Source organism: Mytilus californianus, unplaced genomic scaffold (genome assembly GCF_021869535.1).
Source record: "Mytilus californianus isolate M0D057914Y unplaced genomic scaffold, xbMytCali1.0.p SCAF_3, whole genome shotgun sequence".
In the NCBI taxonomy this organism is placed as follows: domain Eukaryota; kingdom Metazoa; phylum Mollusca; class Bivalvia; order Mytilida; family Mytilidae; genus Mytilus; species Mytilus californianus.
Window position 1 is genome coordinate 45,161,650 of NW_026262679.1, and position 125,713 is coordinate 45,287,362.

General features: G+C 32.2%; 3 protein-coding genes across 4 annotated transcripts; all 3 read left to right on the forward strand.

Moving 5' to 3' along the window:
* The first annotated feature begins 13,160 nt into the window (after positions 1-13,160).
* LOC127733493 (uncharacterized) lies at positions 13,161-61,524 on the forward strand. The gene is made up of 25 exons (XM_052242846.1): positions 13,161-13,221; positions 15,613-15,714; positions 18,784-19,422; positions 21,447-21,548; positions 23,732-24,379; positions 25,318-25,344; positions 34,970-35,659; positions 36,092-36,196; positions 37,583-38,040; positions 39,150-39,236; positions 40,664-41,092; positions 42,031-42,107; positions 42,457-42,520; positions 44,554-44,868; positions 45,172-45,274; positions 45,590-45,695; positions 46,552-46,682; positions 49,697-49,815; positions 51,187-51,339; positions 51,878-52,061; positions 54,277-54,482; positions 54,903-55,136; positions 57,319-57,433; positions 59,056-59,212; positions 60,019-61,524. Exons 1-25 carry the CDS (start codon positions 13,161-13,163, stop codon positions 60,140-60,142), a joined length of 5,436 nt encoding a protein of 1,811 aa, XP_052098806.1. The 3' UTR covers positions 60,143-61,524.
* A 1,418-nt stretch (positions 61,525-62,942) lies between these two features.
* Positions 62,943-74,371, forward strand: LOC127734667 (uncharacterized). The gene is made up of 5 exons (XM_052244660.1): positions 62,943-63,025; positions 67,923-68,559; positions 69,313-69,603; positions 72,242-72,308; positions 73,025-74,371. Exons 3-5 carry the CDS (start codon positions 69,523-69,525, stop codon positions 73,804-73,806), a joined length of 930 nt encoding a protein of 309 aa, XP_052100620.1. The 5' UTR covers positions 62,943-63,025; positions 67,923-68,559; positions 69,313-69,522; the 3' UTR covers positions 73,807-74,371.
* Positions 74,372-91,677: 17,306 nt separating this feature from the next.
* Positions 91,678-121,593, forward strand: LOC127734668 (prominin-1-A-like). Of its 2 annotated transcripts, XM_052244662.1 has the most exons (28): positions 91,678-91,961; positions 94,658-94,713; positions 96,190-96,321; positions 97,950-98,023; positions 98,636-98,756; positions 100,441-100,507; positions 100,758-100,841; positions 102,042-102,250; positions 103,282-103,356; positions 103,596-103,659; positions 104,158-104,234; positions 105,333-105,406; positions 106,314-106,466; positions 107,237-107,360; positions 108,574-108,665; positions 109,715-109,799; positions 110,741-110,893; positions 111,553-111,639; positions 112,698-112,772; positions 113,909-113,962; positions 115,203-115,283; positions 115,911-115,979; positions 116,329-116,418; positions 116,944-117,059; positions 117,545-117,565; positions 118,137-118,157; positions 120,068-120,100; positions 121,473-121,593. In XM_052244662.1, exons 1-28 carry the CDS (start codon positions 91,718-91,720, stop codon positions 121,501-121,503), a joined length of 2,562 nt encoding a protein of 853 aa, XP_052100622.1. In that variant the 5' UTR covers positions 91,678-91,717; the 3' UTR covers positions 121,504-121,593. The 2 variants fall into 2 exon arrangements, with proteins under 2 accessions (XP_052100622.1, XP_052100623.1); XM_052244663.1 differs by lacking the exon at positions 120,068-120,100 and having other exon boundaries at positions 91,679-91,961.
* Positions 121,594-125,713: the final 4,120 nt, after the last annotated feature.

Below are 125,713 nucleotides of genomic sequence, written 5' to 3' on the forward strand. Positions count from 1 at the left end.
ACTAACTAAAACACAATTAAAGAAATTTTCAACACAGAACCTTTAAAAAGGGTGTGAACGTGTAGGGTGCGAACGGACCCAGGGTACCGTCGAACGTGTGGGATCTCTTGAGTGTGGGATGCGAACTCTTCCAGAGCACCTGAGACTGAGACCTGAAATGGCCCTCGGTTTCTTGCGGGTCCGTGTTTGCAGCCTTTAGTTTTCTATATTGTGGTTTGTAGACTTGTTTTAAGTTTTTCTTTTTTTGTCATGCCGTTGTCAGTTTGTCAGGAATATCCGCATCTTTTTACATCGATAACCTAATTACTTTCCCCTTTCATGGATCGCCCCTGTGCTGTTGTGAGAATAACACTTTTAACACGGTTCATTATCTGATTGTGGTTCATATGGATCCTACTGAAGGCAACACTATTCTAGATAAATATGTTCATTTTTAACACAATCTAAGTCATGTTACCCTATTAGCCCAAAACAGCTTAACGCGAACTTTGCAGATACTATTGAGGCACTGGCTACGGTTACATGGAAATGTAACAATAATATAAAAATTATTGTTACATTGGAGACTAATTGCCGGAATGCAGGGTTGGGTAAGGAACCGATTAATTACGAATGTAACAATAATATTTGGGTCTACGGTTACATTGCGTTATTGTTATATTAACCATAGGCGGATCCAAGGGGGGCCCTGGGGGGCTCGGCCCCCCCTTTTGTGGGAAAATTTTTGTTGATTATATAGGGAATCACTGAAGCATGACTGGAGCGGGCCCCCCCTTAGGTCAGTCAGCGGGCCCCCCCTTATGAAAAGTTCTGGATCCGTCACTGTTAACGCACTGCAATGTACGATTGGAATAGTAATAAATATGTATTAAAATAAAACTTGAAAACTTTTATTTGATATTTACAATATTGCATACAATATTTTGATTTTTTATTTCCAATGACAGTTTCTTCAAATCCAGTATGTTGTTTTTGGAGCATGTTTTAGTCTGACGCATTTTCGGTGAAACCACTTTAAGCAGCCATCACAAACCAGTGATACGGCAATGTGCACGCTCTATATTGCATACCGTACAATTCCATTCTGCATTTTCCCTTTATGAAGTTTACGAAACTTTCAATGTCTGAATGCCATGCTTCAGGTGAAAAATATTTTGTTACTCTTGCGATGTTTACATTTTCGTCCAATACTTTTTTTGGAAGCATGTTAGGGTGTTTAAATACAAGTCAATTGTGAAAGCAATTAATGTTGACATTTGCCGACAGACTGAAATTGGTGGAAACAGTGTTTTCATTTTCAGAGTCCAGATATTTTGTGATCTTATCAGTCGTGACAGTACATGCTCTATTGAACAGTTCATTAAGTATTCGTCAATAGTGATATTGAACTAAACTGTAGTAGTCATGATTTTTAACAACACCAAAACAATCAATACTTATTCGCTGAATAATATTATTATTATTATTAATATTATCTAGTATATATCGAAGAATTAAGCAACATAACTATAGAAGGTTTAAGTTTAATAAATCTATCATACATTGCAGTCTTTAATGTAACAATAACGCAATGTAACCGTAGACCCAAATATTATTGTTACATTCGTAATTAATCGGTTCCTTACCCAACCCTGCATTCCGACAATTAGTCTCCAATGTAACAATAATTTTTATATTATTGTTACATTTCCATGTAAACGTAGCCAGTGCCTACTATGAAAGCGCAAATGGCTAAAGCCTTATCAAGAACTGTCTCTTAGACTGGTTAGACGTTGATCTTTTTACCGATTTCACGAAACACGGTGAATAACGAACCTTTTTCACGGCTGCACGTGAAATAAAAATGGCAAAACACATTGCAGGAAAATAACCCTTTACCACCCTCATAGTACATTTAGTGATGACAATGCAACACAGCATGTAGGGACCAAATACAATGTAAATCACTAAATGCTCTACCCTGGGAACGTTTATTTGTTCCTTCTTACAGCAGTTCCTCTGTTAACTTTGTTATAAACAATTCTATAATATCTGTTCCTAGCTGTTGGAACAAATATTCTTTATGGCATTACTGAGGGGCCTGCTGGGGGGGGTCTCATCACATGTCACGAGTTGATTTTTTTGTCAATCACGATTCACAGAAAATAAATTTCCATGATCACGGATCACGAAAATATAAAAAAAAAAAATCTGTAGAAAAACGGATCACGATAGCGAAAATGCGCCGATCACGAAGAACGAAAATAACCCATCAGGCCCCTCATTACTTTATTCCACCAGAGACATATAAGAGGGTAGGAATGCCTTTTATTGCCAAGCCTCAAATGTCTGTTTTTCACTACCGTTATCATCAAATTAGCCTTAATACCCAACCCTGCATTCCGACAATTAGTCTCCAATGTAACAATAATTTTTATATTATTGTTACATTTCCATGTAAACGTAGCCAGTGCCTACTATGAAAGCGCAAATGGCTAAAGCCTTATCAAGAACTGTCTCTTAGACTGGTTAGACGTTGATCTTTTTACCGATTTCACGAAACACGGTGAATAACGAACCTTTTTCACGGCTGCACGTGAAATAAAAATGGCAAAACACATTGCAGGAAAATAACCCTTTACCACCCTCATAGTACATTTAGTGATGACAATGCAACACAGCATGTAGGGACCAAATACAATGTAAATCACTAAATGCTCTACCCTGGGAACGTTTATTTGTTCCTTCTTACAGCAGTTCCTCTGTTAACTTTGTTATAAACAATTCTATAATATCTGTTCCTAGCTGTTGGAACAAATATTCTTTATGGCATTACTGAGGGGCCTGATGGGGGGGGGTCTCATCACATGTCACGAGTTGATTTTTTTGTCAATCACGATTCACAGAAAATAAATTTCCATGATCACGGATCACGAAAATATAAAAAAAAAAAATCTGTAGAAAAACGGATCACGATAGCGAAAATGCGCCGATCACGAAGAACGAAAATAACCCATCAGGCCCCTCATTACTTTATTCCACCAGAGACATATAAGAGGGTAGGAATGCCTTTTATTGCCAAGCCTCAAATGTCTGTTTTTCACTACCGTTATCATCAAATTAGCCTTAATTTTGTAGCTACCATTTGCGTAGCTGTGGAACAGTAGCTCTTGGGTCCTTATGATATTTTTGACAATTTGCGGAGCATAGATCTATGGTATGCAAATTGTAAAAAAATATCATAAGGACCTAAGAGCTATGATAAACACAGCTACCATTAGTGTCAAATGGAGTAAAATGTTTTATCGTTAATGTTATTTTAAACAAATATTTGACAGCCATGTGGGGTCTCCCATTATATTCCTACCCTCATATATGTATTATATGTCTCTGATTCCACCAGGAACAAATACTGTAATATTTCTTCCAGTAGAAATATTTTTTAAGAAATGAATGCTTCTTTTTGTAATTTTATTGAATGGGAAAAAGTGTTGACCGAAGCACTTTTTATATGAAGGGTGGAAGCGCTTCATTCTAAAATTGTGTGCACGATCAACACTTTTACACCCCAATAAAATTACAAAAAGAAGCATTTATTTCTAATAATTACATTTTTATGCTAATAAGACCATGAAAAAAAGTTTTATCAAGTTTTTCTTTTATTTACCTGTGCACTTTTTTGTGGAAGCACGTGTCATCACTAATGTAACATTTCATTTTGATATGAAGGTTAATTTTTGAATGATGTGCGATTGTTGTTAGCCAATCAAACTAACGAATTCTCGTGAAACATGCATGTAATGTAATTATTACAGAATATTTCTTCCTTTTGGAACTATATATATAATATTATAATGGAACTTCTATTTCATGACACCTTAATGTTTTGCTACCAAATTTTTGCATACAAATATTTTAAATTTACTTTCTTCCTCAAAATGGTTAATGAAACAGTTATTTTGAATACCTTTAGATAAATATTGAAGGTCTTTTCCTTTAAATTATATTAAATGGACAGATATCTATAGAGTCAGCTAGATGTAGGTTGTTGTTACAGCATGTGTTATAAAAATGCATAAAAGGCCCAGCTTGGGAATCCGGACATAACATCAATATTGAATAATATAACAAAAAACAAAATGTTCACCCTACATAATCTTTTCCTTGTTAAAGGATAAAATTATACTACTACTGGGAGCTAGGTTTATTAATTTTTATTTGACTACCCATGAGGGCTAAAAAGTGTAAACATCTCCTCTTTTAATTTAAAAATTAATAAAGGCTGCTATCATGTCTTTTGAAATTTGATATAAAAATAAAATAAGCTTTGACAACATGATTGATTTAAAGAAAATCTTGTTCATCATTTTTTATGCAAAGAAATAAAAGAAGAGTTTGTTTTTTACTATTCATGGTTAAATAAATGTTTTTGACAAGAAAATAACCTATACCCCCACAAAAAATGAATTGTTGATGCCTTATGAAATTATATATCCAATATAACTAATTTCCCACTGATCTGAATGATCTACAAAATTTTATCCAGGACAATATTTCATTATGTCCTTGTCCATGAAATTATGTCACCTCCCTCTGGACAATATTTCACTATGAAATACTGTCCATATGACAATATTTCACTGAAATTCTGTCCATGACAATATTTCACTGTGAAATACTGTCCAGGAAAATATTTTGTAATCTTTTTATGTCTTTACTGAGAAATTCTCTGCCATTAAATTGTACGCATTTCTGGAATTTTATTTATATTTTTCATGAAAAGTATAACCATAAATTGCTACATAAATGGATTATGTAGGTTTTTTTTTATTATCAATCAAATAAAGCACTTTAATGATACCATTATCTAAAGCACTAAATGTTTATGACCTGCCTTTCATGAGAAAAAATTTCATGACAATCCATCTATGAGTTATTGTCTCAATATACACAATATGTAACCTTGAATAACCCCCCCTCCCCCTTAACTAGACAAAATTTCACACTATCCATCTATGAAATAATAATAATATTGTCTGTATATGGATTTGTCCTTTTCTGGACATTATTTCATAGATGGGAACACAATTTCATGATACAAAGTCATGAAATATTGTCTTGGGGGACAATATTTCATAGGACAATATTTTGCTTTACAATAACGTTTATTTATTAATGATTTAATTTTGGATGTAACACATCTTCTGATTGGCTGAGAGAATTTTGTTTCTCAGCTCATAGACATAATTTTGTCATGTGACCGTGACGTTATCAACGTTTTTTTCACGATTTACTCCTTAAAAATGGAATTTAGAATTAAATTATAAGGAATGATTGTAATATTTTTTCTGTCTATTCGAAATAACAGAAAAAATGTGGTGCACACTGTTAAATAACCCGCTACGCGCGTTATTCAGTGTGCACCACATTTTTGATGTTATTTCTTCATAGACAGAAAAAATATTACAGTCATTCCTTAAATAATCAAAAGACAGAAATAATGAACTTGAAGTTCAAAAATCTGTCTTTGGGAGGATATTTCAAGGGTCTAAATTTCCCATCTAAGATAGGTTTGAAATCACTTGCGAAGTCCAGACAAGGTTTTTTCTTTCAGTTAAAACAGCACTAACAGTTTTCCCACTTCACCTATATGTAAAGGTTACATGCCAAATATTTCAAGTTTTGTCATTTTTTAAAATTCATGTAACAGCTTTCAAATAGGAACTTTTTTTTAATTTGTACAATGTTTGTATTATAAATGTGGACAATGTCAGAAAGGTGAAGGTATGATAATTCCAATTTTTGGACCCTTGAATTCGAAAAATCAAAAAGTATCATTAATCTATCAAACAACATCCTTCATTTGTTCACATGACATTATTATGTCAGATATCAGTATTTATATTTTTCAATTGTTCCTTACGCATTTGCCTTAGGAATTTATTTCTTTTGTGAACAAATTACATTAATGTTGAGAAATGTAGTAGCAAGCTATATTGATGGTTTCTACCCCATACCACATAAAAAATTAGGCAGATACAGTGCAAATAAGTTTTATGGTTTTTTATTTGACAATTATTTATCAATGACAATATCTAATTATGCCTTTTGATTGCATTCTTGGGGCTATTATTTTAACTCCTTTTTTTGGATTTTTTTTATTTAGGTTTTAACTACAGGACTAGATGACATACATGGAAGTTCATCACTTGCATTAACTGGCGTTGTTATAACCAAGCTTAGAATAAACATTGTAAACTTCATTAATCAACCATGCATAAAAATAGAAATACATGGATGTACTAATTCTGATGGTAAGTTAATTTTTGTATTAATTTCGCTTCAATTTGAAAAGAAAAATTATCTGTAAGATAGGAGCTACATGTAGAAGAATGAATATTCAGTTTGTGCTTCATACTGTCTAAATATTAAAAAAAAATAACAACAAAATTAATATTCAGAATCAATATTATTATTTTGTTGTCTTTGCTTATTAATTAATCAAAATATTAGCGTGTATAAAGGGAAACAAATAACAACTTGACCTTTATCTGAACCGTATACATATAAAGCCTTGTTTGAGATGTTGAAAAATGGTTCCAAAGAATTTCATTTTTTTGAAGTTTAAATATAGAGTAATACAACTTTGTCAAACTGCAGTATAGTCATGTTTAGGGAACCTACACGTTACTCTTTTTTCTGTTTTAAGCTTGGGACAAATGAAATAAATATTCAAGATTTTGGTAATGACATATATCCAAGATTGATAAAGACCATATGATTTCACTCTTAAATGCCTTTTGTTTAGTGGCAAATCTTGCAAGGATATTAAAATTGGACATTATAATTTCAAATATCAGGGTTTTGGACCCTTACATTGGGTATTAAAATATTTTTTTACAATTTATGATATATATATAAGTTTATTTTTGTAGTTTTTTAGTAAAGTTATGTTTAAAAAAAATACTCATTGGGTACTGTAGTTGAAGAATTGCGGCTTTACAACTAGTTTAGGAGAGGAATTTGTATAAGTGACTTGTCACTTGGTTTCCAATCCATGTATTGTATTGATGTATATATTTATTTATCTGTTTCTAAATAAAATATTGTTTACACTAAGAGTTGCGGCTGTCAATTGACTGTTTGATGGTCGCAAATGCAGTAAATGTCATGGCTAAACGTGACATCATTCAAATGAAAACTTTCAAACTGAATGTTAACTTCTGTGCTTCAAATTTGGATAAAATCACATCAAAACAGTGTTTTTGATGTAGATGTTGTTAAATTTTCAATTATATTGTAGAAATCAAATTTTTTTAACTTGCCTAGGAAAATACAATTCAATGTTTTATTTAAAAATTCACAAAATTGCAAAATGAAAGCAATCTTTACCTTTCAGTGCTTACAAGCACTTTGATTTGTATTAATGATACCTTCTTGATCTGAAGTTGATATGGATCATATTGATATTAAACCACTGCAATTTTAATTACATCAATGGTGATTTGATATCATTTATTACCAAAATTTTGTAGAGTTATGTCCTGTAAGATGTCAGAATGGGGGTACATGTTTTTGGGAAGAGAGATGTGCCTGTCCAAGTGGATATGAAGGAAATTCATGTGAGAGAAAGAGTAAGTTTGCATTTACATTCTTAGGTTTATCACTATATTTTTCTTGAAATTCAAATTTATTATGATTTGCATAGTCTACCTGGCAGTAATAAAGATTTACCAACATGACGGGTGCCACATGTGGAGCAGGATCTGCTTTCCCTCCCAGAGCACCTGAAATCACCCCCAGTTCTTGACGGGTTGGTGTTGCTCAGTCTTAAGTTTTCTATGTTGTGTTTTGTGTACTGTTGTTTGTTTGTCTTTTTCTTTTTTAGCCATGGTGTTGTCTGTTTACCGTATAGCGGGTAAATTTCGCGATTTAGGGGCAACAAAGTATACGAAAAATTTTGGCGGTTTTTATTTTGGTGGGTTCTTTAATCCCAATTAAATATTTTGGCGGATACTGAAGTGGTTCCAGTTAAAAAGTTGTAAAAATTGACAAACAAGGGTCTATTGTTATGGTTAAATGATTGTTTTTCCTGCATGAATTTATTTATTGATTATTTTTATACAGTTAATCAATAGAATACCGGTACATAGTTATTTTTCACAGGTGTACAAACTTCTTGTAAATGTTACCGCTGATCAGTTACGAAATTTACCGGACCTTTGATGTACTTATTAGATTATAAAATTATCATGAGTGACTTGCAACTCTTATATAATTTGACACTAATTAATAAGGATAAAATACCTGACAGCGTACCTTACACTCTTATATTATTATTTATTTTATCATGTAACCAATAAACTAATTAACACCTGATAGCCAGTGAACAATGGCCTTTGGCATTTATGTTGTTTACATAAATTTTCGCGGAATTTATTTTCGTGATATCTCCTGGCCCGCCAAAATAAGCGAAAATAAACACCCCGCGAAAATAACCTGCTATATGGTATTTTCGAATTATGAGTTTGAATGTCCCTTTGGTATCTTTTGCCTCTCTTTTACCCCTATCCATCCAAATTTGTCTAAGTCCTATGTAAATGACAATGTGAAACCCATGAATAGAAATTATTGAGTCAGATTTTTATTATAATACAACATCATTGACTTGTAGTGACCTTGTAGTACTATAAGGTATGGGTTTTTCTCATTGTTGAAAGCCGTACGGTTGCCTATAAATGTTTACATCCACTTCATTTGAACTTCAGTGGATAGTTGTCTCATTGGCAATCATACCACATCTCCTTATTATACGCCTGTTTACGGGACGTATTATGGTATACTGTTGTCCGTCCTTCTGTCCTTCCGTCCGTCTGTCCGTCAGTCGTCAACATGTCAGACAATAACTCAAAAATGCTTTGAGCAGTTGTCATGAAACTTTGGTGAATTGTTTATATCTATTGACTTAAGCTCTTTTTAGATTTTTATAAATTTTATATTTTACGTTTTCGAGTTATGGGATTTTATTCATAAAAAAGGGGGGATTTTCCAGTTTTCGCACAATAACTCAAAAGTGCTTTGAGCAGTTTTCATGAAACTTTGGTGACTGGTTTATATCTATTAAAAAAACTACATTAGGTTTTTAAAAATTTCTGATATAACATTGAGGAGTTATGGAACTTTATCTGTTGAAAAAGCGACGGGCGTATCATGCGCTCATGGTGCAGCTCTTTATTTTTATATTGACCTACAGTTTATGCTTGAATAACTGGGACAAATAATTGTGTCTAGTTCATTTCTCAGAAACCCATGATGATAATATATATATTCGAAAAATATGTACTGTGGACTATTTTCATGGGTACCAATTTTTATGGATTGAAGAAAAATTGTATTTTCATGATTTTGACAAATTATACATGAAAGCCTATAAGAAGAAGAGTAGGGTCAATTTTCCTTGTATTTGTTTCACTCACAGGGTCAAAATCTAAAAGTTGTCAAACCTTACTGGATATTGAATATAAAAAGGGTCTATATATATATTAAACACTTAATATTTTTGAACAGTTTCATATATTTCCTTCAGCTCAAAATGCTTTACCTAATCCTATAGTGCCTATTGTTGCCGTTGAAGACATTTTTATACGAAATTGCAAATTTTACATGTTCTTGTCAAATTTTGTATTAAGGACGTGGCTAGCCAAAATAAATTAATTTGTATGGGACAGAGAAAACATTGCTTTACTTCCAACAGGATTTTGGTGTATGTTAAGAATGTCCTTGTACATTATGGGATGGAACAGTTTTTAGGCTCTCTTCAGGTGTTTATTATTTGGTGATCTGTTCAGAAATTAGCCAAAAATGTTGTAAGAAACTTAAAGTTCACATATGGGCTATGATACCATGAATTTAAAGGTGACGATTGAAAAACTTTTTGAAAGTTGCCCTTTCGTGAAATAAATTCAAAGGGAAATTAATTGGCCCTTCCTCTTTGTATTTCTTCAAACACTCAAATTTATATTTCGCTTAACACTCAAGTTGTGGTTTAATAATTCAAAGAAATCCACGAAATTCATTTATAGATGAATCCATTATGATTTGATGAGTACTAAAGGTGGAAACATTTTAAGTGACCCTGACATTGTGCATGCTTTCAGTCTGAGCATTCTGTATGATAAAGTTGGCTCTAACAACATTGTTTACATCTGAAAGATCCCTATTTTGAATGCCTTATTAACTACCTGGGATTCAACAATACATTTGGTAATCCTAACTTGACTAGTGTACTACACCTACATCTCTCACCAAGTCCAAAGATCGATTTTGGCAAATGTTGTGATCAATATTATTTCTCAGCATGTTCCACCATTTTTATGCCCCACCTATGATATTATTCCATCTGCCTGTCCATGTCTGTGTGTTTAGGGTACCCCTAAGAAAATAGGGTAGGTAATTCAGGGCCGTAACTAGACATCGGAAACATCCGAGGCAGGGGTTTGGGGCCGTTGAAAATTGTAATATTAGGGTCCGAAGTATAACTTGTTACATCCATTTTTGTTTCATATTTACCGTATGAAGAACTGCATTAGGCTAACAGAGCCGGCTGGCAGATACTTGCCTCGAATTTCGTACCATCAAACATGCATCAATTTACAGTAAGATACATGTTTGATAGTAGAAAAAGCGGGACAAGTGTGTGTGGTCAAAGCTTCATTAAAAATAACACACAATTTAATAAAGCCCAAAGATTGGAACCTATAGTCATGGTAGTCACTGTATGTGAATGCTAGTTCGTCCTTTCTTGTGCCGCTAAGATCCCATTGTTTGAGAACAGCTTCTGCGTTCACTTGCTCGACATTGTCCGTACCAAGGGTTTGTATAGTCTCACTATACAAATCATTGTCTGTACGATAGACGTGAAGCATGGCTAATTCACATAATCTGACCTCGGTCATTGTTGAGCTGCACCTTGTCTTTATAAAACGCTGAAGGGCAGAAAAAGATCTTTCACATGAGCAAGAACCGACCGATAATGTCAATAGTAGCTTCTCCTTGGAAACCAAAATCTCTGACGTTCCAACTTGTTCAAGAGACTTTTTCACGGGGAATGAATAATTGCAGAACCACTTACTGGCGATGGTAATGAGGCAGAGAGTTGGATACCTAACGTAGTTGAAATAAAATTCAGAATCTGGACGTCAACATTAATGACTATTCGAAGTATGCATTACTTAATTCTTGAAAATTGAAAATGCAAGGATGTTTTCTACCCCTGCATGCCTAGCTTTCTCCATTTTCTTTTTTTTTCTTATTATTATTTTTTTTTGCCAGAAAATCAGACGAGGCAATAGCCTCGTCTGCCTCATCAGTAGTTACGGCCCTGTAATTTTTTTGGCGACCAAACATAAAAAAGAGCGAGTGGAGATTTAATTTTAATTAGATTGAATTATTTGCCTTATTGATAATTTGTTTCTTGCTGACTTTTCTATGAAATATCTTGATGAGCGCTGTGGTCATCTCTATCTTTGCATTGTTTCTGTAAATTAAAATGAGTTTATCGTTAAATTTTGATAGTATTAGTTAGATTTTTTGGTTGTTTTAGTCTGTAGTTTGTTGATGTAACCCAACACCTGTGTTTTCAATGTACAGATGAAGAGTAATCTACATCCAGCAAAAAAAACCCAAAATAACCCTTAAACTGGTACCCGTGTGAGGGGCATTTTTGAACTTCCATTAAGTAATGATATTTTGCTCAGTGTTGAAGGTCTTAATGTGACTTGGTGATGAAGAATAGGTATAAAGGTGCAGTTGCTTTGCTTTGGTTTTTGTCAAGTGTGTTAAAGTGTGGATTTTGACTTTTGTGTCATGTATTAATAAATCATATCCCTTCCTTTCTATTATGCTGAGACATGTCTGTGTTCACAGTTTATTTTATGATCAAAATTTAAATTGATGACAAGATGGCATTAGCTGCATAGTATATTATTAAACAATTTCATTTCAGTTTCCCACAGTGGAGGTATGTATTTATGTATGGTTTAAAATCCCGAGATCTATGTCAGATTAAATTTGAATCTATGAAGACATTCTATGATAAATTACAGTTTGTGATGAAAAAAATAATGTTACAAGAATGATTGATTGATTTTTGGTTGCTTAACAAATGTAGTGATATCCAAGCTAGGTACCTCTGGTTCATCTAAAATTGAAATCTTAGAGTCACTGACTTAAACAGGAAAAAACTCAACATATTTCTGACAATATTTGTAATGATGTGGTAGGATGAACAAGGTTTTACAGTGCAAAGTTCCATCAATTAAAACGTCAGAAACAATTTTTTTTTATAAAGCATGAGTACCTTTTGAACATATATCAATGTGACATCTTCAGTTACTTTAATCAGGTGAAATATGAATAAAAGGAGATGTGGGATATTTGTCAATGAGAAGTAACTCAGCACAATGGGAAGTAACTCAGCACAATGAGAAGTAACTCAGCACAATGGGAAGTAACTCAGCACAATGAGAAGTAACTCAGCAATACAAAGAAAAAAATATTTTGATGGAGAAGTGCCCATAGCATATGTCAAGCTCTGAACCAAACTCAGTTTTGACAAATTTTGAATATGTTATGATAACAAATTAATTGGATATCAATAATAACAAGATATATGGGCAATGCATCAATGATATCTAGCAATCCAACAACACAGTAAAACAAAAAAAAAAAGCTCATCTAAAGTAAATTTTTTAAATGTCAATGATGTAAAATATTTACCAGTAAGCCTTTTTCAGAGTACTGGTACATGTATTATGAACGAGTCACAGTGGAAATGTCAATTCTTTTGGGCACATATGTATTACGGAGATAAGATAATACTGAGATTAAAAAAAAAGCAATCATTTGTTCATGATAAGAATTTATTACTAGTATAAATAGTCCATTTATTTTATATTTTTCACTTTTGAGGTTTGACTCAAATCTTTAGGATTAAAACTTCTGAAGTTTTATATCATTTCTTTACAACTTTTAAACTACAGATAGTTTACATGTCATAATGATTGATTAAAATCTGGGTGTGCCAGTTTCATTAAAATCAAGGAATTTGCCATTTTATAATACTTATTTCACAATTTTTATTAATTAAAATTTACTTTTAAGCATGTATGTCTTCACTTGGTATGGCTGATAGCAGAATACCAGACAGTGCATTATCTGTTTCCTCCAGTAAACCAAGTCATGGTAAGGAGAAAGCCAGACATGGTTGTTGTGCAGGACAAAATGGCGGAGCCTGGTGCCCTGCTGTTGGGGATAAAACTCCTTGGTATGAAGTCAGCTTTGTTAAACCACAAACAGTTTCTGCTCTGGACTTTATATACCCATGGTATCCACAAGGAACTGTTGCAACAGAATATATGAAATCTTTTGAATTACAATTCTGGTCAGCTCTTGATACGGTTAAGTCATGGAGGACATTTGCAAAGGTATTGTGACAAATCCAGTTTATTATTCCCCCAAATAGATATGTATTAAACATCAACATTAATCATTAAATGTGAACCTAGTGCTAACAGGAATAGAAGTAGGGTTATCTGGACTTCTCCATTTTGAAAGGCACAATTTTGAGCTAGACTCACTTTACTAAACCTAAATAATACATGCTAGTTTTGTTTTTTTCTCATCCTTGATGATTTGTATGAAATATCTGCCACTGAATTTTAAGCAGACCTCATAACAATCAATTATTTGCTATCTTTATTCATTTACATTATTACTATAAAAGACAACAACATCATGGATTACTGCAATGAAATGCTTTATCACGGTGGCATCTTCAGGACAATTTAATGATAGGAAACAAATGCTGAAGAACATAAAATGAGGTTCTTATAGGGTTACAAAAAGGTTAACAAGACGTTACGTCACAATCATTGGTTTGATGACGTTAAAATGAAAGTGAAAGTAAAAGTTAATAATGCATTGTCAGTATCTTTTCCAAAATGGACAACACCTCACTGGACATTCCGTATGATTTCAACTGGCTTCACTCTGAATGAGGTACTACTTCCAATTGTGTCTGGAATATTGTGGGATGTATGGTGGTCGCACATAAAGGGCATTTTGGAAATTGCGGTAACTCTGTATGATAGTTGTGGTTATGTACACTATCCATGTTTCAAGTTCATTTTGAAAATAAAGTCTTGTGGTTTGCAGTTCATTCCATTTTGCGGTAATCTTCTTTGGACCTTGTGTGTGGTAGTTAATCGCTTTCTTTCTAGAATGAATAGGCAATCTCGGAAAGGGGTTTGTAATGTTATCCAGGCGGTGTGGTTGTATAGTACAACGCTCGTTTACATTAATGGTAAATGTTTTATTTTTATTTTGAGATAACAATTAAGTTCATATATTAATGCAAATTCCAGTATATTTTTTTTAAATTTTAGATGCAGTATACTGGTTTTTAATGATTTAAAATGTTTAAATCAAACAGTCTTTTCTGTTGTATTTTTTCAGTATTAAGTATTAAGTAAAACAATTGGCCATATAAAACTTATTCAATTGTATTTTGACTTTTGTATTTAGGATATTCCGTCTATCTACAATGACACTCTTTACTACTCAATCAGTCTTCAGCCATCGATTGTAGTTAATGCCATACGTATATTACCATTTGCATTCAAGAAGGAACCTTGCATTAGATTTGATGTTCTAGGATGTGATCCAAAAGGTCTGTAGAAAATTAATATTATTAATTATAATCAATAAGGGAGCAACCATTTAACTTCAAGGGGTGGGGGGGGGGGGGTGGGGTATGGATTTTTGTCTGCATCAGAAATTTTTTTTTTTAGTTTTTCCATGCTATCAATCAAATTATTTTTTTTTTCAAAATTTAACACTATAAGGCATGGGGAAAATCTGGATTCAGAATATTTGTTTTTGTCATCTGCTTGACCACAATATTTTTTTTCATCAAATTGGGGATCAGAATATTTTTTTAGGAAAAAACCATAACCCCCCTTGAAGTTAAATGGTCTTTCCCTAACAATAAAATTGTGAGGAAAAGGGTGTTGTGTGGACTGGTAAAGGTGTCATATTAAGAAGGCATTTATCGCTGCTGTAAAAAGAGACAGAAGATACCAGATTAAAGGGTCAATAAAAAATCAGAAATCCAAGAAAAACAAACAATACAATGTCCAAAAAGGGAAACAACGAAAACACAACATTCTATAAAACACAACACAGAAACTAAAGACTGAGCAATGTCAACCCCAACCTAAATCTTGGTGATCAGATGCTCCAGAAAGGGTAAGCATATCCTGCTTTTCTAGTGACATCCATTCATTTGTTCACAAGTAAACTTTTGGTGATAAATCAGTTTTGTTGATGTTACAATCAAGAAAAAAGATGTTGAAAAAAAAGAATTTCAAAATTCTTTTGGTATGATTGATATAGCCAATTTGAATTTGAATGAGTTTTACAAAAATTGTTGATTCCCTTTTCATAATTAAAATGAATAAAATGCCCTAAATTAAAAGAAAGTTTACACAATAGGTTTGTTGAGTCGTATTATAAAGGAAGAAGTTTGATGAAGTTCAAAACCAAATAAACATATTTCATTTTTGTATTTTACAGGACTTTGTTCAGCTGGTTATTGCCTGAATGGTGGATCTTGCATGGGACAAAATGTATGTCTCTGCACAACTGGTTATTATGGAAGTCGATGTGAACATACAGGTAAATTACAGGTTAACTGGCTTTATGCAAAGGGTGTTTGTAGCAGTCTGTGTGGAAATAGATATTAAACAACATCTGTGTGAAAACATGGGTATTGTGGCAACTAGTGTGAACATATAGATAACTGTGTATTCACACAGGATTACTATGGCTGTGAATAAAAGAAGATGGGGGGGGGGTATTTACTTAAAAAACAACATCACAAAGTCAATAGGTCAACTTAAAGTCTGAAACAAAAGAAACTGTCAACTGTCAACATACAATATTTCATGCTCTAAATTACTAAGACCCTAGATTAATGGATTGTCCAGTGGAAAATACTTCATGCATTTTCAGGATGTGGACAATTTGCAAATGAATGTAACAGACTATCAAGGATTACCAGATCTCGGAAAGGACAAAAACATAACTAAGGACAGCCATTGATGAGGGTCCCAACATGGGACAGGTAGATGAACATGTAACAGGGTTATACTGGATATTTTAGACCTCCCTCTTTCAAACTTCATCAATGGAAAAGATAAATTTGTATGGAATTATTGCGAACCCAATGATACTTTTCCACAGATTCACCTGCAAATTACCTGTCGATTTATTGGAACCCAATGATACTTTTCCACAAATTCACCTTCAAGTTACCTGTCGATTTAAACTTTTGTAAGTCCTTTTGTCCCATCTAATAAATACAACAGCTATTGTTCTCTGTGTTGTTTATTTGATGGGACCTTTAAATTTCTTCCAAGAGAAATCTACCACTCACTGATTAATTTAAATGAACAAAAAATTGGAACTGTCAAAAATGAAAATACATGTACAAATACTAAATAAGGACTAAAAAAAACTGCATGTGGTGTTGTTTTTATTCAATATCAATAATTCATTTTTAATAGTTTCAATATAAACACTGATTCAAAAATGGGTTTCTGAACAAATTTTTTATATTTTCCCTATTAAAATTTGCTTTTTTTTGTGTGGTTGACGAATAAAAATTTGAAAATTATTGTGTTTAAATTAAGGTCTTGATAAATGTATTCTATAACTGAACAACAACAAAAACATTCAAAATCATTGGAACAATACTAAAAATTTTGTCAGAAATAAACTTAGTTTATACAACTATTTCCCCCAAAAAAGAAGATAATTTTTTGGTCAGGTAAATTAATCAATGAGTGATAGATTTCTCCTAGAAGAAATTTAAAGGTCCCAGTGAAAAAACTACACAGAGAACAATAGCTATTGTATTTATCGGCGTTTTGCATTTGCGCCGATCTGCATTTCATTTGCGCCGATTTTTCTTTTCATTTGCGCCGATTTTTTTACAGGTAAATTACAGGTAAATTATAGGTGAATGTTATTTTTCATTTATCATTATAGACCTCTTCCAATCGCCAGTTGTACAAATGTTATGAATTGTCAATCATAACATGTATATAACTGTTGTCCTCTGCTCACCACGGGGAGGTGGAAGTAGGATTTTGAGCAGGATAAGTCAATTTAAAAGCCCTATGTTCACTTACTTTAAAATCAAGAAGTAAAAACCTAAGATAAAAGCACTCTGTTTATACTAAAATGACGAATCAAAAATCTATTTACAACATTACAGTCCATAAAAACGGAATACATTAAAATCATAAATCTGTTCTTGTCGAGTATTTATAGGCAACACATCTAATATATTCCTTTCTTGTGATTTCGTCTCTATATTTGTTGTAATTGTCAATAACGAAGTCCATCTTTTCTTTCTCTGGCTAACATACTGATGCGGGCATTTCTAGAGTTCGCATTCTAACTTACGTAATGGCCTGGATTTTCTTAACTTAAACATAAGTGAACAACGTTTATAACCAAATTTTACCAATATACATTCAAGGTATAGTACATGTACAAATATTTACTCACCTGTGTTAAACTGTAAATGCAATTTAGGAGCAAATATAAAATCGGCGCAAATGAAAAAATGAAATCGGCGCAAATGAAAGAATGAAAATTTTAAAAATCAGCGCAAATGTCATACGCCCGTATTTATTCAATAGGACAAGAGAATAGACAAAAGTTTAAATACCCTGGTCAAGAGCAAACAACTCTGTGGAAGACTTTCATTTGGTTGGCAATAAACTTTTGTAAGTTCTTTTGTCCCATCTAATAAATACAATAGCTATTGTTCTCTGTGTAGTTTATTTGATGGGACCTTTAAATTTCTTCCAAGAGAAATCTATCACTCACTGATTAACTTACCTGAACAAAAAATTGAACTGTCAATAATGAAAATACATGTACAAATACTAAATAAGGACTCAAAAAACTGCATGTGGTGTTGTATTTATTCAATATCAATAATTCATTTTTAATAGTTTCAATATAAACACTGATTCAAAAATTAAAAGTTGATTTCTGAACAAATTTTTTATATTTTCCCTATTAAAATTTGCTTTTTTTTGTGTGTTTGACAAATAAAAACTTGAAAAATTATTGTGTTTAAATTAAGGTCTTGATAAATGTATTCTATAACTGAACAACAACAAAACATTCAAATTCATTGGAACAATACTAAAAATTTTTGTCAGAAATAAACTTTTTAAAATTAAATCAGTGTTTATATTGAACAGATTGAAAATATATTATTGATGTTGATTAAATACAATATTGCATGCAGTTTATGCAAGTTTATACAACTATTTCCCCCAAAAAAGAAGATAATTTTTTGGTCAGGTAAATTAATCAATGAGTGATAGATTTCTCCTAGAAGAAATTTAAAGTTCCCAGTGAAAAAAACTACACAGAGAACAATAGCTATTGTATTTATTCAATAGGACAAGAGAATAGACAAAAGTTTAAATACCCTGGTCAAGAGCAGACGACTCTGTGGAAAACTTTCATTTGGTTTGCAATAAGATGCAGAAAGGGTTTTACCGGTAGTCTTGTTTCAAACCAAAATTTTATTGGGACTTTTTGATTTTAAAAATAGATCATTATTGAAAATTAGGCATGTTTTGAAAATCTTTGCATTCATGTTTAGCCATCTTGTTTGTATAAATAAGTTTTGTGTTTTAATGAATACCTTTTTTTCAGCCAACCAGTTATTGACATTGAATGCTGGATTTCAGACAATTGCACATCAGGTCCTGCAGACAACAACCACTATTAAGTTTACTGTCCATGGAAGTCCAACACTGGTTCCCACTGCAACTGGTCAAGCTATTTACATAAACAGTAGCAGTCAATACCTTGTTATTGATAGAACTGGCTTCACTTCTTGTTTGAGTGATTTGGATAAATGTACAAACGGTTTTACCATTACAACAAACGTCCATTTTACTACACTAACAGACAATACATACATAATATCCAGTGGTGGAAACTTGCAGAACACAAAGGGAATAGCACTGTACTACCAAGGTGGAAATATTCACTTTGTTGTTAGTACATCTACAAAAACATGGCATTTGGTAACATCACACAAACTGACCCTGAATGTATGGCACCATCTAGAACTTTCCTGGAATCAAAATCTTGGATGTGAACTGGTGGACAATGGTAAATTGGTAGGATCAGTAACTCAGCCGATCCCTCATCATGCCACTGTTGTAAAACAGATAGCCATTGGATATGGATATACACAGTCAACCACTCATATCTCAATGAAAGTAGAGGGATTTAAAACAGTTGATGCTAACAGAGCTAGTTTAGTTGTAGCAGGAATATTCACAAGTAAGATTATATTAAAGATAATTGAACTTTATGGATTACAGTTTTCATTTGTATTATAACAAAGCATTATTTGAATCTGGAAAAATTTTGAATTCTGGAAAATTGATAAGAAATGTATGATAAAAACTACTAGGGATTCATTTATATTTGTGGGTACCAATTTTTATGGATTGAAGAAAAATCATATTTTCGTGGTAACTCGATTTCGTGTATTTGCCTTAGTTTCCACACAAGCCTATAAAAAATTAATCATTTGTTGAAAATTTTTATTCATGGTTTGTCTCTACCAATGAAATCAAGGAAAATGGGTATCCAGCGAATAATAATAAATCCACAGTATAGTAACCCAATTAAGGAGGGTTAGACATGCATTCATTTAAGTAATGAATGCATGGCTAATGGGAGTTAGTTAGTTCATGCTGAAATATCAGTGAAACTCAGAAAGTAATCTGAAGATTAGCAATGTGCGCATGGCTAACCCTTCTTAGTTGGGTAAGTTTTCATCATACATTTCTTATCAATTTTCCAGAACTCAAAATTATTCCAGATTCAAATAATTCCTTGTTATATGAGTATTTTAAAAAGAAATGAAGAAACATGAAGTTTATCACAACACGCTAAAATGAGCAATATTTATTTTGCATCTAATTATATTACATTTATTACATTGGTTGCAATGGATTACCGTGATTTCCCAGTGAAATAAAAACAGATAATTTAAAATGTGAAATAAACTCAGTTATTTCACTCCTCTGACGTTATACAACAATAGGTGTTGTCAAGATGTTGTGGATGACGTTGCATCAAAGCAAATTGTGGATTCGTAGAAAAAGATATAGTTCCTTTCATTTTCTACTTTAATTCCATTAAAAAGCCCACTGTCAATGATATTTCAAAAATGAAAAAAAAATTTGTATAGAATTTTACTGCCATTTAAAATTTGTTACATGATTCATCCAATTCCTGATCATTAATGCTGTATAAAGAAGAAAACCTGCAACAAAGACTCAGTTTTACAGAGAAATTTAACTTGAAGCATTTTATAGCTTTACATTTTTTATCATCTTTAGTTTCAAGTTAATCACACAAAATATATAACATTACATGAACACCCATATGACGATGATAAATCATCTTACTGTTTTACTCTTCTATTCTCTTAGTATGTACAATTCAGTGACTGTCAAGCATTTTATTTGTGAGTATCTCAAATAAAATGCTTGACAGTCACTGCATTGTATCATTGAATTATAATTGTCATTTGGGTGTTTATGTAATGATATTTGTGTGATTAATTTGAGAGTAAAGATGAACATTTTCATGTGTTTGGAGCCTTTAGAATATAACGGCAAAAGCCAAAGAAATACTTTTCATTTCTGTTAGGTAGTAGAATTTGCAGCAACTTTGTGGTTGAATTTTTTTTTTTCAAACTATATAAATAAGAAGATGCAGTATAAGTGCCAATGAGACAACTCTCCATCTAAGTCACAATGTATAAAAAGTTAACAATTATAGGTCAAAGTACGACCTTCAAAACGGAGCCTTGGCTCACACCAAACAGCAAGATATAAAGGGCCCCAAAATGACTAGTGTAAAACAATTCAAACAGGAAAACCAATGGTTTAATCTATATAAAAAATGAGAAACGAGAAACACCTATGAACCACACCAACAAAAGACAACCACTGAACAACAGGCTCCTGACTTAGGACAGGTGCATAAAAATGCATACTGTTTCTAATTATTTATTTTGTTTTCACATTTACCATATTGCACAAGTTTTTATTTTAATTTTCAAAAACAGAATACAGTGTATCTTGACTAAATTATAAGTTATATATTTTACAGATAATACAAAGAACATTTTAAAATTCATATAATCTTTCTGCTGTTGACTATAGAAAACAAAACGAGGCCTGCTTTTTCATATAGTTTTAATACACTGCAACATTTTATAGTAATTTTTTCATTCTTCACAGCTACAAATTTTTCTGAAACTTGGTTATTCCACATTTTATTTGCAGCTGCAATATCAACAACCCACACAACTACAACACCTACCACTATGGTTACCATGACAACTGAAGAACCAACCACTACAGTAACAACTAACCAAATGACAACAGGTATTTTCACAGGCATATAGTACTTTGATATTGAATAAATCCTATATAAAATATATAGGGGAAAAGTTTTGCCTTTAAATCTTTACCTTAGATTTTGTGAAAACTACCAGCCGCATTTAATAAAACCCAAAAATATCAAGTTTCTCTGTTAAGGATAAGAAAGGCAAAATATGTCTTAACTATGACAGGAAGGGCAAAAAGAGAAATCCTTGTGATAATACCCCAACAGTGAAGTTTACAAAATGCTTTTGGTATAAAAAAAAAATAATCTAGGATTCTTACATAAGGTGTGGTTAATAATAAAACATTTTTATCTACAAACTTTAGTGAATTGTCATACTGCATGCTGTGAGTTGACTTGAAACATTTATAGCAGTTATAAATTCATAAAAAAAACAACTTTAGTTGATGCTCAATACTGTCCATTGCTTGACGATGTGAATTTGTAATTGTTGAATACCTTCCGACAATTGTTATTATGAAAGACAGAAATAACAGCCCTGTTCCCCCAACATATTGCATATTTCCTAGTATTTTAAGAATAATCTGAATTTGTTTGTCTCATGTAAACTATGCCACACATCCTTTCTTTTGCTCTCTTAACTTTATTAATAAAAAAATTGTTATGGATGCTGTTATTTTTTTTGTATTTGTATTTTGTGCATGTTCATATTCATATTATCATGATTTTCATATTTCATTTTATTTATGGCAAGACGGACATATTAACCCTATTTGCAATGTACAGTTCATTAAAGAGTTTTTGTTCATTCATTTAATAAGATGAAATTTTATATCAAATCAGACTAAAGACTATTATGCTTTATTTGACTATGTGCCACTTAACCTCAAAATTTTGAGAAACATGGCTAAAAGACATCATGTGACAGCTACTTTTCAACTGCATACCATGTACCAGGTGTCTAATAGATTGATAGATGTATGTATAATATAGGTTAAAAAAAGGAGAAATGGTATGAATTTCAATGAGACAACTATCTGACAAAGGACAAGGATGTAAGATTATAATTTAACATTCAAACAGAAAAAAAAAACCCAAAAAAATCTTATTATAAATCCATTGATTCTTACTCTAGTTCATTATTTTTTTACATTTTGTTAATGAATTTTGAAGGATTGCACAGTATATTTTTATGTTTTTATAAAATTTAACCCTCACATTTATGTCATTATATATATAATATTCTGGAGTAAATTTATTTCTCAATTTTTGAACTGCATTATTTGAAATCACATATGCAATTAATGCATTTAATTGTTTAGCTCCACAATAGGTATTTTCTCGGTCTACAGTTTTTAATGGGAAATTTCATTTTTATAATGATATCAGAAGATCGTTTTGGGCTGTAGATGTTTAGGCTTTGTGAGTTTTTTAATTTGCTGGTTTACAAATCTGCTGACCACATGTTTTTTTTAGATTTTCTGAAGTTTCATGATTTTTGTGTCCTGCAGCTGATTTGGGAAATGTTGTTAGCACAAATAATTTTTAGAATGAAACTCATAGAAATAGTCCATTAAAATAAGTTCATTTTGTGATTTTATAATCCTTCTGTATGATTTTAGTTCAAATTTTGGATCAGCTGTTTCAAACATATAATGCATGTCATAGTTGAAATAGACAAGTCCAAACAGGAAAGACAGTTAAGTCGAGTTACAGAAGATGACCAAACAAGTTGATATTTCATATCATATCATAGATTTATTGAAAAATGTTAATTAAATATCAAAAGAGGGTTAAATTACCTTGCATTAAGGTAAAAAATCAATATCACTGATACATATTCTCTGGGTATATTGAAATAAATGCAACTGAAGTATATCCACATCTACTTTTATTACCTGAAGATAATCATAAAAAACAGATTGGTGAAAAGTTTTGGACAGTCAGATTAATACATAAGAAGCAGGATTTGTATTCACACTTTAATATGTTCTCATTCTGAATATGACAGAAAGTTTTTCTTGAAACTGTAATTGTTCATGAAACTGTTACTGTTAATCTAGTACGTTAATCCACCATTATTACAAATTAATGATTATATATTTCTTAGGTTATCTTCCTTATTTTCTAAGATCATATATATTGGAATAGTAAATCTAAGTGGAAATGATTTCATCGCTTTCATTCTAAGAAGGTAATTCTCTTATTATTTTTCTCTCAGATTTTTCTTGTGGAGCTAAGGAAGTGAAATTTGACTTCATTGAGATTAAAGGCAATGTTCTTGTTACACCTGAGTATAACTTTACTGTGTACAAAAATCCAACAATACGACCAGAAAATAATGGACATGCTGTACTCATTCTGAACACCACAGGTCAATATGTAGAACTACCTAACAAAGGTATAGAATGTATACAAGATATGACTAAGTGTGAGAGTGGGTTTACACTTAGTTTGGAAATTAAATGGTTGGACATAAATTCTACCAACAAAAGGTACATTTTCTCCAGTGGGGGTGATAAGGTCAACAATTCTGGCCTTGCTCTCTACCTGTGGCATGGGGAACTTTATTGTTCTGCAAAGAAGGATAAAACAATCTGGACAGCCAAAGCAAAGCTGAATGTGAAAGCAGGAGAATGGCACTCTTACCAGGTATCATGGAACAAGAAAGATGGATTTGTTGTTTATTTAGATGGTCAGGTCTTCATGCAGCACAGTATTAAGTACCCTAATCCAGCACAGCCTGGGACTTTTCCGTTACTTATTGCCACAACACCAGGTTATAATGAGACATCATTGATGGAAGTGCGTAACCTGTACACCTGGACTGCTTCCAGGGATGTTTTAATTAATCACACCTGTATAACAGGTATGTATAGCTCTTAATGTTGTATTGTTATACAAATTGTAAAAGGGACAGTTTCAAGGAGATGTGGTTTCCATGTAAACTTCTGAATTTAAACATATTCAACCATTGATGAACAAATTTACAAAGAATTTGTTAGGTTTATTTTATTTAGAAAAAATTGTTTCTTCACAATTTTATTAGAAACTTTTACTTGCTTTCCTGTACTTTTATATACACACACATTTTGTATGCAAAACTCAATCAGTGATGCTCAAATAAAAAAATAAAAAGGCCAAATAAAGTACAAACATTAAGAGCATTGTGCACCTAGAGTTCCTAAAGGTTTTTCCTAATACAGCTAAGGTAATCTATTCCTAGGGTAGATTAGTATTTAAAAAAAAAAAAAATATTTTGAGAATTATTGCTTTCTGACACTACTATACTTTTACTTCTCTTTGGTTTGCTCTTGTACGTTACAAATTTTCTAAGTATAGGACATTCTTAAGCAGGGATAGAAGGTAGTAGTGTACAGAATCGGGATAATAAAGAACAAATATTATCTGAATTAATTGACTGCAGATTTTGTAAGTTTTGTGCAATAAATATGCAAGTGATATTGGCCATATTTCAAGACATGATGGGGTGTTTCATGCTTTTAATATGTTTATATGTCACTCGCTTTTATATCACTTAAATTTTGTATATCGGTAGATATATAAAATAGATATGAAACAACTCAATTATCTTGTCTTAACCAGTTACCAAAGGGAGAACATTTAGATGACTCAGAGATAGTTATATCCCCTAGATAACTTGGTTGATAATCCATATCTCGAATAATTCAAGCCCTTACCATCTCCGAATCTCTCCACCTTTTGATGTAATAATCGATAGTGAGTTTAATATAATGACTGTACTATTCGGGTTAGATAATCTATTGCATTCTGGTTTTTTTTCAGAATTTCCAACAATGCCACCTACAACTGGTAAGATATTATTATAATGAAGCATGCTACGTTTTTTCTCACTGTAAAATATTTAATATCACTGATAGAAATTGCATGTAGTTAGGCACAAAATCTGATGTATACTTCATGGTAGTCTGAGTTCTTTATTTACAGGGGAAAATATCAATTTATCAATATGTTTTTTAAATATCTTATTTACTGTTTTCACCAAAGTTAACATTACAGAACAACTTAGTGTTAACTTTCTCTTTTAAGTCTTTGATAAATAGACTTTTCAAGTTCATATTTTTTTTAATGTTTTTATGAAATCATAATTTGAAAAAGTGCTGAAAAACTTTATTGAAAGCTTTTATTTATCTATCAAGTTTTTAACAGAAAGGAAAGAATAAGTGACTTCATTGAAATTTTATGAAGAAGTTTCTCAATTTGATGATTATGTAGCATGATTTTCAAATACTTCTGATTGTCAATCGATTGTTTTACTGTCTCATTTAGAATTAAGTTTGTTCATGATGTTCAGTCAGGTTTATCTTTAATTTATTTAATGCTAATCAGATACGATCAACATTGAGAACAATGTGTGTTAGAACTTTTTCTTATATCCAAAGTTAAAAACTATCAAAATCAAATTAGAATAAAATTCAGGATTAAAATATCTGTATTCTGATACAATTTTTTAGCTCTTTTCCTTGGTTTTTACATTAAATAACAAAAGTTTTTAGATGATCAATAGTAAAAAGTACATTTGAGTTATAAACCTGATAATCATGAAACCATAAGATCTGTAGCATTATAGAACTACATTACAACACACCACTTTACTTCTGTAATGTAGTCATTATTCAATATATTCTGCATGATGTATATATACTAAACTTGCACAATGCCAACATTAGTAACTAATATTGCACTGAACTAAATTTTCACAACTTAGTAGTGTACAGGTTGTCTTGCGGTTTTTTTATAAAACTGAGTTGCCCATTGTTTTCACTTTACTTCATGATACATTTATTGTTTTTAATATAATTTGAATATGGTGAGTATTATTTCATTATTTTCATTAAAATTTAAATAAACACTCAGATATTAAAATAAAATTGAGTGAAAATCAAATGTAATTTTTATTTTCTATACAGCATACCACTTCAGCTTTATAGCTATTAGTCATAATGTTATGACTACAACTGCCTTTAATTTATCTGTACATGGACATCCACATTTGGAGCATCACTCTTTTACTAAAAACCCTGTGTTGGTACTTAATGGAAGCAATCAGTATGTTGAATTCAGTAACAGTTCTAACATTGGATGTCTGAACAACCTGGGTGTCTGCCGAACAGGATTTACTATTGAGATTGATGTCAGTCTGATCAAGGTCAATCAGCAGCAGAAGACAGTGATTATCTCCAATAGCAACCAATACCTGAATGGAACTGGTATGGCACTGTATTTCTATAATGGACATCTGTACGGATACGTCAGTACTAACAACCAGACATGGAAGGTGGAGTACAAATATAAAGTAATTGTCAATATGTGGCAAAAATACCAGATATCATGGAGCGTAGCCCATGGTTTGACAATATTTATTGATGGCCACCAGATGGCGTCCACCACACAGGCCACTATCCACAAATACACATTAAATCAGCATTCCTTAACAATAGGAAAACTACATTCCATGTCTTACACAACATCAATGAAACTGACAGGATTAACAATCTGGCAGGCCTCTCATCAAGTCCTCATACAACATGGAATACTTACAACAGGTATCATAGTGTGACTGCTTTTTACCATATAGACAGTATATATATCAATAGATGTGATTTTGCTTTTTAGGTGATATTTGGTTCCAAAACAGTAATAAAAAAATATTTGCAAAATTCTTAAGAGGAAATTTTTGAGAACTGTGGTCAATCATCTTTAAACTGTAAAGTCAATCACATCATAACATGTTTTCCTCTGAAATAGCACTTGGTATGAAGACATAACATCTTCATGGGTGAAAATAAAACAAAACTTACAGAGCTGCATAAAAAAAATCTGTACTTTTATCAGTTTTGTGTAATCAAATTTTCACATGATTTTTAGTATGTAGGGTTTCTGTCTGTTTTGGAACCTTTCCCTTCCTTTATGTTATTAGCCATTTATAAAGATAAATTGCATGTTAGAAAATAATGAGTGTAAAGTTTCTTATTTAACTTTACATGATTACTACTAGTATATAATTACTAAATCTAAGTAAAAGTTACTTTTGTCTTATTAATTCACCTTTTTATGATCTTTTATACTTACTGAAATGTATGAGAGAAATAGAAGGTAAAAGTAGGTCTTTATTAAACAAAAAAAAGGTTAACGAATAATAATGTATTTCATATTTTTTTTTATATATCTGAGTCATTGTAATGTTTGCCCAAATTGACTTTCTTTTTGAAAAAGAAATTACTTCATTGATTGTGTATCTACAGCTGGTTCTGCTGATTCTACAACAACATTAAGTTCTACAGCAACAGGGGTCACAACATCAACACCAAGTTTAACATCAACATCAACATCATCTCTAAGAACAACTTCTACAACTCCCATAGAAACAACAGTACCAGGAACCATAACAACCACAAGTCCTGAAATCATTAAAACTTACCATTTCGGTTTTATAGCTATTAAACACAGTATTTTAACAACATCTTCCTATAATTTATCTGTCCATGGAAATCCACATTTGGAGCAGAATTCAGTTCTTGTCCTGAATGGGAGCAATCAGTATGTAGAATTTAGTAATAATTCAAACATTGGATGCTTGAACAACCTAGCTGTCTGTCATTCTGGATTTACTATCAAGGTCAATCTAAGTCTGATCAAGGTCAATCAGCAGCAGAAGACAGTGATTATATCCAATAGCAACCAATACATAAATGGAACTGGTATGGCACTGTACTTCTATAATGGACATTTGTATGGATATGTCAGTTCTAGCAACCAAACATGGAAAATAAACTACAAATATAAAGTAGATGTGACTAAGTGGCACAAATACCAGATATCATGGAGTGTGGCTCATGGTTTGACAATATTTATTGATGGCCACCAGGTGGCATCCACAACACAGGCCATTACCCACAAATATACCTTAATTCATCATTACTTAACAATAGGAAAACTACATGCAATCTCTTACACAACATCAATGAAATTGACAGGATTAACAATCTGGCAGGCATCTCATCAAGTTCTTGTACAACATGGAATACTTACTACAGGTATTGAGGTGTGATTGCTTCAATATAGGCAGTAAATATATACATATATGTAGAAGTGTTTTTGCTTTTTAGGAGATATCTGGTTCCAAAACAGCAGTCAAAAAACTTTTAATTTTGCAAACCTCTTTACTTTGTTGAAATTTGAGAACTATTGACATTGATTTACAAACTCAACAGTAAATCACATTTCAAAATGGTCATCTCATTAAAAGCAATTGGTATCTTTATGAGTAAAGAAAATGTGAAACTTACTGAGCTGCATAAAAACAAAATATGTGCTGTTGTCATTTTGTGTCTAAGCACATTTTCACATGATGATTATTTTTTTAAGTATGTAGTTGTCTGTTTTGGAACCTTTCCCTGCCTTTGAGTGTTTAGCCAATTATAATCATAAATTACATGTTAGACAATAAGTATTATATAGTTGTAAAATTAAATTTACTGGTATATTATTTAATGTAAATTAAAAATTATATTTTTTCTAATTAATTCAAATTTCCATGATCCTTTTTGCTTACTGGAATGGATGAGAGAAACAGTAGCAAAAAGTAGTCTTTTTAAAACAAAAATTAATAAAGAATAATAATATTTTTCATATTTAACCGGATTTTCGAAGGAAATATCTGTTATTAAAATGGGGATGTACGGCGGGCGGCTGGGAGGGCAGATGGGCGGCTACCAAACAGTGTCTCCACAATAACATGAAAACGCTTTAACAAATTTTTTTCAAATTTGATATGTTGTTTCCTGGGACTTAATGATAGTCTAGTTTGGATTTAAATTTGAATAGTTGTAATGTTTGCCTCCATTGACTCTCTTTTTGAAAAAGAACTCACTTTAATAATTGTGTATCTACAGTTGGTACTTCTGATGCTACACCACCTGTAACACCTACAACAACATTACGTTCTACACCAGCACCAATTTCTACCACAACGAAGATCACAACTTCAACACCAAGTTCTACCACAACAAAGATCACAACATCAACACCAAGTTCTACCACAAGGAAGATTGATACATCAACACTAAGTTCTACCACAACGAAGATCACAACATCAACACCAAGTTTTACCACAATGAAGATCACAACTTCAACACCAAGTTCTACCACAACGAAGATCACAACTTCAACACCAAGTTCTACCACAACGAAGATCACAACATCAACAACAAGTTTAACATCAATGTCAACAACCACTTCAGGAACAACTTCTACAACTCCCATAGAAACAGCAATACCAATAACCATAGCAACCACAAGTCCTGAAGTCATCAAGACTTACCATTTTGGTTTTATTGCTATCAGCCATAATATTTTAACAACATCTTCCTATAATTTATCTGTACATGGAAGTCCACATTTGGAGAAGCATTCAGTTCTTGTCCTAAATGGGAGCAATCAGTATGTAGAATTCAATAATATATCAAACATTGGATGTCTGAACAACCTAGCTGTCTGTCATTCTGGATTTACCATCACGGTTGATGTCAGTCTGATCATGGTCAATCAGCAGCAGAAGTCAGTGATTATCTCCAATAGCAACCAATACCTGAATGAAACTGGTATTGCACTGTACTTCTATAATGGACATCTGTATGGATACATCAGTACTAACAACCAGACATGGAAAGTGGATTACAAATATAAAGTAGATGTCACTATGTGGCACAAATACCAGATATCATGGAGTGTGGCTCATGGTTTGACAGTATTTATTGATGGCCACCAGGTGGCATCCACCAAACAGACCACTACCCACAACTATACATTAATTCAGCATTCCTTAACAATAGGAAAACTACATTCCATGTCTTACACAACATCAATGAAATTGACAGGATTAACAATTTGGCAGGCATCACATCAAGTCCTTATACAACATGGAATATTAACTACAGGTATTGAGATGTGATTGCTTCAATATAGGCAGTAAATATATACATATACATAGCAGTGGTTTTGCTTTTTAGGTAATATTTGGTTCCAAAACAGCACCCAAAGACACTTGCTCAATTTTGCAAAACTCTCTTTGTGGAAGTTTAGAACTATGGACATTGATCTATAAACTGTATAGTAAATCACATTTCAAAATACTCTTTTCATTTAATAGTTGAAATCTTTATGAGTAAAAACAAGGAAAAAAGAAAACTTACTGAACTGCATAAAAACAAAATCTGTACTTTTATCATTTTGTGTGTAAGCAAATTTCCACATGATGTTAAACTATTTTAATAAATAGGATTGTCTGTTTTGGAGCCTTTCCCTGCCTTTATGTTTTAGCCATTTATAAACATAAATTGCATGTTAGACAATAATGAGTGTATAGCTGTAACATCAATGTTCTACTTCTACTTGACATGGTTACTACTGGTAAAATAATTACTAAATGTAAATTAAAATTGATTTTTTTCTAATAAATTCACATTTACATGATCCTTTATGCTTACTAAAATGTATATATGACAGAAATAGTAGCAAAAATTCTTTTTTGAAAGAAAAATTATTTAAAGAATAATAATTTAATTGTATATTTGTATTTAAATTTGAATAGTTGTAATGTTTGCCTCCATTGAATTTATTTTTGCAAAAGAACTTACTTCAATATTTGTGTATCTACAGTTGGTACTTCTGATTCTACACCAACTTCAACTCCTACAACAACATTAAGTTCACTGGCACCAAATTCTACAGCAACACAGTTCACAACATCAACCCCTAGTTTAACATCAAAATCAATAGCATCTCTAAGAACAACTTCTACAACTCCCATAGAAAGAACTGTACCAAATACCATAGCAACAACAAGTCCTGAAGTCATCAAGACTTACCATTTTGGTTTTATTGCTATCAGCCATAATATTTTAACAACATCTTCCTATAATTTATCTGTCCATGGAAGTCCACATTTGGAGAAGCATTCAGTTCTTGTCCTAAATGGAAGCAATCAGTATGTAGAATTCAGTAATAATTCAAACATTGGATGTCTGAACAACCTGGCTGTTTGTCATTCTGGATTCACTATCAATGTGGATGTCAGTCTGATCAAGGTAAATCAGCAGCAGAAGACAGTGATTATCTCCAATAGCAACCAATATCTGAATGAAACTGGTATGGCACTGTACTTCTATAATGGTCATCTGTACGCATATGTCAGTACTAACAACCAGACATGGAAAGTAGAGTACAAATATAAAGTAGATGTCACTATGTGGTACACATATCAGGTATCATGGAGTGTGGCTCATGGTTTGACAGTATTCATAGATGGCCACCAGGTGGCATCCACCACACAGACCACTACCCACAAATATACCATATTTCAGCATTCCTTAACAATAGGAAAACTACATGCAGTGTCTTACACCACATCAATGAAATTGACAGGATTAACAATCTGGCAGGCATCTCATCAAGTCCTTGTACAACATGGAATACTTACTACAGGTATTGAGGTGTGATTGCTTCAATATAGGCAGTAAATAAATATATACATAGAAGTGTTTTTGCTTTTTTGGTGATATCTGGTTCCAAAACAGCAGTCGAAAATGCTTGCTCAATTTTCAAGCCTCTAGTCTTTGAGGAAATTTTAGAACTATGGACATTGATCTTTAAACTGCAAAGATCATCACGTAATAAAATGTTTCTCTTATTGAATAGCAATTGCTTTGGACCTGATATCTTTATGAGAGAAAACAAAAGAAAACTTACTAAATTGCTAAAGAAAAATCTGTACTGTTATCATTTTTGTGTAAACATATTTCCACATGATGTTAAAATTTTATAAGTATGTAGGTTGTCTGTTTTGGAGCCTTTCCCTACTCTTGAGTGTTTGCTATTTATAATCTTACATTGTATGTTAGACAAAAATGATCTGATTTAACTTTACATGATTCTTACTGGTATTTAATTAGTGAATGTAGATGAAAGATGTTTTTTTTTTATTTAATTCACATTTCAATGATCATTTTTTATACTAACTGGAATTAATTATAATATGACAGAATCAGTAAAATAAAGAAAGACAAAGTTAAATGAAAAATATGTAAAGAATAATAATTTTATTTCATATTTTTATTTAAATCTAATTAAATCATTGTAATGTTTGCCTCCATTGTTTTTCTTTTTGAAAAAGAACTTATTTCAATAATTGTGTATCTACAGTTGGTACTACTGATTCTACACTGACTGTAATTCCAACAACAACATTAAATTCTACACCAGCACCAAGTTCTAAAGCAACACAGATGACAACATCAACACCAAGTTTAACATCAATGTCAACAACCACTTCAGGAACAACTTCTACAACTCCCATAGAAACAGCAATACCAATAACCATAGCAACCACAAGTCCTGAAGTCATAAAGACTTACCATTTTGGTTTTATTGCTATCAGCCATAATATTTTAACAACATCTTCCTATAATTTATCTGTCCATGGAAATCCACATTTGGAGCAGAATTCAGTTCTTGTCCTAAATGGAAGCAATCAGTATGTAGAATTCAGTAATAATTCAAACATTGGATGTCTGAACAATCTGGCTGTTTGTCAATCAGGATTTACTATCAAGGTTAATGTCAGTCTGATCAAGGTCAATCAGCAGCAGAAGACAGTGATTATCTCTAATAGCAACCAATATCTGAATGGAACTGGTATGGCACTATACTTCTATAATGGACATCTGTATGGATACATCAGTACTAACAACCAGACATGGAAAGTGTATTACAAATATAAAGTAGATGTCACTTTGTGGCACAAATACCAGATATCATGGAGTGTGGCCCATGGTTTGACAATATTTATTGATGGCCACCAGGTGGCATCCACCACACAGACCACTACCCACAAATATACCATATTTCAGCATTCCTTAACAATAGGAAAACTACAAACAGTCTCTTACACAGCATCAATGAAATTGACAGGATTAACAATCTGGCAGGCATCTCATCAAGTCCTCGTACAACATGGAATAATTACTACAGGTATTGAGGTGTGATGCTTCCTACTATATAAACAGTATAAATATATATATACTTAGAGGAGTTCTGTTATTGCTTTTTAGCTGCAATCATTGTGATACAGTATTCCTGATATTGAATGAAATGAATTGATTGCTATTGTATTTATCTGTAGAATTTATGCAGAGAAAAGCAATTTATTATGTAGAAAAGCTACTTTTATGCTAAGATAGTTGATCTGTCATGAAATAAAAGTCCTTTATAATATTAGTTCCAAATAGAACAAGTATTCTGTAATATTGTTTCCACTGGAAAAAATATTACATTATTTGTTCCTTACGGAATAAAGGGTATAGAATATTTGTTCAAACAGGAACAAATATTATGGCATTGTTTATAACAAAGTTTCCAGGAGAACTTCTGTTAGGCGGAACAAATATACGTTGACAGATCAAGTGTTGACATGCAATATTTAATCCTTTTTTACTCTATATGTAAAAGTAATTATTTTGAAAATTAGGTAACTTAATACAGAATTGTTTGACCAGTTTTCCTTTTAACTGCTCTGTTTAAATTATATATATTTAGCTACTCTAATCTTAGCATGGTTTGAAATAGTATGACTGTCATGTAACAGCTATATTTAGGTACTTAATTTCAGTTCTGTTGGAACAGTATTTTAAATTCAATGCTTCCAGCGTTTTATATAGCTGTTGACAATCTTGTACAGAATTTAGTTTGAAACTTTGGTAACGGGTAAATGAAACAGTTTATGAGTAAAAGTTGCAGATATATTTGTACCACGTAAAATTCCATTGTGTCAGATAATTTAGCCGTATTTACTATATGGACTCAATTTTATTTCAGATTATAGCTGGACGTTTAATGTATTTTCATATTTTGAATTAGCTTCAGTTTGTGCTCCCTGACTGGTGCTTTATGTATTGCTGCTTACATCATGTGTACAAAAGTTGAAAAAATTGATAAAATTGTAGTGATTTAGATTTGTTATTTTAAAGTGAAAAATTACCTTTGGTTGATATGAAATTTTCTACTGTTGTCTTGTAAACAGGAAATACTCAACATAATTTTATAGAGAGAACTCTAGCTTTGCAAATATGAAAGGAGTGTTGAATTATACATTAACTTTGAAAAAAAGGATGAATTAATTTTTTGAGGTTTCTATTTGGACAAATTAAATGAATATTTTTGATAAGCTATGAAAAAAAGGAAAAGTCATGATATGGATACATAAAATTTAATTGCTTGTAAATATGTGTACTTTGACCTATAATGGTTTACTTTTATAAATTTTGACTTGGATGGAGAGTTGTCTCATTGGCACTCATACCACATCTTCTTATATCTATAAACATGTTGCCATTAAACTATATTGATATTTTTTTCACAGCCATGCCAACAACCACTACAATATCAACAACTACAACCAAAATGGACATTCCAAAATTTGAATGGAACTTTGTGACAATACCACACAGCCAAACCATCATTGGGTCAAAGTTCAATGCCACTGTACATGGAACTGTAAATGTAAACACTTCAGTGGGATTTAACTTCAATAATAACAACCAATATATTGACCTTGGTATACATAACAATTTATGTTTTGGAAACCTGAGTCTCTGTACATGTGGACTAACAATCAAGATCACGATTATGTTTACCAAACTAGAAGAAAATACTGTTATTATATCAAGTGGGGCTGAGAAAGCTACTGGAACTGGTTTGGCCATGGTTTATCGTTACGGGCAAATCCATTGTATGGTATCTACCGCAACAGATTCATGGTTTGCTGAATTCAGCCGTGAAAAGTTTATTTATCACCAGGTTCACCAAGTCATCATCTCATGGTCCCCTATTCATGGGTTAAAGGTCATAGTGAACAATTATGTGATCAGCTCTGTGACAAAATCAATTAAACATCAAGCTATAAAATCTTTCACAGAGCACATGTACATTGGAAATACACCAACCATCAAATCGTCCACGTCATGCAATTATTTCATGTCTTCAGTCATTATTTGGCATTGTTGGATAGATAATATTGTTGGAGAAGGGGAGCTAACTACACCAATACCAGGTAAATTTGACGTTCACATGTAGTTTCAAAGTCAATAAACAATAAGCTTTCAATTACATAAAATTATTAGAATAAGAAGGATGCTGAAAAGAAAGTAAATATTTTTAGTATATAATTGCTGATGTTCTATCTGAAACAACTTCATTATTAAACCTTGTATATGTATAAATCAGTTGATATTATTTGAAGATATTTGTTAAGGTAAAGAAAATTGACTCAATACTTTTCAGGTATCAGATGATAATTTTAATGTAGGAACTTTAATTTTGTTAAGATTTAAAAGTTTTTAACATTAATTCTCAAAATTTGATACACATTTTCATTTCCTTGTGGTGAATGTTACTTATATTTATTTTAGGCTATATTGTCATGATTTGTAATTTCATTGAGTATTGCAATATAACAAACCTTTGTATTTTTTACACTTTCCAGAAACCACAAAGGTACCAGTGACAACTCCAGTGAAGACAGCACCACCTACATCACCTGCTCCAGCTCTCACTACACAGTACTGTAAAACAGGATATGTTTGTAAAGGTAGGTAGTATGTTTTTGTAAGATTATAAGTCTTTTATGATTGTTTCATGATTTTAGTTTAAAAACCAAAATGCAGTGATAAGCTCTATTTTTTAAATATAAATGATTTTTATTCCCCATCTACGATAGTAGAGGGGCATTATGTTTTTTGGTCTGTGCATTTGTTCGTTCGTCTGTCCATTTGTCTGTCCGTCCATTTGTCCGTCCATCTGTCTGTCCTGCTTCAGGTTAAAGTTTTTGGTCAAGGAAGTTTTTGATGAAGTTGAAGTCCAATCAACTTGAAACTTAGTACACATGTTCCCTATGATATGATCTTTCTAATTTTAATGCCAAATTAGAGTTTTGACCCCAGATTCACGGTCCACTGAACATAGAAAATGATAGTGTGAGTGGGGCTTCCGTGTACTATGGACTCATTCTTGTTTCTAGAGGTTGTTGATGTGTAGACTGGAGCGATTAACTCACAAACTGAATAAAAGTCCAAAGAAATTTTGTGTTAAGTTTGTGAGTAAGCGTCCCAGTTTACACATCAATAGCCCCTAGAAAAAATGTGTTTTATCCTTATAATTCTTAGCTCAAACATTTGCAATTTCTAATTAACAATTTTGTGTTTATTGGCCACTATTTACCAGCAAATTCACAATTGGCATGTCATAACTAAGGAGTTAGCCACCATATTAAATTTAATCCTTAAATGTTCGATTAATGCAATAGAATCTAAAATGAGATAACACCTACCTCAAAAACTTCATTTTAATTAGATATTTTCTGAATTTGAAGCATACAAGTAACGAAATAGACCTGATAGTTTTCATTCATATGACATCATGTTTTGCCATGACTTTAATGCGCCTAGATCATTCATGAAATTTTGCTGAATTTTATTTTATTTACTGTGACTTGTCTGCAAGTGTTGCTTTCCGCCTATTGCAGTTTATTCGATATTCTGATCCAAATGCAATTTGATTTATCAAACCAAAGTGCTCAACTGGTCAAAATATTTAACCAACTGCTGTTGAAAACCACAATCAAGTCAACAAAGAGCAAGGCGATAAATTAAAGCAAAATTGCAATCCTATATGACTTTACTGTGACTTTTGTTGACTGTAGGTGTTTCTGTTTACCTATACCTATTGTTCAACCAGATTGTAAAACTGACAATACAATTGGAACATTAAAATTGACAAGTTGATAAAGGACAACTCCTATAGTCAACTCATCCTATTTCCACTTAATTACTGTTCTTAAAATTTCTTCACATATTGTCATTGTAAAGAGTCATTTAAAAAGGTATATTTATAGTTGCACAGTGTACTTTGTGTTTTTTGTCTGTCTTTCAATTAAAATTTCTTACCGTTAGAATATTTCTTAATTGATATCTGACAGATGATTTGACAACTAAACCAGCATGGAAGCCAACCAGTCCTAGCAAAAAAACCACTACACTGAAACAGACTCAACCAACCAAGCCACCCACAAAGAAACCAACTTCTCCAAAACCAACTAAAGCCACCACACAAAAACCAACTGCAAGACCAACCACACCAAAACCAACCACTCCAAAACCAACTAAACCAACTACAAGACCAACAACTCCTAAACCTACAACACCAAGACCATCCATACCAAGTTATGTCACCATCCCACACTTGAGACCAGGGGTCAGCAATACAGGAGTAGCCTATTTTAGTTGCCAGTTTGAAAAGTCCAAACAGCCAAATGTGGAGTTTGTAGTTTGTCTCAAGATTAATAGGAATTGGGAAAAACGAGTGTTAGTCAGTGGATCCTACCAGGAAGTAAAATTCACCATTGTAGAAATCAATCAGAATTTATTTAGGAAACAGGTTGGTTTATTCTTCTTCTTCTAAAATCTAAACAGGAATTAAAATACTTAAATTTAGAAATTTAGTTTTTCTGGTACTAATGAAACAGGGACCTTCACTGAGATAGCTGTGTCAGTGGAGTAATTGTTAACAGCGTGTGCAATACTGTTGTTGAATAAAAAAAATAAAATAAATAAATTTAGAAATTATTGGGAGGTTTTTATTAATGGGACTGGGTGAGTATTGCAATAATAAGAACTTGCATTCTGATATCTGATATATATATCTACATATATATGTATACAGATTTTCCTGAACTAGCAATAATTAATCTGGCAATTTGGGCATTTTTCAAAAATTACAATAATAAATGAATGTAATCATTTCTGATTTTACAGTATATGTAACAAAGATATATATGTACAATACATGTATTGTTCAAAGGATTTTGCAAATGTTTGATACAATTCAGCTTCTTTTACAATGTTTTACAGCTAAAAGTAGCTTTAAGTATTTGCAACTTTCTAAAAATTATTTGGTTTTACAAAATGTATAAGCATTGACATCACATATATGTTCAACATCAGAATTGAAAAGAGGTTTTATGATAATGATCATGAAATAAAAGAATAACCATTGACAATGTCAAAAATATGATAAGTTTGAAGATACCAAGGGAGACAATTTGAAAATGTAAATTAAAGGGATAACAATACTTGGAAAAAAAAAATAAAAAAAAATAAAAAATAAAAAAGTGATGCACAAACACAGAATAAGAAAATTGAGGATAGAGTAGCATGAATGATATAACAACTGGTGTTTAATAAGGTGGCATAAGAAATGAAGCATGGATTCATGATGATGTGTACGTAGTATGTCACCAACAAGTAAGTTATAAGGGATGATCTACTGTAAAGCAACTCATTTTTGCGAGCAATTTATTTTTGCTACTTTCAAGAGTAGAAAAATAATGCGAACATGTAATACTTGGGTCTTCCCATGTATAAATACATAAAGAAAATTAGAAAACTGAAAAAAGATGCAAGCATTTCTTGAATTAACTGATTTCAATTGTAATTTTAAAATTAGTGACATAATGTTTATCTTCAAGTTTTTGTGTTCTCCCACAGATAACCTGCACAGTACAGGCCAGATGGAAAGGTGAGAATCTACTCACTCCAATCAAGACAAGTAATATCATAACTCCAGATATAAAGGTAATTATATAATAAATACAATGTTGTCATATACGAAAAAAACTTTTATCAAGACTTTTGCCTAAATCGAATATATTTTTTTTATGTAGTGAAGACTAGAGGAATTAATCCAATTAAGGATCACAGATCACACATCTGCAAGTTTTTTTTTCTCAAACTGAATTCAAAATATATTGTTTACTCTTTAGGTATATTTTATGGTTACAGCCAAGTTGATATTTTGTGGAATATTAGGTTTACTACATATTAAAAAAAACTTATAAACTTAACTTAGTTTGAAAATAATTATAAATATTTAAAATAGGAGATGTGGGTACATGTTACTTACAGACAACAACACAAGCATAACCAAAAGACATATTAAGGTCAACACAAAATTCTTACTTATGAAATTTTTTTCAACTGATGTCATACTCTGAATCACCCCGAGTCTTAGATATGAGTCCTTTCATCACAAATGTATTCATGAGAAAATACTGTCGTAGTAGTTACCAAATTGGTTCTGAAAATCATGAAACCCTAACAACATAATTTCTAAAATGAAAAGTTTTACATGCAAACATATCATTTACATCATGTCAGTAGATAAACACTGACCACTGGGTAAATAGACTGCTTAGGAGTAACAGTCTACCAGCAGTAGTACTAACCTATGGGTGTAATCTAAAAATAAATTCTCAAATTATTTGTTTCAAAATTTTTAGAAAAAAGAAGAAGCAACCATTTAAAAAATTGTTTAAATTGGTTAATTCAGGATTTTTTTTAATTACCTTGAGTAACAAATTATTTCAAATTAAAATAAAACTAGTCTATTTCTCACTCATTACAATCATTGATATAAAATTTTTCAAAATGAACATACTTATCTCACAAATGCATGTATTATGACAAGAAAATTGAACAATGCATGATCATAAATTATGTAACTAAAACTGATGTTTTGACTTGATTCCTATAAAAATTTATTCATTATATAACTCAAGCAACAATTTATTTAAGGTCTATTTACAACTCAAACAAAGACACAAAAACTGATATTAGTTCTAAGGCCAAACATGTGTTAGTATCATAGTACAACGTCAAGCACATAGGATATATAAGTACAAAAGGTTATGATGTAGTTGTACATTAGAAATACCCCACATAAGTGCCATGTGCACCTTAGAAACACAAGTTTTGCAACAAGTTCATTCAAAGTCACCACATTTCTTAATGATTCTTGTTTGTGAGTATTTATTACCAGTAATTTTTGGGGGGAATATCATCACATATTTAATAGTACAGAAGATTTCTTGTCAGTAAAAGTTCTTTTTTTTTGGGGTCTGTATGGCAATTTCTAAACGGGTTAGGAAATGACGGGGACTTTTCAGAAATATTATAATTTTGAAACTTTTGTACTCAATGTAATATTTTTGCTTAACTTGTAGATAGTTACAGGTAATTTAGTGCTAACAGAGGGACACCCAACAGAGCATATTGTTGTTAATGTCACAGCTCCACCTCAACTGTTCTGCTGTCAAGGTTGCCAAGGAAACTGTAAGGTTACCATAACAACTCATGCTAACTTTGAAAGATTTTACCAGAGATGCACTTCCCACAAATACATCCCAGAAGTAGTCATTGGATGGGCGGGGACTTCACAGTCACCAGATCAGCACCAGTGTGGTACCTCCGTTTCCAAGACAATACATATATCATCATGGCAACAAATTATAAAAATTCCAGTAAAAGCAACAGTGGACGGTCGTATTGACAGGAACACACACAATCATTTTACTGTACAGGGCCATGTTGTTAACCAGTTGAAGCCATCGGTCACCATTAAACCACACACACTCAATGTTGGACAAGTTCAGGTAATACCACTGAACTTATGATTACGTTTAAATTTGTCATGATAGATAGATTAATGCTGATAAATAAATTGTACTAATAAGGCATGTGATTGTGTTATAATACTAATAATAAGGCACGCTGTCTTGAAATATGATATTGAAATATGATAATGCACATTAAGTGAAAATTCAATTGAATGCTTTTTTCTTTCTTTTTATAAAAAGAACAAAGTTACCAGATATTCATAAGAACCACAGTTTATCTTTATAGATAATAACCTAAACAGTGTAGATTTGGCCTGGATGAATTTTCAGTCTTCTAATTGTCATGAATAATTATAGGATTGATTAGGCTAATTAACTCACAAACTGAGTTTTATGTTAAATGTGTGTGTCAGTGGCCAGGCCTATTACACGTCGATAACCTGTAGAATAATTTGTAGAAAAAATGTGTTTAATAATAATGAATCTCAACCAGAACATGTGTTATTTTTCTCTCTCAATTTCAACTTTCTAAGAACCTTAGTTTTCCACAGTGAAATCAGCATACTGCTTATATAGGTTACAAAAGTATAGTTTTTGAGTGTAAACCAGGGAAAAAATTCTAAAGGAGCCATCAAACACATTCAAGTATTTGTAGATATACAAATCATATACTAAACAGAGGCTTCATTTATTGAGCACTATACATCCTTCAATTTTATTCAGTTGTGTTCAGCTGTCAATCATTAGAACATGACTGATAGCAATTATTGGTAAGCATGGAATGATAAGATGGCTATGATGCTTACTTATGAAGGACAGTGGTTTCTTTATTTAAAATTCCTTCCTTTTCATATTAACTTTTTATTTCTGTAAGTATTTCATTCTGACATTTTAAGTTTCCTCTGTTTAAGAAATCTAGCAAAATCATGTAGCAGTTATTGCTTTATGATCAATGCTTATTTTGATTTTTTCAGATAACTGCAAATAATAGTGACCACCATGCTCAATGTAAATCTCTCAATGACCCACACATGACAACATTTGATGGAAGGTAAGTTACCATATTAGTTATAATGGTCGGTAAAATATCTAGATGACCTAATAATGACCACATTCAATGGAAGGTAGGTAACCATGGCAATCACAAAGCTGAATGCTCAATATAAATCTCTCAATGACCCACACATGACAACATTTGATGGAAGGTAAGGTACCATGATTGTTATAATGGTCAGTAAAATCTCACGACGACTTAGAAAAGACCACATTTAATGGAAGGTATAATTTATTTTGAAATTTTTTTTTGAAAATGGAAATAAATAAAAATTACCAAGAAGTTATCAGTCTGGAAAACTTTATGCCAAGTGGCATTTATTTTAATACAACATTTTATTTTGCAGACGTTATGACAACCATAATGGAGGTGAATTTACCCTGTACAAACATACTTCCTTGCCTTATGAGGTAAGATATTTATTTTTGCCAGAAAGCTACAATACAAAGCTGAATGATGAAGAACTGCAATAAAAATACTGTTTCCTTGATTCATCGATTTTTATATGACTGCAAAAAATTTGCGTTCGTATATTGCTATCACGTCATCATCGTGGCCGTAGTCGTCGTCGTTGTCGTCCGAAGACATTTGGTTTCCAGACAATAACTGGTGTTGGATAATCGGTTCAAATTACCAACCGGTTATCTATTACTATCGGTTGACAGCAACCAACCGACTATCGGTTATAATCGCATCATTATACCTTGCTCATTTTGTATATGAAATCATGCATTCAGCCACATTGTACAAGTTTAATGCATATATTCCATATCATTGAAGAGTCTTAAATGTTCATGTTTGATCTTTAGTTTCCTTTTCATATTTTATCAAGCAATTAAAACAGTGAATCAATTAGAATATAGATTCAGATTAAACATAATTTGTCTAATGATTGCAACTTTTATTACCAACAATGACACTAAAATTTCTAAATTTCAATGGTATCACTCACATTATAATTTCAAAAACATAACTTCATCAAAATTTGAATGCTTCTAATTAAAAAAAAGATATATATATGTAAAGTATTTAACTTTGAGCAATTTAAAATTAATCAATAAATAAAACAATGCATTTGCATTGAAATATATACATTTAACTAAGGGGATCCAACCAATGTCTGTTAATTCATGTGGAATGCGTATTTTTCACTTTTGTGATCTTTATTCTTATGTCAGCTGTGTCATTCGTGCGTCTGCGTACTTATAATTGTAAGAATAAGGAATTCTTTCATAGTTGGTCCGTATTTGATCCGTGATTCGTATATGTTTTAATGGCGGACAAACCGGGAAAATTTACAAAAATTAACGATGTTTGACAAACAATTTGAAAAGGAATATGACGTTTTTAACGCAACAAATGGATGAAACATAAATAAAAGGCAATTTTCACCACGTTCTAATGTAGCAACAAATTGATTTTATCGAAAAATCAGAATGATTTTAAGTTCGCTTGAGTTGTTTTACAAGTACCGGAAGTGAAAGAAAGTATTTCATAAAAAGTTATTTATTTTAAATAACATATTACCAATCTGCAAAGTCAATGCTTTTACCACGTTTGTACAGAAAGAAATTGCTTATGTCTTTGATTATAGGACGTTTGGCATTGTTATTGTCATCTACTGATATTTTTCTTTACAATTTGTTTGACTGCGCATGTAAAATGCAAACCGGAAACGGACCGGAAGTTGATATGCTAAAAGTCCGGAAACTATAACGACAATCGATTGAACAAAATTCCAATCTATTATCGACATCGCCAAGCCCAACCAACTGATTTCCGAAAGATTCCGATCATCGGAACAACACTGACAATAACTATAGTTTAAGTGTATGGATCTCTTTGAAATTTAACCAAAAGGTTCAATAGCACAAAAGGAGTGTTGGGATTGTTTTTGGGGGTGATAGGAATTAGGGGCCAAAAAGGTGCCCAAAACAAGCATTTGTCTAGTTGCAGGACAATAACTTGTGTATAAGTATTTTGATTGCTCTGAAATTGTACCACAAGGTTCAGTATCACAAGTAGAAGGTTGGGATTTGATTTGGGGGTAATTGCCCAAACCGTTCAGGAATTAGGGGCCAAAAAGGGGCCAAAACAAGCATTTTTCTAGTTTTTCAGATAATAACTTGTGTTTAAGTGTATGTATTGAATATTGTGTTCATTTTTGCCCCTACTGTTCAGGGTTGGACCTCTGCGGTTGTATCCAGCTGTGCTTGGCAAAGCACATTTTTGTTATACTAATTTGATAAACAGAACTTTCTTTTAAGATTTAGATGAAATAAAATCTGTGTTTGCTTGCATGGATTTGTTTCAGGCCAATTTCGTAAGAAAGAGATATGTTATTATTCCTAAATGATCTTAACAATAACATTCTATTTAGGATAGTATTAATGGTGTGTTTGATTTTATGATATTTTTTCTATTATACCTGTATAATTTTCAGGTTAGAGCTTTCTACACAAAATGTTCAAGTAGAGGTCGAGCCTACTGTAACTGTGGAGCAGCCATTAAATCAGGTGATGATGTCATCACGTTCCAAACCTGTCAGAGAAGTGGAAATAATGGTCAAGGACATGGTCATGGAGGTATCCTTGGATTTTTGTTCAACGGACTAACAGGCCATGGCCATGGACACGGACACGGCCATGATCATCACCATCACAGTACACCTGCTAGGATATCTGTCGAACTGTATAAGAATGGTGAACTGACACCTGGTACCCAGATCTTACGTATAGGGTGTGGCCAGAAATACCAGGTCTGTTTAACCCTCTTTTATTTTGATTAGATAAAGAAGTGAAATTATACTTTATAACTATTTTGTTAAAAAGGGAATATTATATCTCAGTTATAGTAGTAGAGCATTAAATTTTTTAATTTTTTAATCTATTGAATTTTCCGTGCTAAGTAAAAAATTTAAGGGCCAATTGAAAAATTTGTTCCAAACTGGATTAAGATTACACAAATTTTGGTGTAATTAGATTTTGATAAACATTTTGAAATCTTATTTATTTCTAGGAGTGCTGTTTTTTTAATCTGTATCTCTTGGTTGTCATTACAGGTGATTTTACCAACAGGAACTGTTATCACCATTCAGTCCAGCGGTACTCAATTCATTAATATTTGGATTAATCCATCCAGTGTTGATAGAGGTCAAACTGAAGGTAAATGTTTAAAAATTTGTCATGTAAATGTCATTTTGGGAATATGAAAATCAATCATTTCTCTGTACCAAGTTTTAATGAGGTTAGCCTTTCCTAATGATATTTACTTGCATAATAAAATTCAAAAATGCTAAAAAGAGTCCAATCAAGATACATATGAACTGAAACTGTTGCATGAAGTGATGAAATATCATTTTGGAAAAAAAATATAAAGTTAGAAATTAGTGAAAAATACATTCAGATATAGAAATGATCTTTGATGAAAAGTTTTAATATTTAATCGGTTACAATGAATATACTAAACATACATTTTAGGATTATGTGGCTCTTATGATGGAAACAGGAACAACGATGTATTCTATCCAAGCAATGGTCGACCAGACAACAATAAAAATCCTACGCGATTCTGTATGAAATGGAAGTAAGTAAAAACATTCATGGCCTAACTCAACGTTATACAGATTTAATTATCCTGTGGGCTTATATTTCATTCCCCTTGTTTGTTGGTTGGTCTGTCTGTTTGTCCATACAAATATTTCCGTCCCTTTTTTGTCAGGTAATAATGAACAGGATTACTTCATCTTTTGTTAGCAGCTTGAGAGTGATGAGTTGTAACATGTGAGCATATTAGGGATCTATCAGACACCTACTTCTGTTTTCAAACACTTTCGATTACAAGTGGGAGCTTGCTAAGCACACTAACAATTGCATTCTTGTTGGAATAAAGATCACCGACACATTTGATTACTGTAACATTTTGATAACATCAGTAAATAATTTAATTTTGGATGTAACGCGTCTTCTGATTGGCTGACGTTGTTTTGTTTATCAGCTCATAGACATTAATTTTGTCATGTGACCGTGACGTCATCAACGTTTTTTCATGGTTTACTCCGGTTTAAAATGGAATTTAGAATTAAATTATAAGAAATGACTGTAATATTTTTTCTGTCTATTCGAAATAACATAAAAAATGTGGTGCATACTTTGAAATAAACTGCTACGCGGGTTATTCAGTGTGCACCACATTTTTGATGTTATTTCTTCATAGACAGAAAAAATATTACAGTCATTCCTTAAATGTATTGAGAATTTCATACTTATTTGGTTTCCAGGAAAAATTGTGTATTGCAGTTCTGTTCGGACATCTTTAAAAATTGTCACATAGTAGATAAAAAATATGAATATATGTTTTTTTTTTTTTTTTATTTCTATCCCTTTGATTTATCATATACATATCATATTTTGGTTACCTAACTTTGATGAATTTTTTTCAGACAACCCGAGACTATATTTTATGGTGTCTCAGCAGAGACATATAACTATATGAATACATTCTGTAGCTGTATACAAAACAAGGAAGTGTTCTGTAACCGTGGACATGGTATCATGACATGTGCTAAATCAAGTATGTACACATTGGATATGTCTGGTTATTTCCTGATTTTTATAGTTATCTCCCCTGATGTTACAGTTGTGGTGGCCATGGTATCATGACATGTGCTAAATCAAGTATGTATACATTGGTTATGTCAGGTGTTACAAGATCATAATAGTTATCTACCCTGATGTTACAGTTGTAGTGGACATAGTATCATGACATGTGCTGAATCAAGTATGTATACATTGGTATTGTCTAGTTGTTACAAGATTATCAGTTATCTCCCCTGATGCTAAAGCTATAGTAGACATGGTATCAGGACATGTGCTAGATCAAGTATGTATACATTGGTTATGTCAGGTGTTGCAAGATTATAATAGTTATATAGCCTGATGCTATAGCTGTAGTAGACATAGTATCATGACATGTGCTAGATCAAGTATGTATACATAGGTATTGTCTAGTTGTTACAAGATTATAATAGTTATCTACCCTGATGCTATAGCTGTAGTAGACATGGTATCATGACATGTGCTTAATCATGTATGTATACATTGGTATTGTCTAGTTGTTACAAGATTATCAGTTATCTCCCCTGATGCTAAAGCTATAGTAGACATGGTATCAGGACATGTGCTAGATCAAGTATGTATACATTGGTTATGTCAGGTGTTGCAAGATTATAATAGTTATATAGCCTGATGCTATAGCTGTAGTAGACATAGTATCATGACATGTGCTAGATCAAGTATGTATACATTGGTTATGTCAGGCGTTACAAGATTATAATAGTTATCTACCCTGATGTTACAGTTGTAGTGGACATAGTATCATGACATGTGCTGAATCAAGTATGTATACATTGGTATTGTCTAGTTGTTACAAGATTATAATAGTTATCTACCCTGATGCTATAGCTGTAGTAGACATGGTATCATGACATGTGCTTGATCATGTATGTATACATTGGTATTGTCTAGTTGTTACAAGATTATCATAGTTATCTCCCCTGATGCTACAGCTATAGTAGACATAGAATCATGACATGTGCTAGGTCAAGTATGTATACATTGGTTATGTCTGGTGGTTTCGTGATTATTATAGTTATCTCCCCTGATGTTACAGCTGTAGTTGACATCATATTATTTGGTAGATAAAGTAGTATTAAATTGTGAATATGATTATAACATGCATTTTAAACAGGAGCTTTATTGTTAAGATTAAAAAATACACATTTTTCAGTAGTTTAATGTTTATGGAATTCAATGATCCTCAAAATTTATTAATGGGACATCCTGTATTGAAACACACTTTATATTTGACAAAAAAAATTGTTGTTTTAGAGATATGGAATCCTATATAAATGTAAAGAGTTTGGGATAATTTAAATAAATTTTGGGGTGCATATTTGATATCAGGTTCCACAAAACATTGTTTGAAAGAACCTAATTGCTTATTGTGGAAAACTGCTCACTCTCAACAAAACAAAATGCCTTTATGACAAGTCTGATCTGTGGTGGCTATTCATTTTTAAATAAAAAAATGCAAATTGGAAATGAAATGGCCTCGTGGAGGTAATATAAGCATAAATATTCATGAACAGTTTGATTACATAAATACCTAGTTGTCTCCCTTTTACTTTCAGTTGTTTACCAAATAAGTTTGATAGAATAATGAACAAAGTATCATCAGACATGGCCTATCCAGTATATTTATTAACACAAGGTCTGAGTATGAACTCTTATTTCTCCCTCCACTTTACACAATAAGTAAACGATGTGTGATCATAATGATATGGTGTTGGTATATGTAAGACAATTCTCAAAAACTGATACTATGAATTTAAGTCTCTAATGAGTCTATACTACCTATAAATGTATACATCCCGCCATATATAGTCTTTTGGACAAAGTATTCATTAAATCTTTATTGTCCCCCGCGAAACGCGTTGCAGGGGACATGGAAATACAGGGCGTCCATCTGTGTGTCCGTCCGTGTGTCTGGCCGTCCGGTCTTGTTAGTGCTCTCACAGGTACAATTCTTGCCAGATTTTTATAAAACTTATACTATAGGTTAATATCAGCAATATCTCGGACAAGTTTTATAATGGTGGCCGATCGACTTTTTTTAAAAGAGTTATACCCCTTGAAAATATTAAATTTATGGAAAATGGCCTTGTTAGCGCTCTCACGGTACAATTCTTGCCAGATTTTTATAAAACTTATACTATAGGTTAATATCAGCAATGTCTTGGACAAGTTTTATAATGGTGGACGATCAAATTTTTTTAAAAGAGTTATGACCCTTGGAAATAATAAATTTATGGAAAATGGCCTCGTTAGCGCTCTCACGGGTACAATTCTTGCCAGATTTTTATCAAACTTATACTTTAGGTTAATATTAGCAATATCTCGGACAAGTTCTATAATGTTGGCTGATCGACTTTTTTAAAAAGAGTTATGCCTTTGGAAATATTAAATTTATGAAAAATGGCCTTGTTAGCGCTCTCACGGGTACAATTCTTGCCAGATTTTTATAAAACTTATACTATAGATTAATATAAGCAATATCTTGGACAAGTTTTATAATGGTGGACATTTGACTAAATTTATGGAAAATGGCCTTGTTAGTGCTCTGATGGGTACAATTTTTTATAAAACTTATATTATACTACAAGTTATGCCCTTGAAGGTCTGTTTGAAATATTTAGTATACAATAAAAAAAAAAAATTTGTCCCCCGGGGACGCTTTTTATTTATGAATTGTTTTAAAGAACAACAAAAAAAAGTGGGGTTTTTTTTTGTTTTTTTTTATTTATTGCCCCTGGATAGATAAAATATGTGCAATGCGGGGGACATTGGAACTCTGTGTCTTTACTATTTATATTACCTTTAAAAAATCAAACCATAACTATTGCTACCCAGTCATTTGGACATTTGACCAATTTTATCATTGTAATAATGGCCGTCGCAAAATAATTGCTGCCCTTTGTGTATGTTTTTCATTGTATTCTATTAAATAAAAGCTGCTTTTTATATCAGGATATGACATAACTGCAACCATTCTAAGACAAGCAAAGATACCAAATATTGGCCACAGACACAGAAGAGATGTAGCTGATGATGATACAGTACCTACTACTACTGTTATACCTGTTCAGGTCTGTATCGAAAATTACACACAAAAAAAATCTTTTTAAGAGTTTTAAAAGTAAATATTTGGTGTTATTATTTCAGTAACTTCAGATTTTAATGTTTTTGTGGATACTTAAGTAACGTCGCAGTACCCAAATTGCACCCATTTTTCAAAAATAGCAGCGGAAATCTTGCAGGTTTTCTAAGACACTAAATAATTTGAATTTTTTATAATTTGCCATTATGCACATCTTTCAACATAGGTAAATATATTTAAATATGCACAAAACTGTCAAATTATATATCAACAGATGAAGTGTTCAGAGAAAAAAGTTAAATTAAAAGGAAACGTTGCATGCAACGTCCACAAAAAGTCAACTTTTAAAAATGAGCAATATATGTCTGAGTCATCTATTTCTTGCAAAATGATTAGTAAACATGAACAAGTGTCAAATTTTCCAAATAAAATGTGGAGAAATAAAACAAAACATCAGTTATTCGATTTTTACAGACGTGAATTCAAGCATTGATGCAATTTAGGTACTCCTCATTACAGAATCTTGGGTCATTTGGAGGTCGGTTCAAACCAATTTTTTCTATGATTCAGTTTGGATTCAAAAGTAATTTTGTGGAACTATATAGTAAGTAAGGATACAACTAAAAAATAAACGCAGAACGGAAACTTTTGTCTGAATCTTAAATAAACGTGGGTGAAAAAAGTGTCAAAGTTGGTGCAATTTGGGTACCCTCTCGTTACAGAGTATATAGTTTATAGTATTACACATATTTTAATATCTGGCTAAAAAAGGAAATTAACTTGTTGTTTATTAGTCTTATTGATTATTTTGTTCTGTGTGTTTTCAACATGGTACATTTTATTTCAATAGTATAGTCGAAGGCCAGACCAAATTAACTTTTGACTATTTAGTTTTGTTGTTTTCACTCCAAAGTTATAGAGGTTCAGATTCTTTTTGTAAAGAAAATTGTTTACAACCTGGAATGCCTTTTCAACTTCCAGCAAGTATGACCTATCCTGTTCAATATAGAAGGATGCATTTTATTCAGAAGATTATGGTACCTAAAGTCCTTCAGGATTCAAAACTTAAATTCCTTATCAAATAATACTGCAATGACTCAGCCAGGCATACTGTTAATTGTAATCTGCAATATATATTCAAGGTACTTTACTGAGGATGGTAAAGGGTTATTTTCATGCAACGTGTTTTTCCATTTTTATTTCACATGCAGCCATGAAAAAGTTTCATTATTCACCGTGTTTCATGAAATTGGTAAAAAGATTAATGTGCAAGAAATTTTTAATTGTTCGTGAAATGGCAATTTTATTTTGCGTTATTCCGTGCAGATACCCCCCCTTTATGCCCCTCTTTACTTTGTAGACAAATACAACAACCATCAATTACACCTCTACTGAAGCTTACAATAGATGCAAAGAACTGGTAGAACAAAACAAAGCAGTACAAACGTGCTGGAGTACTGTTAACAACACTCTCTTCAATACCAGTATGGAAAACTGTGCTGATGATTTAGTGGTAAATATTTCTCTTTATTGTTGAAATCTATTATACAAGTTGTTATAGTATAGTGTTAATATTTTCAGTATTGAATTTCTAAGCATGGAATTAGAGAAATAAAATAAGATATTAGGAATACAGGGTTTAAGATGAATAAAAATAGTTTCATGGTAAACATAAAAAACACAACAACCACATCTACAATGTGTCAAGCCTTTAATCTCTTCAAATGTAGAAAAGTTGTGCAAAAAACTGAACAGAGATGACCTGTATCAAGGATTGGCAATCAACACCAGATTTCCTAAAGGACAAACAAACATTAAGACAAAACTAAAGCCAAGCGCTGACCCTTTCCAATTTTGCCCTTTGTACAATTTTTTTGTAAACAATTCCTGTAGAGTGCTATTTTTTTAAGCTTTGTCAAGAATTTATCATTGTTTTATAGTTCTAAAACTTCTATACAAAGCATACATTGATGGAAATTTTCTTGGATATTTTGCTCATTGTATTTTACTTTAAAGTTAACCATTTTGATAAAGTTTATCAATACTTGTAGGACTCTGGAGATGAAGTCTGGGCCTATGGTTATATCACTGATGTTGTAGAGGAATGTCTAAATACTCTGGCTAACCAGCAACAGATTGTTAATGGCACTGTTATGCAACCAAATGACACTGAAGCTGTTAATATGACAGAACTTTGTCAACAAGACTGTGGACAACATGGAGAATGTATTGAAGGTAAATGTGTCAGCCATGATGGGTGCTTATAGGGATGGGGTAGGGTTGGAGGGGATTAGTTGATTGATTGGTGTATAATGCCACTTTCAGCACTATTGTGCTATTTCTTGGCAGTCAGTTTTTATTGTTGGAGGAAGCCGGAGTGCCGATAGAGAAACACCAACCTTTGCCAGGAAAACTTGACAATCCTAGTCAATTAAAGGGGCACTAGCTGTCAAATTCATGTTCACCGATTTGACTCAAATTCTCATATTTGATTTATAACAATGTAAAACATTTATCCAAACTATTAAAAGTCTAATATAAACAATTAACAGGGCATGGGCATGATAATACTTAGCTTCGTTTCGTGCGTATTTGAGTCTAGACGCCATCTAATTAACTATCGAGTTGACCTCTAAAGTTATCCGATGACCATATAAGCGATGTAAACGTAAATATAGATATAAATAGATTAAGCGAACTCGTGCTATTGGATTTTCCTAGGTCTGTTTAATTTCATATTATAGATTAAAAATATATGTGTATTCTCATTTTTACCTGTATAAGAATGATTTTTTGTTTTTTTGTGGTCGTATATTGGTATGACGTTGGCGTCGTCGTCTTCGTCGTCCGAAGACACATTGGTTTTTGCACTCTAACTTTAGTTTAAGTGAATGGATCTCTATGAAATTTTACCATACGGTTCAATACCACAAAAGGAAGGTTGGGATTGATTTTGGTGGTTATGGTACCAACAGTTAAGGAATTAGGGGCCAAAAAGGGGCCAAAAATAATCATTTTTGTAACTTCCAGACATAACTTGTGTGTTAGTGTATGGATCTCTCTGACATTGTACCACAAGGTTCCATATCACAAAGGGAATGCTGGGATTGATTTTGGGGGTAATTGCCGCAAAATTGTAGGAATTAGGGGCCAAAAAAGGGGCAAAAAACAAGCATTTTTCTAGTTTCATGACAATAACTTGTGTGTAAGTGTGTGGATCTTTGTGAAATTGTACTACAAGGTCCCATATCACAAAGGGAAAGCTGGGATTGAGTTTGGGGGTAATTGCCCAAAACATTTAGGAATAAGGGGCCAAAAAGGGGCCAAAAATAAGCATTTTTCTAGTTTCCAGACAATAACTTGTGTTCAAGTGTATGGATCTCTCTGAAATTGTACTACAAGGTACCATATCACAAAGGGAAGGCTGGGATTGATTTTTTGGGGAAATTGCCTCAAAATGTTAGGAATTAGGGGCCAAAAAGGGGCAAAAAAACAAGCATTTTTCTAGTTTCCAGACAATAACTTGTGTTCAAGTGTATGGATCTCTCTAAAATTGTACTGCAAGTTACCATACCACAAAGGGAAGGCTGGGATTGAGTTTGGGGGTGATGAATCATAAAAAAAATTAAGGGAGTTCAAAAAATTTGGGGGGAGGAATTTTTTTTCCCTTTTTTTTCCTTTTTTTTTCTTTAAAATTTTCCATTTTAAATTGGTTATTTCTGATTTATATATAAAAGCAAATAATAATGATATGGTTTTAATAGGTAAATTAGAAATTTATAAGTTCTTAGACCACATTCATTCTGTGTCAAAAACCTATGCTGTGTCAAATATTTAATCACAATCCAAAGTCAGTTTGTATCAAGCTTGAATGTTGTGTCCATACTTGCCCCAACTGTTCAGGGTTCGACCTCTGCGGTCGTATCAAGCTGTGCCCAGCGGAGCATTTTATTAACTAGTATGAAGTTAGGTTCAAAATCAACGTTCTGAAAACCTGAAGTCAGTTTCTGAGAATAAGCTTTACATTAAGTCTTGCATATTTTGCCAATACTACAGTACTTTGGTCATATGTTGAATTAGTTAACAACCAATTTGTTAGGGGAAGGTGGTTAAGGAATCTGTAATGATCTTAGTGCAACCTGGCTTATAGTATGGTGATTTGATGGTGATGGGTATTTGGGGTGAAAGTTGGTACCTATTTTAATGGAGATTATATTTTTTTGGGGAATAGCATAATAAAAAGAATTTTCAAACTACTGGTATTGGAGTTTACAGAGGACCTGATGAAAACCAAAAAAGGTTTAATACATGGTACCAATAATATTTGAAACTCAGCTTCAGAATTGAAGAAGACATGCATACCAAGTGAACAAAGCCTTCTTAGATACAGGTAGAGTTAAGAGATTGGATATCAAATAATATTTGTCTTATGTGCTATTTTTAATTTCAGGTGTATGTAGATGTGCAGCAGGATACACTGGTCTTAGCTGTGATGTATCAGCAGAAGACACGGTTCCCACCATGATTATACAGCCTACTGGGACAGGAAGTTGTGGATGTGACAGGAGGATCACAGATGATTGTAATACTGTCACAGTTTATGGAGACAATTTTGTGGAGTCAACTACCCTTACATGCCATTATCAGTTTACACAGGTAAGAATTGTACACACTTTATTGTGTATGCAAAGATATATTTTAAAATATGCAATCAGCGACTTTCCCTTTAAAGCATCATACTTATTTTAAGTCAAACCTTTGTTTTCTGTATTTGTTGACCAACTAGCTATTCATTCATTTTAAAAGAGAGGTGAAAGATACCAAAGGGAAATTCACACTCATTAGTCGAAAACAAACTGACATTGCCACAGCAAAAAACAAAAAGATCAAAAGACAAACAATACTGTACAAAACACAACATAGAAAATCAAAGACTGAGCAACACAAACCCCACCAAAAACTAGGGGGATCTCAGGTGCTCTTAAAGGGTAAGCAGATCCTGCTCCACATGTGGCACCTGTCATGTAATTGTATATTAAAACGACTACTAAAACCAAAATACTGTATTTTTAACAGGGACCAGTGTTTGGTAAACCAGCTTCCCTTGGTAGATCTGCACCAGCCCAATTTGTCAGTATCAACCAGGTCACGTGTACTTTACCAGAAGTCAGAGATGGGGTGTACATATCCATCAGTAACAATGGACAGGGATACAGTAGTGACTGGTATCTTCACACTGTGTATGATTCTGTGTGCTTTGACTGTGCACCATCAGGAAAAACCTCACCAGCAATACAATATAAAAGAAAGGTATATTTTCAATGATTTTTTATATCATAACTTGTTATTTGAATAATATTGTTAATGTTTAATTACAAAAGCAGTAAAGAATGGCAAAGTCATGACAAACAAAGCTCTATTATATCTGTATTTGTTTTTTAGCTCACCTGGCCCAAAGGCCCAAGAGAGCTTTTCTCATCACTTGGTGATGAGAAAAGTCCGTCGTCTTTGTCCATTAACTATTACAAAAATCTTCTTCTCTGAAACTACTTGACCAAATTTAACCAAACTTTGCCACAATCATCATTGGGGTATTTAGTTTCAAAAAAATGTGTCTGATGACCCTGCCTGCCAACCAAGATGGCCGTCATGGCTAAAGATAGAACATAGGGGTAAAATGCAAGTTTTGTCTGTTATTTTGAAAACCATTATAAAGAAGATCTGACAAGTCAAAAATGTTTAAAATGTTGAGCTCTACTAATAGTTTGTTGACGTCAAAACTGTCGGGCGACTTTTTATAAGAGTTATTGCCCTTAACCCTTTCACCGATGAATCCCGGTTTACCTGGATTCACGCTTCAGACAGCTGACGATGAGTCCTGGTTTACCGGGATCAGAATACCTCTTTTACATTTCCGACTAAAAACATTAGAAACACAAGTTATCTTTCTTTGTTGAAAACCCGGATGGATGTGTAAACATGGCGCTTCTGTTTGTTGAAAACCGTGTCAAAATCAGATGAAATTTACGGATTTTACTCGAATTTGAAATAAGGAAACATTTTTTTTGAAAGAATATGGAAGAATTGAAGCCAGACTAGTATACTTTTTTGACATAAAATGCCGTTTTATGTACAAAAACATTTGGAATGGACATCGTTCGATGTAAGGAATTAGTACAACCTTGTTGAATTTTTCAAACTTTTGCCGCTTTGGGTTAAAAAATTACGATTTTGGGTCAAAAAGTCGAATTTTGAGAATTTCATCTCTCTAATGCCAAAAATTTGCAAATTTTGATTTTTTATGAAGAATAAATGATCAAAACATTAACAAAACTGTGTCCATGGTGTGAGTGAATAATATAAAGAAATAAATAACTACAGACAAGTTTTTATTGATATTTAATATGAAGATCTCCCACTTCTGTCATAATAGCCAGGGAAGCCATCATCTCAGAGTAGCTTATGTCAGGCCGCTATCGGTGAAAGGGTTAAATGACAAATTTTACCATTTTTAAAAATTTTTGCCTCTTATTGTGAAAACTACAATGGACAGAAAGAAACTTGAAGTTACAAAAATGGTCAGTAAGACAAGATCTAGAAATAAGTTTGCATGGTGGAAATCGTCAGTTGACTCCTTATTGGAGCTATTGCCCTTTGATGACGATTTTTACCATTTTTTTGCATTTTTGTCCAATATCTTAAAAACTATAATAGATAGATAGAAACTTAAATAATCAAAAATGATCAGCAAGACAAGATCTACATTTAAAATTATTATAGAGGAAATTCTCCGACTACTCCTTATTGGAGTTATTGCCCTTTAATGACGATTTTTTACCAATTTTTTGCATTTTGCCTTATATGATAAAAATTATAATAGATAAATAGAAACTTTATACAACAAAAATGATCAGCAATGCAAGATCCACAAACAAGTCAAATTTTGCTGATATAGTAAGTAGACTTTCACTCTTCCTAGGAGTGACTGCCCTTAAATGAGGAATTTTTTTTACCCTCTTTTGTGTGTTTTGAGCAAAAACTCAAGATATAGAGAGAAACTAAACAGAAAAAATGATGATTTAATATGTTGTTACTGACGACAAAATAGAGGTTAAGTTGGATATTGATGATTATTGCTTTTGCTGTTTTGAAGTTGTGGTCCTTGATAGATTATAAAATAGGCACGGAACGTTGTAGATCAAACCTTCATTGATTTAGCTGTGTTTCAGGCATTGTAACCTTATCCTCACTATATAACATGTTATCTGAGAATGTAATTTGAATTCATCCAATCTGAAAGTCAGCGACTCATTTCATAAAGAAATACTTGTAAGTCATGAACATTTCAGTATAACTTATGATCAATTTTTATTATAGGTTTTTTTTGTGAAAAGAGCCCCAGAATCTTAAGTTATATTACCAAACAGTTTGTCAAGATAGACTGACAATTTAGCCAGTAATAGAATAATCATTTTTTTCATTATTTTTGCAGAACAATACTTGTATAATAAATGGCCAATGTTTTGCTTCTAATGACAAGAAATTAGATGATGAATGTAAATCATGTGACCCATCTAATAGTGACAACAAATGGACAGATAGTTCAGGTATGAAACATACAATGTTACTGCTAATAATAATAAATAAGTTTATATCCTTAATTACCTTATCAATATGGTAATTATATATATAATTCATGACAGTAATTAACAAATACACATTTGTTGTGTTTGATGCACATTTAAGGATGTTCGTTACTCTGTTTCAAAGTAACAAGCTTTTTGAAAAACTGTCATAAATTGATAGTTTAATGAAGGAACTAAAAAGGCAGAAAAAAATGAAGGGTCCGTGTGCTTGTTTTCGAGATATAAGCCATTGAAAATTTGGCGGGAAATGATTCTCTCTAGATTTTTCATACATTTAACATTGGCACTCTTTTTCTTTCAAAAACATTGAAAAAATAAGGATTTTATATGATTTTCAAATATGGCTTTTTAAAGTATATGTAATAAAATTATGAAAAGAAAAGTAGGGGTTAGTGGACAAAATTTCTTAATGAAAAAACATGGATAAAACCAGAGGATTTCGAATGTCTGACAAAAAATCAAAAACAAGAGGAGCGAACATCCTTAAGAAGAATTTTTATTGTTTTTTATGCTTGCCTGGTTTTTGCAGGGTTAATTCACTTTATTGAGCACTAAATATCTTAGATAATCTTCATCAATAATACTTTTTATCTTTGAGAATATATATTACAATGTTTCTAGGAAAATGAAATCAACATGTTATTGAATAAAGGAATTGTCCGAGATCAGCTTATATATACAACTTCTTTCTATTGTATTAATTGACAAATAGTTATATTTCTTATCAGATGTTCTCAAAATGAAAAAAATTATTACTAGATGCCTTTATCAATCAATAATCCAAAACTAAGCTGTAAAAGTCCAGTTTGATGTGTTTTCTATCTGATACTTGTTGCAAGTTATGAATATTTGGTCTAACAGATACTGTCATTGCTGTTCTCGTTTTAATTGTATATAATATATAATTGCATAAATTCTTTAGAGAAGTAAATTTGTTGCCAAAAATGACCAAATCCATGTTCAGCATATAATATTTTATTTTTGTACTGGATTATAACACCATAATGTATAGGTACCAGAAATGGTGCATAGCATTTGTCATTCTTGAGTGAATTAGAGGTAAATTTAAACTTAAAGCATATACAAAAATGATTTTATGAAAACAGAAGAAAAGAAAACAGTCACCTCATCTCATTCACTTCAAAGTAAGAACTGATATACAGTAACTGATGTACTATTGAATCAGTATCATTTCAAATTCAACCAAGATGGTGTTTGTTTTGACTGTGAGCCCTGTTTCTGGTACCAGCAGTGTCAAACAATTGAAGTTTGTGTGATTAAGTTTCACAGGTGAGACATTTGTTTGTGTTAACAGTTTATTACTGTGGATTCATTTATTTTCGTTGGTACCAATTTTCATGGATTGAGGAAAATTTGCATTTTTCATGGATATTTAATTTCATGGTTTTGCAAAGGTCTACATACAAGCCTACAGAAAATTTGTAATTCATTGAATTTTTAATTCTTGGTTCACCTGTACCCACGAAATCCACGAAAATTGGTGTACAACGAATAATAATGAATCCACAGTACTTAAAATAGTTAAGGTTAATATTTATCAGTCCAATTATTTTTTTCTACAGATAAATCCTGTAAATGTAACAGTGAAACCGAAGTATCTAAAGTTGGAGCTGAGGAAGATAGTGTATATAATAAGCAGACAGTGACTATCCTGGCTGTTGTTATAGGAATCCTGTGCTTTATAACAATGGTATCACTTTTCTACAATTGTAAACTCAGGTAAGAAGACATAACATTAAATCTTCATGGACTTACAGGTACATGGACTGAAAGGGCAAACAAAATATCCCAATGTGCTGAAAAGACCCACGAAGTATCTGCACAGACTGAAAGGACAGACAAAATATCTACATAGACTGAAAGGACAGACAAAATGTCTACATAGACTGAAAGGACAGACAAAATGTTTACATATATTGAGGAACACAAATTATCGTCTAATATAAATTGAATGTTCTGGAAAATTCGGGTTCATCAAATTTTAGGGAGTTTGGTGTTTTATACTCTCCGAGAGTGAAGGATCACTAAGCACACAAAATCCATAATGAAAAGAAAGAAAAAAAAACACACACAAGGACTTGAAGGTACAACACAATTATACATAATTTTGGAATAAAGTGGATGTTTCTTATTCATGTATGATTCAGCATTCAAATGCACAATAAAAGCAAACTAAAAGACATTGAAATGGCAGCATGTAGTTATCAACAATGCATTAGTACATTTAATGTCTTAAGTATTTGTTGAAAGAAAAAAGAATTTTATTTCAGCAACATATGATAGTTTGGAGTGGGGGAGCAATACAAATTGTGAGAAGTTCTTTTGTATTAATTGAGACCAGAATTATTTCAATTCTTTTAGGGGAAGTCAGTTGAACTGTTATCATTCTTATATTCATGTTTTGTTTTAGCCCTAGCCCACAACCTCTCCCCTTTGTTTGGATGTCTACATTTAATTCATACTATGTCTTTTTCGTTAGCTTCATAGAAAACGGCAGTGTTTTAGATATTATAATTTTTTTTCAGGTCCAAAAGGTCACTATACCGTAAAGAGGAGTCTGCCAGTGATGATTCTTTCAGCCATCCACAGAAGAAGAATTATGAAAATCCTGGATATATGCAGGAACAATCAGGAAATGTTAAAATGTAACATGAGTTTTAGGTCAATCCAGGGATGTGGTCCATTATCATGTACAAAAATTTAAAAGTATATATTTGATATAATGTGATTTAGTATATTTTTGTAAAAACTAAATTTTCTTTGCAACTCAATTTTCAATGATTTTATAACAAATGTGCCAAATTAAAAACTTGTGGTCTATTGACCAAATTCAATTTTTTGTATTTTTATACTTTGTAATAGAGACATTTTGAACAATGCTTAACTTATTTTTAGCTTTTTCAAGCATTACATATTAAGGATTCTAGAACATTTTGTCTCTTAAAAGTTTGATATAAGGTGCTGTTATATTCCTTCTCAACAAGAAACAAAAATTATAGACATGATAGAGACAAGATGTTTTTACTATGATTTCTATTTTTGACTTTGTATGTCATTTGAAATGAAGTTTACCTCATGTATGTCTAGATTTCACAAATGTCAAATGGAGTCTTCTAAATAAATTGTATGTGCAATAAATCATATTGTTTTGAAAATGAATTTGATCTGCCAACTTATGTATAGAATAAATATAAAATAACAATGCAAACTTTTTATAAATCAAAATTTATGAAAACTGGATGAATAACTTTGTTTCTGATGGTTACAAGAGTGCATTTATTTGTAATGCATTTTCAATAGGGTACCAGTGGTGTTTTATATTTTATTTCTTTAAGAATAAACTAACCAAAAAAAGTAGTAGTTCCTGGTACTAGAAATGTCAGTGTTGTATTACAGCCAAAAAATACATGATCATGTTGCAGAAATTTACCTATAACGTCTTTTTTTTGCACTTAATAGGAAAGACAAAATTTTAATAGCCCCTCTGTAGATACATTGAATATATTGTTTACACTTTGATAAATATGAATTTAATTTTCTGATTTTTTAAGACCTAAATGGATAAACTTTCAATTGAAAATAACCCCAATACGAGTATCATCCAATCAGGAGTCACACAAGATTTTTTTCTGTCAGAGTAACAATTGGGGGTAAAAATTACTGGTAAAATGTAAAATGATAATTGCATTGTTGTAACCTGATCTACAGTACTTCATCAGAAAAGTATATTCATATATTTATAGATGTACAACCTTCTTAAAGAAGAATTTGTCAGATGCGTCTTATATTAGTGAGAAATAAATTAAAGTAAAAATAACTTTGGAGAGGTAAATGTGTATAATACCAGAATGTATACAGGAGATTACATATATGATTATAAGTATTTTAAGACATTGTGATGTATTTTTAGAAAATATTTAATTTTTTTATATTTAAACAATAAAAATCTTTCTGATTGTAAGTCCTTTGTTAAATATCTGTTATGATAATACACACAAAAAATGGCACAATAAACTATTATTTTCATTATATATGTTTGTTTGTTTTTGTTTTTTTTTAGATTAGATGTGATTTGTATAATTTACTTGTCAGAAAAAACTGTGGAAACCAATTATTGCTGAGCAAGTTGGATGTTACATTCATGGTTTGAAAAAAAATATTTGGAATATTTTAAAGGAGATATGGAGTAAAAAGTAGAATAACAAAAATAATACCGAATTCCAAGGAAAATTCAAAACGGAAAGTCCTTTATTAGATGGCAAAACCAAAAGCTCAAACTCATCAAAACGAATGGAAAACAACTGTCATATTCCTGACTTGGTACAGGCACTTCCTTACGTAGAAAATGATGATAGTAAACGCATACACAAAAAGTCAAAACAACATCTAGAGGACAACACACTTTCTTTAACCAATATTTAATAAAATGTAGGTGCAAGAGCTGATTTTGGAAGACTTACTCTGGAAATGGAAGATTGACTTTCAATCTATATTGAATAATTAGATAATATTCTGATGACATTAACACTCTTGTGAAAGAATCCTTTGTTTTGTTTCAAACCTTGACTCTTTGGGAATTTATTTCTTGGTTTTCATATGTAAAACATGTGTTAAAAGAAACGGGTTTGGAATTTATACACATTGAAGAAATATTCATCACATAAGATAACTAAAACTATAAGAGAACAAATAAAATTAAAATTGAAGCATTTTTATGACCTTTATCTTTTGCCACATTGTTAGCCTCTCCTAGATGCATCTTTTCACTGAACTATTTCTCTGTATATGTATTTTTAGAAGTTCTGAGAGCCTGCTTTACATGTCCAAGCAAAAATGTATGCTGGGTTACTCAAGCTAAAAATCTCAAATTATTTTTAAAAATACTTGTATACCTGCCTCTTTCTGATTATCATGACTTTCAATCTGGCTTTTCATCTATAGTTCCTTTAGGAATTTTTTCTAACTCTATTTCTTTCATAATATTTATGTGCTTAATTAGTCTTGAATTCTTATTGTTGATAAACATCTGACCTAGGGTACTTTAACAAATGAGTTTTAGTACATAGTCCCAGCATCTGGAAAATACAAATAAATACATATTACCATCATCCTAAGTTTCCAGTTTATTTGTTTTATTATTTTAATTCAGTTTCTTTCTATAATTTTTAGTATCACTGATATTTGCTATTTGTTTTGCTTTCTTTCTATGGCGTATGTGTTTGATGTTTTTTATGGGGGGGGGTGTCAATCAATACAATTAAACCCCTATATTTTTCATTTTACATCTTTTATTTACTTATCTTTATTTGGACACATATAGAATCTTTCCATTTACGGTAAATGAAAATTGACTGATTAAAAAAAAATCTTTTACAGTTTTCTATATGTAAAATTGAGTTGTCTCCCATTGATCAATGGAACAGTTTTGATAAAGATAGTAAGGGGGATTCCCACACATATACATTTGTTTTGGAATGAACCAATGTACAGAAACTGCAATATATTCGTTTGATCATCAATGTTCTTAATGTGGTAGGTATTTTGAACAATTGTTATTTTGTTTAATTTCCAATTGGCAACTATTAATTTTTTGCTTCCATGAAAGACATATGTAATCACCCCCATTTTTTGCTTGGGTTCGTTAATTCGTGTTGCTCAGTCTTTAGTTTTCTATGTTGTGTTTTGTGTACTGTTTGTCTGTTTGTCTTTTTCTTTTTTAGCCATGGCGTTGTCATTTGTTTCGACTTGTGAGTTTGAATGTCCTTCCATGTACAACAGTTAACTTATGTTTGGAAACCACAGTCACGAATCCCAATTCAAACCAATACAAAATTACAGCTATCATCTCGGATATTGCAAGTCACAGACTTTTCAAACCAGTTCGCATTGGAAAAGATGAAAAGGAGAAAAGATCCTTTCTTAAACTTTTCTTTGCCAACATCCTTCATCATGTTCATCATAAATCTGTTCACTGGAAAATACCTCCCTATTTTAAAAATCAGTCTGTACCTATCATTTCCTATACATATACAAAACTAAAATATCATGAGCCTATATCCATCAATTGGAAACACAACTTCAAAATACTGATGTATTCAGTCGAGGATTATGCCAGGCAATAGGTTAAACGCGAGAAAGAAGACGTAGATACTCTTTCCGAATGGATTAAGGCTGTGAGGTCGTTGATACAAATCAGAATTAAAAAACTGAATGGGTCTATGAATACCCATGCTACACCAATCTTTAAAGACCCAAATGTTGCAAAACACTTGTCCTACCTCCATGACAAATATCTTGTTCTCCCCGCAGATAAAGCCCCAAACAACATCGTTTTTGTGTGTAAATCACATTACATCAACTGCTTGATAAATGAATTTAATTTAGGTATTGACAATTCACTTGGAAACTCAACATATACCCCCACGACACTTACCAAAGAGGATATCCTGGATAATCATAGGTCTGTTCTACGTTCCTTTAGAATTCAACCAAAGATGAAGAACTGGATCTTCCTTCACTGTATTGGATACATAAACTACATATTAAGTGTTATATTGGCTGGGTCTTCCAAGTGCTCCACGAAATCTCTTTCTAAATTATTAACATCAATTGTATCAGCAATCAAAGCCGGGCTTCAAAGTTATTGTGAAACTACCTATTCTAGAGGTGGCGTGAATCAGATGTGGATACTAAAAAAATTCCAAAGATATTTAGAGTACATACAATCTAAGACTATTTCATTTGCAATAGTATTAAAACATTTGACTTTTCTACACTTTACACAAGTATTCCCCATCCCAAACCAAAAGACAAATTGAAAGAGTTGGTCCTGCTTTGTTTCATAAAAAAGAATGACCAGTGTAGATACAAGTATCTTGTCTTAAGGAGGGATAAATCGTACTTTGTGAAAAATCACTCTGATTCAAACAAAAAATTCTCTGCATTATCAAGATGCTTGATTTCTTGATTAAACAATCGGCAATTCCATGGGAACCAACTGTGCTCCTCTTGCCGACTTGTTCCTTTATTCATATCTGACTTCATACAGGAACTTCTTAGGAAGAAAGAAAAGAAGTTAGCAGTATCATTTAAATTTAATTTCCGCTATATAGATGATGTTCTCTCACTAAATAATTCAAAATTTGGTGACTATGTTGAACGCATCTATCCCATCGAACTTGAGATAAAGGATACAACAGATACAGTTAAGTCTGTCTAATATCTTGACTTGCATCTAGAAATTGACAATGAGGGTCGGTTGAAAACAAAACTTTACGACAAAAGAGATGATTTCAGCTTCCCAATTGTGAACTTTCCATTTCTATGTAGCAACATTCCCGCAGCGCCTGCATACAGAGTATATATCTCTCACTTGATACGATATTCCAGGGCTTGTATTTCCTATCATGATTTCCTTGATAGAGGGTTGCTGTTCACAAGGAAGCTATTAAACCAAGAGTTCCAAGTGGTGAAGTTGAAGTCATCCCTTCGTAAATTTTACGGACGCCATCACGAGTTGGTTGACCGTTATGGAATATCCGTTGCACGGATGATAGCGGATATGTTCCAATTGTCGAAACTACAATCCCGTTCCTTTTCCCCCGAATAGGACCTACCGAATTAGACTTATTATCGATCGGGTTTGTACTAACATGAGCAACACGACGGGTGCCACATGTGGAGCAGGATCTGCTTACATTACCGGAGCACCTGAGATCACCCCTAGTTATGTTTTAAAGGGGTTCGTGTTGTTCTTTGTGCTTTTGTTTTAATTTTTCAGTGTTTGTGTTGTTGATACCAGTAACAGTCTCGTCCATCCTTTGTCATGAAAATCGTGTTTCAATTTTAAGATTTCACATTCGGTCAAGTTTCAGGGTTCTAAAATTTTACATGACCGATGCTCTAGAATTTGGTGATGTCTAAGGGTTAGATAAGAGTCAATTATCTATCTGCTATTGCCTGATGTCTTATTATTTGATTGAACATATCAACGTATTTCATAAGAGTAACACGACGGGTGTCACATGTGGAGCAGTATCTACTTGCCCTCCCGGAGCACATGAGATCACCCCCAATTTTTTGGTGGGGTTCATGTTACTCAGTCTTTAGTTTTCTATGTTGTGTTTTTTGTACTGTTGTTTTCAATGTTGTGTTTTTTGTACTGTTGTTTTCTGTTTGTCTTTTTATTTTTTAACCACGGTGTTGTCAGTTTTTTTCCGACTTATGCGTTTGAATGTCCCTTTGGTATCTTTCGCCTCTCTTTTGTAATAGATGTGAAATGAAAGTACATTGCTTTACTTGATTCCTTTGAAAGTAAGGTGATGATCATACGAATTTCTACGGCGAGTGTATTTATTTTTAGCTCAACTGGTCAGAAGGGTCAATTGGGCCAATTGGAACCATACTTGGCCACAATCATTATTGGGGTTTGAAAAAAAAGTGTCCGATGACCCTGCCTGCCGACCAAAATGACAAAAATGACCGACATGACTAATATAGAACTTAGGGGTAAAATGCAATTCTTGGATTTTATCTTGAAAATCGCTAGAATGTTCAGAATGATCAGATCAACCTAATGTCTATTGACATCGAAACTGTCAGACGACTTCTTATAGAAGTTATTGCCCTTAATTGGTGAATTTTACAATTTTTTTTCATTTTTGCCCGTTATCTCGAAATTATAATAGATAGACTATTTAGAAACTTTTAATAGTAAAAATGAACAGCAAGACAAGATCTAGAAATATGTCAAATGATCGAAATTATCAGTCGACACCTTATTGAAGTTACTGCCCGACGATTTTTCCCATTTTATTTTTGTATTTTTGCCTTTTATCTTGAAAACTTTAATAGATAGATAGAAATTTAAATACCAAAAATGACCAACAAGACAAGATCTACTAATAAGTAAGTCCTTATTGAAGTTATTGCCCTTTAGTAATAATATTCCCCAATTTTTCATTTTTGCCTATTATCTTGAAAACTATAATAGAAAGATAAATAGAAACTTTAAATAGCAAAAATGATCAACAAGACAAGATCTACAAATAAGCCACATGGCTGAAATCTTCAGTCGACTCGTTATTTAAGTTATTGCCCTTTAAATGAAATTTAAAATTTTTTTTTGTGTTTTTTGCCTCTTGAAAACTATAATAGATAGACAGAAACTTTAAAAAAGAAAAATAATAACATAGATAACATGGATAAGATTTACAAATATGTAACATGACTGACATTGTCAGTTAACTTTTATCGGAGTTGTTCAAGGCCAGAATATTCATTACCAAAATCCTCCTGCCTACCACCCCCCACACGCCTTGAAAATAAAATGTTAGTTCCTTTAATATATAATATTGTCGGGTCTACATACAAATGCCCTCAACTTGAAAATAAGCCCAATTGAAAGAGGACTATGAAAAGACACCATAACATTATTTGATTCTCCCTCAATGATCACATGATGTTATCTACTACTCGTACATTGTTAAATAATTAAATTGTTACAGTAAGCGCATGCTAATCATATCCATCAAGAAGTGATACTATATATGAACTACACGTTAAGCTGCCAAAAAAGGACTGCCAAGACAATAAGCTAAATTACATATACATTTGTACATCTTTAATTAAAGTTGATAAGGGACTTTTAACAAAACTTGATGTAAAACATGCCATCTTTTGAACTCATAACAGTTATACATATAATATATATATATTTCTCTAATTATTTGGCAAATTCACCCTTTCTGGACTGTTTGTTTAAAAAAAACTCAATGAACATGTGGTTGCAGATGATCTCAGAAGATGATTGGCTAAGTTAAAAGGTCATAACCTTTATCTGTCTGAATGAATCGAAATGTGCTAGAGAAATACAACTGATGTAGACATCAGGAATGTGGAAGGCACTCCAAAGGGACGTTCTTTTATCAAAAATGAAAATTTATTTGAAAATCATTAGAGAAACAGATTCTTATATAGACTGCCCCAAATGGCTTGCAAAAATACATGTACAATATATACACATTGATCTGTGTGGATGGATGGACAAGAGTATGGGTATAATATAATAAATTAATAGTAGTATTTCAATGAAAATTCCAGAGTATTAATAAAAAGTCGATCATTAAGGTAATCATAACTCATTTCAATTACTTTAATACTGATATTAAAGATATTACATGTTAAGCAATTAAACCAATAACTAATCAATCACACGATATTCTTTTCAACTAGAAACTATTTTACCATGTTGACTATCATTTAACAATTATGACTACTAGTTTTCGGCTTATCCTGATGGTTATAGAAATATCTGTTTGTTTTTGGGATCAAATTTACTACATCCGATAATTTAATTTTGATAACTGGACATCTATTTTTATATTTATTATAGTATGGTATCATGTATATATATATATTTAAATTTTAGAATGATGGACAGAGAAGACCGTAGACGTTTCTTTGTAATTGGGTCGGTGTTTCTAGAAGTTGTTACTCCTGTGTTTAGACGTCAACTAGAGAACAACTATACTAAAGTTGGATATAGATGTCTGCAAGATTTCCTAAACAACCAACCAGTAGTTCACACCTTGTTCCATTTAAATCACAGATATACATGGTACTGCTGTGTAGATAGCCAAAACTGTATTGGCAGACAAAAACTTCCTCTAAATAACTACCAATGGGACCTGTTGTATACAGAGAATCCTGGACCTGGTAAACACCACTGTCACTGTAAATATACAGCTAAACCTGTCCTACTCGATGACCTTGATATCACCTTGATGGGACTTGTCCTTGTCAACTGCTTCACTCTTGGTCCAGCTGAAGCGCAGGCAGTCAGGTCTCTCAGGCATTACAAGAATGATTACCTTAGCCATAACACAAATAGTGGTATACCTGAGCCAAAGTACAATTCACTGTGGCCAGATCTTACATATCATGTCCTTCAGCTTGACCCCACCAGACAGAGTGACCTTGATGAAATGAAGAACAGACCTCTTGATGAACAACTTTGTAAACAATACTACATACACCTTTTAGATCTCAATAAGAGATTTGAAGAGGTACTTAAAAATCATGTAATAGTGAATCAATAAGATATTTTGACTTAAGCGCAAGGGGTGCTTACTGAATATACTTGTAATGCCTTACACTGGTTTTGAAGGTACAGTTTATGGTTAAGTCCAGTTTTTTTGGTCCAGTGAATAGCATCAGAGACATCTCTGAAGGCATCTACCTACAATTTCACTGATATAAGTTCACGATTCAACATTTATCAAGACAGTTAGTCTAGGTATAAGTTTTACTGACAGCTGTTCCATAAACATAACACATACAAAAACATGATACAATGCAAAGTCTAAAGAAGTCTTTTCTAAAATCTCAACATAATAAATGCATATAAAATGCATAATGTCTGTTTGTTGTTCACTACAAATATAAAAATAAGGAGATGTGCTATGATTGACAATGAGACATCTATCCACCAAAATTCAAATGAAGTGGATGTAAGCAATTATAGGCAACCATGCGGCTTTCAACAATGAGAAAAACCCATACTGTATAGTCGGATTATTAAATATGTTTACTTTCCTTACGTAGATTGATCAATTGATCGATTGTTGTTTGCTCAACGACCAGTAGCAAATTTTTCATGCATATTCTTGGCGATTCATATGTTACACATATATGCTTATAAACAGATTGTCCCTAAACCAAAATTAAGCAAAATAATTGAAATTTGTAATGATTATAAGCAAATAATTTTCAGCGATTGTGGGTGATCACGAATATAACTATGTCTTTACTACCTTTAGATTGGAGTTTACCTCAAAGAGACGAATACTTCTGTACAAGGGATAAGAAAGGATGTCCACGGGATAAGTACATCCTAACAAAGTATTGGATGGAATGTTCGTGGCATAGGTGGATCAGTACAAGCGGTAAACACAACCCTACAAGGCATAGAAAGAGCAGTGCAAGGAGGAAACACTACCTTACAAGGCATAGATGGATCAGTACAAGGGATGAACACTTCCCTACAAGAAATAAACTCATTTATCCAGACAGCTGTACAAGGAATACCTCTGATAGATGATGCATTACAGGTAATATTTATACATAGTAATATAAACATTAAATGAAAATTTTTACTAATCACTAGATGTTGGAGATGTATAGCGATGCTTTCCCTGACCTATAAGATCGATAACCTCCTTCCATTAGCAGCGCTAGCAGACTAACCCTTTAGAGCAGTTTGAAGAGCTATGGCTTTATGTGACAGGGGTGTCATGTTCAAAACCTGGCAGCTACAGTTGTAAATTTTGGGAGAAAAATCATACTATACTGTAAAACCTCATGAGCACCAGTCTCTTTTTAGCTCATTCGGCCTAAAGATGTAAGCTTTTCTCATTACTAGCGTCCGTCATCATCGTCGCCTGATAATGTTTTCAAAAATCTCCCCCCTGTGCAAATTGGAACCAAAATGGACCACAATTATCCTTTGAGTATATAGTTTTAAAATGTGCCCAATGATCCTGATTGCCATCCAACATGGCTGCCAGGGCTAAAATAGAACATGCGGGTAAAAGGAAAGTATTGTTCATTATTTTTAAAAATGTTATAGATCTGACAGTTTCAGAAATGTTCAGAATAACAAGATCCTCTACCACTCATTTAGACCAACACAGTCTTTTATAGGATCATCGGCCTTAATTGCTGATTTTTACATTTTTTACCCAAGTTTGGCTATTATCTTTACAACTATATAATAAGCTAACTTCATACATAGATAAAGTGAAATTATAAATGGCAGAATTGATCAGCAGGACAAGTTCTTCAAAAATTGCTTGTCAACTCCTATTATATAAGTCATTGCCCTTGAAACACTAATTGTACACAATTTTTTGGGACTTAGAAGATGCAGAGAAATTGAAGACACATTAAAAAACGATCAGCTTGACAAATCTACAACAAACAAGCCAACTCATTATGGCGTTGTTGCCCTTGAAAGATATTGTTTACCAATTGATAAAGATACTATAATAGTAAACACATATAAAAATTAAACAAAAAAAAAAAAAACAAAAAACAGTTCAGAAGGACAAGATCTATGTCAACATGACAAAAATTGTCATTCGACTCCATATAGGAGTTATTGTCCTTGGAATACTATTTTTTCTGCAAACACCATTCTAGATGAAAAAAAAGAGTAAACAGCAAAAATGATCAGAAGGATAAGATCGACAAATAGGTCAAATAATGGCAGAACGGTTAGTGGACTCCTCATAATATAGTTATATCCCTCTAAGACGATATTTTACCCATTTTTTTCTCGAAAGTTTTGTAGCATAAATAATCAATAAGACATAAACTGCATATAAATCAACACAACATAGCTTGTATTCTCTGTTGACTTTATTTTGGAGTAATTTCCCTTGAATAACAATTTTGAAACAATTTTTTGCATTTTTGCTAGTACCTTTTTGAAATATTCTCGTTACATTGTATCAGTTTTATGAAAATTTACCAAGTAAGCAATGCAGGCTCTTTAGAGCCTCTAGTTTAAAAGTAACATTAATTGATGCCTTTTTATATTTTGCATTGTTCTGGTGTGATCTCATTGATGTATACCCCACACAAATCTTACGAACCATCTGTTTACTTGTATGAAAACAAGGAAATGTGGTATGATTGCCAATGAGACAACTATCCACCAAAGTTCAAATGAATTGGATGTAAGCAATTATAGACAACCGTACGACCTTCAACAAGAGAAAAACCCATACCGTAAAGTCGGCAATTAAAGGCCCAGACATGAAAAATATGAAACAATTCAATTGAGAAAACTATCTTGTGTCTGTATCATTTGTTCCAAACAGTCTGTATGATTCCTTTTTATTCACATCTTGATTTAAATTTCTAGAAATAACCAGAATTTTGTTTATCATTTGCAGTCGAATTGGATAAGTATAGTGATTCAATGTTGTATTTTTCATATTTTTAATCTAAAAAATAACATGATTGTTTGTAAAAAGTTATGTGATGATGTTTTTCATTAAATATATGCAAAAATCGTCCTATGTATCTTCAACATATTAAGATCCAAGATAACAAGTATTTGCTGAATGAGGTTTTGAGTTCCATGACCAAAATCATTGTTATTCCCTTTCTGTTTCGTTTTATTAAATACGCATACAGAGACTTAGGATACACAATGTACCATCGTATTGATGGATGGTCCATAGTATACTATTGTCATCAAGGGATATCTTGTAACATTTCATTTCCCAAACATAACTTCGATTTTGGTGTTGAAAATTGCACATACTATCTAGTTTTGCTAGTATCAGTATTTCAATTGTCATATTAAATGGCTTTGTCTAATTTCGGATTTCCAAAAGGAAATTAATTGAAATTCTATTCACAACCTTAAATAAATAGTATTAACATAGGAAAATATATTTCATCATTAACTATGGTCATTTAACTGAACCAATGAACAGCCTATGAGAAGAAATGAGAATACAAATGCAAACATTCCTTCTTTGTGCTATACAACAGCTATGCATGATCGTATCCAGTTTTCAATCAAAATGATACAGGTCGGTTTTACCGTGTTCCACCTCTCATTTATTCACAGTATCAAGTGTCAACGTTACTTGATAATTTAATAACTTAAAAAGCAATTTGAGAAAAGAATTATAACTTTCAACTCTTATTGTAAATTTTTTGACTTTATTTTAGAAACTCCTCTACTATGCTGAAAAAGGAGCAACCTGTACATGCAAAGGACAAAATCCTGATACCAATGGTAAGTGTGGTATCACACATAGTATGTCTATCATTTCTAGTTGTTATCAAATACCAATATGTTGATTACTAATTGATTCTAAAATTTAGAAGTTCACATCTTTTTTTTATGGACACAGTTTATTTTTTAATGGTACTGACTATATATATTAACATGATTAAAATATCAATATTGAGTCAAACGTTGTTTATTTCTATTTCGTAAATATTCTCACTGAAACATTTGTTTACTATAGCTATTTAAAGTATGATAATGCAACGGTCAGTTTTACTTAGTGCATGTAGTAACATGTCATATATAATATTGCTCTTCAATCCATTGATGAAGTCCTATCATCTCAAACACATTTTATATATTTAGAACAACTCAATTGACTTATAAACAACAAAAAGTTATGAATGTATTGATTTATATCCTAATTGTCAAGATTTTGAACAAATGATGTTGTTTTATGTTTATAGGATAAGAAAGAAAATACTTCAAATATAATAGGCACATACATCTTCTATCATATAGATCATATTTGAAAAATACATGTTGTAAAATCAATATTGATCAGTCCCTTCTTTATAACAAAGCAGTGGTAAGAGATAATGTAAATTTAGACTATACTAGTATTAGAGATTTATAATACAGATTGTTTATACGTTAGCTACTGTATAATTTGTATCTACTTCTGTGATAATTGAAATGTTTTCATTTATTTCATTGTATAGGACAAGAAAGAAAATCCTACAATCTAGGACAAGATGTATTCTATCAATATCTTCAATTTACTACAGCACCTTTAAGCGATTCTTCCCCTGGTGACATTGTTGTGATAACAGATGATGGACATGTGGCCTGTTTAAATCATGTTAATGCTTCAATGAAGATTTATGATACAGATGGTTCACATGTTGGTACAATACCACTAGAGAGGGAGTCATGGGATATGACTGTTGTCAACAACTCTGCAGTAGCTGTTACACTGCCTGACTTTTGCTGTATAGACATATTTGATATACACAATGAACAGATAGTGAAATCAATACAATTAACAACAATGTGCTTTGGCATTACAACTTTAAAGAACACTTTAGTAGTAGGCTGTGATAGAAGAACGTTGATAATTGATCCTCAGACAACGAAGGTAGAGAACACCATTGATACTGGTGATTATAGTCCTACCAGACTGTGTTGTTTTAATGGTGATATATTTTACACAGTTGGTACTCAATGTCACGACCTGTTCCATTACAGTCACTTTAATAAGAATATTTCCAAAGTACAGTTACCATCAAGATCATTGAGTATGACCACACTACAAGATGGCAGTGTTTATGTGATATGTGACGATAGTTCAGTACAACATGTGTCATCTGATGGAAAGAAATATAAAAGAGTTACTACAAAGGGACTTAGATCACTGGGATCGACAGGTGGAATAAATTATAATCCTGAACAAAAGAAACTGGTCGTTACTGGAGACTCAATTACAGTGTTTAATGAATACTAGTTGGGCCTGTGTGCATAAAACAAAAGCCCTACTAATTAAGCGCTGATTGGTTAATTCAAAGTTAGCTATGAATCTCATTGGTTAATTAGTATGATCTCGAAAAACAATTAGTAAACGAGAAGCACATGCGGCAGTGACTGGGAAACCCCATTGCTGATTGGTTAAAAACCTAGACATGCGAGTAACTACTGACCAGCATTCCAAAACGTATTATGTATTAATACTCTATTTAAATAAAATAGTTCCATTAATTCATAACACTGTCCCACCCAGATCCTCCCTTATTATGCTATTGAATGTCAGGTGTACCAATAACCAATTTGCTATATCTTTGGTGCCCTGACCGAATGCTGAAGAGTTACAGTGCAGATAAAGGCACCTGATTTACACTTAACAGAGTTCAGTAAAGGGACCAAGAAACGCCAGCTGGTTATAGTACGTATAAAGGAATAAAGTAAACAGACACAGGTTCGGGAGAAAGAATCACAGTTTAATATTTTCTTTGCATATCAATAAAGCAATAAACATATTTACAAAGAAAGCAAAATCAAGTTGAAAAACTGTGGTACTCCAAAATAATCCAAACCTGTGTTATAGTAGGAGATTAGGTTAATGCAATTGGAAGCCTGGTAATAACACATACATGCATGACATGCTGATTATAGAAAGACAGGCATGGTACCCTTTTTGAATAAACAAAATTTTCTGATGTTATTTAACACTTATGCTATGACCAGAAAAGTTTGCAAGAATTAATGCTCCTGAATTCAGCACAAGTTACTTCTGAAAATTAACACTGAATCAAAGTGTGCCTGTGAGCCTAAAAGAAAACAAAGGGAGTGACAGGACATATGAGAAACAAGGTGATGCACAAACAAAGGAGTTGGTAAGCATTCTTTCAGAAAAAATTGACATAGCTTTAACTCATGCAACCGTGAAACGGCATCAGCCATATCATTCTGCTTCCCTGGCAGATGAATTGCAACAAGTTGAAAATTGTTAGTTGCAGACAGCCAAAACAATTCGCGCAAAAATGACATCAAAAGTTTGTTCTTAGAGGTACACTAATTAATACAACCAACAGTTGATGAATTATCACAATAAATATATACACGCTTATTTTGCCAACATTTAGCCCAACGCTTGGCCGCCAAAGCCACTGCAAATGCTTCTTGCTCATTAATATGCATAGCTTGCGCAAATGGGAAATCCTCTTTCCAATTTACATAAAACCAATCGGTACCAAAAACTCCACCTGCACCTGTTTTACAAGCATCAGTATAAACCGAGGTGACAGGATCAGTGTTAAGTAAGAAGGATTTCCCATTAAAAGTGGACATGAAATTGTACCATCAAAGAATATCATGCAAAATATCCCCGCATAAGCGCATTTTGTGCCAATCATGCTTAAGCTTCGTAATGCCATCAATGATTCTGCGAAGAAAAACTCTTCCGCCGCGAACCACTAAAGAAGACCAGTTTAGTTTTCCCGCCAGGGACTGCAGTTGTTTCTTAGAAACATGCTTGCGCTGCTGAAAATCTGCCAAATCTTGCCTTAACTGCTGTAGTTTAGTACTAGGTAATCTTAATTCAAATGTTGTGGAGTCTATCTCCACACCTAAAAATACTAATTTCTGGCATGGGTCCAAGACCTTGGACCAACTAATTGCAAAGCCTAACTTGCGCAGCAAGTAAATTAAAACCCTAAGGCCATGTGCGCAGCGCTGCTTAGTGCTTTCGCAAATGAAAAAATCATCTAAATATGCTGTAATGGTAAAGCCTCTGCGTGACATCATGCGGCGAATAGCCTGTGAAAGTCTATGGAAAATACCAGGTGCTAATTTAGAGCCAAAAGGTAATTTTTTATCTATAAAAATATGTGTTTGACCGTCAGGGAAAGTCCACTGTAAACCTGTTACCTGTTGACTACTGCGACTGATACCCACAGATCTGTAGGCCGATTTTAAATCAACTTTGGACATGAAACAATTTTTTTGTCACTAATTTTGCTGCATCATCAACAGATTGAAATTTTTGCTTATCCATATCCCCTGCAAAATCATTAACAGCTGACCCTATGGGTCTACTGCAATCATGAATTATCCTTACACCCCCATCTGGTTTTGAAATGACACCTAAAGGACTGATAATTTTTGGTGTGGACGTTGCCAACTCATAATTCCCATTTTCAATTTCAATTAAAATCTGTTGATGAGCTTTATCGTAAAAAGGACTTGAAATATGTGCCGAAGGATGATTTTTTGCTGAAATGTTAAGTGGAGCCAAATTGATATCTTGAACAATGTCAAACCCATTTTTTATGCCATGTAAAAGAAATTCTTTATCAGAATCATTTTTAAGTTCCTCTTGCCAAACAGTATAAACAAGGTCACGCACTGGCTTTATCATTACACCCAGTTTTTTGAATGAGCAAATGCTTGGTGTTCAGCACCACACCCCTGGATAGCACAAATGTGTGCATAGCGACAGTTTTGTAACTAGCAACCTTTCCTACTATTGAACTTTCTACAAATTTCAACACCTTCTGCAGAATGAGATGCATATTTGGAATTATCCTGTTGTTGCTTAGGTGCAAGTTTAAAAGATGGACCAGATGCCTGAGGTTTAGTGAATATGGCTTTTGGCCGAAGATAAACTGACTGTAAATGAGGGATGTTAGTGCCCCACCTAAAATTGTGCTGTTTTTGGAGTCTGCGGTATTCCCTATCAAAAAACAGCACTGACACAAATTCACATGATGAAACTAAATGATAAAATCTCCTGTGCTAAGTAACTTGTACATGATAGACAAATTTGCCCTCGACCACTGACACAGAGACAGGGACTCAAGTTTGGGTCTTACAGGACCAGATTTAAAAACCAGTTGCCCCCCTGAAGTATCTGAAATAAGGCGCTCCTCAGACATGCTGGTCCCCCCTATATCATAGGAAACAAAGTCTGAAATGTCATTGTACACTATTTTACAGTCTATGTTAGCAGATTTTGAATAAATTTGAGGGTCTTGCCAAGATAAATTAGAATTGACAGTGTTCATAGAAACTGCATTCGGGTTATAACTAACGCCAATGGGATCAGGTGAATGTTCATGTTGTTTCTGGCTTATTGCTAACTGCTGAAGCACCGCCTGGATATAGCCGTCTTCTTGTTGGTTGCCGCCATCTTGGATTAGGCTATGGGCGCCGCCATCTTGGATTAAGCTGTGGGCGCCGCCATCTTTATTTACACCGGAAGCATGTCCGTGTTCGCCCTCTTCCTGTGCACATGTCCTACGTTTCGACGCTGCCATGTTCACTTTATCGGCACTTATGTTCTTTCGGAAAGTCTTCTCAACCGCCCTTAACAACAGTTTTCTTTGTCCAATAGGCATGTTTGTATCCGCCAAATCGTCGGCCTCAATTAAAGACACAGCTTCCATGTTTTCAAATCCTAGCTCCAGGATTGTATTTGTGGTGTCTTCGCTAAGCTTCATTACGCCGGCCCATGTTCTTCCTTTGTCAGACTGTTTGTCGGACGAGTCCATAAATGTGATTTCTTCGTCGTTAGACATATTTATATTCCGCCGAGAATATTATGCATATATGAACGCTAATGTTAAGACAGTCACACGGCAATCATGAAAAGTTATAATTGTCAATCCCGTCTCACTGACGAGTTGGTAGCATCATAGATGTAAAAAAACGGACAGATTTGAAGGTATCAAAAGAATAAGCAGACATAACACGATGATGCAAAGTCCAGCTATATACAAATCATAGATTTTCGTCGGACTGTTTTTACTTGTGCCGCGCACATGTACGTATTCTCGTATTTCGTATGTTCTAAACGTTTGCAGAATTTTGTGTCCAGATCTAATACGAAATTGATTAATCCATTATATGATGTAAATTTACGATCATAATAAAGAAAATATTTTCCCAGAAAATAATAATGGCTGCTGCAAGCGAGCGTTGCTTTAGGAATAGTTGGGCTTGTGTGCATAAAACAAAAGCCCTACTAATTAAGCGCTGATTGGTTAATTCAAAGTTAGCTATGAATCTCATTGGTTAATTAGTATGATCTCGAAAAACAATTAGTAAACGAGAAGCACATGCGGCAGTGACTGGGAAACCCCATTGCTGATTGGTTAAAAACCTAGACATGCGAGTAACTACTGACCAGCATTCCAAAACGTATTATGTATTAATACTCTATTTAAATAAATTAGTTCCATTAAATACAATATTTTAATGAACTGAAATGTAATTTTATTATATATACTTGAGGTAAAATTTAAACATGGCCTTGTATCATAAAAGGAAGATTTGCCTTTAAATCAGTCAATTAAGGTATCATTAATATATTATCCAGGAATAGAAGTTTTCCAAACCTTCAATTTTTAACTAGCACATCATATATACTTGAAAATGCATAATATTGAACTTTTATGATTTTTTTAAAATATTTGATTATGAATAAAAGGAGATGTGTGGTAAATTTAAATGAGTCAGCAACCCAATAGCATAAACCCAAGACATCAGATGTAATTTTGTTTTACAAAACTCAACAATAGACAAGTGTATTCACTGGTATATAATATCAGAAGTCCATTACTAGGGGTACTTCTGATAATATGTATACCACTAATTGGCTGGGGTCTAAAAAAAGTTTAATATGATATAACTATTATAAATTTTCTATCTTTACACAATATTATTTCAATAATAATTTCAGTATAACCAAATTTGTGCGTTTATGATGTAATTCTTTGAATAACAGTTTAAAGAATTGCAAATGGATAAAGACATTAATGTGACACTTTTCATGTCTTTTTAAATCTTTGCCAGGTTTCCTTTCAATGTAACACTTGGACAAAGTATAAATTAACGATATGAAAAGTCCAAAAAGTATAATGGTGTAAACCAAATTTGAGGACATCATGTAAGAAAACAAACTACAGTTTTTCTGCAAGATTTCAGATAGATTTCAGAAATAATGGAGTCAAATATAGACCATAGCCAATAGACAAAATTTATTTGACTTCAGTAAACACAATTACAATAAATGTTTAGGGCTGAAAAAACATTAAAAATACACAAATTATATCACATACTATTTGACTACAGAAATTGAATAATCTAAGGCAATTAAAGACGGCTATTGAGGCGACAGGGATATTAAGATACATTTATTTACAATTTCATGGTAAAAAAGAAGCATGAACAGTGGTATGACAGCACAACAAAAGAACAAATCGTAAGCTCCAGTTGCAAATGGTTTAATTCAATAGATCAGTACGAAGCACACACAAAAACAAACTAACATAAAAACAAAATACACAAAGCAATGACATAAGAGTACTCGGCTAGTCCAAAGTCAATTACACCTAATAAATAAATTATGTTCAAGTATCAATCAGTACACCGCCAACAGATTAAGTGTATTGACCTCATAAAAGTCTGAGAAACGCTTGACCTTATGCAACGCCAAAATATAAGAAATCAGTATTGACAAGATGAAGGATTATGTGTAATCATAACTGTACATTTATAGCAATATATATCTAGTTATTTTAAAGTTTTCAGAAAAGAAAAAAGAAAATTATGTTAGTACCGATAAAAATAATATTTAAAAGAATTTACTACGGTGTTAAATTGTTAACCTTTAAGATTTCGTTTCTTCAAATGTTCAACCGGTTTATATGGATCGTATCTGAAACATTACCATGAACATTAGGATGTGATATCCTGTTTTCAATAAGAATTCTACAGGTACAGCCAAACTTCCTAATTAAATCTTTTGTATCCATAAAAGAATTTAGTAAACGTTTAATCAATTTATGGTATCAAAATACATGATTTAGTAGTTTGCCAGTTATACATAAATTACGTTTATTGAAATCTAATTTGAATACAGACGCGGGCATAGCGAATAAGATAAGTTGTGAAATATACACACAGTAAGAAGGGGCCAAAAGAACATCACCGTCCCAAACATGCCAAAAGGGAAAATCAACAATAGTGAACAATTTTTTTTATTGAGTTTCTCGTGTGAAACTGAAATATCCAAATCAAGAAAAGGTCAATAACTACTGTTTGTATTAGATTTATTTAAAGTAAGTTCCCTTAGGACAGATGATGGAATTGTGGCATATATATCAGAAGATTTCTTTAATGAAGATTTATAATACAGATGGTTCACAGTTTGTTATACAAAACCACTACAGTGTGAGCCATTTGATATATTACTGTAGTCAACAACTCCACTGTAGCTGTTACACTGAAATTCTGTTACAGTATAGACATATGGGACATAAACAATAACAGAAAAATGAAATCAATATCATTATCTACACAATGCCGAGGCATCACAACTATAAACAGCAAGTTAATAGGAGGCTGTCCTGGAAGGTTGTTGATCATAGATCCGCAGACAGAGAAGGTGGAGAAGACCATTGATACTGGTAATACTGCTTTAGGTCTGTCTTGTTCTGGTGATAAAATATTTTTCGCAGATTGCAATAGTCCTCAATGCCTGTACAATTATAGTCACTCTAATAACAAGATTTCCAAAGTAAAGTTACCAACAATATTATGGAATATCACTTCACTACAAGATTGTAGTGTGTATGAGATATGTAAGGATATATCATTATAACATGTGTCGTCTGATATTAAGAAGTATAAAACAGTTACTACTACGAAGGGACTGAAATCACTGGGATGGCTGGCTAGAATAAGTTATAATCTAGTACAAAAGAAACTGGTCATTACAGATGAGACTCAATTACAGTGTTTAATTAATACTTATAAATATAATATATAAATGAACAAAAATGTAATTTGATTACATGTACTTGAGGTTAAATCTGGAACATAAACTAGAATCATACATGTAACTGAAAGATTATCATTAATATTAGATCCAAGAATAGAAGTTTTCTAAACCTACATCATTTTTAATGTCCAATATTTTCGGTAATTACTGAATGTTACCCTTTAAATGTGACTTCTGACTAGAAAATTGTATACGGAGTTATACTTTATAGACTATTAAAAAAAGTGGAGATAAAAACCAGATATATTGAATCAAGGAATTGTATAGTCTTACTAAACAAAACTTTCATTGAATACAAACCAACCGTCTACAACTGCCTAATCTTGGTTTGTTGCAGCATCAAACTATTAACTAAAAAAGCAGTTAAATCATTACTCATGAAAATCTAAATATTGCTTATATTATATAAAATTATACCAAAGAATTTTTATGAATATCTTGAAAGAAAAATAATAGAGGTTCAGTCTATATACAGGGGATTACTTTTACAAGGGACGCCGGCTGCGTCAGGAACATGATTAAACAACTAGGTTGAGGAACCACTAGAACATAGGAGAGCCAAACAAAAATGTGAACACTGTTGTAGAAGTTCAATTTCAAACAACACCATACAGATAAGAATAAAAAATGGGTTGTTTGAAATATTCAATCATACCTGCAACCATCATATCTTGTCATACCATACCTCAAGATATCCGAGTGTCCCCGTCTGTGGAACATTTTCGACACGCTATTTAAGCTGCCTGCGTGTAGAAACTACTCCACAACTAATTTATACAATTTAAATTTTAACTGTACATACAGATTTCATTTTAACTGTACATACTTGGAAGTGTTTAGCTGTTCAGCACGCTGGAGTTTCTACCCTCAAATTGAGTCCTCTCCTCGACGGGAAGATGGAGATAGATATATAATGCCCCATCCCTTCCAGAAACAAAAAAAAAAAAACAAACAACAAACCACAAGAAAAAAAAAACAAAAAAAACCCAAAAAAAAACAGGAGAATAGTACAACCTTACAAACATATGAAAGAAGAAAAAGATTGGCGCATCTTTAATATACTGTTTCATTCAAATGGTCTTCACTTTCATGTAAGTGGTTGTCGGTATCCCTTAAGTTTTTCATTTGTTTATACTGAGGGACTAAGGAGTACACGGTAGATATTTTTGTAGTCGACGTTCAATTACTAACTACTCTTCTAGACTTGAAGGCGATGTAAAGTGTGCGATTGGCCATAGTATTAAACTGAATAAAGTGACCGCTAGATTTTTACTATGATTGAATTGTGGGTTTTTTGCGGGTTTTTTTTTCTAACCGAGTACACCCTATCTTCCTTTTAATCAAATTCGTAGAGCATAAGAATTTTAATTTGATTTACATTTCGATATGCCATTTTGTACCCATCAATATAAAATTAGGAGATGTGGTATAATTGCCAATGAGACAACTATCCACAAGAGTTCAAATGGCCTGTTAAGCAATTATAGGTCACCGTACGGCCTTCAACAATCAAAAAAAAAAAACCCGTTTAGTCAGCTATAAAGGGCCCCGACATGAAAGATGAGAAACAATTTAAATCAGAAAACTAACGGCCTAATTTATAACAATACAATTTACGAAAAAAAAAAGGGCAGACACGAATCAACAAAAAACACCGAATTACAGGCTCCTGACTTGGGACAGGCATCTGAAGACTGTTGCGTGATTAAACATGTTTGTGAGCGCTTAACACTTTCCCTAACATGGGACAGTGGTATAACAGCACAACATTAGAACAAACCGTAAACATCAGTTGCAAATTGCTTAATTCAATAATTCAGTACGAAGCACAAAATACCCCCAACTAAAATAAAAACAAGACACAAAGCACCGATATAAAAGTACTCAGCTAGTTCAAAGTCAATTACAACTAACGAATAAATCATGTTCTCCCGAATTAAAGTATCAATCAGTACACAACCAACGGATTTAGTGTTAAATATAAAACGCTAAAATATAAGAAATCGGAAGAAAATTTAGGATTATGTGTAATCATAACTGTACATATGTATATATAGTAATATATATCAAGTTATTTTCAAAATTTTCAAAAACACAAAAAATGTTAGTACCGATAACAATAATATTTAAAAGATTTTAGTACGGTGTTAAATTGATAACCTTTAAGAATTCATTAATTCAAATGTTCAACCGGTTTACATGGGTCGTATCTGAAACAAAATCACGGTAAACATTAGGATGTGCTATCCCGTTTTTAATGAGAATTCTACAGGTACAGCCAAACTTCCTTACTAAATCTTTGTATCTATGAAAGAATTTAGTAAAAGTTTTAATCCCGGATTTAATAATTTACAAGTGATACACAAATTACATTCATTGAAATTTAACACGCGACTACAGACACGGACAAAGCAAGTACGTCGTGAAATATACACGCCGTAAGAAGGGGTCAAAGGAACATCGCCGTTCAAAAAGGGAAAATCAACAATAGGGAACAAAAAAATTGGCTCGTAATTTTTGTATAAGTTTCTCATGTGAAACTGAAATATCCCAATCAAGAAAATGACAATAATCATTGCTGTCTATATCATATTTATTTAAAGTAAGTTCCCTTTGGATTTTATTTGTAACGATAACTTTGAATTATAATAATACATGAATGCTTTCATCTATAGCTAAATGCATTGCCAATTACGCATGTGTTTTATTTGTCAAAGTTTTAGATCTCTTGAAAGCATTTTCCCCAATGATGTTTTAAGGAAGAAGGTGCGATTTGTTTTTGTTTAGGTTTTTGTTTGTTGACACGAAACATTTTAAATATTCCAAATTCTAAATCGTGGGAAAGAATAAAAAATCAATGTTGTGTTTTCAATTTTGTCGAATATATCTTTTTCTGATCAAGATTTCTTTTAGAATTTATTGATAATTCTTTCATCATTTTTGTAAGTGGCTCTTGTTAGTTTTCCCATGTTTATTAAAACAAAGTATTATCAATAACATAGAGTTAGATTAAAAAAAAAGTATTGTCTAATGATATCTGCTTTATTCTTCCGCCAATTGCATTCACGTGTGATTTCATGAAAGAATCACATCTTATTTTACAGTTTGTTTTTAAGAAAAATAATACATGTAACAGATAGATAATACAAGTGTACAAAAGCAAGGAGAATGGCAGGTCTTCAAATGCAGATAGAGATTCTTAAGGAAGAAGTTCAACAGCTAAGCCACGAAGTTGGTGTGCCCAGGGGTAAATTATCGGAGTCTATAGAAGTGTAAGTTGAAAAAAAAGTAGGGTGGAAAACGCTGTCAATTACTAGAGTATAAAATATTTAGAAAATTTATTATTTGAATGTACTTGTACAGTTTTCAATCTGACTAAAATTAGATCTTCCACTTACACGAGCGACAAACAAATCAAACAGAACAAAGTGGAATATCTGATTTTAATAAATTTGTTGCAGTTTGTTAAGTTTTGTCTTATTCTTGTACGCTATTCATATGATATTTGAAGATCATTTTTTAAAAACTACATTTTGGAACATTGTTTACTTTTCCTTTATTTCATAACTCACAGGAAAAACCTGTATTATAGTTGGAATGATTGATACGATTGCTCGTGCATGATATTGCTGAAATCAAATTTCCAGCCATGCGTGAGTGACTGGAACGTGTCTTATATTCTGCTCACAGACAAACGATATGTTAATTCGACAACAAACCGAACAAGTGAGATATATATTTTGTGTTAATTCGTGAAAATGTTTAGCGCACGAGATGAGGAAAGTTGCGCCAGAGGGAACTTTTAATCAAACAGGACGATTTAAACTAAAAAGTAGTGCAACTAATTTTCTTACTACTCCTTCATTACAGAATCAGAAGCTATATCAAAGAAAATGAAGAAGATGACCCTTTCCTTCAACCTAATAAAGATAATCCTTTAGCAGAAAAGGGAGCATGTATCATTTTGTAGGTAAGAACAGATGCAATACCTATACTACTTTCACTTTTCTTTTATGTAAAAAAAAACACACACACACACACAAACCACTATTGAATGTTTATTTCACAAGAGACAAATAACATTCTTTATTGTTTAGTTCACATATAATCCATATTTTGTTTTGCATGTTTGAAAATAAATAACAATATAATAGTATAAATTACAGTTCCCCTAACCATGAGGACAGACTTTCACTGATATGTATCGTATAAATTAAGTGCCAGTCTTTGTAAGAATCAGGCAATTTTGAAAAAAATCAAAACATGGCCGAAAAAAACCCACCGACCTAACCATCCTATTTTGAAGTAACCCTCATCCTGAGTTAGAAATGGTAGGTCTTTCGTTTCTGCGTGTCTGGTAATTCGAGAAATCTCTAGATAAATTTTGGTTAGGATGATAGCAAATTACGGAGTTAGCTCCCCTTAATTTTTCATTTCTAGTGCATTTCAACCAAATTATATCTTGAATTACCAGAACAGGACAAGGAAACGAATGTTATATTCATGCACCATTATACATTTTGAACAAAAATTTATGTCAACCTGAGTGGGTTTTTGTTTGTCATGTTTTCACCACTGCCTGATTCTTAGGCAGATTGGCACTTAACACAATTTTTCAAGTTCAACAACATTTTCAGAAGAGAATATATAATTAAATTTAATAATGTTAGCATTTTTTTTTACAATAATGTGGTCAACATTTTTGTCTTTCTATGTTTAAACAGTTGCATGATATAATTTAGTGAAATTCATAACTACAAACAACGATGATTTCCACATCTAAATTTACACAAACCTTATAAAAAATTAAAAGGAAAAATCGATAAATACTTTTCAAAATTTTTAATCAGTCTTGTAAACTCTATAACATATATCTTTCGAGGATTGATGTTAATCTGCAAACCAGTCTTGTCGAAATTGGTCTTTTAGCTTTTGTTCAATACTAATTTTATCCATTTTTTGCTGAAATAATCTTGGCAATGCCATACATTTGACATTCCACATTCCTCAAATATTTTCTTAATAAATAACATCCATTTATTTCCAATACCATAATTGTTATAATTAATGTATTATAGTTTATAAAGTATACAGGATAATTTATCTTCATTTGTGTTATCAAGAAGGCGACACCAAAAGTTAATCATTCGTAGTTTAGCGACACCAAAAGTTAATCATTCGTAGTTTAGCATATAAAGAAATAGGGTATCTCCCAAGTTCTCCATAAATCATAAAATTTGGAGTCGAGTTTTTAAGTTTTAAAATGTGCTTACAGAATTTCAAATGCACTCGCTCTAGTATATCAAATACACAGAACATTATACATTCATGTGGAGTATATGAAAATGTCTAAAATTTATAAGACAACGTAACATCGGAGCCAGACTAAAAGACAAAGACCAACTCATGTTTGTAACAAAAAGAACATGTAATTTAAAACAACAGACAATGTTGAATTAGCAAAACCATTGCTGTTTTTCCCGTGTTGTTGCTTTATGAATTATATTAAGGGGTTAAAGCGAAATTGGCGCATACGGTCATCTTTCTGAAAATTAAAACTATGTAGGACAATATGAATTCCCATAAATCAGAAGAAAAAAAATTAAATGGTTTTTGCGTTTGAGCACTACGTTTTGGTATTACATGATAAATTACAGTGTTTTATTCGTGTCAATCCGTTTGAGTAATCATGTCCTGAAAGCTTTCTCAACATTTTTATCTAGAGTTTGTTTCATCCTTATTTGATATATTAGTATCCTCTGTATCTGCTTTTCTCTCTTTTACAGATAAGACATTTATACTCTGTGGTATGATAACAAGTTGAATAGTGACACATGAAGAGAAAACACATAAGCCAAAAAGTTTTACTAGTTGATAAATATAAATTAAGAATTTTAGTTTCTGTGCTTTTTGTGTATGTACTCACAATACATAAATGTAGGATAAAACAGGCATAATTAAACATTAAGACGTTCTGTTTCAATTATACCATTCCTGATGTTTTGTTTGTATTTCTTCTTTTCAATTTAATTTGGGTAGATTACACCAGAGGTCCTTCTATGCCATACAACTTTTTCCTTTGCTCATGTTTATCTGTGTATATAAACACGGCCATATTTGTCAATAGTTTACGATGAACAGAATTTGGATTTATCAACAAAAAGTGAAGTGATGATTCATGTTTGGACTTGACATTTAAAGGAAAATTTAAAGCAAAATTCCGTAAGGCTTTCTTTTAATCCTGTAACAGCCTTTGAAAAAAAATCTGCTTAATTTAGACAAAGAGACCGCATAATGAGAACGGAAGGAATGCTTTTACTTATTGCGGTGCCGGGCTTGTATATGCGTAAATACTTTGCATTCTCAATTTACAGGTATATAATGGAAGTACGTATATTTTGTGCGTTCGATGAATATTTCTGAATTAATCTACGTGAGAGGTTATTAAAACCAAAATGTTGCAGCAGCCAAAGATTAAAAATACCTATGGAAAAGTATACATTTGTGACCTAAAAGGGCCTGAAAAAAATACCACAAAACATCAAACGCCTGCATACATTATTGAAAGACTATATATATCTATATTTAGAATAGAGAATGGAAACGGGGAATGTGTCAAAGAGACTACAACCCGACTAAAGAGCAGAAAAGAGCCCAATGCCACTAATGGATCTTTAACTCAACGAAAAAATACCACACCCGGAAGCGGGGTTTAGCTGGCCCCTAAACAATAGCGTATACTTGTTCAGCGAAATGGACGCCACACAAAATTCCGAAACATGCAAATGAACCAAACTTTAAAAAATCAAACAAGACTAACATAGGCTAGAGGTTCCTGACTTGGAACAGGCGCAAAAATGCGGCGTGGTTGAACATGTTTTGTTAGATCTCAACCCTTCCACTATACCTCTATCAAATGTGGAATAAACAAACACACAGTGAAACTAAGCAAAATGACAATGATCAACATTATTTAATAAAGGACTACAAGCAGTAATTGGCATGCCAGTTCCAAACATCAATTAAACTGATCGAAAGATTATATCTTCATGTTTAACTTCCAATTAAACTTTGGTTTGATTAAGGATGTCTTAATTTCGAGCCATCTTTAGGCATGCATAATTTGGTGACATGTTCGTAAATCCGCCAAAATGTGATTAAAACCTTAAAGTACATATATAAATCTATGATGACGTGGATTTATATAAAGATTGAAGGAATTAAAGAAAACACTCTTCAAAGATACCAGGCTTATTATTGTGTACCTCATACGCGCGTTTCGTCTACTTAAGACTCATCAGTGACGCCCGAATCAAAAACGTTTAAAGACCAATTCAAGAAAATGAACCTTGTGTGAAATAAATTCAGGATAAATTGGCCCTCAAACATCGTCACTCTAAGCTTTTAAATTGGTTTTAGGAAACTAGTTTTTATGGCCCAGCAACAAAGTTGTCGGGGCCATCAAGTTTTACCCTTGTCCGTCATTCCGTCATTCCGTCATTCCGCAACAAACCATTATACACGATTTTTTTCTAAACGCCTTCAGATATTGGGCTGATTTTTGGTATGTGAGTTAAACATAATGAGTTACAGATCAAGTTTAAGTTTCGTTCCGCTCTGCTAATTATGCCGAAATTACGGGCTTTGGACTTTGATAAATTGTTGAAAATCGCAGTTATACGGACTTTTTTTCTAAACGCCTTCATATATTGGGCTGAATTTTTGGTATGTGAGTTAACGATAATGAGTTACAGATCAAGTTTAAGTTTCGTTCCGCTCTGCTAATTTTGCCGAAATTACGGGCTTTGGACTTTGATAAATTGTTAAAAATCACAGTTATACGGATTTTTTTTTCTAAACGCCTTCATATATTGGGCTGAATTTTTGCATGTGAGTTAACCTTGATGAGTTACAGATCAAGTTTAAGTTTCGTTCTGCTCGGCTAATTTTTGCCGAAATTACGGGCTTTGGACTTTGATAAATTGTTGAAAATCACAGTTATACGGATTTTTTTTTCTATACGCCTTCAGATATTAGGCTGATTTTTTGGTATGTGAGTTAACCATAATGAGTTACAGATCAAGTTTAAGTTTCGTTCCGCTCGGCTAATTTTTGCCGAAATTACGGGCTCTGGACTTTGATAAATTGTTGAAAATCACAGTTATACGGGGTTTTTTTTCGAAACGCCTTCAGATATTGAGCGGATTTTTGGTATGTGAGTTAACCATGATGTGTTACAGATCGAGTTTTAGTTTCGTTCCGCTCTGCTGATTTTTGCCGAAATTACAGGTTTTGGACTTTGAAAATTGTTGAAAATCACTGTTATAAGGACTTTTTTTCTATACGCCGTCAGATTTTGCGCTGATTTTTTATATGTGAGTCTACCTTGATGAGTATGTTTCGTTCCGCTATGCTGATTTTCATGTCGTTTCAACACATCTTGTTAGATCTGCAGTACATCCACTTCCTGTTTGCTGATAGTTTGAAATTTAACTACTCATTGATCAAGGAAATTTTTCATCAACTTAAACTAGTATTGGTCTTGAGAGCTGGATACTATCCATACATGTTTGTGTCCACATGTGTTGTTGAAATTGCAGATTTTTCAACTTTTTGAGACGGGGCCATTCGTGTCGTTCCAACCCATCTAGTTTCTAAGAAGATCTTCATCACATATAAGAAATACCCTTTATTAAAAAGCATATACCTTCATGATTAAAATATTTGTTGGTTACCAGGTACTTTTGTGGACAGATAGTGTCCAGTTTAGTTGAAAACTGTTCCACGTGTTTGCTTATTCACTACGAAACAAAAACAAAAATATGGGTGTTGGGTACGTTTGTAAACTTGAAGGGAAATTTTGAAACCTGCAGTGCCCTTTTTTCTTTGGTAAACAGTTGTATTGTGTGATAGGTTTTTCTTTTCTGAATCCCCCCCCAAAAAAATTATTGTTAAGTATGTATTACGAAAATAACACTTAAAAGAGTCATAATTTAGCTATAGAATGTGGACGTTACTATACAATTTCAAGATTTAACAGACTCTGTAGTTTTTGTAAGGATGACATTGAGGATGAGTTACATTTGGTAAATAAAGATTAATAGTATCTATGTCAACCAGAAGTGAACTTTGAAAACATCATATACCTGTTTTGTTTGAAAATTGTACCAATTGATGGTATATATATATATATATACCTTACTGAATCCCAAATTATAAAGTTGCTAGGTTCTGTTCTGAAGAAAAAAGGTACTTCCAGTTTGACAGAGATGACGTTGATCGTTTAGGTCAACCCTTGGTTACCTTCTCATAGATTCCAAGCAATAATCACTTGCGATATTTCTGGAATATTCGTGATCGATAGGGATTTCTCTAAGGGAGGAAAGTTACGGTGACCTTGACTATTTAACTTTATCAAGGTCATAGGCTAAGGACTACAATGGCGAAAAATCTTAGCCACAACGATTTAACATTTACGACTTTTCCAAAATCTTCGATGAGGATTATCATGTATTTAGATCTGCATAGTATATTTTTAAATACTTTGAAAAAAGTCAACTTTCACTTTGAAAAGAGTTTCACCCTCCGTTGCATGACATGATGGTCGTTTTTCTCTAGGAGTTTTTAAAGCCGACTTTTTAAATTTTAAAAGCCGACTTTTTTCTATCAATAAATTGTGATCGCTAATAACTTTTAGTACATGTACTACTTTTTAAAAAGTTTTACAATTTGAGTAATTTTCCATTTCTAAAATTTGCCTCAAAATTTTGAAAAGATACAATTTATTATAAGTGATATAGCGATAAATTTAACATATAATATTGAAACAGAAATGTTGTATTTAATTCACATTTTAACTTGATTAACATTTTATCGATTTCGTTATTATTTTGTTGTATTCGATATGATAACTTTAAATCCGCTTCGTTTTGAATATGTCATTAATTATCAATAACAGTTAAGATTTAGATGAGACTTGAAATAATCCATAAGGGCCTGGAGGGCGGGAACATCATTTCTTCATTCTTTAACTTTTAGACCATTTTTCTCTATTTTTAATTTTTTGTCTATTTATTCTCTATCTGAGACATAATCGTATTATTTTAATAGTCTCAGTTCTCTTTTTTTCCCCTCTTTATTCTGTACTTTTTCCCCCATCATTCTCTATGCTGTAAACCCCATCCAGACCCTCATCCATGGATTGTGAAATCTTGAACTTATTCATATTAATATCATGTCATAACTATGGTTTGATTAAAAAAAAAACGTATCGTATATAAATATTTGATTGTGAGTTGTATTGAAAGTATCGGAATAACCGAAGTCGTGGTGACACTTCCGACGACAAAAGAGTCAAAATTTTACAACGATTTGGTGTCTATTTTAAAAGAATATTTTAAGACCCCCGAAGTTTAAAAAGGTAATTACAACAAAAGTATCTAGTTTTTTTTTCAAGTTTAACATGTTCATATTTATTATTGTAGAAATTTTAAAATAAATTGTGTTTGTGTGTACTGACATATGTAATTTTGACCGTTGTAGCCCTCAAGATTGGGTAATAATATGTCTCTTTCTAAATAGTTTTAGCATATGACCTTATACGGAACCTAATTGGTTCGAACTTTAAAAAAATAAAAAAGATTCAAATAATAATGGATTAATTTCAGAATTTAAAAGAAGTCTAAGTACAGTAAATTCTGAACTTCTATTTGCACCTCTGTTTACAAATGTACTCCCCAAGCTCTGTTCTCACTATAGTTCTAGTAAAATTGAAAGTACCGCAATAGGGAAAGTTTATGTTGGTCAGTATGGAGACAACACTTACTTATGAGCTTACATTAAATAATAGGTCATTAGTGTTGACCCAAACTTTAAATGTAATACAATGTTATTAAGAATATTGATACCTGATGTAATCCGATTGAGAATAATCTCTTACAAACTTTACATAGGCAAATTATATACTAACTTGAACACAAGTGTTTTTATTCAGTATATCTAACGGATTTCTTTTACTATTGAAGTTCCTTTTTTATCAAGAAAATATGAATTGAATGATAGAAGGATATACGCAGTTATGCGAGTTTTCAATTTTGTAATAGTTTTCTGTTGGATTTGTACTATCAGAACAGTTGGATCTGGAACAATAACGGATACTTACGGAAATGTAGCATACGGTAACGGTACGGTATCCTGGGCGGACCCACCGTCGGGGATGTCGTACAAGACGGTAAATGGTTATGATCCAGGAACACTGTCCATGTTATACGACGTTGTACGGGGATTTGTGAACACTGTTCAGTCACAACCATTTCCATTCAGTAAGTTTTAACTAACATTTGTACAAAGAACCTATAACTATTTGATTTAAAAACACGTAATATTTTATCGTTATTCAGAGAAGACGCCATGAAATAATATGAAAGTTTACATGTACAGTACTAAACCTAAAACTATAACCATAACTAGCAAGGATTACTGGTGTATGTAAATAGAGATATCTACTCCCATCCTACAGAAAGACCAATGTTGTGGGGGTTTGGGTTTGGCTGTACGGGATGTATGAATACATAATCACGTCATCCTCGAATGAGAATGTCGAATCCGATGCCCCATGTTTGAACAGAGGTTTGGTCTCTGCAAGTTTGAAAAATATTGCTATTACTCTTGAAGGGGTAGATGGGCAGTGGCGGATCCAGAACTTTTTATAAGGGGGACCCACTGACTGCCATAAGAGGGGGCCCGCTACAGTCATGCTTCAGTGATTCCCTATATAATCAACCAAATTTTTCCCACAAAAGGGGGTTCCGAGCCCCCCAGGGCATCCCCCTGGATCCGCCTTTAATGGGATCCTGATGGAAAGCAAAAGATAACTAGAAAAAGAATCCTTAATTTTTTCCACTCACTTATCAAAATCAGAAAGTTTAGCTACACATTGCTGATAACGACAAGTGTGATAACATTTTGTCAATTTTTACAATTTTTTATAAAAATATATCCAAAATGAACTAATATGATCTAATATGTATCAGTGCGACATCACATAGACATAATTTGTTCTCTACTTTGCATTAAACAAACATTTATAACTTTTTAGCCAAAATGCAAAATTTCAAAAATATTTGCATTGTCTGTTTTGCGGGAGGATGTTCGCATTTAGTCGGAATTGAGAGCTTTCAATCCGATAGCAGACACTGTCTGCACGTTTTTAATAACCTGGCAACTCATTTTTAGTTTATGGATGACCTCACAATTACAAAAATTCTCCCACTTCTCTACAGACGTCTCCATTTAGAAGCACCCATCATTCCAGTCGACCACTTTGAGATACTCACTTAATATTTATCTAATTTGTGTTGTCCGAAGAATTCTATGAACTATTTGCCATTGGACGTTAATTCATTAACCAGCAAGTAAGCTAGCTATCTTCAACTGTTGATTAGTTTTCAAATTTTTATGATTTTATCTATTTGAGTTTGTCTCTATTGTTTTCCTTTTTGGTTATACTGGATGTTTTTAAAAGAAAGATGCAAGGACGTGTAATATCAGGCACTTGTAAGATAGCTTCCCTTTGAGAAATTGAACACAATAAATCTTCAAAGAGGTTCTGTCTTTCCATAATTAGTTCACCCCTGTCATCCAGTAGCAAAGTAGCATCCGGGTTTTATATATATCTTACTCCCCAATTAAAATAAATAAATAATTTGTTCTGCTGAAACGACGCCACTGACGGAAAATTCTCAGCCATGGCTGATTTTGCACATCTGATTTCTACTGAACTGATTCAGACTGGAAACCAGTAAAATAAAATCTTCATTTTGATAAAGGAAGATGTGGTTTAAACGTGAATGATAAAGAGATCCAACAGAAAAAAAACTTGAATAGGCTTTCAGCGAAGGGCAGTTCAAAATCATATGAACGAATCTCTAGCTCTTATGATACATGGCATGGCACTTATCTTGAAAATAGGCTAATACGGCCAACAAAGAAATCTCCTATTTAAATCAAAGTACGGAAGTACTGAACATCGGATGACCGCAAGTTCTTGTGGATGGTCAAAAGCACTTGTCTCAGAAAAAATCACATCTCTATACCTGAACCTGAGATTAATGTACAGAGATATATTTTTTTCTGAGACAAGTTCGTGCGTGGATGATGAATAAATGACAAGAAATTCAACCTCACCGTAATAACTATTATATTGTAGTGATACAAATCAGTATACACTGGTTTGTTTTTATATATTATATTAATATAAAAGTTACTTGTATATATAATTTTCATCCATTTGTACATCATTCTGTTCTACTATTCTAATAAAAGTGCAGTGCAAGTGCATGGTGGACACTCTTCTGTAAAAATTCGATTTTTTAAAAGATCGGATATGAGTAGTTACCGGTCCTTGCGGGGATTGCCGCAAAACGTTCTTGAGATATTCTTCCGCATGCGTTAACACAATTTTTCGGTACGTGTGCATAGATATTATCAATGATTTTTTACTTATACATATATATCTAACGACAAAACATTTTCATATTATTAATTTATATTCTGAACAAAAATATTTTTATCAGTATTCATTGAAGAGATGTATTTATAACAAACGATATGGAATGATAGTTTTGCACTCCTTAATGTCTGCGTATTTATCATGTTTATAGATCGGTTACAAACCCAAAACGAAAGTTACGTAATGGACATCTAGGGGATAGCAATACATCGGAATGCCCTCACGGTCATCGCGATGTAAAAAGTGAAAGTCAAGAAGTGTAAAAAAATTGATTAAAACAGAGACAATGACGAGAAATAAAATACTTTTCGTTACTTCGAATGAACAGCAGACATTATACACAATTTCTTTCAATGATAAACTGAATATTTATGTCATATGATTCTCATGAAAGTTCTTATATCAAAGTTATCATTGTTCAATAAGTCACTGTATAAAACAGTTCAAACTTATGAGATTTTTTCTGCATATTTACACTGTTGAAATTCTCACTATTTTAAATTGTAGATATAATAAACGATGTCCTAAATGGAAATTTTGATATAAGTACTCGCTATATGGAAGTAAGTATTTCCCTAAAATATCTTGAACGAAGAAAAACACACATTATTACTCTCTTTAGTTTATTATAAGGACTTGTTAACAGAATGAATCAAGCAATAAGGAGGTATACTTCGTGAAGAATATTTAAGAATGTATAAGGACAAGGAAAACAAATATTTTGGATAGATGAATTCAACAAATGTTTAAATTCATAATTTGCTTCTTATATTAGAGTCTTGTGCATAATTGTGTCTCCAATATCCTAAAAGTTCATCAATAAACTTCTTTAAATACTTCTAAGTATTCCAAGTATACGATCAATTTGTGTCGAATACAAATACATAGAAATAGCTTACTGAAATATCATGCTTGTAGTATAAATATGTAGATGTGGTATGATTACAAATAACGCAACTATCCACCAGAAACCAAAGGACCAGAATGTTAGCAATTATATATATAACCGTACTGCCCTCAACAATGAGAAAAACCCTAACCGGATAGTAAGCTATCTAGGCACCAGCGTGACAAAATATAAACAATTCAAACTCCTAAAGTATTTACCGAAATACAATTGTGGCAGACAACAATCAAAGACAACAACTGAATAACAGGAATCTGGCGGTTTTCTTTAAAGGGTTTTGAATTTGCCAATAAATATAATTTCTAAATCTGGAACCAGCTTATATACTACCTAGCAAAAACGATCAACACATGGTTAGCTAGGGTCAGGATAGTGTGACAGAAGTAAACATCGGAAGCCACCACTCAAAAACCTGATGCATTAAATATCGGATCAGCAATATATGTATTGATATTTTGTAAAACTCCTAGGATATCAAGTTGTCTATATATTCGACCGAGTTTCTCCGATTGAGGAGTCGCATGGGTGTTCGTTTGCATTTTCAGGATATATATAAATACGCAGCTCTCTATAAATTCAAAAGTCTTTGCAACAAATGATTGAAGAGTCTGTAGTGTAAGTGGTATGTTACAAAACAAACTTTCTGCCTTGATCTACATATAAAAATAAGAAGATGTGGTATAATTGTTAATGAGACAACTCTCCACCAGAGACCAAATGACATTATAATGAAATATGTAGACAGCTCTCTCACAAACAAAAAACCTTCACTGTAGAATATAAGGGCATACGCTACAGGCACGGGGACTGTTCCCACTGACAGTCCAAACAGACCTTCGTTTACTCCGGTTGAACTACTTAAAAGAACGAATATGTTAGTTGTATCGTTTTTTAATTCGTCCTGAATTTGCATGGAATATTTTCTACTAGACGTTGAGAGAAAAACTATAAATCAGTTGATCCTGATGTACAAGTACATTGATGAAAACAAAAACTGTAAAGCCACATTAAAGTGTCTTAAAGTCTGATATTTAGAATATCAGACGAAGATCAAGTTTTTGAACAATTTCGTTCAAAGAATCACATTTTGTGGAAAGAATCACAACTTTAAAATCTTTTTCATTAATTTAAGCTAATAGACGTAGTTACGGGGTTTGCTGTATGTTTCGTCATTGGACTGTTGTTTGTCATCTTTTTCCCATTATGTGGTTGCTGTTTCTGCTGCTGTCGATGTTGTGGAAATTGTGGAGGAGATCTTAAATACGTAAGTTTCAAAATATATCTTACACTCTTACAAAATTATAAATACTTAATATATATATAAATACCAAAAAAACTAATCGGATGTTTAGTAGTTGGTTGTTGGTCCTCGAACTCTGTTTTTATCATTAAATGTCAAGTGAATTAATGATGTACGTCACAAACTCACTTATTCAAGAACATATTCACAGCAGTTACAGCCTTCATAGATTTACTATACATTGTTTAACTTTCTGTTTTTTAATAATTAAATTAGACCCTTAATATTTAATTTTGTTTAACACGAATTTATTTTTTTCTTATAAAAAAATTCAAAACATTTCAATATGACTAAATATGGTTTGTTCTTTACATAAGTATATTCCGTCTTGTAGTTAAACATTCAATTTGTGTGTCTAAGACATCATTGCATACTCTTTGTTGTAGCGTACACTTTTAAAAATAATCAAACTTGTTTTAGCTCTGTACTTCCTTTGTCTATAATAAGAATGCAAGAAGATGTATAGTCACGTTTCAAAATAAAAATAGCCATTATTACTAATAACAATAGCCCTTTTAAATAACATTTACCATAGTTAAAAATTCCAACATAAAGGTATATTTAAATATTTCTATGTATTAATAAATATTTAAGATTAAAGTTGTCTGTTTATTAAAGGGATTAGCATTTTAAAAACTATCCAATCAAACATGCATCGGACAAATTTATAAGACTTTATTGACTATCTTGTTTTCTAAAGAATATATCAATGTTAAAATTCAACATGTTAAAGATCACCCGATTTAATACTTTTACTATAGTCGGACGGGTCATCACAATACGTTTTGAACTTCCAGTGTATTTGATCACAATTCTCAAGTTTCAAAATTGGGGTAGATTATTCTTATAGTATATCTCAATAAACAAAAGAAAAAAAGGTAGTTTTTACATCAGATGACCGTGAGGGCATTCCGGTGTATTGTTGCCACAGAGATTTCTACTCACGTGACTTTCGTTTTTGACTGGTAACCGATCGTATAAATACGCGGACATTATCGAGTGCAAAATAACATTCCTTATCGCTTGTAGTTTTATCAATAAATATTCATGAAAATAATTTTAAAGAACATAGATAAATGATATGAAAATATTTTTTCGTGAGAAATATATATATCAATAACAAAAATCAAGAATAACGAAAAATTGTGTAAACGCATGCGGAAGAATTTCTCATGAACGTTTTGCAACAAACGCGGGAAAATATGAATGCCTACTCAAATACAATTTGTTAGAAAAACGAACTGCGCTATCATTAGAATAGTAGAATAGACAGATATACAAATGGATGCAAATTATATTTAACTATTATACAAATATTAATATAATATATAACAACAAACCAGAGTATACTGATAACAAATGATTGTATCACTACAATATGATAATTATTACGGTGAGGTTGAATTCCCTGTCATTTATTCAACATCCACACAGGAACTTGTCTCAGAAAAAATATATCTATGTACCTTAACCTAACTTTCAGGTATAGAGATGTGATTTTTTTTTCTGAGACAAATGCTTGTGACCATCCACCAGAACTTGCGGTCATCCGATGTTCAGTACTTCAGTACTTTGATTATATATTTACTCAGGAAGAAGACCCTAATGAAGACTGTAAGAGAATGGGGTTTGCACAAGCATTGTTTATAATGTCACTTCTCTTGGCGTAAGTAAAGAAGATCATATTAATACATTGCTTTATCCAGTAAAAATAAAATTAATGAAATAAAACTGTTCGTACCGACCGTATATAATATTTATGAAATGAAAAAAAAAAACATCCAGAAAAACGTTTCAGAACAGAAAAACTCTTAAGGAATCCTTTAAGATGAAACTTTGGAAACAAATAAATTATTAATTTGATGTGATATTTATGAATATGTGTAAAAGGATATATGGGTAGACGTAATTGACAACAAACTTTAACAAACGCATAAACCAAGATGTAAACATACCATATTCAACAACAATAAATTGGTTTCTGTACAAATTTCAAATTCAAGATGTCAAATTTTGAATCGCCAATATGAGTTAAGAATTCTACAAAGTGATATAGAACGAAGCAGTACTTGAACCATACATGACAAATTATTATGCCATGAGAACATATGCCATTTCTCAAAATAGGATGTAGCAATATTATTTTTCATTTCATATTTGCAAAATCAATACACATACTAGTATTTCTTAACATTGCTGTATCTCCCATGATCGTACCAATTACTAGTATTCTAGTTGTGATTATTTCTTTGCTCATAATACAGTTCAATACTTTCAGGACGTCATCAGCTTGTGTGTACATAACCAATGACAACTTTACCGTAGCCATTAAATATGCAGATACCTCTATTGCTGACAACTTAGACGACGTCAACACATATATTAACAATACTATCATGGTAATGTTTTCTTCTATTTTTGTATGATCTAATTTTGGATGTAACATGACTTCCGATTGGCTGAAAGTTATTTTGTCTATCAGCTCTTAGACATAATTTTGTCATGTGACCATGACGTCATCAACGTTTTTTCATGATTTACTCCTTAAAATAGTGAACTTAGAATTAAATTATACGGAATACCTGTAATATGTTTTCTGTTGATATGAAATAACCTAAAAAAAATGTAGTGCACACTTTAAAATAAAACGCTTCGCGGGTTTTTCAGTGTGCATCACATTTTTTATGTTATTTCGAATAGACAGAAACATATTACAGTCATTCCTTAAGTAAATATATATTAACACTATTTATATTATAATGGATATTTCATTTGCATATCAGAGTTGGTGATCACAGCGCTGTTAGTAATGTCTTCTTCGGTTCTGTGATGTTAATGCGTTAAGGTAATCACTTTTCATTCTAATGTTCCTTGATATGATTAGGTTGTTCTCTCTTCTCTATAAAGTTTGCTCAAATGCAGATACCACTGTAATTATGATATTGTCCTCAAATATAATAAAGATGACAAAATTACATTTATCTATCTTGATTCATATTTTAAAGTAACAAACACTCTGGTATAATCTTTATTTGGTCTAAAGATATAAGGTGCGTTCAAGTCTCACAATATGATATAAATTCTTCTTTTTAATTTATATCTTTTATCACTATAATTGCACATATCTTGAGGATTGTATTTTCCCCTATTTGTGTAGCATCGTCATTCCCAGGCTATCCGATACCTATTAAGTTTGCTGATTGGTTATTTTCTTTAGCCTCTTTTAAATGTCTGAAAAGTAAAATAAATTACATTATGTTTGTAAGTATGCTTCTCAATAATTATAATGATAATTATTTGAACTAGTATTGTGAAAATAATTGTGAATTTTCGGATCTCGTTTCATATAATTGTATGACTTTCAAGATTATATATACGTCACAAAAATACATCACTGTTTGTGGTGTCCTGTGCTGTCGTTAATGGAAGATGTTTGTTGTTATTCTACAGTTTACATGTTGTAATGTACTATTATATTATTTATTTTTGCGTTTCTCTGTGCTGAGTGTTCTTGCGTTTGTTTGGACTGTATTCCTGACAAGTAGTGTTGTCATTTTAGCGATATTTTTTCTAACATTGCCATAAAAGCGGGAGGTTTGACTAGCCATAAAACCAGGTGTCAACCCACCATTTTTTCTTAAAATGTCTTGTTCCAAGTCAGGAATATGGCAGTTGTTATCAAATAGTCCGTTTCTATGTATGTTGGCGTTTGTTTTTGTTGCACTTCAGTGTTTCTGTTGTTCTGTCGTTTCCCTCTTATAGTTGATGTGTTTCCCTCGGTTTTAGTTTGTAACCTGGATTTGTTTTCTTTATATCCTTTGAACAGCGTTATACTACTGTTGCCTTTATCTCAAGCAACCTAAGTTACGATACTAACACATGATTTGTTAGAAATACAGTTCTATCAAATTGTCTTGCTACATGTTGGTGTAAACATATATGTTATCTAAATTGGTGTTATTCTGTGTTTTGTTAAAAACAAATGTCTATTCCAATATATTTATGTATTTACCCGTAAATATCCGCTTCCAACATAATGTTACAAGAGATAATGACATTGTCTTTTTATATTTATATATTTAGCAATTCCAATATGTGGCAGTTGGCATGTACAATATTGTAAGCGATTCCATAACAGCAGATATCAATGGTACGTACATATATACCCATAGACCTGAAATATCTATAACTTAAAAGTGAAAATGTTTCTAATAACTTAAAGTTTAAAATGAACCGGTACTTCGTGTACGAATGTAATCGAGCAACACACCAATCAACGCGTAAGTAGTTTGGGTGGAAATGTGATTATAGGTCATTACTACTCGCATATATAAAGAAGAGTTTAAACTGTCAAGTACATTACGTGCAGATAAGTAACATGATACATTTTGTTTTTGCAGGTATTGGTAAAGTAATGTCGGATGCAGTTCAAGCAAATTTAAACATAACCCCAGTCATAACGGCCGTGATGGATCTGGATACATGTGAGTTGCCTAAGCAAAAGTTAACAAAATCTAAGAATGATTAAATTAAATATGTCTTAAAAGTAAATTTTCATGATCCTTTGTGCGAAGGTTTCAAGATGAAGAAGTTAATAAACCTATTACACATAGCTTATTGTGAATCTCATTTCTGGGGACACTGATACTGTTTTGCATTCTACTATGTTTCTAGCATTTATTTTGGTGTGCTGCCACTTGATCTATGCTTATAAATTATTGTATATATAAAAAGAAGATGTGGTATGATTGCAAATGAGACAACTCTCCAAAATAGACCAAATGACACAGAAATTAACAACTATAGGTCATCGTACGGCCTTCAGCAATGAGCAAAGCCCATACCGCATAGACAGCTATAAAAGGTCCAGAAATGACAAATGTAAAACAATTCAAACGAGAAAACTTCCAATCTAATTTATGTACAAAATAATGAACGAAAAACAAATATGTAACCCATTTTGGCTTCATAATTAAAGTTTACTCAACCATCTTCTATGACTCCTGGACTTATAGGCATACATTAACTTTTCTTTAATTTCTTTGGTTACTTACAAAAATGTTCTTACATTTGTACTATTTCATCTAGTTAAATCGCACGATCAACCTCTACCACCTCGATGGTCTCATGGTAGCGTGCTTGCCTTGAGTGCTCTGGAGGTCATGGGTTCGACTCCTGGCAAGGTCAAACCAAAGACATGGACATTTGCATAAGCTGCTTCTCTGCTTTGGACGCGGCATTTGAAAATAAGAGCAAAGATTGGTCGACTCGGAGTCAGAGTAAGGTTCAGGTGGGGTGACCGCATATTTTAACTTGTGAACTAGTAAGGAACAAAAACTCGACTATGCGTGTCTAGTTTAAAGAAGATTTCAAATATATATCACTTTAACATGTTCTCATCCTGATTTGCATGTAATATTTGCAACTGGACGATAAAAACCATTCATCATCAGCATCATCATCATCACCACTCGATAGCGCATGACAATTTTAACCTCAGGTTGCATTGATCATTCATTAAGAACGATTGATCATAGATTTTGAGAAGTTTTCATAAGGAGGATGCAGTATGTACTTGCAAATGCTGCGAATATTTTACAAAATTTTGGATCAACGCGAAAACAATTACGTAATGTCCTAATAAAAAACATATTGTTTAAGAAGATCATTTTAAACTATTTTAGCATTACAAGCAATAAAAACAGCGCTGGACCAATCTGTTACCGACATTACAGCTTTACAGTCAGCTGCCAATACACTGTCGTCAGATCTCAATACTCTGTCATCAGATATCGGTACTACAAAATCTAGTTGTTCATCAGACTGTACACCAACAACAGCTTGTGATGGCTTTGATGAAACAGCACTGGCAGTATCAGCGGATTTCAGTACCGTAAGTTATGTATATATATACAAAACTGTAAATAGAGTATTATAAGCTGATTTAAGCCCTCTATTTTTCATGCCATTATCTGACACGTTTAGTAAATTACTTCAACTTATATAAATTACAGCATACATACTTTATCCTTGGTGACCCAATTTTCAGAACCTACAAATTAGATTTCATTGTTAATTTGATCTCATTCTGAATTTGTTTGAACTATTTGCCACAGTATGTCAAATAACAACTAACCAATCAACAACAGTGTTTCTTACAATCTTTAGAAACACACTTTATTATAGGTCATGTATTAATGATAAACTAAAGATTATATTAACACTGTAAAAAAGAGGAGAAAGATACCAAAGGGATAGTCAAACTCATTAGTCGAAAAAGAACTGACAATGCCAGGTTAAAAAAACAAGCAAAGAACGAAAGAAAAACAACAATATACAATACACAACATAGAAAACAACACCTTGAACAACACGAATCCCACCAGAAACTGGGGGTAATCTGTTATTCTTGCCTAAAGTCTTTCATATGTAATATAGGATAACTATGCGCTTTAGCCTCGTCGGTAAAATCATGTATACGACAGTACTAACACTATTAGTAATAGTAACGCACTTCCATACTTTAATAGGAATCAGTTAATTTGATAATATTGTTAGATGAGTATTTGCAAACTGTAACGCTGTAAGTCCTACATTGATACTACCGAACATTTGCTGTAAGAGGATATAGCTGGGTTAGGTATACACTACAAATGTGTCGAGCTGTGATACTTACATCGTAGATAGTGATACTTTTATAAAGTATTAATGCGTACCACCATGACATATCTTTTATAAATATAACTGAAAAAAGCGGTCCGTATCTTGGATATTTTTGAAGTTATACCAGTACTTTACTTCGACTAGTTTCTCTTAATCAAATAGACATGGATTTGTTTAGAATTCTAAAAGGATTTGAGCGCACGTTTAATGTGTTCTATAATTTTTCATTGATGTATCCATAAAATTTTGTTTTTTTTTCAGCTGCCAGATTTAACCAGTGTACAATCATCAATAGACGGCGTGGTCGCTCAAAACCTCACTGGAATAGCTCAATCCGTAAGTTTAACACATTATTGTGTTGACGAATCGCGCGTCTGACGAACTAAATTATCAGCCTGGTAAATTTATTGGTGGACGTTCCGTCCCGAAGAATAGCACAAGGCAGTAATCAGCGTCCATGCACTTTTGTAGACGAAACGAGCGTCTGATATATAAACCACGCTAACTTTACATTGTATATGTGCATCTGCAAGACAAACACTAGTCTAGAATTATAGCTCTTTTTCTATTTCAAGGCACAGTCGCAGTTGGACAACATGGAAACAACTATTGATTCCTCTACTTCGTCAGCTAGATCATGTGAGTATCCTTTAACAACTAAAAAAAAAAGGTTTTACAAAGAACATGACAAAGTTTGAATAACTAGATTGAGATAACACATTTCTAAGTTCTGCTTCCTCTATGTCGATAACTTGTAATGTCATTCAAATATAAAAATAAGAAGACGTGGTATGATTGCCAATGAGACCACTCTCAACCAGAGACCAAATGACGTAGTTAAATTAAATTTTCGCCAAGTTTAACTAATTAAATACAAGTTATAATTAAAAGTGAGCAATAACTCACAGTACATATTCTAGATGTTCATGTGTGATATTAAATTTCGCTAACATACTTCCATTTGTTTGCTACATTCAATAGTTTTACCAACTTTGACCGGAGTTTTGAACGTTATTAATGTTCAACGAAGCAAAGTCACTTTCTTTATGAGTTTTGTTTTGTTGCTAGTATCATACACAAGTTCCTGATATAAAATAAAATGTTTTGATAGAAAACTATAAAATTGTGTTTTTTCAGCAATTCAAAGTTCACTGGATAGTTTTAAATCAACACTGAACACAATGGTTGACGATTTTGTGACTCAAGTTAATGGTGTAAGTAGGTAGATAAAATGTTCAAAAGAATAAAGTTAAAGTTACCTGCTTTGTAATCCAATCTTATTGTTTATACCTATCGCAACTCGCATGCTCGTCGAAGTCATATATATCAAAACGAAATCAGAGATCTATATTTTAGCATTTAGATTGCTATTTTATCTTTACACGTTTGTCATATATACTTATATCGGAATTATTCTTAGCCGAGAATAAACTCTTTCGAAATGCTCTTATCTCAGAAATTTCTATGTTATAAAGTAATGTATCTACAGTATTAAGAAATAAAATAACAGTTTACAAATTTTATGCGTCCGAAGCGCTTTTCTGGATTTACCTTCATAAGGAAAACTCAAAGCTGAATATTTGAAAACCAAGGATGTATAATAACCAAAACAGGTGAATAGCTAAATGACTGAAAAGGACATCAAAATAGCAAAATCTATCCAAGGTCAACGTTGCTTAAAGAAACAGTTCTAATATCAGATTCTGGAAACTATATGGTTGAGTTCAATGTCAGTTTAAATGTGATTAGAATAAAAACAAAATTATTGATCTCTATATTGAATATCACTGAAATAAAAATATAACTCAAGAAATCAAAAATAATGTGCCCAATGATTCTGTTACCCCCGAATAATCCATGGGGGATAAGGATAACCCTGGGATAAGCGTATGACACACGTTACATTATGTTATATAATCAACTTTGGATATAAATTGATTTTAATGGTACATTAAAATGACTGTACGTCAAAATCAATCTGAAAATAAAAATAAACGAAGCTTCATTAGATAAAAATATTAAGTATACCTAATTGGGAAATCTAGGTATTCATATAAATATTATGATTTTACACTAATCATCATTTTTGCATAATTATAAGTAATGGACTTCTAGAGGTAATACATAAGCAACACCAACTGATAAATGAATACAGTTCATACTACCACCCGGTCGATATAGAACAAAAAAAGAAGAATAAAAGACACAACTTAAGAACATACAGTGTCGAAGAAGACTTCAACTGTTTTAAAAATAATATGGCTGATTGCTTATATTTTTATAATTCTGTTTCTTTATGTCTTATTTAAAAGGCCATAGATACATATTCACTGAAAACGGAGATTGGCAAATTTTTCCAGTCCGCCATAGATTACGACGTTTACAGGTTAGTTACTAAGAGAGTCTATATCATTTACTTGAAATACAGAAATAAAAAATGTAACTGAAGAGACGTTTACAGGCTAGATAGATACACATTTGTATTGCTAGTGCCAGAGTCATAATATAAAAGTTGTTAAATCCTAATGGAACATAACATTTTTCAACTCAATCGAAAACAAACAATTTTTCAGATGTTCTAACTAGTAAAACCATTTGAAAAATAAAAACAAATGAAAACTCATAAGAGTGGAAGCTTCTCCTGCAATGCATGTATCACCCGCCATGTGAAACCAGAATCATTCCATTACGATATTTAAACTGTTTATACTTGCATATGTGAGTGCTATTCTGCATAAGCCGAACCGACATATAATATACCCGTTACAATAATATTTCATAACGTTTCATCTAAAGTTATTTTTCATATAGTATCACAATCGCAATAACGATGACATCATCTAGTTTATGAAAATATTTTCCTTCCCCGATTGATTGTATCTCTCCACCAGTGGATAAGAAAATATGATTACACTCATAACCTTACAATTTGAAAACAAGGTGATTTTATCATTTTTAAAACAAACACACGATTTCAAATGCTAAACGAAAATAAAATAATTGAAAAAATGTTTTATGCAGTTCTGCTTATACATACAAATATTAAACATAGCCTTCACATATACAATGCTCTTTCATTGACGGAAAATATAAAATATATTTATAAGAGCTTACGAAACATTGAGTTAAGCGAGTCCTCAAGTTTTTCTTGTTTTCGAATCCCTGTTTCTCATTTGTGCATTTAAAAAAAAAGAATATTGGTTAAACTAATCGTAAACATTTTTTAGAGAATATATTTTGTTTAATTTGTTTGCCAATGCTTTATAATGATAATTGGTCTCTGTACTTTTTAGACAATATTTTGGTTATGGGTTGATGGGATTATTCTCTTTTATACCGTTGTTAATGATTGGTGGAATAATGTGTGGTTGTTGTTGTGGGGACACTGAAGCCAAACCATCAGAGAGGCCATGTTGTTCAAGTTGTGGAGGATGCCTTATGATGCTGTAATATATATATAAGATCAATTTTATATAATCATTGTTTGTCTAGATCCTGTTCCCCAATGTTGTTTGATAATGACTTGTCACACAGCGTAACTTGAAAGATTTCTTATACAGCGATATTTACTTGAAGAATTTGTTTTATTTATGAGTTATAACCATATTTTTTATGATTAACTCGCACATTATGGCACTGTTCTCCATGCAATATAAAACTTGAAGCACGAAATGATTTTTTTTTATCCGCGGTTTAAGGACTTTGAGCATGCATTAATGAAGGAACTTTGAGCATTATTAGATACGGTATTCAGTTGTGCCTTTTATGTTTGTTAAAAAAATACCGGTTGTGCAGAAAAAAATGGCTCTTAATCTGAACTTTGATACAGTTATATCTTATATTTTGTCGTCCAATATATTTTTTGTGTTGTTGATTTGCTGTCTCTTTGACTTGAAGCTTTATTTCATTTTTATTCATTTTGCCCTTATAACTCTTCAATCAATTCACTTCTTATCATTGAAACATAAAACGTGTTTGGATTACATATATTTTCCAATTTAAAATAGTTTGAAAATAATAGAATTTATTCAAACAATGCAAAGTCGATAAATTTGGAAGGGGAATAATTGTTTTAATGCACGAAAAGTGATGAAACCAATGACATTTTTGTGTTTATAGGTAAAAGCCAACGATTTTGGAATTATTTCGCTTTTGGTAGATAACTCTCCTTTAAAATTCAATGACTTTTACTAACAATGCTATGTTTATATTGTAGTGCTGTAGCCATAATGTTTCTGATTGGTGCACTATTGATGCTGCTAACAACTGTAACCTTTATGATTGGTGGAAATTTGGAAAAGATCTGTCAATCATTTATTGATCTCACCGTATTTAGTGATGTATGCATATTTAATTATCGAGTATAATGTTCAAAGACAATGAACTGTAAACCCATAGTTTTTGCTCAGTTACACACACGTGGCAGTATGAGTTTTTACATCACTTGGCATTCGTCGTTCGCAAACTCATTACCTTGTCATACTTCGTGTTGAATATTCTACAATGTTTACCAAGCATTGCTGGAAAAATGTGTAAAGAGGTCCAGTCTGAATGAATCTTCATGGTGTTCTGATCGAAAACAAATAAGCATTCTTGATTCCAACATATAACTTAAGGAAAGTGGTATGATTGCAAACGAGACAATTATCGACCAAATGACGCAGATGTAATGAAATTTAAAAATTACAAGTCAAGGTAGCCATATCTCTCACAAGCAAAACACTTTAACTGTAAACTTTAAGGACATACCCTACAAGAACCTCGATAGATTCAACTGCATCCACACAGCACGAGCAACAAACCCTGCAAACAATACAAAAATAAGGAGATGTGGTATAATTGCAAATAAGACAACTATCACTAGAGTCTAAATGACATGGATGTAGATACATATTTTGAACAATGAAATTTAACACATTTATATTTTTTTTGTGATATAACCTGGCCAATTCAAAACAATCTTGGCAAAATGATTATCAGTAGCGCCTATTAACCCAAGTGGACAATGTGACCTCTTTAGATCTCATAGTTAAAGGTAATATCGACTCGAAAGGGAATTCACAAATATAAGTGTATGACTTTATATATTGCTTTCCAAACTTTTGATTTTTATTGTAACCCACGTAGTTAAATCAGAAAAGGAGTTTCACCGCAGAAAATTCGTTTTTTTTTATTTGTGACAGGCACATGTTCTGCTATTTAACATAAATACATTTAAAATTCTTGATTTTATTGATAGATTGTTGCCTGCTACACGTGCAGTGAAAATTTTCCTGTTTTCATGATACCTAAATATTTATATCAATTTCAATATATTTAAAAGATTATTTCTTGCAGAAACATTTTCTGTTCAATGCAAACTTATCTATTCTTATTCGTTAATTAGAGCTCTAAAATATATTAAAGATCATCTGATCTTTATTAACGTTAATTTATTCATCGAGTAATTGGTAGCATTTTGGTTTTGTTTTTCATATGAAACAACTTTCAATTTGTGTATTCGTGTAACTTCAAATTTGTTCACGTCAAATCTTATTGGTTAATTGTTTCTAGTTCATAGACCAAAATGCCATTCCAAGTTTCCATCTTGGACAGATGATACTAGGTGACCCAAGTGTCAACATCAGCGTATACAGTCTGATCTTGTAAGTGTTATTGTTAAGTCAATCAATGGATATAATTCTGGATGAGTATACATCAGTAATTATAGAGTAATAACATTAAAAAAAGCAATAACCGAAAAAAATACCTCAAAAATACTTTTTGTTGATGTTTATAAAAGTCTTTCTTTTTCATGCAATACGAACGTTAAATATTTGAAAACATCTTGCTATATTACGTAACAATTTTCTATGTATTCATATTGACATATTATACATAACAAAAATAGATAAGTCGAGTGTAACATAAGTAAACAAATAAAAATGGTCACACAATTCAATTCCTTACAAAGATTATTATAGAAACACGTGTTGTGCGCACTGACATTGATAGCGTATGTTTTTATGAACCACTGACCCTTCCGTGGCACCTTAGTTCATCCCCGTTTTTTTTTAGGTATCGTATGTTTTTATAAACCACTTACTAATCCGGAGCACCTGAAATCATCCCCGGCTTTAAAAATGTATGTTTTTATAATCCGGTGACTCATGCGGAGCACTTATATTCATCCTGTTTTTTTTGTGGTGTTCGTCTTGCTGAAGCTTTATTTTTCTGAATAATGTTTTGTGACTGCTGTTTGCCTGTCGTCGTTGTCTTTTTGACCAATGTGTTGTCTCCCTTCATTCGACTCATGACTTTTGAATACCCCCCTGATATCTTTTCCCTCTTAACAGCTACACACAGAAAGGCATTAACATTAATCTAAAAATTTATGGATTATGTCCTTATTATCTATATTATTATTTATTATTATTATTGATTGAGTATGGTTAATCAATTCAAAGCAGGAGGCTTTACGACTCTCGACGCAACTGTTTTTTTTTAATTTTATTTTATGTATCTTGGTTGATATGATATATTATTGGTAATGGATTTACGAGTTTTGGACATTTGTAAAGGACTGTTGCCTCTATTTTGTGTATATTTATATGTTAAAAAATATCAAATCAAATATCAAAGGTAATAATATTTTTATCAAGTTAATTATTAGATAATGTAAAATCTTTAATCTTTATATATAATATAATTACAGAGGATGTCGAATGAACAAGGCACCATTCACAATTCTGAGCCTCGACCAAATTATTCCTATAGACAATTATCTGAACTATTCTACGGTAATACAAAAGTATATGATATTGAATTTAGTTAATTCACCATACACGCATTTCAACGAACGATCGAGCAGCCCTTAGTGATACCATGACTATAACTAATATTAGTATTACAAAACAACTAGTACATCGTTGGCTTTCAAATATTTGGGTATGAAATTCAAAAAGCGCTTTGGACGCCAAAAAACAATCATGTTGTTTTCATTTTAAAAGGCAGCACATTATGAAAATGAGCTTTACAATTATGTCAGATTGTTTTGTAATCGGGGAACAGTAGTAATTGAACTATGAAAGGTTGGATGGCACTTACTAGCTACAGATCTCGGGGTCCATAAATATTACTTTAGGAAGTTAATGTCACAAAGCCCGATTTTCCTTTTTATTTCGATTGAATTTATTGCTTTACATGTTATACTCCACAAAAATGTTAATTCTACTGATAACAGATGGCAGAGGAGTGATGGATCCATTTAACTCTGGTGCTAACTTATCAGTTCATGGAGATTCACATAAACAGCTACATTAAGAACAAAACAAAAAGATTGTATATACCTAAAACTCTTCTTACGACAGCTAGGACAATAACCACATCGACGAATAAAGTTTGTATATACCCACAACTTACGACACCACAATAACCGAACAACAATCTACCTTTGTAGAATGATTAAAACATGTTTATAACTGAAAATCAGAAGCTACAGCTTTAGAACGCATGACATTATAAATTAAAGTGTTTCTTTCATTCACAGTTAAAAAAAATAGAGAAATTATGATTTATGTGTGATATACGTGAATTAGTCAGAAATGGTTAAACACAATATTATTTTATAATGATACTATTTATTTATAATATGTGATGTTAATATTGTATTGCATGGATGAATAATTATTCCAATTCAAAATTTATAAGCAGTGGATTTCATATCTTGTTTTAATTTCAGTATCTCACTAGCATTGATTCAGAAATAAATGGTATCAGTAGCTCAGTGGACATTAGCAGTTTTAAAGTGTTAACACCATCTATGGAGTCAAGTTTGAATGACTTTTCAAACTCTGGCATCGACGGAATTGATTTTGCTGCCATCAATACATCAGTAGGTTTAATTTTCTTACATCTAATAAATTACTCTTAGATTCAATAGAGAAAAACTTGCATGTCAAAGGGTATTGATACCTTATCTTTATAATTGTACTACTATGTTTTAAAAGGTATTAAATTAAGCATCCTGTAAACAAAGGTTCACTTTGTCTGTTGTTGAATAAAACACCCTTCTCTTACTAAGCTGTGTAAGCCATTCTATCTACGACCCATCATTAAATTGAACGCTCTTCATCTTTGGATTGTATCAGCCTCATCAGTATTAGGCTTTTTAAGCCTAAATTACAAAGCTGAATTATATTCAGTTATAATTAGACATTTCAGGCGGATGAGCTCAATTATGATGGCAGTATATTTTAATTATAGCCAATATCTGGCAGAAGCAGTATCTATGACCAATCATGTTAAATTAATGAAGTACAAGTGTAATATCGATGCAAAATGAAGTTTAAAATAAAGGTATTTGCAGCAATGTAAAATTCTTAAACAGGGATGATTAACGAATCAACAAATTTTCTAGTTCAGCGTTACATTTAAAAAAAAATGATATTTATGAATTTACATTAATTAGTTATTACTTTTTAAAACAGTTAATAATAAAATATATCATAACTCTTGTTTTCGTTTCTAGTAAGAACATGTATCCTTTTGCAGCTTTCCCAGACTCTCGTTACGTTTGATATTAATACCTTGATATCTTCCATGACATCAATTAAAAACCAATGCACAGGGACAAGTGATGTAAGATTATGCATAGTTAATATATAATTAAATATCTAGCACAAATGTTTCCTCTAACTTTATCATTCATAGTGATTAAATAATCGTAAATGTAATTACGAGTGATACCTCTTCGCATTCACAATGAGATCTTTATTTTCACACAACGAGAGAACATACAAAATTTACATAACTGTTTATTATTTTGACCTTATAATTACGTTTGCATTTCAATCTATCATATTATGTCATGCCGTAAGGTGACCTATAGTTGTTAATTTCTGTGTCATTTGGTCTCTTGTGAAGAGTTGTCTCATTGGCAATTATACCACATCTTCTTTTTCATATTAGGGTTACAAATTTAACTTGTACGATGGTTTATAGATTTGACAATGTCTTATGGTTAGACATTAAACATGCAACAGTCCGTTATATATAAAAAAAGAAGATGCTTATGTGGAATGATTGTCATTGAGGCAACTATCCACCAGAATTCAAATAACGAAGATATAAGCAATTATAGGTCACCGTACGGCTTTAAACAGTTAAGTATTTCATACCGTATAGCCAGCTTTAAAAGGCACCGACATGAAAAATGTGATACAATTCAAACAAGAAAACTAACGGCCTAATTTATAACATTACAATTCACGAAAAGTATATATGACAGACATGAACCAACGACAGGCACATACAGAATGTGGCGGGGTTAAACAAGTTTGTAATATAACCCTCTCACTTAACTGGGACAGTGGTGTAACATCACAATATAAGAAGAAGCTGTAAAAATCAATTGCAAATGGCTTTACTCAATAGATTAGTACGAAGCATAAAAACAACTAACACAAAATACAATAGACACAAATATAGACACTCTATTTGTGCGTTCACCGAGTTCTAGTTTTAAATTAGAAAAAAGTCAAAAGAATAATGTTATAACCATTACGTCGATTAATTTCTTCCATCAAATAGCGATAAACACACAGACGTCAATGTAGAAGAAATTGAAATTCTATATTATACGTTTCATATTGTTAGTTTTTTTATTGTTTGTATTTATACTCATTTTCTTTTTTCAGTCTAGATGGGCAACACACATCAGTGATGCTGAGACAATAAGAGATGTCACAATTCCAGCTGTTACAACAGCCCAGGTATTGTATAAATACACATGCAATCAGTTTCGCATATTTTGACAAGTAGTTGATATCTAACGTATATTATTTTGCTTATGACTTGTTATCGGTAAGATGCTTCACATGAAAATAAAGTGAGGCAGTTAGACATTATGTAACATAACTCATTTTTATGTTTATATTATTACATGTTCGAATGAAGCTGAAACATGTGTTACCCTTTGAATTTTGCCCCGTTTACCAGGAAACAACCTTTTGATGTTATATTTAACTTTGCCATAAAAGCGGGAGGTTTGACATGCCACAAAACCAGGTTCAACCCACCATTTTTTTCTTAAAATGTCCTGTACCAAGTCAGGAAAATGGCCATTGTTATATTATAGTTCGTTTCTGTGTGTTACATTTTAATGTTGTGTTTTTGTTGTGTCGTTGTTCTCCTCTTATATTTGATGCGTTTCCCTCAGTTTTAGTTTGTAACCTGGATTTGTTTTTATCTCTATCGATTTATGAGTTTCGAACAGCGGTATACTACTGTTGCCTTTCTTTATCTACAATGATCTGAAATGTTTTAAGCTTGTTTCATTGCCAATTAGAAATTCATGTCTGATACTTGATTAGAATATCACTTCTATGTACAACTTTGTCATAAACGGTCAAGAAGATAAACGTTTGGGAAGCCAAGTATAGGAGCATCTGAACAAATAGAGTGTAAATAAATCAGTAAGAATCGTTTTTAACCTATTATATCTGTCTGTTTTGTTCAATATAATGGAATTTTATGCGACTTTCATACAGGTGAGAGGTTTAGCTGGCTATAAAACCAGGTTTTATCCACCATTTTCTACATAAGAAAATGCCTGTACCAAGTCAGGAATATGACAGTTGTTATCGATTCGTTTGATGTGTTTGAGCTTTTGATTTTGCCTTGATTAGGGACTTTCCGTTTTGAATTTTCCTCGGAGTTTGGTATTTTTGTTATTTTACTTTTTAGTTCTACTCTGCTTCAATAAGTTTAAACTTAAGATTTAATACAACGAATTAAATGGCGAATTTAAAATCATAATTTAAAATTATATAACTATAAAATAGACAGACCCAACGCAGTTTTTACTTCTAAACATTTTTATGTTTTGAACTAATGTTTTTGTTTTCAGAGTAACCTGCAAACATCAATTTCGTCTTTGGAGAGCGCAATAAGTGGGATAATAGTAAGTCAATTATCATTAAGAAAAAGATCAAGAAAATATATATGATTGATTGGTTCTTGTGTACTAAACATTCAGTGGCATTATTTCATGCATACTGAGGACGAAAGCAAATCAATAAATAAAATAGGTAGTTTCTGCAAGGTAGGTCGACCTGGGTGTAGGGCGGGGAATAATTTTGACTGTCACCTAAAATCAAGGGTATGTTGCAAAATGGCAGAATTATACTCTGCAACAGGCCAACAGAGAACCCGTAAGAGAGTTTTTGCATAAGGTCCTTTACCTTGACATGAGCGTGGCATTCTTCCTAACCGTTTCATTGGATTGCCATTACGACTGCACATGGTAAGGTATTTATACATACTGCAAAACCATATATCAGTAAAGGAGATCAGATAAATGGTTCCCTGTCCGATGCTGCTATCAGATGTGATATTCTAGTTGGAGGAATCACTCATTTTTCTTGAATTTTTTAATACATTTTTTATTTGTTAATTTAAGGTCGTTCTGAACAAACAAAAATCAGCCGTTGTCAGTATAGTTCCATGGATCGATGAAGTTATTTAAATGCATGTTTAATATAAGACAAGTGTTCCGTTGTTTTCCTCTTATAGTTAATGTGTTTCCCTCGGATTTAGTTTGTTACCCCGATTTGTTTTTGCTTAATCTGATTATGACTATTGAAAACAGCGTTATACTACTGTTGCCTTTATTTATAGTATCCGAGAAACGTTCATAATCTCGTTACTTTAACATTGATTGCTGATCCAAATACAAATAGTTTACGTCGCCGCCGCCGGATAGAAATCCCTATGTCTTGAATTCTGTTACTTTTGTAGCAGGCGACACAAAAAGGTGACAGATGTTTTTATAATTTTATTTGATTATTTATGCATTTTCTGAAATGAAAAGTGCTTTTTATCACTAGTTAAGCATTTTTATGTCTGTAAAATACTACAAAAAAAAAAATAAAATAAAAAACCACACACACAAAGAAATTAGCAATTAAAGTAGTGCAAACAACTATCATATTAGGCGCAAAGGTAATAGCACAATTATTTGAAGTGTATCAGTATAAATGCATAAGATATACAGGTATGCTAGTATGTTAGCTTGCGAACATTTCATTCAACACACATCGAGGGAATTATTGATAGATAATTTATGGACATGCTTAAAAAGTTTATAGTCTGGAAAATTTTCATGAAGAGCAACTTATTTCATATAATATGAAAACTTTCAGGCCAAGATCAACAATACTATTGACACAGCCAGAGCTGCAGATAACGAAATTCAAAACAATATGGCGAGCGTTATACTTCAGGTAAGGCACAACACATGTACATTTCAGAGTATAAAATGGAGGTAATGGTATAGCGCGATACCAATAAAAATGGTATCATGTCTGAAAAATACAATTTTAATCAAATTATAGGTGAAAGAAATGTCTTCAAAATTGTCATTTTATCAAATACTAATTCAGGAAAGATTTGAAATATGCCGAAATGTAAAAATGATTTCATTTAAAAGTGTATTTTAGGCTATATGTTTTATGTCTGCCTGATCGTTCCTTTGGGCATAGATAAACTACTATTGCCTTAACTTATCCTATTCGGCTAACGTTTCACGTCAATTTCCAAAGAAAAAAAAACAAAAAAAAACATGATTGCATGCTTTTTTTTTCACTTGTCAATGTATTGAAATTTAATCATTCCTTGGACGTTTAAAAAAACGAAGGGTAATTTATAAACGTAAATATCATACCATTTATCGTTAACATGGTTAATTTGAACCGTTCCATTTCAGTGACCCGATGGCATGCAAAACAAGTGTTCATACAATAATTTCTAAAGCAGATCAATATTTTACAAGAAGGAAAATTATTGTAGAAATTCGAATACAAAAAAAAAATATATCAAATCATAATAATATTATAACCTTATATTTTCAGGCTGCCATAGATTTTAAAAACCAGATACTAGCATACATTGATTCATATATCTTGGAAGTAAGGAATTTGGTTAGTATTACATATCTTTACATTATACATTTGATAGGTGGGTCTATTTTTGAATTTTTTGTATGTAAAATAATTATCATATTGTACAAAACATCATTCAAGCTTTTGCTTTGGTCCTTAGTATTGTCGTTTCGAAGTATATCTTGTGAGTGTGTTGCGTTCACATCCACACGAAATCCCTATTCCTCTCAAACCACAATTTTTTATTAAAGTGTAACACATATATAAGTGGATTATTTGATACGAGTCCAGTATCTAGCCTATGAAGTGATTTTTTTTAATTTAACCATATATTTCAAGGAATCTCTTCATTTTGATTGGATTACATCTGTATTTTGTTTTTTTGTAGATTTATAATGAGCTAGCAGCTTGTCTTCCCATTTGGAATCTCTATAACTCCTTTACTACAACATTTTGCAGTTATACGTTAGATGCCTTGGTAAGAATGTTAAGATGTTTTACCTTAAATTGAAAAGGTTTCAAATAAGATGCGGGTTTAGGCAGTCGGGTGAAATATTACATTAAAGTAGCACAACAAATAGACATGTAGAAAACATTTTTCGACCCTCAACAGACGCCAAATATTACAAATGATAGTTTTCTCAGGATAAAAAAATGTAAACGAGTTCAGGAAAGACGTCAGAAGAGCTGAAAGCAAGACAAAATTATGACGAGATAGAAAAAAGACACATCAGGAGATAAAACGATAAAAAAAACCTCAAATTGTCTTTTTATATTATATCGTTTGGTGTATGATTTTGGCTGGCATGAATATTAATGCCAGATTCATAATAAAAAAGGAGGAGGGCATTGTTTTATTTTACTAAAATGAATAACAAATATGTATATGCGCTTACCATACTATTTGTTTTATCAGAAGTAGGAGTTGCAATTTCCATCTAAGTCTGACATTGAATGTTCCCTCTAGATTATGTTTTTCTGCAAACTCTTATTTTTTTTTCAGAATACTTTTTGGTTTGCAATTGGCTGGGGATTATTTTTCTTCACACCTGTTATCATTGTCGGAGTCAAATTATCAAAGTATTACAGAAGGTTAAGTGAGGATGAAGATGACGATGGGTAATTAAGTACTATTTTAGGGAAGAATATTAAGGATAGTTATCGTAAAATAACATAAGAATTAAACATACATATATATATATAAAAAAAATATCACGACTACCCGATATGCATTCAGTCAGCCATCTAGGTCAAACGTGCAAATATGAAGAACAGTTTAAGAATATTTGAATTCACAAACAGAGAATATTGATAATTAAAAAAAAAAATTAACTGAATATTTTATTTCAACTGTATGCAAACAATAAGAATCCAATAGCAAATGACGCAATAAATAAAATTGAGAATGGAAATGGGGACTGTGTCAATGAGACAACAACCTGACCAAAGAGCAGAAAACAGCCCAAGGCCACCAATGGGTCTTCAACACCGCCAGAAAAGTACGCTCGGTTGATTATTATATAATTTGGACTTTATGTTTATCTAAAAATTTGGAGAACACTTACATCATATGTGTTTATCACGTTCAATGTTTTGTATTGTAGTGACGATGATGAAGATGATGGGTAAGTTTACGATGACCAATTAAATTGGTTTAACCTTTCTGTATTCCAAAAAAATATAAAAGTGTTGCGTTTCGGAGAAATTGTCAGGGGCAGGCAAACCCACTTCAAATTACTTGAGAAAAATGTAGCATATGTAAACCAGTCAAGGTATGAAAAAAACCCAAACTATAACACTTTCCTGAACTTTAGTATAGTTTGAATAATAAAAAAAAAATAATGAACGTGCTTCTAGAACTTAATTGTGTCCGTATTTCTACGGATTGAATATCATTTTCTCATCTCAAATTAGTAACTCTGAAGTTTATGTAGAACAACATATTTAAATTGCATATCATTAAGTGTAAATTTGAATTTGCACAATAAAACGTTAACCTTTTTACTATTTATACAAAACGAGTAAATTGCGATCAAACATATAACTAGTTACATGCACGTCCACAAATACCTAATTGTAAGACGGGAATTGTATCTTTCGGTTTTATCTTAAATAACACAATAGTGTGCCATTGTTTGAAGATACACAATAGAATTATCAAAATAATATTAAGTTATCTTTTCATTTTTTTTTCAGTTTTAATGGTTATCATAATGGGTAGGTTTATTGAAATGTTTAATTATTTAAATACAATTGTGTCTGTAGAAAATATCATGCTTAAACACTGTCTGTATGTCCATTGTTGTGTCTCTCGGCAAATGATAATCAGAAAAAATAATTCTAAACCACAGCTCATGAAAATAATGTTCTATGATAAAACTAATCATATCCTCCTTTAATTACAAAAATAACACTGACAATTCATTTTATTATACTCCATGTCAAAATGCTAGATTTTGATTGGTTAATACGAAGTAGATAATTTACTCTATCCCATGGTAAATACTCTATTACCCTTCACGGAGACGCTTGATCAAGTGTGCGCTTTATTAAATACGAATGGTTGTTATGTACAAGACGTCATAATTTATTACTTTGAATTTCAAAATTTTATAGTCAGTAAAAACAGAACATTCAGTAAAATAAATTAAATAACACATACCTAAGAGGGTGATAGAGCAGAGTGTTACCCTCGAAAAGACATTGTCAACTTTGGCTTCGCCGCGGTTGACAATGTTTTCTCGGGGTAAAAATCTGCTCTATAACCCTCTCATCTATGTGTTATTTATATACTAGTACGATAAATGTCAAAATTATTAATACATTTATCTAAAACGGCAATATTTATATATTAAATGTGTGCAGCAAACTTACCAAACTTTGGCAGTTTAGTAGTTTGTCAGATTTTTTCTTTGAATGCAAGAAGTTCAAATGAAGTTCTAAAGCAAACATAAAATAGTCAAAAGTTGTCAAAATTGACTATCTTATTTTGACCGTTCAGATCAAAATGGTGGTTATATATGAGGATCATTTTAAGAAGTTTTCTGAATAAAGATTGGCTTACTTTAATGAAACAGGTCTTCCTCTTCGGATTATAATCGTGTTACTTATATTTTAATTTTATGTCCACTCCTGATAATTATTGTTTCATCTTCAATTTGTTTCAAACATGGACTGGCCTGGTGCTTGTTTTTATTTTCCCTATGTCTTTCACGTCTTTGTTTTGAGTGAAATAAGCATATAACTTTGTTTGACTCATTTCGCAATGTTGATATTTTTTCTTATTTTGTTTACAAGGTTTAACAAAGTATGGGAATTTTAAATCGGTGTTTAAAGTATATAAGTGATCACGATGTCGATATAAATCGCCAAATGAAACAAATAATACTTTTAGAAACTTGTAAGAGAGAAAAAACGAATACTTATTGACACAATAGCAAACAGTTCGTTGTAGTCAGATCATCAGTAGCTATTTAGTGTTAACGCTAGGAACTATATAAAGTTTGTTTTCGAATGACTGATTTTTTAAATAGTACATGTCTTTCACATTGTTAGATTAACACATATTTTTTGTAGTAAGCAAACATATTGTTTTCCAAAGGAATCAACAAAAATACTGGACAGTACCACCTACTACAGCAACCAACAACACCTTACTCATCTTAAAAAAAAACACCACTAACAAAAAAGACAAACAACAACAAAAAACGCATGGTTTTATTAACCTGGCTTGGTACAGGCACACAATGTGTTGGGGTTAAAGATCACAAATTCTACATTTACATATCTAGACCGTAGATTGAATAACTAGAACACACAGTAAAATTCCTGTACAGTTAAGCTACAAACAGGGGGGGCACTAATAAAAAAATAAGAAGTTGTACATAATTTGAATAGCACAGTAAAAATGTGCTCACTTTAAGAAGCTAGTTATGGTGGCTATATTCATTAGTTGGACATGCCGCTCCAGAAAACATAAAACAGATGTACGATTGCAAATTGAACGTAATTTATCATTCTGATGTAGACCATATTTTATATAGTATTGGAAAACATATTTATAATATTAAAGTATATATCAATATATGATAACTAACTTCTATATTATTGTTGGTTTTGTTGTTCAGTTCTAGACAACCTCGATTGCGTTCTCCACGTCGGTAAGAATGATTTGATATACAGTGGTGTAGGTCCTATCAATATCGGTTACTATACTTGCATGCGTTCATTCTTTGTACAATCCTGGGGATATCTGATGTACCGCTGTATTTCATATTAACATTTATCAGTCTTTTAAACAAATTCTGCATGCTTTCTTTATTCTATGTCTTTAGATGAGTGTTATTCTCTATTATTCTTTTATTTGTGATCAGCTTTCTGTAATTGTAAAAATATAAAATTAGTATATTGGCAACAATGTCAGTGCATGTAACTTACATTGAAATACTTTATACATATTTTCATATACTTTGTTTGAATACATGTGACAAAATATTTTGTCGTTTGAAATTGATTGATTCGTGAATGCTCAACATTTCAATTGAGCAAGATAACTAACATTTCTGAACGTATTATGATAATGGTGATATACAAGATAACAAACATTCTGAACGGTAACATTTTAATGTCATATTGATACACACTGCTTGCTACTTGACTATGTAACGCGAATATTTTACAGTATAACATACAATTTAGAAAGGAACAGGTGTATTAATTAAAAGAATGGCATCCGACCGAGAAATTTTGTTTAAGATTCGGACAGATCAGTCCATGTTATTTCTGTAAAACGTAGCTCTCTTAGCAAAACAGTAGGGAATACCAATGTTTCAAGTCGGAGATCGAGTCCACGAACATATTTCCTGGAAGCGAGCACGGTTTTTGGCATTCTTTTTAATCCCGTCATGTTTTATGTTCTCAAAAAACGTTTCTGTATGTGTTTATTTGTGTGGAATACGTTTATTGCATTAAAACTTGTCGTGTGCACGGAAATTAGTATCACAATGTTTTATATGTATTTTCTAAATCATCCAAAATGAATGTCCTTTTTAAGTAACCGACTTCCAACAATACTGAAATAAAATGAATTCACGTTATCGCCATAACAATCCCAAAAATAAACTGATAATAAAACACGTTTGTCACAATGTTTCTCTCTCGCCCCTCCAACCAAACTTTGACTCATTGTCCTCGTGGATACATTGTAATGACACACTGATGCATCAGTACACCTTTGTCTGTGACATACCTTCATCTATATCTATGTGTTACGGACTTTATAAAACATTGCCCAAAATGCACGTAGGTAAGTTTATCATCTTCAATGTTTTTGTATCAATAAGTACAAAATGTATTTTTATTTTTGAACTTTCATTTGTGATGTCAAGGACAAACATTAAGTTAAAAATACTAATATGATATTCCATTAATATGTTCTTTGCCATACAGATATAATGTAATACAGCTAATGGAATTCGAGAGAAAACAACTTTTTTATGATGCGATACGAACATTCTTTTTATTTCGTTCCAGGTTCAATAAAGTATCCCCGCAGTACTACTGATAGACCAATTTGAATGGTTGTTGACTAATAATTTTAACATTTTCATATTGATGGCAATATGTGTTAGCGACAATAAATTCCTTTTATGTTTCTTATTGTTTATTTTACAAACTTAAATATCTCTATTGGAAATGAAAGGATAAATGGCACAAATTAAAATTACTACATACACATCAAAAAAACAAAAGAACAACGCTTTTATCGCTGTTTTTTATTTTTAATCTCAAAGTCACTATTGCTACTATTAGCTTGGTGTAAAATCTGTGTCTCAAATAATTTTTCGATGTTATGTAGACAACTTTTGACGTTATTTCTTGTTGATTCGTGAATGCTTAACATTTCAATTGCGCAAGATAACAATCGTATTTTGACCGTATTAAGTATGGTTATATATATAGAATAAAGCTGGAAAAACAATTATTCTCGCAAGAAAATCAAACAAGAAAAGTAAAAATCAAATTTCGAAAAATTAAGACTTCAGTACGTCCAAAGCACAGGTTGAACAGAATAAAAAAAATAAATAAATAAACCAGTCAGGTAAAACCTGGTAATATGTTATATGAAAATTTAGGTCTTAACATAAAAATAAACACATCAAAGATAACAGGCTTATAATTAAGTACGGCAGAAGCGCGTTTCATTTTCAAAAGACTCATCAGTGACGCTCGAATAAATAAAGTTAAAAGGCTAAATCAAGTACGAAGTCAAAGAGTATTGAGGACCAAAATCTTCCAAAAGGTTTTTGCCAAATGTTGCTAAGGTAATATATTCCTTGGGGGAGAAAATTTTTAGTTTTTCAAACAATTCAAAGATTGATAAACTGTTAATTTATAAATATAACCACATGAATGATATTTCATGTCAACACAGAAAGGCTAAATACAAGCAGTGGCATCAAATCAGTTATTAAAAAAACTCATCAAAATTAAAGATACCAGGCTTATAAATTAGTAAGCTAGACGCGCGTTTTGTCTTCAAAAGACTCATCAATGACGCACGAATGAAAAAAGTTAAAAGGCTTAATCAAATTCGAAGTTGAAGAGCATTGAGACCCAAAGGTTTTGCCAAATACAGCTAAGGTAATCTATACCTTGGGGAAAATAATCCTTAATTTTTCAAACGATTCAAAGTTTTGTAAACTGTTAATTTATAAATATGACCATATGCTGACTATTGGGCTATAAATCCCTCGAGGAGGAAACCTCCACAAGCAGTGGCATCAACCAAGTGGTTGAAAAAATAAACTTCAAAGATACCAGGCTTATAATTTAGAACTCCAGACGCGCGTTTCGTCTAAAAAGATCATCAGTGACGCTCGAATCAAAAAAGTTAGAAACCAAATCAAGTTCGAATACGAAGAGCATTGATGACCCCAAAATTCCAAACGGTTTTGTCAAATACAGCTAAGATAATCTACTCCTGGCGGTAGTTTTTCAAAAAATGCAAAGTTGTGTTAACTGTTAATTCATAATAAAATTGAGAATGGAAATGGTGAATGTGTCAAAGAGACAACAAGCCGACCAAAGAGCAGAAAACCGCCGAAGGCCACCAATGGGTCTTCAACACAGAGAGAAAATCCCGCACCTGGAGGCGGGCTTCAGCTGGCCCCTGAACAAAAATAAATAAATATGACCATGCCAACACAGAAGTGCTGACAACTGGGTTGGTGATACCCTCGGGAGGAAACATCCACCAACAGTGGCATCGACCCAGTGGTAGTAAAACAAAACTCATCAAAGATACCAGGCTTATCAATCAGTACGCCAAATCAAGTACGTAGTTGAAGAGCATTGATGACACCAAAATTCCAAAAAGGTTTTGACAAATGCAGCTAAGGTACTCTATTCCTGGGGGTAGAAAATCCCTAGTTTTTCAAACAATGCAAAGGTTTGTAAACTGTTAATATATAAACGACATCAAAAAGAAAAATTCCCATATATCTTACTAATATTTATAAGCTATATATCTATCCGAGTTATATTATTCATAACAAAAAAGTGACAGTTAATATGCCTCTTGTCTGTTTTTATAACCCCGCCATATGTCCAAGATTGTATCTTGAAATTTTAATGTCTCTTCGTTTTTAGTGAAGTTAGATGCTGTTCCTTTGACATACCCCAATCTTACTCATTATTTTATAAAACAGTTTCTACCTTAAAGTTAAAAGAGTGAAGCTATGACCTTTTTGAGAGAGCTATCAGGAAGCAATTAATCATAAGTCGAATAAAGACGAACAAAAAAAAAAGAAAATAGCAACTGACGAACAAAAGTCCACAAACACCAGATAGAAAGTTGAAGAATTGATATACTCTACCTCAAATGATTTTAAAACTTTATTCTTCAGATTCCTATTGTTAATAAATATACCGATTACAGTTGGCCATCTGAGTGTACTTTTTTATTTTCCAAAGCAAAACCATTGACACACACAAATCTAAACGAATTAAGACAAAAAACTGCGTCAAAAACCTCTACGGTCTTGAGTGATATCCATCAGCATATACAAAAAGACTTGGAGAACTGTCAGCAACAATCCCTTATTATAACACCTCGCTATCACTGCTAAATCATTTGAATCCAGACAAAAATCCGGCAAATATAGTCTGTCTACACAAAACATTTGCAAAACCAAAATACTAATCATCTATTTATTCTCTTTAACACAAATTGAAAAAAGTAATAAAAATAAAACAATTACTTGCTTGCAAATTAGAGTACGGGAAGACAATAGTTTGGTATTAGAAATTTCATGTTGATTTCGATAACATCAGGGATTTCCTTTAAAAATCCTCTATGTACACATGTTTTAAAATACAAATTAGCCATTCAGTTATTTCAAACAGGTTGTTCATTTATAATGTCAAATTTGAAAGGTCATACCACTTTAAAATTAATACACATCCTTACAAACAATACCATTTGTCCAAATTAACCCAATTATTAATAAGTTCAACTATTTTACCAGTTGAATTTCTGAACAACTGCTGATGCGTTTATTTTATATTTTATACCAATGATGATTTACATCTGAGTTTAATGTTTGTTTCTACAAGTTTTCTAAGCTGGTGAATATTGTAATAGCATGGCAGTCTGCAACACAGTTTGTGCAGTGTGTGTGGGTATGTGTGATAAAGTACGTTTTTGGAATATATGGTCGGGTGAAATAACTCGTCATAGATACCATGCCTAAAATTGTGTATGCCAAACGCGCGTTTAGTCTACATCAGTGACATTCGAATCAACAAAGTTTAAAGAGCCAAAATAAAGCACGAAGCCGAAGAGAAGCTTTTGTCATAAGAAAACAATAGAATCGTTTTACTACATACGCATATATTCAATAATCTAAAATCGCAACTTGACAGCTAAGCGTTGAATACGGTAACATGATTTACACTCAGAAATGGAAATTAAATAGAGACTATAAATGTACCTAAAGAACGATTCGGACAAACACACAGAATTACGGAAGCTTACTTACAAGCTCTTCTAGAACTTTTGAAACCGAGTGAACTATCAAAATCTGCTGAGGTATGAATCTAAAATATTCAGGAGACGGTTTTTCTAACGGAATATCACGCATTGAGGTACAATAGTAAAACCAAGAAGAATCAGACAATTCCGATTATTTCTTGACAACAAGAGTATCATAAATGTGGAGGAAGAATTCAGAATGCAATCTTATCGGAGTCCACAAATTTTCTTTATAATTTACCTAACGATCATTTAATGTCGAAAATTATAGTATCAAATACTCACAAAAGAATTTGTCATACATGAGTAGATGCCACAATCGTGAAAGTGAGGCAAAGTTTTTGATACCTGCAATCCGACAGTTTGTAATGAAAATTCTTAGGAAATGCGTTACTTGTCGTAAGGTGATTGGACAACCATTTACAACACCTGATCCACTGTCGTTACCTAAGATTCGACTACAAGATGCCGAATCCTTTACAGCTACGGGTAAAGATTTCACAGGCGCATTAAAAGTGAAGGAGAATTCAAAAATCGAAGAAAGCCTACGTATGTTATTTGCTTTTGAGCGCTTTTGAAAAAGCAGAAAAAATCGTTACCGAATGTGATGAAAGACAATGGTTGTAATTTTGTATCTGCTTCAGAAGAAATAACACAACTTCGCAATCCAAAAAAGTTAAAAGAGACATTAGCAGCACAAAGAATCGACTGGTTTGTTCATCCCTAAAACGAGCTCCAT

Bases quoted from the DNA above. Each gene is read 5' to 3' on its own strand.
- LOC127733493 (XM_052242846.1), top strand. From the start codon at position 13,161: ATGGCTGATAGCAGAATACCAGACAGTGCATTATCTGTTTCCTCCAGT. The intron at 38,041-39,149 runs GTTGGTTTATTC...GTTCTCCCACAG, and splicing joins AGAATTTATTTAGGAAACAG to ATAACCTGCACAGTACAGGC. The intron at 42,521-44,553 runs GTAAGATATTTA...TATAATTTTCAG, and splicing joins ATACTTCCTTGCCTTATGAG to GTTAGAGCTTTCTACACAAA.
- LOC127734667 (XM_052244660.1), top strand. From the start codon at position 69,523: ATGAACACTTCCCTACAAGAAATAAACTCATTTATCCAGACAGCTGTA. The intron at 69,604-72,241 runs GTAATATTTATA...ACTTTATTTTAG, and splicing joins TGATAGATGATGCATTACAG to AAACTCCTCTACTATGCTGA. The intron at 72,309-73,024 runs GTAAGTGTGGTA...TTCATTGTATAG, and splicing joins ACAAAATCCTGATACCAATG to GACAAGAAAGAAAATCCTAC.
- LOC127734668 (XM_052244662.1), top strand. From the start codon at position 91,718: ATGCGAGTTTTCAATTTTGTAATAGTTTTCTGTTGGATTTGTACTATC. The intron at 98,024-98,635 runs GTAAGTAAAGAA...CAATACTTTCAG, and splicing joins ATAATGTCACTTCTCTTGGC to GACGTCATCAGCTTGTGTGT. The intron at 117,060-117,544 runs GTAATTAAGTAC...TTTGTATTGTAG, and splicing joins GAGGATGAAGATGACGATGG to TGACGATGATGAAGATGATG.